This window comes from Coptis chinensis, chromosome 8 (genome assembly GCF_015680905.1).
Source record: "Coptis chinensis isolate HL-2020 chromosome 8, ASM1568090v1, whole genome shotgun sequence".
NCBI classification, from domain to species: domain Eukaryota; kingdom Viridiplantae; phylum Streptophyta; class Magnoliopsida; order Ranunculales; family Ranunculaceae; genus Coptis; species Coptis chinensis.
Window position 1 is genome coordinate 82,275,168 of NC_141463.1, and position 144,179 is coordinate 82,419,346.

At 38.1% G+C, this 144,179-nt stretch overlaps 8 protein-coding genes and 1 long non-coding RNA gene across 14 annotated transcripts; 4 read left to right on the forward strand and 5 right to left on the reverse strand.

The window, feature by feature from the left end:
* The first annotated feature begins 6,801 nt into the window (after positions 1–6,801).
* LOC147483511 (uncharacterized) lies at positions 6,802–13,229 on the forward strand. Of its 3 annotated transcripts, none has more exons than XR_015203662.1 (17): positions 6,802–6,956; positions 7,031–7,120; positions 7,187–7,298; positions 7,463–7,490; positions 7,716–7,814; positions 7,921–7,996; positions 8,106–8,140; positions 8,266–8,340; positions 8,425–8,520; positions 8,994–9,057; positions 9,171–9,224; positions 11,572–11,657; positions 11,750–11,810; positions 11,902–11,966; positions 12,054–12,204; positions 12,431–12,519; positions 12,733–13,229. XR_015203662.1 is itself a non-coding variant. In XM_086575722.1 (17 exons), exons 1-17 carry the CDS (start codon positions 6,891–6,893, stop codon positions 12,992–12,994), a joined length of 1,485 nt encoding a protein of 494 aa, XP_086431848.1. In that variant the 5' UTR covers positions 6,802–6,890; the 3' UTR covers positions 12,995–13,229. The 3 variants fall into 3 exon arrangements, 2 of the variants coding, with proteins under 2 accessions (XP_086431848.1, XP_086431849.1); XM_086575722.1 differs by having other exon boundaries at positions 8,085–8,140; positions 12,099–12,204; XM_086575723.1 differs by having other exon boundaries at positions 12,099–12,204.
* An 8,592-nt stretch (positions 13,230–21,821) lies between these two features.
* On the reverse strand, positions 21,822–23,171 carry LOC147483512 (uncharacterized). The gene has a single exon (XM_086579580.1). It carries the CDS (start codon positions 23,169–23,171, stop codon positions 21,822–21,824), a length of 1,350 nt encoding a protein of 449 aa, XP_086435706.1.
* A 90-nt stretch (positions 23,172–23,261) lies between these two features.
* LOC147483513 (uncharacterized) lies at positions 23,262–24,053 on the reverse strand. The gene has a single exon (XM_086579581.1). It carries the CDS (start codon positions 24,051–24,053, stop codon positions 23,262–23,264), a length of 792 nt encoding a protein of 263 aa, XP_086435707.1.
* A 3,028-nt stretch (positions 24,054–27,081) lies between these two features.
* LOC147483514 (uncharacterized) lies at positions 27,082–29,883 on the forward strand. The gene is made up of 7 exons (XM_086579582.1): positions 27,082–27,243; positions 27,664–28,429; positions 28,514–28,654; positions 28,770–29,293; positions 29,385–29,469; positions 29,581–29,661; positions 29,743–29,883. Exons 1-7 carry the CDS (start codon positions 27,209–27,211, stop codon positions 29,881–29,883), a joined length of 1,773 nt encoding a protein of 590 aa, XP_086435708.1. The 5' UTR covers positions 27,082–27,208.
* A 3,663-nt stretch (positions 29,884–33,546) lies between these two features.
* On the reverse strand, positions 33,547–35,527 carry LOC147483515 (uncharacterized). The gene is made up of 4 exons (XM_086579583.1): positions 34,783–35,527; positions 34,567–34,646; positions 34,243–34,448; positions 33,547–33,796 (listed from the first exon to the last, which is right to left on the reverse strand). The coding sequence occupies exons 1-4, from the start codon at positions 35,525–35,527 to the stop codon at positions 33,547–33,549; spliced, it is 1,281 nt and encodes a 426-aa protein (XP_086435709.1).
* Positions 35,528–38,378: 2,851 nt separating this feature from the next.
* Positions 38,379–42,835, reverse strand: TBL35 (TRICHOME BIREFRINGENCE-LIKE 35). Of its 4 annotated transcripts, XM_086580373.1 has the most exons (7): positions 42,568–42,835; positions 41,240–41,312; positions 40,855–41,118; positions 40,561–40,732; positions 40,192–40,388; positions 39,948–40,100; positions 38,379–38,975 (listed from the first exon to the last, which is right to left on the reverse strand). In XM_086580373.1, exons 1-7 carry the CDS (start codon positions 42,761–42,763, stop codon positions 38,642–38,644), a joined length of 1,389 nt encoding a protein of 462 aa, XP_086436499.1. In that variant the 5' UTR covers positions 42,764–42,835; the 3' UTR covers positions 38,379–38,641. The 4 variants fall into 4 exon arrangements, with proteins under 4 accessions (XP_086436499.1, XP_086436500.1, XP_086436502.1 ...); XM_086580374.1 differs by lacking the exon at positions 41,240–41,312 and having other exon boundaries at positions 40,855–41,122; positions 42,568–42,833; XM_086580376.1 differs by lacking the exon at positions 41,240–41,312 and having other exon boundaries at positions 42,568–42,822.
* Positions 42,836–47,284: 4,449 nt separating this feature from the next.
* LOC147483517 (sorting nexin 2B-like) lies at positions 47,285–54,857 on the forward strand. Its single transcript, XM_086575894.1, has 5 exons — positions 47,285–48,912; positions 50,108–50,317; positions 50,610–50,870; positions 53,686–53,772; positions 54,539–54,857. The coding sequence occupies exons 1-5, from the start codon at positions 47,833–47,835 to the stop codon at positions 54,617–54,619; spliced, it is 1,719 nt and encodes a 572-aa protein (XP_086432020.1). The 5' UTR covers positions 47,285–47,832; the 3' UTR covers positions 54,620–54,857.
* Positions 54,858–58,610: 3,753 nt separating this feature from the next.
* LOC147483518 (PRA1 family protein B4-like) lies at positions 58,611–59,557 on the reverse strand. The gene has a single exon (XM_086578337.1). The coding sequence runs from the start codon at positions 59,499–59,501 to the stop codon at positions 58,809–58,811; it is 693 nt and encodes a 230-aa protein (XP_086434463.1). The 5' UTR covers positions 59,502–59,557; the 3' UTR covers positions 58,611–58,808.
* A 52,590-nt stretch (positions 59,558–112,147) lies between these two features.
* Positions 112,148–113,990, forward strand: LOC147483519 (uncharacterized). The gene is made up of 3 exons (XR_015206831.1): positions 112,148–112,202; positions 112,297–112,388; positions 113,250–113,990. It is a non-coding gene; the product is annotated as an uncharacterized LOC147483519 (long non-coding RNA).
* The last annotated feature ends 30,189 nt before the right edge of the window (positions 113,991–144,179 follow it).

Consider the following 144,179-nt stretch of genomic DNA (forward strand, 5'->3'; position numbering starts at 1 on the left):
ACATTTCAAGTTCGAAGATCTCCCTCATTTCTTCAGTCATTCGCATTCTCCACAAATAAAAATGTCAAAGTATGGAGTGCCTAAATTCCAAAACTCATAAATCAACAGTACCACGTGTCACTCAGCAATTGCGCAACACTTATTCAACATCGTCCTTTTACACACTCCGGCCTCCACTACACCTCTCACAACAGAATTCACAATGGGCCATTGAAATCTGAAAAACAAAAAACTCCAAAACAGCTCACATCTCTTTTTCTTTGATAGTGGGGACCAGCGATTCCATTTCTTCCCTATAAGTACCTCGCTCACACTTCTCTTCTTTCGTTCTGTGATTCCAAGTTTCTTGTTCATGAAGGCTTAATAAGTGTTGGATTATATTTAAGTGTCTAAAAGAAGTAAATTTCTTAATTATGTTATTAATTATCACCTCTTGAAAGCAAAGGTTGTGGACAAAACCAAATGTTGCAGCAGTTTATCAGTGGAAATTTTTTTATGTCCAATTGCAATCATAACTACTAGAAGGCAGCTTAGCTGTGTAATCGTTTTTGCCAGGCGTTCTTATTTTGGTAAAAATTTGCTTCAGGTGTAGGCCATTTCTTGAATGCAAAACAATCTAAAATGATTCTCAGACTCTCAGTATGTTGGATTAACTGATTCGAGAGTTACAACCATAATCAATTGGTAGAACCGTAGAAGTGAATATACAACAATAAGCTAGCTTGACAATGAAAAATCCTCAGACATTCCCTTCCAAAAGTTCCAATCATATCTAACCATTGTTTGGACTGCAGAGGCGGAGCTTATGTGCTGAGTTCTGACTGATGATGATTTCCTTTAACTTTGAGAAGTTGTCGCAAAAGTCACTACTTAAATAGGAAACCTATGTGTAACCAGTGCCAAACAAGATGATTCCTGTGACAATAATTAAATTGATCTCTTAGAACTATATCAAATTCCATTCAAATTACCCATCCCAGTCAAGAGTCAGAAATATAATTTTCAAGCAAAAGACAAGACCTTCCACCGCTTTCCGGAGACCACCTTTGAGGATAAAACACTTTGCAGTTACTTGCTAGGGGAACATTCACCATACTTGCATTTTGAAGAGAACAGAACGAATAGGAGGATATCATCAATTCTTCAAAATCCCATACTTTTATCAACTTTCGTGTCTCGAGACTTCAACAAAGGACCGTTTTTAAAAGTTGAATATACAGTGTTTGCAAATGTTCATCGATAGCACAAGGTTTGAACTTTGTACCAATTTTCCCATGTTATTCCATTTCAATGAGACCAAAGCTCTTGGGACGCTTAGCAATGCATCTCACAAGCTCTGCCGTTTGTGTCAACTTCCACTTGTCATAATAATTTTGGTCCTCTTTAACGCAAGTGTTTAATTCTCAACAAATATTGTCCTTGACACGTGTAAAGGTTAAGTTTCGTTTGACCTTACTAGAGTAGGCAATTTGGGGGAGATGGGTTGATTGATGGGGTTTGACCGAGTTCGTTTGGATGAAGTGCCTACGTATCGAGTTTTTTCTCTGCTGGGGGAGACTTGAATCAGGTCATACATAGTTCCTCCTCTTCTTTATATAGGCAAGGATGATTGTGCCTCCTCTTCTCTCGCGTCAAGTCAAGTTCTTGACTTGATGACATTTAATGAACCATGAAAGCGGCCTGCGGTGGAGTAATGGCGAGCGTAGCTGAAGCTCTGGTCTTGATGATGCCATCTGCAACATAGGTTACTAGCCGTTGGGGTGCTGGCTAGAGTTAGCGTTCTGGACGCGGGCGCTCTGGGAGAAGGACGTTCGGTGCTGATGAGGTCGCTTAACCTGTATGAACTGGTCATCAGCGACCTGAATGTGTGGGTGAGTGTGATCGTCCTGGTGATGGCACACCATGACATGAAATTTTGTTCAGTTTTAAGTATTTTTTAACCAGAGATTAATTAGTGTTTGAACATTTCAGAATAATTCTGTGAAGTATTTGCAAAAGTAATACATTTGTTTCAGTCAATAGGCTTAGGTGGAATGACCTATCTCTAATTTTCTATTGTTGGAGCTAGTAATTTACTCATCTCATGTCTATTTTAGATGGGGCAATTGTGAAGGTCTTTTGTGAATTGTGAATGTGAGAGAATGTCATATTGGGACCAGGATATATAACTCACATTGATGTTTTACTGGTAAGAAAGTTGCTATATATGTTTTCTCTTTCCCTAAACGATGCCACCACATACCTTTTGAAGTTGTATGAATCACTGAATCAGGTTGACTCAGATGGAAGTATAAGTATATAGGAATAGGAATATAAGCAGGATCAATACAAGTTATGGATGAAGTATAAGGGACCACATAACTACGTAATCATACTACTATTGTATTGCTCAAAGATGTCAAAGCTATATATGCTACAAAGATTGTAAAATAAGAAAGAAGATTTTCTTGAGCAGCTAGAGTTTGATATGATACGTGTAATACGGTGCAGAATATATCACGTCTACAAAAGAGGGCTGATAGTTGTAATTATGTTATAACTCTATTTTGGGTTTATTTAATGTCTTAATTACTTTGCTTTACCAATGCAATTTGATTCATTGTGGAGTGATATTTTTTTTCAGTGTAACAATCATGTCTTTGTAGTCTTTGTAAGACTAGTTCAATTTGACGCCCTAGCGTGCACAATGCTAGAACCAGAGAAGAATTTGGGACATGGTAAGAAAGAAGATACGTTTCGTTATGTGGTTGACTTTGGAGGACACCCAATCAGCCCTCTTTTGTAGAGTATGTGTTGAATATGAGTATGTTAGTACTCTCATATTGAGCTGCATGTCTGTCAACTGAATCAGGGCGGATCATCCTAACATCTATATTGCATATTGCATTTCTTAGACTGGTAATACAAACAGTACGTAGCGCACAAAGACTAGCCACAAAAACACAACCTGCTTTTAGAGTTTCTTTGCCATACAATTTACTGCCTATGTTGTCGCATAGCACTCTAGCTAGAGTACGTACGTACTTGTTTGTCAATTCAACATCAATAGGCAAGTTAAATTACGGCAATCTATGAGTGAGCCGACCCCAATTCGAAGGTGGCGCTAATTGTATCGTGTGAGTAAGGCTGGTGTACGTGTGGTCATCCACCAAACAGATCACACTTAGATAGCAGTTGATCTAGGGGTGCCAATGGTACCGATTACCCAGAACGACCCATTTAAAATGGGTCATTAAGAATCAAACCGATAAAGAACCGAATAGTAAAAAACCCGTGGGTATCTGAACCGGAACCGGAACCGATTATTATGATTTCGATATATAAAATTTAGTATGAACCAGAACCGTTTAATGCTTCTTTCTACAGACAAACAGGATGGGCTGGAGCTGGAGCTATAGCTACTGACAATGAAAGATGTATAGTGGGAGCAGTAGTCAGAAGGTACAGGGAGTTGGAGGCAAAAGAAGCAGAGCTGGAAGCAGCTGAAGTTGCAGTTTTGCTGGCTAAGCAACTTAGTTTCCTACATTTTGTGTTTGAAGGAGACAATATGGAGATTATTCAAGCTCTACAGGGCCAGTCGTGTAGATGGGCTTGAGAAGCTGTGAAAGCCAATATAAACTCCTTGGTTTCTGACTTCGACTCCTTTGTGTTTAGATGGTTTAGTAGGATTTTTAATAGGGATGCAGACTCACTAGCAGCTTGGTCTAACCAACAGTTAGGGAGTTCTAATCTTCCAAGTTGTATGTTAAGTGCAAACTGCATTCCTGTAGTTGTGTAAATGTTGCTTATATAAAGTAGTATGATTTGCATTTAAAAAAAAAAGAAAAAAAAAAGATAATCAAACTCATACATTATAATATAAAATACAATTTTTTATGTGTAAAAGTCTATTAAATATATATAACATAATAGTAAATGTGTGTTGTTAAATGTATATTTTATAACAATACATTAAACAAATGTATCATAGATGTTAATAATATAATGTCAACGTGTATATTATGAATTAGCTAATACATTTTATATTTATTAATTTATGCACACATATATTTAACAGGGAGTGACTCTCAAGGACAAAAATGCCGAAAACGTAACTCTCAAGGACACTTTTTTTTTGTAACTCACAAGGACGGGGTAGATGAAAGGTCAACTATACCCTTGACACGAAATAAAAAACGGATAGGGTAGATGAAATGTCAAGGATACCCCTGACGCGAAATAATTAACGGCCCGGCCCAGACGAAACGATATGGTGTATTTAGTATGAACAATCATTGTTCATACCTTTAAGCAGGTGTGAACACTCATTGTTCATACCCCCAATTACAAACATTAGCTATGAACAATGAATGTTCATACCTATTGGAGCTATGAACAATGATCCAATAGGTATGAACATTGATCCAGTTATGAACATGGGTTGTTCATACCTATTTGGGAGTATGAAAAATCATTGTTCATGACTACTTTTAAATTTTTTTCAATTGGTAGGTATGAACATTGATTGTTCATAGTCCTTGGGTATGAACATTGATTGGGTATGAACATTCAATGTTCATACAATGTTCATAGTCTTTTGGGTATGAACATTTGATGTTCATAGTCCTTTGGGTATGAACATTTAATGTTCATAGTCATTGGGTATGAACATTGATTGGGTATGAACATTCAATGTTCATAGTGAATATTCAATGTTCATAGTCCTTTGAGTATGAACATTGATGAACATTCAATGTTCATAGTCTTTTGGGTATGAACAGTGAACATTCAATGTTCATAGTCCTTGGATATGAACATTGATTGGGTATGAACATTCAATATTCATAGTTCTTTGGGTATGAACATTCGATGTTTATAGTCCTTGGATATGAACATTCGATGTTCATAGTGAACATTCAATGTTCATAGACTTTGGGTATGAACATTCAATGTTCATAGTCCTTTAGGTATAAATATTTGATGTTCATAGTCCTTGGTCTTTTGGGTATGAACATTGAATGTTCATAGTCTTTTTGGTATGAACATTCAATGTTCATACATCAATATATTGTATAAGGTATATTCACCTATTTGGATATGAACAATCATTGTTCATACACCAGTAGAAGGTATGAACACTCATTGTTCATAGTAAAATGACAGAAAGGGTAAAATCGGAAAATATTTATTTTCAATCCGGGTCATTTGTCCTTGAGGGTTATTTTCACAGAAGGGTATAACTGGCATTTAAAAAAATGTAAAAAGGCAAGGCCAACTTATTTTGTCCTTGAGGGTTACAAATTTTGAAATAGTGGGTTCGTGAGTTACTTTTTCCCAAAATTTGTCCTTGTGAGTTACTCATAAAAAACCGTGTCCTTTAGACTTCATTTTCCCCAAAATTGGGCCTTGGGACCAATTTCTTGTATATTTAAATAGGATACACATGTTTGATATATTGTGGTACACGTACTTATTATAAACCAATATATAGTGTTCATGTTAAAAATTAGTGATGAGATATAATTGTAAGATGCATGTACTCACATGTTCGATTTAAAATGCGAGTTAATACACGTGTACACATATATGTGTATGCACGTAAAATATATCAAGATAACAAATATATGTGATTGCATGTGTACATGATTGAGTTAATACAAAGAAACAAATATATGTGTATACACGTAAAAAAAATCAAATTTTTGGGGTTAGATATTTGATTATTTTAATATATATATATATATATATATATATATATATATATATATATATATATTATTTTATATATATATATATATATATATATATATATATTAAAACTTGAAATTATCACATGAATGGTAAATGTTTTAACGTGTATAATTGATATATGTTCATAGATTGATGTAAATATGATTGTTGATACATCACTAATTATACATAAAATATTATAATGTAGAAAAAAAAATAAAAAATAAAAACAAGTTTTAGTGTTTAAATGATTGAAATTGTTTAATAATCATAATAAATAACAAATACCCGAATTAGAACCGAAACCGTTAAAAACCGTGGGTTTTGATGGTTTTGGGTTGGATTATATAATTCTCATACTAAAACCGTTGAGAACCGAAACCGATAGAATCGCAAATAGTAAAACCCAACCCAAAACTGACCCGTTGGCACCCCTAAGTTGATCTAAGAGCAAGTCTGCTAAATTGGGCTGCTAAAAGTACCACATAGGTGCCACATATGCCTTTTAGCTTGTTCAGCCAAATTTGGCTCCCCAAAATAAAAAAACCAATCCAATCGGGTTTTTTGTTTTGAAGTGCTAAATGATACAGACGACATAGTTTTTGTCGACATAGTTTTTTTGTCGACAAAGAATACCACATAATAGATAGACGACATAGTTTTTGTCGTCTGTCTATTATTTTTTGAAATTTTTTTGGACTAACGACACAGTTTTTGCCGTTCGTCGAAATTTAACACACGGACGGCAGAAACTATGTCGTTTGTCTCCCGAACTTATTATAACAGCTGCTAGGAAAGGTCTTAACTTTGGCTGAATTTTTGACTCCTTCCAAATTTAAAACTCTTTTAACAGTCCCATTGAAACGACATTTTTGTGGTTGGGTGCTATATTTGCTTTTAGCAGCCCATAATAGCCCCATTGGACTTGCTCTAAAGAAGTTTTTTCAGGGATAAATCTATCTTGCTCTTGCATTTTCGCTGACTGAAAAGCCCAATTGGAAATGCCGAAACTTTGGTGATATATTCAGAAATGTTCTACACGGAATTCTTAGCTTACATGAAATCTCTACCCTCCAATAATTTGGAATCAACGAACGAAGCACGCCCAAATTAGAATAGTAAAAAAAATATATATATATAATGCTGAAGCTTCAGAACTAGAAATTTAACTCTGTAGCAAAATGAGGGCAAAGACTATATCGCGTTCAAAAGATGTTATAACACGGGAACGCAGTTGTGATATTGTGGTAAGATGTAAACTCAATAATAATGTTTTAATAATTACTCGATTACCTTTTAACAAAATTTCCACCTTGAATAGAGGGTATGGCGAAACTATGATCCGATTTTGCGTCCACAAGCTAACGCTACTGAATGTGTTCGCGCTAGTACTGCGGCAAAGTTAGACAAGGTTAGTTTATTTATTATAATTGTTAGTGAACTTATTCTTCTTTTTAATGACTGTGTTGGTTTCTAGATATTTGCTAGACCTTTTCTGTGGGCAATGGAGGGGCACGTTGATGCGGTTTCATGTATGGCTAAGAATCCGAGCTACTTAAAGGGAATGTTTTCGGGTTCAATGGATGGAGGTATGTTATTCATTCTCAATATTCAACAAGTTCATGGACAGATCAAATCACACTACACACCCAAGGATACAGTTACAACTTACATGCCTGTGTATCCCTTAAAAATGTAGTTGAAGTTGTTCTATCCTTAAACAATTTAATTTTTCCGCTCTTTCTCTTGGCAGATATTCGTCTGTGGGATCTGTCTTCTAGGTAATGTTTGGGTACGATGTATATCACCATTTGTTTAGTTTTAACTATGTTGATGTCATCTTTATAACAAGGCTTGACATTTCTGCATCTACTTATGTCATCGTCTCCTAAAATTAGTTTATATTTAACCTCATTTTAATTGGATCTATTAACTTGGTTCCACCATATGAGTTCATGTTTATGGTGAAATTTCCCCCACCCCTGAATTTGAATAAATGAAAACAGGCGAGCAGTTTGTCAGTTTCCTGGTCATCAAGGTGCAGTGCAGGGTTTAACAACATCTACAGATGGACATGTTCTTGTTTCCTGTGGTACAGATTGCACGTAAGTATAGATTCCTAGGCAGATATCTGTTTAGTTACACTTTTAGACTGGTTGCATGGAATCCTTTATGTTCTCAGAAACATGTGATCTATTTTGTCCTTGTCAGTGTCAGGCTCTGGAAGGTTCCTGTTACGGAACTAATGGATTACTCCTCTGATCATTCCTCTCAGCAGCCAAGAACCGTATGTCATATCATTATTTGTGATGATAATGTTCATATTTTCTCTTACTACTCACGTACTTGTTTTCTCTTTTGCGGAACTAATGGAGTCTAATCACAAATTTTCTCAGCCGCTTGCAATTTATGTCCGGGAAAATGCTTTTTGGTATGGAGTTCTATATATTTCTTGAAAAGTGCATCTCCAATTCCCTTCTAACAAGTATGAATTAGCTGCTATCGATGATTGTGATGCTAATATTAGTGTCAACTTTCGTATCTTAACATTTCCAGGGCTGTTGATCACCAGTGGGATGGTGTTCACTTTGCCACTGGTGGTGCACAAGTTGATATATGGAATGTCAACAGGTTTTCACAATAACTTTACATGTTCTGTTTTTAGTTTTTACACAATTTACCCCATACTTCTCACACCTTATCTTCTTTACGAAGGTCAGAGCCAGTCAGCAGTTTTGGGTGGGTTAAAGACACTACAATATCTGTTCGCTTTAATCCTGGAGTGCCAAATTTGTTGGCAACATCTTCTAGGTTGGTACACTCTATTAGTCAAATGGGTGGACATCTTTTTGGTAGTCTCAAACTTGCGGTAGATTATAGTTTGCCTCTGATAAGTTCTCTTTCTTACATTGGTTTTTATGTATAGTATGTGGTGTTTAACCTATATTGTTACATGGACACGCCATATTTTGAAAATAATCCTTGTCGGATACATATCCATGTGTCCGTGTCGGATACATATCCAACACATATTGTATGTTATATACCTCAATTTTTTATATTTTGTCATGTCAGACACTTTGTATACGTGTCGGATACGGACACACCTATCCGTGTCGATGTAATAGTCCTATAGCTATATTACCTATATTATTTCTCTGAATTCCGAATATATGCTTGTTACTTGCATCGACTTACCTTCAGTGTGATATCGTAGTTCATCGCTGAAATATTCTTCTTATAATTTTTCTTGGATACATCCCTTGTTCTCTTTGGTTGTGCAGTGACCGTAGCATAACACTCTATGATGTGCGTTTATCTTCTCCCTTGACAAAGCTCATCATGAAGGTAAATGTAGTAACACATGTCCCACACTCAAACATTCTGTAATCATTTAGTATGGTACTCTGTGAAAAAAGTCCAGGCTTGAGTGATGCTGACTTGTCATTATCTTTTTCCAGACAAAAACAAATTCTATTTCCTGGAATCCAATGGAGCCGATGAACTTCACTGCTGTAAGTACAAACAGTGGTCTAAGCCTACTCTTTCTTAGGATAATTGTGCCGAGATCTTCATATTAGGGGGTTTGGATATAGAGTTGTCTTTCGATGTTCATAACTTAGCTGGATGCGGTTATAATCAGAGCTAAGAGTGGTTCCGTGCTATGTGCAAAAGGGGGAGGATCAATAATAACTGCATCCATTAAAGGCGGTCGTAGTGAACGAGTAGGTTGAGTTAACCTACAATAGAAGAATAGAAGAAGCACCAAAACAGCAAAAATAACTCTCAAACCAGACCCACCCGATCTATTGATAGAATCCTGAAAGAGGAAACACCAATTGAATGATACAGGCCTTGTTGTACTGGGCTTGGAAAGGGTTGATGAGTTGAAGGGTTCTATGCTCATCAATAAATCAGGTGGCTGTTTTAGAAAATCACATGAAAGGGCAATTGAAGTGGTCCTAGCTCAGACAATTGGGCCTTACAAGATGGAAAGATACAAGTTCAGTCGCGGGTTGGGATTTTGGGTGGTGGGAGGAGGGGTCATGGCCTTATATTGTCAGCTTCTTACTGGTGATTTGTTGTCTTTATTATAACAATAACTTTACTTTTCATTCGAAACCCCATTTGTCAGGCTTCTTACTGGTGATTTGTTGCCTTATATTGTCCTAGCTCAGACAATTGGGCCTTACAAGATGGAAAGATACAAGTTCAGTCGCGGGTTGGGGTTTCGGGTGGTGGGAGGAGGGAGGAGGGGTCATGGCCTTATATTGTCAGCTTCTTACTGGTGATTTGTTGTTTTTATTATAACAATAACTTTACTTTTCATTCGACTCCAAAAAAAATATGCATCTTTATCAATGTGCTTGAGATCACATCCACGTCATAGAACCTTCAACTCATCCTTGATTCACGAATCATTCTCTAGGAACCAATATGAGGGTTGTACAGAATTAAGTGATTGTGGTGTGTGTGTGTGAGAGAGAGAGAGAGAGCAAGAGCTTAGTGATGTATTCAGTTGTGCTTAAGTATTCTTTCTACTTGATGTAGTGGTTCGAAATATGTGTCCGCGTCTATTTCAATGAAAATCAAGTTGATTGAAGTATTATTTCACTAGTAATTTAGAAGAACCTCAGCTTAGCAAGGGCTTGAAGTGATAGAATTAGTAACAATGAATAATTAGAAGTCTAGTTTATTTAGTAGTTGATATTCTAGTAGTATTTGGTTGAGTTTAGTTGCTTTCTAAATTAGATTTGTTGAGCTCCAAGGATTGGTTTGAATAAATGAGTCCATAGGCCTCGGTAATTAGTTGGTTGTTTAATGAGGTTATTGAGTGTGATTTTTGGATTAAAAGTGTGTTGATTTTAGGGTTATACAAAAAATGCCCTTTTCTATCAAATCAGGCTTAGGTTTAGTCTTATTTTTTCAGTGGTGTGTTGATTGGAGTTGCTTCCACCTTCAATTCACATCATGAAGGCTAGTTATAATTAAACGAGTGGAAAACTCTGTAGTGGTCAACAAGGTCTTCATGTACTGAAGGAAAAAGAAACCTTCTGTAGAAGCAGTGTGACCAAGGATAAGAATTTGATAGACATTTTCCGTGGCAGGTTTTAGGAACGAGGTGTATATTTCTCATCTCTTTTTCTCTTGATATGAGCACAAGCAATTTGCGCCATCTTTTTGGGTTCTTTCTCTAATTGGATTGGTGCTTATTTGCTATACTCCAAATAATTTTTACCTTACTCTTCCTCGAGGAGATGGTTTTTTGAGCATATTTGGTTTGAAGGAAAGGAATGGCCGTATTTCCACCTCCGTCCAATAGATAGCATCACAATCAATAGAAGGACTTGGTACTTTATTGGGCTTCAGAAGATCAAATATTCAGGGAGTTTAACTTCATAGTGAACAGGATGGATGAAAATAAGTAAAAGTAACTTCATGGTCGACTGGTATACCATTATCTCGTCAGTTCTTACCATAAACTTGGAGCCATTTGGAAATGCTATTTGTTTTATTTGGGTGTTTTGGGCTTTTGGCTAGCCTGAGAACCTTGCTAAAGGGACAAAAAGGTGGGATGGCAATAAATGTCTAGACTAAGTTGGGATTTCTCAGTTACCATGCAGCAGTTTATGCCTCGTTTATCTCCATTATATGATATTTGTACAATATTGTGAATCAAAATGAAAAAGAAAAACCTGGTGTGATTTGCATACAGCATCTGTATGCAAAAAGCTTTACTAGCTGTAACACGCTATTTGAAAGGCATAACTGAAAATGTGTAGTTATAGTTCTCTTTCTATGAAGTTTTCGTTTCCAATTGTCCTGAGATGTTTTTTTTTTTACAATTTATTGCTGTGAAAGGCAAATGAAGACTGCAACTGCTATAGCTATGATGCCAGAAAATTGGATGAGGCCAAGTGTGTGCATGAAGATCATGTTTCTGCAGTGTGAGTGAATGCATTGTACAGTTCCAAAAATAAGTTTCTCCTTTTTCACAGATCCTTAATTTGTATGTCTGTTAACAACTGCACTATTTCAGGATGGATATAGATTACTCCCCTACTGGACGAGAATTTGTAACTGGGTCATATGATAGGAGTGTGAGTTCATTCTGTTTAGTGTTCTGCCATTTCAATTTATGGAATAAGAATGCTTTCTTTGTTTCAGAGTTTTATATTGCGATCCTTGCAGGTGAGAATCTTCCAATATAATGGTGGTCATAGCCGGGAAATTTACCATTCTAAGAGGATGCAAAGGTTTGACTTGTTTTTAACTTTTCTAACTCCGAGTGATTGCTGTATCAATTTTTACTTCTGATTCTGGACCATTTCTTAAACTGCCAGATGAGCATAACAACTTTTCTGAATGGGATTCTCTCATCCATGTAGGGTTTTCTCTGTGAAGTTCAGCTGTGATGGCACTTATGTTATATCCGGAAGTGATGACTCCAATCTGCGACTATGGAAAGCTGAAGCATCAGAGCAGTTGGGAATTGTAAGTTTGTTATGTGTTTTGTTTTCATCTTCTGTCTAGCAGAAAATTGTAAGTGAACAATGATGCAGGAATGACATTACTAGTTTCACTGACAGCTTTCTTATTGTGGTCATCTCATATTATTGAAGAAATTAACACATAATTGTTCATTCACTGTTGCTACTTCAAAACATAGCTTCATCAATTTTCCTTCAAGATACTGATCCACTCATCTGTCACCTGCCAGCTTCTTCCAAGGGAACGCAAGAAGCATGAACATGATGAGGCTGTCAAGAACCGCTACAAGCACCTTCCTGGTGTTAAGCGTATTATGAGGTATGTATTCAGTATGCTTGTCCATTTACCTAAATGCGTATGTCCAGAGGCACCCAAGTAGGGCGTGATATCCATTTAAGTGATGGATCCCACACTTGTACCTTCTGGACTAAACCTAGTTTTTTTCTTCCTTTTTTTGCCAATTGACCATGGATGATATCACAGTAATGGTATTACTGTTTCCTGTGCTTGAAATGACAATGGTTGTTGCAGGCATAGACACTTGCCAAAATCAACATATAACGCTGTTGTAATGAGACGTACCATGATTGAAGCCCAAAGGAAGAAATATAAGAGAAAAGAGGCTCATAGTGCTCCAGGAAGTATGACCATAGAGCCAAAGCGCAAAAGACGTATTATCAGGCTTATGATTGACCCCCAAAGGAAGAAAGATGTGAGGACAAGAACACATGGTGCTCCAGGAAGCATGCCCCCTGAGCCAATGCGCAGATGTACCAGTAGCGAAGCCCAATGAATGAAAGTCTAGGGGAATTTGCTTAAAGTGCCACAAAACCGTGCAACGGACTCTAATTACTTTTTGTAAGCCAAAGAATGTCTATTTGAGCAGGTTTTTACCGAAGTTGTCCATTGCATCGTCAAGCGAGCAATTAAACACCGAAATAGTAAATCCTTTTTCTTCTTAAGAGTACCAAATGAGTTAGTAGTAGTAGTTTTTTTTTTTTTATTGGTAAAGTCAACGTTTTATTGTCTGATCATTCTTTCAAACTTTACACTACGAATATCAGAATCTAAACATTCAAAAAGAAAAGATGGTGGATGCAGCCACCAAAATGAACAGGTAGAAAGAACAACGTTGGAGATTTGCTGATAATCTAATGGTGTAGTCGGTATGTAGTTGGTCCACATCATCTATAGCTATTGAAGAAGCATGGCCAGCAAGTGCATCAGCAACCCTGTTAGTTTCTCTATATGTGTCTATGATAAAGTTGTGGTAGGAATATGACCCAATAACTTATTAATATCTTTGAGTAACACTGAAACCTCCACTGGACAATGACTATCTGTACTAGTAATCATCTGAAATAGTGTTTTAGGGTCGTTTGTTTTTCTGAGGCTCTGAAAGCTAAACACTGAATGCTGAATGCACCTACCCTCTGAATGCTAAACTCTGAACTCTGAAAGACATGTTTGTTTTCATTTGATTAACCTTGCTCCGAATGTTGAATACAAAATTTTCTCGACCATTTTACCCTTACTATTTAATCTTGAAAGGTATTGTTATTGCTAATAATAATGCAAATAATCTAGATGAAGATTTGACATAATTGTATATTACTTTCTTCATTTTTCAAGGCTCAATTCAAACCAAAGAGATGGGTTTGACCGTTTGAATCTCTAAAGTAGTTTAGTTTATATCCAATACTCAACCTATAGAAAAATACCCAACCTATAAAATACTATACTAGGTCACCATAGTTGCACCATATCAAAGTTCACGGTATGTTTATTCTCACAAACCCATCGTCATCAACCTCAAATCAATACCTGGTTTTCCAAGAAGATCGACAACACCGCCCCCCTCTCATGAGTAGTCCTTGAATCGAGTTTGAATCAATAGAGAGGGAAGTAGTGAGGGCAGTATTGGAAAATTATTATTTTTAGTTTCAACAAATAAAAATTCAGCATTCAGTGAGGGAGGAAGCGCGGAACGCTGAAATCAATTTGAGGTACTGAATGCTGAAACCAACTTGAAAAACAAACAAGTTTGGTAACCTCTTAATGCTGAAAACTTGACTTTAAGAGCCTCTGAATGCAGAAAAATTAAAAAACAAACAACCACTAAGGGGTTGTTTGTTTTTTTTGAATTCAGCGTTCAGAGCCTCTTAAACTTAAGTTTTAAGCATCCAGAGGCTCAAAACTTGTTTGTTTTTTTTAAGTAGTTTAAGCATTTGATTGGTACTTTTTAACATTCAAAGATTCAAAGACCAAAATTTCTTACGAATCTTTGAATTCTAATACTTGAAACAAGAAAATCCCTTCTTGCCATTTCTTAAGAACCCAATCTTAAGAACCCATCTACTTTCCTACCTTGACTTTTATGGCTTCAAAATAAGTTCTTCAAAATTTGATGTTGGCGTCACGAGTTTTTTCATTTTTTTGGGTGAATGATATCCACTTTGTTAAAAATAGAATTACATATATATATTCTGAAAATAAACAAAATATGAAAATAAACTGTTAAAATATATTTGTGAAAGCATATTTTAAATAAATTTATTTATCATTTATTTTTTTCGATAATCCATCTCTTCTCCTCAAATATAATATATATTTTGTTTAACAAGAAATCAAGTTAGTGTTTAAAATAGATAGCATGAGTAAAATTGTCCGAATGATTTATATTCAAACCTTCGTGAGCTAGGGTTATTCTAACGAGAAAACAAACATGTTTTTAGAATTCAAAGAATCGGCATTTAGTATTCAGAGGATGAGCCATTCAAAGATTCAAAGATTCAAAGATTCAAAGATTCATAGGCTCAGAAAAACAAACGACCCCTAAGAGTCCACTTCAATCACCACTCTATTTAGCTTCAGTGCAATGACCACCATGAGTCCCAACTTTAAAGCATAGAATTCAGCCAACAAAGAAGAGCCGACTCTTATAGGATCGGCGATTCGACCATGAAGTGACCAATGATCGTCTCTTACGACACAACCGACTCCGGTGGTCCCGAAGTTCAATGCATGATCCATCGAATTTAGTTTGAACCAACCCAAAAGTGGGAAAGACCACATTACCATTACAGAAGTGTTTTTCAACTTTGGGCTCTGATCTTCTATACAAAAAGCTTTGCTTATATCTTCCACCAGTCTTCTAATTCTGAAAAGACAGTGCACGGGACTCGACTGCTTGCATTTAAATCTATTCTCATTACAATCCTTCCAAATTTGCCATAAACCCATTGTAAAGGTTATAATTAAATCATCATCCTACTACCAAAGAGTTTGTAAAATCTCTGAAAGCCAAGTTTTGAAGTCCACCATATTAGGTTCTAAAACCTTTTGGTGGAGGTTAAGACCCAACCAAACGCCCTTGTAAAAGGACAGCGGATAAAAAGATGTAACTGTGACTCATCGGAATCGCAGAATGCACATGTTTTGTCCACCCCGAACTTGCATCTTCTAAGGAGGTCAGTAGTTGGTATCACTTGGTTTAGGCCAAGCCACAAGAAGAATTTGATTTTTTTGCAGTAATTTCTGCTTCCAAATCTTACTGAAGATAGGAATGCGGTTAACCAAGCTTGGATCACACTGTCTAAGCAAACAGTTGTAGGCTGATTTAACTGTATATAGACCACATTTGTTTGCTCCCCAGATTAACTCATCATCATGGAATTCAATTGTTAATGGAGTAAATAAAATCTTGCGAGCATATTCAGGAGGCCACCAATCATTGACTAACTCCGCATTCCATGTTCGAGTGACCGGTTCGATAAAGTCAGCAACTCTGTCAAGAGTGCAATTTTGTGGTTGTTCAAGAAGTAGTAAACCCAGAGGAGAGTCTTGAATCCATGCGTCTCGCCAAGCACGAATAGAAATCCCACTACCAACCTGCCATCTAAGACCCATGGTTAACAAGGATCTGAGAAGATGCATATACTTCCAGATTCTTGACGCTGAGGTCGGACACTTTGAAAACATAAACAGGCTATTGGGGAAGTATTTTACCTTCATAATAACAGCCCAAGGAGAAACCGGTTGGAGTAGGTTCCATGCTTGCTTCCCCAGCAATGCAATATTTTGCAATTGTAGGTCCTTGATTCCAAGACCACCTGCATCTGTAGGGCAACAGACCTTCTCCCATGCAAAATAATGGAGTTTCCTCTTTCCATCTATATGACCCCATAGAAAATTCCTCCTGATTTTATCCATTTCATCAATTACACTTAAAGGTAACAGTGTACAAGACATCACATAAGTTGGAAGGGCTGAGAGAACAGAATTAACCATAGTGAGTCTTCCAGGTTTTGAAAGTAATGAACCCTTCCACCCCTGCCAATTTCAAATGGAACTTATCAATCAAAGGCTGAAATTGTGACTTAGTTCTTTGTCCCAAATCAGCAGGCACACCCAAATAAGTAGGGAATTGATGGGTGCAAGGTATTTTGAAAAATCTGAAAAGCAGTCTCGAGGATGAAAGAGGTAGCTTTTTATGATGTATAATTTGTGATTTCGAAGAGTTAATTTCTTGGCCTAAAGCTGTAGAGTAAATATCCAAAATATACTTCAGATTAGCTATCACCTCTAATTCCAGCTTACTGAAAATGATGGTGTCGTCGGCGTACATGAGATGAGATACAGCCTGGGTTCTTGGGGCCAATTTTATTCCTTTAACATCACCACTTACCTGTGCTTGTTGAAGATTCGCATAGAATAAAAATATACGGAGATATTGGGTCTCCTTGTCGAATCCCGTAAGATGGTTTAAAGAAACCAAAGGGTGAACCATTCAGCAGTATTGAGAAACTGGAGCTTCGAATACAGAACATGATCCTGTCAATCCATTGCTACGAGAAACCAAAGAAAACTAATGTCCTTCTAATAAAGTTCCACTCGAGCTTGTCATAAGCTTTTCGCATGTCAAGTTTCGTAGCAAAGAAATTGGAATTAATATTTGATCTCGATCTGATTTTATGAAACGCTTCATGAGCAAGGAGGACATTATCCTGAACGGAACGACCAGGCAAAAAAACAGCTTGGAAAAGACTGATTAGCCTTTGGAGAATTGGCCGCATTCTGGTAACCATAATCTTAGAAATTAACTTATAGGTCACATTAAGTAAACTAATAGGTCTGAATTGATCGGGTTCACATGGATTTTTATTTTTGGGAATCAGAACAATGTGGGCATGGTTCAATTCATGAGTAAATGTACCATTCTGAAAAAAGTTCTGAATCATGTGGTTAACTGAATGTTCGATTTCAGGCCAAAAGGTTTTGTAAAAAATGGCTTGGAATCCGTTGGCCCTGGCGCCTTAAAGGATCCAATTGACTTGAGGGCAATAAAAATTTCATCATTTGTAACAGGTTTGATAAGGTCCAAATTTTCTATTTCAGAAACAAGCGGGTGAGGAATGTCAAAAAGAGAATCAGGGAGCACTGGTTCTGAAGAAGTCATTAGATGAGAGAAGAAATTGACAAAATTGTTGCCTATGTCATCTCTGTTAGTAACCATTGTACCATTGCTACCTCTGATTTTGCCAATGAATGCCTTGTCTCCTTCTGACCACCAGTGTATGAAGTATCTGGTATTAAGATTTCCATATAAAATACTATCATTTTTTACCTTTTGAAACCAATGCATTTTCTGAATCTTCAACAGCTCATTATACTGCGTAAGGAGGTCATGCTCATATTGGATGTCGACTTCCTCTGGATATAGTTTTCCTGAAACATATGCTTGATGATTCAAAATTTGCTGATTAATATCCTTGATCCTACTGTTGATGTTTCCAAAGTGATGGTGGTTCCAACGAATAAGCGATAGTCTGCAGTTGGCAAGCTGTTTGCAAAGCCGAAATGAAGGAGAGCCAACAACATGATTGTTCATAGCATTGTGAATCACTAATTTACAAGTTGGATCAGATAGCCACATTACTTCGAATCTGAAAGGCCTTCTAAGTTTTGATTGAGCTGAGTTGAGATGTAAGAGAAGGATTTTATGATCAGACTCCAGGTTTGGTTTGTGAAAAACTTTAGCATTCAGATGAAGAACTCTCCATTGGGCATTAACAAGGAATCTATCAATCTTTTTGAGAACCCTATTCCTCCCCTGTTGATTATTACACCAAGTATAAATTGGACCATTAAAACCAGACCACAAATATTAACCATTTCCATGAAATGTTTAGATTCTTGATTACCCATAGAGTTACCACCTCTCTTTTCCTCACGATGCAAGATATCGTTGAAGTCGCCCATACATAACCATGGCAAATTTGGAGGAGTAAGCAAAGGAAAGTGGTCCGCTTTGGTACTTTCGAGCGAAGCTTTAGCATTTCCATAAATCCCACTCAAGAACCAAGTAGAAGAATCTTCGTTAATTTGCAAGTGGATGATCCACGATCGTGAAATAAAACATCAACATTTAGAGTCGGATCCCATAACATCCATAACCCTCCTGATCTACCTAGAGGGGGAACAACAAAATACTTCCATCCTCTTCCTAGCTGAGAAATCAGTAATTTTGACTTGGCAACAGTGGACATAATTTCACATAAAAACACACATAACGGTCTGCTTCTGCTAATATGGTCTTTGAGAGTATGAATTGTCGAGGGCAGACCCATACCCCGACAATTCCAGCATATGACACTCATGGCTCCTGAAGGAATTGCTGATATGCACATGTTTATGAACACTCTGAATGAAATACCAATTGATGAACTGCATGAAATTCTATCCAAAGCCATAACCACCTATGTCAAAATCAATCCGTACATCCTGGAAAGTCTCGAATGCAGAAGCTTTAGCAAAAATTTCAATTTACTAGACCGAAAAATAAACAACCGATCAACAACAACTTTGGCCAATTTCAACCACCATCACTACCCAAATCAAATTCAAAGCAAAGAACACAGATTCATTGGACCCCACTAACCGAGCACTAACCACTAGGTACTGAACTCCATTGAACTTTGCCAGAAATTTGAAGTAGAAGATTCTGGAAATAGGAAGAAAATCGTCGCAAGCTCTCCATAGAAACTGTGTCAATTCAGCTGGTATTTAGCATCAACAGACCACCTGCTAGAAGCTACCCACCCAAAAAACAATAACCCACGGCTGTAGATGAAAGATCTTGAAAGACTGTCACAACCCACGAAAAAAAATTCACATGCAATCACTCCATTAGTATTAACACCAACATCAGCAACCCAATCAATTAGAAAGGAGCTAACTTTAGCAACAGAACGAACTTCAAGCAACATCAGCAACCCAATCAATCATTCTATATGATTTTGTTATTGTTGTATTATGGTTGATGATGGTTGGGGAATGGGCAGACCCATATCCAAAGAAAGATTTAACGCCCAAGTTTCTTTTATTTGAAATAGACTTACCAGCAAAAGGGATACTTTTGAGAAAATCAGAAGGTTTCCTCAAGCGTAATTACACTCCAAATACTTCAATAAGTAAACAGATCGAACACGATAAAAAGGAAAGGAATTTATGACAAACAAAAACATAACATATATAATGAAAACAACTTACCAAATTTCTTCTTTGAAGTATCTGGATACTTCTTGACAAAAACTGGTTCAAACGATCCAATACAACCCCACAAAATATTTTTCTTCAAAACTTGTTCATACATCCCAGTCTGTGCTCCATCATCACTAGTAGGATGTTCTTTCTACATATAATCAATATAAATTTTGAGAAATAGAAACCAGTTTTGAGTCTTCAAGATTAAGCAAGGACGACATCAAACCTAAAAACTAAAGTACCAAAAGGATCTGGTCTAGTTATATGAAGTTGTCTTTTATCTCTTCATATTGTTGCAAACTAGTGAATGCCCGTGCCAGTCGGCACTCTAGACACATTGTTTTTGAACAACACCCCAAGAGACCATCTCTATGGTAGCATTGGTGGTAGTATTGGATCGATGATATAACCATTTCCAACAGTTTTATACTTCGTAATCATTTCATACACATACTCAAGTGAGCTTAATTATTGCAATTCTATGCATTTCATTTCTCACAAACCAACTCATTACACATATCCTTACACATTCATTAATTCAATACATATCAGAATGAGAATGAGAAAAATAAGGGGAGAGAGTTTTCAATTAAGAGCATCATCATTTTTTTTTTTAAAAAATAAATAAATCCAGCAGAGTCTCCTTTATATTTTCAACATTTCAAAAACCTAAATCCTCTCATAACCTGAAAATCAAATAATACAATTCTCTTAGATCAACCATACCAAAATATATAACTTCATATTTATACATAACACAAATTACTTCTAAATCTAAAAGACAACTCATTAAACATTAAATAAGACTTTGCATATTTTTTCACCTAGGGCTAATTCTAGTAACGAAAGGGAAAAATAAAATAAATACTCCACGCCCATTGATCAAGTTCCTCATTTCTCTCATTCTCCCCTCTATGCATATTGTTCACACCATTCTGCTACCATATGGATAAATACGCCATGGAGCAATGACTGCAATCATGTCGCTGAAAAATTCTGGCAATTTAACTTGGTACCTGAAAGCAAACCACATACACATGATTTTTTTAGACTTGATACATTTAGCATATTGTTTACAAAAGAGATGGTTCTCAAAATAAAATAAAAAACTTACATAGCATATATATAGATACAACATATTCTTTAATTTATAAACCAATAAAAGTAGCATTCTTTAATTTCTTACTCGCTTTTTCTCATTGGTATCGATGTCTTTAGAGAAGAATTTCTGGGTATACGACATTTGTGGTACAATTTCTAGCATTAGGTGGAAGAAAAATAGATATTCTTTTTGAAGAAGTACATCTGGACATGGCCACATAGAGTTGTCCATGACTGAAAACCGGTGTCCTCAAATCAATGCCAACATATTTCACTGACTGGCCTTACGACTTATTAATTGTCATGGCATAAGCTAGTTGAACAGGAAATTGTCGCCTTGATAGTTTGAAAGGCAACTCCGAATTTGAAGGAGCCAGAGATATTCTTGGGATAAGTACTGGATTTCCAACTTTCTCTCCAGTCAAAATTTTGGCTTGAAGGTCTTTACTCGCACATTGAAGCACCATAAGTCATGTCCCATTGCAAAGGCCATCTTTAGGTGCTATGTTCCTGAGCAACATTATAGGGCATCCAGGTTTTAACTTGAGATTGAAAGGTGGTAAGCTAGAAGGGTCGAGGGAGTTCAGAAACTCGGTGGGATAGTGAGCCCCACTTGGATTATCAATATCATCTTTGATGATTTTATTTGAAGCCAAATACTCGAGCGCTTCATCAGGGAACAAATTTAGTGCAACCTCATTAATTGCACTCACATCATCATTACGGGCAGCAAGAATAGTATGATTGGTTAAGAAAGTTGGAGACGGTGTGTCCATAACATCCAATTGGGGATAGACATAGAAGATAAGTTATTGGATATTGGTACACTTGCGTATTCCATTCGGCAATTGTACGCATTCTTTGGGATTCGAACCAATCTAAATGAATCAAAGCAAAAAATGAATTCATTAGTTTCTAAAATAGTTCGTTTATATATGGAACTAATGGAGAAAAAACATTCTAGTTAGAAGGCATTAATAGCACACCTCCAACAAAAAATCGGCAAATTTGACATTCTCGGACTTCGCCATTTCAAGCCGTATGTTCTGTACCAAGTGCAAAACTTCTAAATAACTCAAAAGGAAAGAGCGCCGTAGTGATGCACCAACAAATTGCTCTCTCTGGTCCAATGGTATAATAGGTAGTGTTTGTCGAAAATTACCACCAAGAACTGTAGTGATACCACCAAATATCTTCTTGTTTCCGCAAATATCTTGAAGTGTTCTATCCACAGCCTCAACACAGTATCTATGTTGCATGGGCACCTCATCCCAAATAATTAGTTTTGTTTCTTTAAATAGGTCAGCAAGGTCGGAATGTTTAGCGAAGCTGCAAAAAGTGGTATCCATCACATCAATTGGAATCTTAAATGTAGAATGAGCAGTGCGTCTACCAGACAATAACAAAGATGCAATTCCCGATGATGCCACCATGATGACAATAAGACCCATGCTACGGCAGGCCTTTGCAATTGTATTATACAAAAAAGTTTTCCCTGTACCAGCTGCTCCATTCAAAAAGAAAAGTTTTCCCTTGTCACCAAATACTGAATCAGTCACAACAGTATAAACATGAAGTTGTTCGTCATTAAGACGACTCACATCAACTGCAACCTCTTCTCCTATGCCTTCATGCTGAAGTTGGCGTTGCTCCCAAATGAGCCTATTGCCAACAATTTTGCTCCAATCCTCTTTTGGCTTTGGCATGGGCGGGAAATTTTCCAATGTCTTCCTAGATTCTAAAAGGATTTGTTCCACCAGATATAAGCCATAATATGTTATTTGCTCATCAGTTGGATCTGGGATGTTGTGCTTTGTTCGAAGCCAGTGTCCAAGATCATCACATATACTCAATGCAAATTTGCTCCAAAGTAGATCTGGTCGTAACGGATGACACTCCAAAAGAATTACACAAAATAACCTCCGCAGTTGATATCCAGTTTTCATTATCGCTGCCTCTTCTAAGCATTGTATCCACTCATCATCAGCTTCCAACAGCCCGCGGGCAATACATGCTTCTTTATATGTGTTGTACACGGTATCACCAACTTTATAAAGATATGCAAAGGAGGTAGGCCCTTTTACAACAGTAAGTAGCAAGCGTAGATAAAACCTCTCCCCGACATTACGGCTTGCAAAATACATCCTACCAATGGAAGGTCCCTGAGTCCTAGGAGTCCACTCTTGAGAGTCTTTGTGGAAAACATAGTGTCGTGAAAATTCTTGATAGGTATATGCTCGTGCATCTGGATCTTCAGCACAATGCTTAAAGAAAGCTGTCAGTGTTGAAGTTTGGTCTCTGGCTCGGGCAAGAATTGCATCCATGGGCTCTTTGCTATTGAAAACAACCCTATGCATACCTTCCAAATGAAGCGCCAATCGTTGGACACTTGGAAACTCTTTATGCATTGGATTCTAAAATAGATGCCATGCAACTTCTGTTGGTCCAATGTACCTTGCATCGATATATTGCTGAATCTTATCATTTGTTCCTACCGCCACCACTGTTGCTTTGTCATAGCCTTTGTAGATGTACTTGTTAATATATTTAACAGCCTGACACGATGCACAAACTTCAACATTGATATGGCAGTCAAACATTTCAGACAGATATGCATTGTAGGGAACAACATCTCCATTATCAACTTTAACCATTTTATTCTTCCTCTTCACAAAATATTTCTTGCTAGTGTCACGCCTTCGGTAAACGGAGTAGCCTTTTTTATCCATAATTGCTTCCTCCACAAACTCTTTTGGATAGCCTTTAGTGCATCGACCATTTTCCATACATGAAGCACTCGGATCTCGATCACCACAGGGGCCATGAACCATGCACTTCTTCACTGTTTCAAACAATGCAGGGTGGGTGTCGGGGTCTAGGAATTCAGCACATACAAATTTATCCACTTGCTCACTATTTTGGATCTTGTCATCATGCGCAAGAAATAAAAGGCAATGCATGTGTGGAAGATCGCGCTTATGAAATTCAATGGTATAGACATATGCAACCACCCGACTGAAGATATCATTCTTTAAGATTTCTTTCATAATTGCTTTTTGTTTCAGCTCGAATACATGTACAACTATTTTAGGTTGAAGTGTCGATGTTTGGTGTTCCTTGAGCGCATCTTTAATTTCCTGCCAATTAGGGTCTGCACTCACCGTAAGAAAAATATCTGGGTGCTTATAGTGCCGGGTGATAGCCATTGAATCATGAAAAATCTCGTACATGTGCCTTGGACTTCCAACATGCGAGGAAGGAAAAATGAACCGTTGGCCAATTTGATCAGGACTTAATCCCTCAAGTGCAACATATGTCAAGCACTTGTACACATCCGAACGGATAGTGTCTTGATTTAATCTAATGTATCGCAGCCGGTTCTGTTCATATGCAGCCCAAGCATCAACCAAAAATTAATGCAACAATTTATACCCTAACAAGATGGATGAGTACTCTGTAGGTCGTTCAAACAAACGGTAGGCGTAATACAATAATTGAGTGAGTCTTGCATTGCTTGGAGCATTTCTCTTGACGTCCCACAACTTCAAATCAGGTTACCAACCCAAATCCCCATAAGGAAACAGAAGAACATAATGCAAGGCAAATAAGCGGGATGACATTCGCTTATCTATTCCAACTCGTGCCCTCCTCTCAAACGAAGTACAATATCACGCATGACATCAACCTTACTCCCATCTCCAGGCAATATCACTGCAATCTCATCAATTGTCGGAAGATTGTTCCTTCGTCTATCCGAATGCGGATCATAGTGTAGATGGACCGGAACATTGTTATTCTCAGAAGCATTTTCAGTTAAAACCTCAAATGCTTGCTTATAGATATCACAAAACTTGTGGGTTTGCAGAAGAGTTTCTTGTACAATTTTCAACACTTCCCTTGACAAATTTGGGTTGCGATTGTGGCGGTGATCCAAAGCAGCTAGGGGGATCATAAATATAAAGTTGTGAAAACTTAGGTTCCATCCCCGGATCAGGCAACAATGAACCGATTTGGTGCCGCAACTCCCCATGAATAGTGAATGAGGTAGGACCACCTCCATGTAACACACGATTGTTAAATTTGCAACCAAGACTGGTAAAGGCATTACACACGTTGTATTGCCGAATCTGTTCACGGAATAATCTTGCACGTTTATTAAATCTTTTGAATAAAGATTTAAGTGCCGTAGGCAGTGGAGAAAGAAGCGGTAACTTAACTTTTCCTTGTAAACAACAAGTTCCAAATAAAGGTTGGTTGCGCCTTGATTTCGATAACTGTTCATCTTTCCAATGAAGGGCCGAACAAAATGGACAAAGAACATCCATCTTTCCCAGAAAGTGACGGCGATTTGGAACTGGAAGCGCATGGCCTCTATGAGGATTAAAAATTTCTTCTTCACTTTCGTCAAATCCAGTCATATCATGATCACTGCAAAATAAACCTATGATATATCACGCTTTACGGTATGTTGAAACTTAACATAAGAGTGAGAATTTAAGCACTTGACTTACATAGTGTTATCCTCACAACTTTGCATTGTTACATCTTTTGTGACTGGAGGTTGGTTTTCTTTGTGAGAGATGTCATACATTGATGAAGAGGACCCAACTTCGTACGTTGATCTCGTCTTCTTAAAGGAATCTGCTATGTAATCAGACATAACATCTTTTTCTCTTTGTCTCCGATTTTTTTATGTTATAGTCATTTAATCGTGATCTAGAGGCACTTGCATTTCCTTTTCTCTTCGAATACGTTATGTAACAGATATCCGATTAGGAGGTGCAATAGATCTTTGACTGGGAGGCACAACAGATAACATATTGGGAACCGCAATAGAACTTCGATTAGGAGGCACAACAGATAGCCTAGTGGGAACTGCATTGGATCTTCGATTATGAGGCACAACAGATAGCCTAGTGGGAACTGTAGTAAATTTTCGATTAGGAGGCACAACAGATAGCCTATTAGGAGCTGCAATAGATCTTCGATGAGGTACAACAGATGGAAAATGAGTAGATCTTTGATTATGAAGCACAACAGATGGAGAAGGAGTAGATCTTCGATTAGGAGGCACATATTCCAGATTAAGGGGCGTAACATATCTTCGATGGGGAGGCACATATATCGGATTGGGAGGCGTAATAGGATGTCGTGCTATGGAATTGACTGTGTGTATTAACGATTAGGAGGCACATATTCCAGATTAAGGGGCGTAGTTATAAGGTTTTTTATTTGAATTAAAATCAATGGGATTAGGGTGGATAAAGATTGGTGTTTGATGGTGGCTGATCGGTGGAGGTTTTGTGCTGTTGGAAGAGATGAAGGTGATGAGGATACCGTGCTCCCCACAACAAGTTAGAAAGGTGCATCCGGTTTTATCTGATCTGGATCGGGTTAAAAGTTAGTTGGGTTGGGCCGGTTTGAGTGTTATAAAGTTTGGACTGGTTTGATTTGTTATCAGTGGGCTTTAGTTAACTTGTGGGCTTAGGCCTTTATTTTGGTGCATGCGCTACTTACGTGGAGACTGAGTTGCAATGTGTACACATTATGTATGCCAAATTATCAAATACGTATACATATTTCACAATATACATAGACGGTACTCATTTTAGCAATATTTCAAATCTACGATACCCTATTTTGCAAAAAAAATAATACAATACTCATAATGTAAAATCCACTATGGTTCAGTACCCATATCAATAATTTTTTCACTTTTATATTGGTTATATAATTAAAATTTTAATTTTAGCAATAAAAATGTATAACCCAAGAAAGAACCGAAACCCGAATCGAAAAAATAGAAAAAATAACCCGAAAAAATGTATAGGTCCGAGTTTTCTAAATATAAGAAAAAATAACCGAAAGAACAGAACCCGGTAGGAACCACTAAAATAGAACTAGGACCCATAAACACCCCTAAACATAGGGCTGTTAAAAAAATGGGAAACCGAAAAACCAAACCGAGTTGAACTATGTGAAATTAACGATTTTTGGCTTTCTTGGTTCGATTACCAGTTCTCAAAACAGAAAATTAGTCTAGAAGAGTTAGTTATAAATATTTAGTAGTCCTAATACTCCTCTTAAACTTTTTTAGAATTTGAAACCCCAATTTGACCACAATATGGAACTGACACCTATTACCCAATTTGACCATGAAAAGACGAAAATATCCTCACTTGTAAACCAGCAAAACAGACTAACTACCCAGTAGTGGGGAAATTCTTTTTTGATTTTCACACAAAAAAAGAAACTGAATCAAAAATTTACCAAAATTCTCAGTTTGTGAGAGATCAAAACCGACTAACTACCCAGTAGTTCCTTAAATTCTCGAGAAAATTAAGTTTGTGAGAGATCAAAAATGAAGAAGACGTCAATTGCGAATCGTGATCAAAGGTATGTAATAAATTTGTTTCCAATTTTAACAAATATTAATATTTTCATATATAGAAATTTATTAATAGTGAATTCAACATATAGCAATTAGCATCTTCCATTAATTTCTCATTTATTTCCAAAATCAGAATTTATATTTTCGAAAACATTTTCAAAAAACGTAGATGTTTCACTCACTTTCCTTATAAAACTTTTATTTGATTGGTTAGCAGTAACTGTCATTGTGAAAAAAAAAATGAACTGAATTGTTTACAAGCATTACTTACATTGTAATTAGTAAATAAAGGTTTCAATTTGTTTTAGGAATGCGTATGCCAACTTTTTGAAATGTGAAATCTCTGGCAACATTTAAAAATGTAAAATCACTTCATTGGTCATACATTTCAAAATGCAAATTCATTTTGTATTTCATTTTAGCAGTGCATATGGGGAAAACTCTGACTCAGATTTTGAAGATGATCCAAAACATAAAGTTCAGAAGGAGATTCCAAAACCAGTTGAAGAAGATACGGAAAGTAGCTCATTTGAGGAATATCGATGCAATCTCAAGGGACTATACGACTTAATCAATGGGATCCGGGACAAAATCAATGAGCACCACTTGTACTTATTTAGAGGTACACCTTTTGGGAGTTTCTTCATGTTGTTCTACGAAAAAAGATTCGATAGGGACTCTATCGTGACCAAAACAGCAAGCAGCATAATCTCTGTTATAGGAACATACTCTTATAAGGAAGATGCCTTCAGAATTGGTGATAAACTCTTGAAACTATCGGAGAAAGATATTGCATTAACGTTTGGGCTACCACTAAAAGGAAAAATGGTACAAGTTTTCCCAAGGAACACATACAAAGCGCCAAAGAGTGATTTCTATTTGAGGAATTTTGAGGGGGAAGGAGTCTTACAGAAATATGTTGTGGTGGATGCAATAAAGAACTCATTAATTAGACGCGATATGTACGCATTGGGAGATTTTGTAAAACTAGTTATAATGTACATGGCTGCAACCATCTTCTTCCCAAGTGCTGCAGGGACATTAGCAAGCTCATTTATCCAACACGTTGATGATTTTGATACCATTAAGGGCATCTGCTGGCCTTCTGTAATCCAGCATGATTTAATGAGCAGAATAAGAAGCCATTGCTCAAAGCCTACAAAGGTTACAGGATGTGTTTTGCAGCTTCTGGTAAGTAAATTTATATCACAATAATCTAGCTATAATACCTAGGTTACTTGTTAATTTGTTTATAATAATTTTTTCGCACTGTAGTATTGGGTGTGTGAGCACACATCAGTAATTCAGCCACTACAAATAGATGCAATCACCTATCCACGTGTTGCAAGATGGAACTTAACAAAAATGACTGAAGCAATATCCAAGGAGATGCTACTGAACTTGCCAAATAACAAGGTAAACAAATTTGTAATATAATATATATATTTGGCTTAGCTATGCTAGTATATTGATTAGTGATTGTAACCAAAATACAATTTTGTTTTTATACTGATTATACAAATATTTGCAGGTTTCAGAAAAATGTATACTTGCCTTAAATGACGAAGAGAAAAAACTGATTGGAGAGGCAACAATTGAAGACAATGAAGGTGGAGAGTTATATCGACTAAGGGTTGCGATTGGAAAACTGGAGTTTGAGAAGCATGTGCTGCTGGAACAACTCATATTGACACAAACAGAAAATATGGAGTTGAAAAAAAAATTAAATGAGTCAGAAAATGATTTAAGCATAAGAGAAGACATGGATAAAGTCCTTTTGGGTGATGATCTGGTAGAGAAAGAGAAAATAAGATTGTCTAAGAGAGCGACAAAGCGACAACACACAGACAATGTTTACTCTGGCTCGGAATCTAAAAAATCAATAACCGAGTATGGAAAAGGGAAAGGAATAATCGATGCTGATCATTATGAAACACCAGTACTAGATATATCAAAAGAAAATTTGAAAACCGTATGTAAAAGCCCGCTGTGGAGGTATCTGAATGGCGACCAAAAGTTAGTAGTTAAAACTTTCTTCAATCAAGCTATGAAAAGGTAATTTCCATCTGATTTTTTGGTTAATCTAAATCCCTTTGTTATATTTCTACTTTTGATTTTTTTTTTTTATCAAAATTTGATTTGGCAGCACAAGTGCATGGACAAGCGATGATCTAACCATTAAAGGATTCCTACTTGAAGATCTAATGTTTAATCGATTCATCAGTGACGAGGTAATATTTGTGAATGAATTTTAATATCTATTCTAAAAACTAATTTACATAACATCTAAATTAAAAATATTTGCACACGTTTATTAACATATTACTTTTTTGGTTTATAAGATAATTGATTGGTTCACCTCCTATTTGAGAGAAAATGGCACAAACAATGCAAAGAGCAAATTCTTTGGAGCAATGTGTAAGGTAAAGGTTCTCAAAAATCCCAAATGATATATTAACCGAGTTAATCATTTTCTTATATAGTAAATGTAATTTCTTTTTCAGACGTTCGTAGCTCAAGGGAACGAAAAATATGTGAAGATCATGCTAGAAGATGTTTTGGAAGAAGTTGATGATGACGTCGAATTCTGTTTCTTTCCGATGAACACACCGAAAACCATTAAGTCGAAAGAGGGCTACCATTAGACACTACTCAGACTGGATTGGGATACTTGGGAATGGCTCCTTTTCAATTCAATGAAGCCAAGAAGTGGATCAAACAAGTACATAAGAGATGCTGAAACAATGGTATGACTTTGATTTTATATGCATCACAAATACTTGCATTTCATAATATAAACACCAATATGAAGTGACAAACAAACTCTTTACACTGTTTCATTGGGCTTTCATTGCTAGTTTGAGGCACACTAGAAAAATGTTGTTATGCCTGTTGGTTTGACTTTAACTAGTACATTGTTGGTTTGGTTGGTTATTCCGAGTGTTTTGAGGAAATTTCTTAAGTATTCAATGCAAGGACCTGCTGCATTGAACAAGATATCTCAAGAACAAATTCCTTATGAAAAAATCTTTTGGAGTGCCATGGAAGATCCTGTTCGATATCTTGTGGCTTTCATGGCGTTCTCACAGATAGGCATGATGATTGCTCCAACCATTGTTGCATCTCAGTAAATTGGACAAACTTGGAGGGGAGCAATGATCATTGCATTTGTCTCATTTTTCCATCGGTGGAAAACAAACGTATTTAGCCGTGCTTTATCTACTCAGCGTATAGTAGCAGTTGATCGATAAAAGATGCTAGCTCTTGACAAACTCTCATCTGACGGATTTCTTTTTTGGTGTACTTTAAACCTATGTTGGTTCTGGCACCTTATGTATAAGGGGGCTTGCATTCTGCATATTTCATTTTTGTTGCCTTACCTACAGTGCTAACAATGACTTTGCATTTTAAATTGCATATAGTGTATCACAAATTAAACTTGTCGACACTAGACCCTAAGCCTAAACCCTAAACCTCTACACACTAAACCCTAACTCACTATAAATTAGACCCTAATAATAAACTTTAAACCCCAATAAACTAGACCCTAAGCTTGAACCCTAAAAACCTATAGACACTAAACCCTAATTGCATAAACCCTAAACCTCTAGACACTAAACCCTAAACCAACTCATTGCATTTCATAATAGTTGGTCGAAACTACTAAATAATAAAATGCATTTTGCGAAAAATGCATATCATTATGCATATACATTTTAAAATGCATTAGTATTTTAACGCTGGTGGTTTATATTTGTGCAATATGCATTTAAAAATGCAAAATAGGTGGTTATAATTGATTGTTAATAAACTTTTCTAAAAGAGGCTCCCTGACCCAATTTCCCAATTTCTTGATTGTTAATCTGCCTTTGTTATTCTCAGTGTTATCAGACCCAGCCCGGATACTGACCCGGCAAAGGGACTGGGTCATTGGGTCACCGGTTCAACCAGTGGGTCACTGGTTCAACCAGTGGGTTAGGCTATTATATTATATATATAATTTGTACATTTATTTCACAAGTTTACTAAGTGTCTGAGTGGTCTTGAGGGTCAACTCACTTCTAAATGCCCAAGGTTCGATCCCGTGTATGCAAAACTTTTGAATTAAAGTGATATTTTCCTATTAAATGTTGTTTATATCTACAATATTGTACACAAATTAGCAGCTAGCTTTGGTGTACCGGTTGAGTTACTATTTAGTTTTCTAGGCGCCCAAGGTTCGAGTCTTCATCAAACAAATTTAAATTTTCTTACTTCAGACACTATTAATGACCCGGCAATTCGGTCAAAACCGTCTGGGTTTAAGCGGTTTTCATAAAAACCGGACGAGTTAACCGGGTTACTATTGAGTCAATTACTTAACCGATCTACTATATGACCCAACCCGGTTTAGTGGCCGAGTCGCCGGTTCACCGGGTCAAACCACCGGGCCGGGCTGGGTCTGATAACACTGGTTATTCTTTCCTAGTCTAACTAAATGATTGAATTTACAGAGAAATAAAGTGATCGAGTTGGTTAACAAACATCATAGTAAAGAAGGCAAAAAACTGTGGCCTATTGATTCGCCGATTCAATGCCCATAGTCTCAATACTGTTAAAGTTTCTATAAATTATTGACTCATTATGAGGACTCTAATATCAATTATGATTTCAGGGTGGACTGTGCAATTTATGTATGCAAGTTCATGCAATGGTCGTATAAGAAAAAGAATGCCTTCTTATTCACATCAAGCAATTGTGGAGAAAAAATTCAAAAAGCTCGTGCAAAGTTGACATACAAGATCCTGTCTGACAAGAAAAGAAGTTGGAGCTTAAAGCCTGAATAAAATGCGGTGATTGGAAGGGAAGAATGAATCACTTGAAACTGAGTGTTTCGATTTTGGATTTCAAGTTTAGTTTATAATGTATGTGAACTTGAAATTTTGGAATTATTGTATATTGTTCCACTAAAAATTTGATTCCTACAACAATGTTTATGACAAACACACTTTGCTATTATACTAGGGAATCATTTTGATCTGCCGCGACTTTGTCATTGTTTATATAGGATTTGCTTCATTTTTTTGCAATCAGGTAATAATTACAAGGAGAAGAACATAATATCAAATGTTTGTTTTTTCAGTACGATGTCAAAACATCATTACTATAAATAGAATATGAAACTCTTTTGAAGCATTATGCTAATGGTTCTCTGTGTATGAGAGAGAACTAAATGTATCCATTTGGTTTAAGAGCTTGTATATTTGTATGTAAGCTTGGTTTTGGAGAAAGGAAAAAAGAGAAACTAATTCAAGTTAGTCTCCATGTTTTGTCTTTCTAAATGCACTAATCTATGCAGTCAAAAGCAGGGTCTATGCTCATAACAACTACCATATTTAGGTGGCAAACACTTCCCATTTCTTGCTACCGAGCATTGAGAACAGCTCCAGTTGCCTACCCCCTGCTTGTGCAACTGAAGGCAACTTATGTGGTTTCCTTTCTCACAAGTGTCGCAAACAAGTAAACGTTCAACACCATTTACAGAAACATTGCATATCTGTCAAGTTAAGGAATGGTTTGTGTAATCAGTTGAAGGAGGAGACCACCTATGATGCTCAGGAAGCCTTGGCTGCAAAAGCTTCTGAATGTTTCTAGCAATTTTAAAGTGGTTACCAACATTTGAAGAATCCCGCACAGAGTTCATGACTTGTGAGGGCTGCTATATTGCTTGTGTTGTTCCCACATGCAGACGTTGCCTTGACCTTATGATATGGAAGTTTTATTGTGAGGACAACTTCAGCAACTCCCAACTGAAGTTGTGGTGATCGAACAAGTTGGAAGTTTTCAAAGTTAGTAATCACCAGAAGAATTTGCTGCTATGCATGTCTTTACTTCACTATGAAAATTGCAAAAGGGAAGAAGGATTTCAGGAAGAAGAGGATGATAAAAAAAAAGAAAATATAGGCGAAAAGCCCATTATGTTTTAGAAACCTACTCCAAATGCGGACTAAAATTACAATATTTGCACTGCATTTTAAAATGCACTATGCAGGTATTGTTGCAAATAATTCGTAATTCAAAGTTAACATCGTCAAGAGTAACCAAAATTTGACAACTCTCGCAATTTTCTTAAGGTATATGAACATAAACAAGAAACAAATAATAAATTGATATAACAAATCCCATATTGAAAGAAATAGAACAAATAATACATAAATGTTAATAAATTAACTAAGATATTTCTACAGGACAAGTAGCACGATTATGATAAACCTTTTGATTGCACCTACTGCACTTGCGAAGCTTCCTAATTTTCACACCCTTACTCTCTATTTTTTGTTCCTTCTACGACCTGGAGTTCTCCTAGTTTCAGGGGGCAAAATATGAGCACATTTATTCACCTCTAGCGGCTTCTCGTAATCAGGAACCGGCTCAATGGCATGTGAGTACGACTCACGAAATGCATTCACTAAAAAATATGAATCACAGAACTTATAAACATCTTCACCAATCCGCAAAATGCATTGTAAAGCATGCGCACAAGGAAACCCTTGAATAAGCCAACGTCTACAACTGCACCTAAAACAACTCAAATCAACACAGTGAGACCGCTCAGAGTGAACTTCAAACACAAAATCAGATGATTTTGACTTTCCATGTCCGACCTACAGTAATGTTCTGAGCCAACAACTTCTCCATTTTAGGACACAGCTTAGAACTCCATCCCCTACATTTTTTCCCGACATTTTTTAGACATCATATCCATAATCTTAATCTGAATTTTATCAACCATTGATGTAACCGGCATGTATCGTTCAAAGAACTATCCAAGAATTGAAACATTGGCAATATTGAACACATCTCCGTACCTTATTCAAAAAGAAAATTTTACCAATAAATAATTAAATTAGATAATTAAAAAATAAGAAACAAAATCAAATAGTAGAATATTAAAATGTATCCAAATAGCAATACTTAATTGATTAAGTAGTATAAAAACAAATTACTATAATAGATATAAGTACCTATTTCCTGGAAAATATGCATTAGCCCAATTCTCAAAAGGAACATCATCATTCAAATAATTATAAACTCCACTGCTAACAAGTCTCAAAACCTCCATCGCTTTCACAAATTCATCATGAGTTGCAGCATAAGCACAATCTGTAAACAACTTCTCAATGTAGGAACGCCTTGTATCCATGCTTGAGACTTTTGATACTACATTTTTCTTTAGATGCCAAAGGCAGAAACTATGGTATGAGTCAGGAAAAACCTTTGGGATATATGTAACCAACCCATGATGCCTATCAAAAAAAAAATGTAATTCTCCTTTGAGGTGAAACAACCTTCTTCAAATTCTCTAAAAACCACTCCCAATTTGCGTCATCCTCTGAAACTACTATTGCAAAGGCCAATGGAAATATCCCTAAGTTAAGAATTGGAATACTTAGAAGCAATCATTTAAGTAAAAAAAAAAAAAAAAAAAAAAATGATGCTCAAATATTAAAGCAAAATTACATACTATTTAACTAAAACATCTATAAAATGAATTTTGAACATACCTTGATCAGTATTTTTCGATGTTGCCGATAACAAACAACCCTTGTATTTTGCTTTCAAAAAAGTGTCATCCAAGCAGACCATAGGACGGCAATAATTAAACCCATGAATACATGCCTCAAATGATATAAAAAGTCTCACAAACTGGCATGTATTCTTGTCCAACTCCAACTGAATATGACTACCAGGGTTGGTTCTCTGTAAAGCATCAGTATACCATTCCAACAGTGTATAAGAAAAAGCATCATCTCCATATACCTCCTTCATAGCCAATTCTTTACCTGTGTACGCATAATAATAAGTCAAATCCAATCCATAATCTCTTTTGAATTCTTTTATTATGTCTTTGGGTTTCAACAGCGGGTTGTCCTTCACTTGATCAAGAACAACACTCTTCACAAGTTGACTCGTCATCCTAGGATTCAAGGAATCCTTAAAACCAGCACCACATGTATGATTAGGTTCCATTTTAGTAATTTCAAATAATTGGGTAATCTTAAACCTCGCAGTTGCACGAATTCTCCAAGGACACCCCATCTCCATATAGTTACCACAAACTGCCGTCACTAAATAAGGGTTATTCTTTTTCAGCTTGTAAACAAATCCATTCTCATTGCAATATTTCAATAAAATATTCCTAAATTCAACCGCACCACCAGAAAACCTTTGTCCAACCCCAGTAATCAATGTTGCCCACAAACTAGATTTCAAAGGCTTGCATACTTCCGGAGTTGGTGCAAATAACATGCTACAATTCTCAACCTCATCACAAATCAAATTTTGAATTGAGTCATCCAAACCAACAAAAATCTTAAAGGAGGAAATTCCTTTTGCACAAAGAAATAAAGCTAATGATTGTAACTCAATCAATTATCAATTGAAGACTTTTTCTCATCTTGAATAAAATAAAGCTTACAAGCCAATGGGGTAACATCTCTCCATTTATCATATATGTTTGCTTTTAGTGCTTAAGCGTAGAATCCAACCCAATACGATAGCAAGTGTATCATGAGATATGATATCACAAAGAAAAAACATGATCATCCTTTTGAATTGTATGTGTATCAGTATTTTCCATTTCAACTGCAGAAAAAAAAAACGTTATTATTATGTTTGTATGAAATATGAGTGAATTAACAATTCAAAACAATTCCATTTTAACACAATATGCACATATATGAAATATGAGTGAAATAACAATATGATGCATTTTAAAATGAGAAAAGAGTCTGACCTTATTAATATCGTAGTTTGACAGAATTTATGAACACTGAGATTGTGGAAAAAAAAATTAGAAATAAAAAGAATGAATTTAAGTGAAGAATATGAATTAAACAAACTGTGAAGTAGTTTTTTTTTCTTTTTGTTTCTATCAAAAACAGTTAAAGGGGTAAAAGAGAAGACGTAAAAGTTTGAAAAATAAAGTTTCGGTGGTGGTCTCGAAAGTCGTAACCCCAATTTGAAAACATTTTAAAAATAACGACTTTTAGTAATGCAAAAAGTCCAATAAGGTATTAAAACCCAAAAATAATATTTCCAGGTCTTTAAAACTAATATTATTTTTAAAGCAGCTCTGTAGCCCAATTTCTTGTAAAAGGCAAAACAGACTGGTTAGGTTTGTTTTTCGGTTTGAGAATTCGGTTAACCGAACCGAACTGGAGTGCTATATATATATATATATATATATATATATATATATATAAATTTTTTTTTTTATCACTATATATATATATTTTGGCTAAATAGTTAATGTTATTGAGCACTTAAATACTTGATTCTTGTGATTAGCATTATAACTTGTCAACATGCTTAAATTGGCATCAATACTATATATTCAATATATTTATTAAAATTCACTTGGCTGGTGATCCATATATGTCCATATTATAATAGAATGCCCAAATGGCAAGTCCCAAACCGACAACCAAATCGAATGCAGTTCGGTTTTATCTTGGTTTTTGTTCAAGTTCAGTTCGGTTTCATTTAGACTTTTAGAAAATCGATTATATCGGTTCGATCTACGATTTCTATAATACCCGGTAAAAACCAGACCAAGAACAGCCCTACCTAAATGTAATGTTTCTTCTAGCTGATTACATAATGCCGCGTCGTTGCATGTTTTCTAAAGTTAAATTTTTTTAGTATTTTAGTATTTATTTAGGACGGGCATTTTTTTTTTGGTAAATTTAGGAATATGTTGTTGGTGGCTTGGTGCATCTGGCATGTTAAAATGAACTGACTAGTTTTTCTTTCGAGTTTTCAAGATCCGATTTACCCAGGAGAAGAAATTTCAGAGACTATAACACTCGTTCTAAATTGGACGTCTGACTGATCAACAACTTTCTTCTTCAGGGGTTTAAAGTTATCACACATAGTATCTCGATAAACTCATGAAAGGACCAAACAGAGAGTGTAGAATAATTTCTAGCTTGTAGAAATATTCAAATACATCGTCTTTTCTTTTTGAGTTTAAAATTCAAATACATTGCATCAACAGCCTAATTAAACGTGAAATTGGCTTGAGCCCATTTATGTGTATCCGGAGCCAAAAAATAGGCTTCAGGATAGTCTTTGTGAGCATCTCATCTGATTGTACACTAGTCCTTGTTCAATTCTTCGAATTTGGAAGTACGACTTAACTAGTTATCTGTAGTTACATTCTGCACAGTATAGTACTACTTATTTGACCTGGATACCTTTTGGCCAGTTTTTGTATGGAAGAAATGTGCTGTTATCCATCCAGATCACCAGAAAAAAAATTATTTGGAATCTATGTGTGAATTGTGATGTGTCCGTGTGTGTGATGTGTGGTACCAACAAAAGACTGTTTTGTCTATAGCTTGTACCATTTTCTATCTAATAAAAACGCTTGGTGTGGAGCCTATAAAGCCCATCCGACGGCTATGTGACAGTTTACAATGTTAATTTGAAAGAGTATGGATCATTGTTGATTTGGTGAACAATGGTTGCTTTGTGGACTGGGCTTTTATCATTCGGCTGGTTGGATTTTTTGCTTAATTTGAAACAGTGTCATGGGCACGGATTATATACTAGTCTATATAACAAAGAATTGGTGGTGTCCAACCAACCACCCCAATCCCTAATCTTTGAATCTTTTGGCTTTTGTTTATGACGTGGAGCATCCAAGAGTGCTAATGGTCTTAATGGGAAGTGTGCTAATAGTGGTTAACAAGTGTGGCTGGTTTTTTTTGGAACTAAATTTGGTTGCAATTTGGATGGGCTTCTACTGGGCTTTCATAGAACTGGGCTTCAATTGCAATTTTTTTAAAATCACAGCTATATGGATTGGGCTTTTGTCAGGGGAGGAGTGCCATACGGCATGGGCAAAATCTAATAGTACAAAATATCGGAATATAGATATTTATCAATACTCAATTTCTTGATATGTATCGTTGATATATCATTCTCTTTAGAAATATCTTATATTGTTTCACATACAAATATCGTAGATATATCCAAAATATCAATAAATATTGTAGATATTATATATATTTCTTATTATATCACAATATATCTTTTGTATTTATTTGAAATATAATAATAAATGCTAAATAAAATTGTCAACCTACACAAAATATCCCCAAAATATCACAATATATCTCAAAATACCACCAAATATTATCGATATTTGCAGTCTAATATATCTCTACACATATTGCGATATTTTTGTATCCATTACTGAAATCTCAATAGATATCGCGATATTTTGTACTATGGTTTGTACACTCATTAGCTTGCTTCAATATGCTCAGTGCCTTAAGTATGCATTTTTACATTCGCCTGAAATAGAAAAATGAAGAAAGACTGCTTGCTTTTTGATAAATAAGAAAACTTTTAATTTCACTGCAAAAAATGGAATAGTAGTTCGTTCCATACATCCGGCACACCTGGCAAGCACCAATGTATACAGTCGGAGTAACTTGACGGGTTGGACAACTGCTGCGAGCTCAAGGTCTCCCAAAACTTCCGGTAGACTGAAGGATGTCCATCTTTCCGATATTCAGAGAGCTGAGTGATGTTGAGAACATAAACCTTGGAGCTCACTCCGGATAGCACCTTCTCCACCATTCGCATTGTTGGTAAGTCCGATCCACTTCCCCAGTAACCGTACCTTTTAATAGGGGTCTTCTCGTGATAGCAGTTTCCTTCAGTTCCTGGTTCCCATTCACGGCTCCTGCAGATAAAAGGTCAACTTCTAAAGTTTTCTTCTTACACTCCTACTTCTCAGTGGAAAGCCTAGACTTCACTTAAATGGGAATATTCGAAAAAGAAAAATGCAAGAAAAAGAGGGCTTAGAGTTCAGGCTAAATGTATTAATTGTTATGTAGATCGATTAAACCCAAAGGCAAAGTGCCCATAATTAGTAATAGTATACCAAATGGAATAATAATAGAGGAAGAGGCTTCCCAGAAGTCTCAACCGTCGTGCCAACAGCAATGACACAAAGCCTAGAGCACACCTTGTATATTGTTATTGATCACTACTGACATTAACCCAACTGAAGACTATTAACAGTCTACAATGTCTAGCCAATCCAAGGACTGGCCTCCATTACACCCTCAAATCTTGACTGAAACATTTGTTGAGCAACTCTAAATTGATGACAGTACAATAAGTTCCTATTGTCGATTAAATAGAAACCTTGGCCTCATAGTGAAACAAAGAACTCCTAATATCAGTTGAAAACAATTTGAAGGACAATTCCTACTCGCCCTGATTTGAATGCAAGAAAGAAATTTTAATCTATATCCTTTTCATTTCGGTCAAAAACAAAATACGCAGATGTGTCTTCCACTGCCACTATTTGAAAATACAAACGCCGAAGTTTCCATTTTATCAGAAAACTGTTAAGACAGGAGATTATGGTCTGGAACTGCCTAACTTTGGGAGGAGGTATCAGACTCTATTGAGTTTTGACATTCAAGTGCAGTGGTGCACAGTGACAGCAGTTAATCTAGTAGTGTAAGTGTTCTGATGCCACAAAGGCTCTCACAGTGCACTTCAACTGTGTTAATTACCACTAAAGGAATAGTTGTATAGCATCTAATTTATAAACAACCACTAAATATTTTCTCCAATAGTACAAGAAAAGAAGCTCTGCAGTAGAAATAAAAATGAAAATAAAATAAAATGATAAATAACATACCAGAGATGAGTAGGGGACATGGTAACAAAGAAGACACGTTTCTTTACGGGATCAACTTTGGAGGCCACCCAATTTGCCCAAGATTCCATTGCCAACTCCATGGCTCCAATCCCATCTAGCTCTTCACAAATCCCATTTTCTTCTTTAGTCCATCTGCAACATGTATACATGGATTTTACATTATATTTAGGCTACCGCTATTTCATTTGAGTAAACAACATATCAGGGTAAAAAATCCACTCACAGCAGCTTGATAGGGCCTTGTCTCCACCACAAATATGTGTTGAATATTAGTATGTCAGCATTCTCCCACTGGGATGCATGCCTGCCTACTGAATCCGGGCGTATTATACGATCATCCAATCTGTGGTTTACTGGATCATCGGAATTTGACTCAACAAGGAGCGGCGCCCAGTAGAATTCAACAGTAGCATTGTATTCCTATATCACATACATTCAGATACACATTCGAATCAAATGGCTGTTTATGATGTATCTCATTGAAAAGGGGTATTTTTCATTCTCAGTACAGATGACTGATAATTACTATTGAGCACCAGCTACATTATAATTTCCAGAGATTAAGACGAAGAACAACAAAAAAAATCCCTACCTCTGCCCTAAAAATGGTAAGTGCGGCATTAGGCGACATGGATCTCTTGTCAGCCGGAATTACAGACTGTAACAAACAGACCATGGATATCCACTGACCCCTGTTAAGTGAATCTCCCACAAACATTAGCCTCTTGCCTCTCAATTTTTCCCACATCTCAGTTGCATTCCACCTAAAAGACACAAAAAAATATTTGACCTGTCAAACCATAGCACATATAAGGTAGGAAATCTTGCATGAGACCGAAAGACACGAGCAAAAAGGGCGGAAGCAGTTCTACAGTGTAAGTGATACCTCTTCAGATTGCAGTCATTAGGTTGCCATCTCCAGTTCCAGTAGCCTAAATCTGTCCTCCCATGCTTCCGGCATGCTAACTGATCAGACATATATGGGCAATCCGATTCATTGTAGAGTGGATATGAAGTGTTGTCAAATATCCATTCCCCAGAAAACATGTCACACTTCTCCGAAATACCACTCCTCAGTTGATTATCTGGTGAAATACCTTTCTGACCACCATACATTCTAGTGGAAGTGCATGTAGTGAATCTATCCAAACTGGCTAGAAAAATCAAAGAAACAAAGGAAAAAAAAAACATCAGTCTGTAACAACCCCTTGGTCCTACAAAAATCAAATTAAGCTCAAAAAAGATAGGCTGATACACAAAAAAATACTTACTCAGGTGGTGTGGGGATGTATTCTATACCTGACCATTCATTTACAATATAGAAACTATTTTCAGGTAGCATCCCTACACAAGATAGGCCCATACACAAAAAAAGTACTTACTCAGTCCAAGTTTTGCCTATGTAATCACTCAAATGAAAACTCAAAACACTTTTTTCTTTAATGTTGCTTCCAAAACAAGTTTGGAAGCCATTTCGAAGTCTTATTGGTCTGACAGGTGATATACTTGATACTGATGCTCAATAGTACGGTACAAGGTCTTTAGGCACTGCAGAAACAACTCGGATTATTCAGAGGTGAGTGGAGCTATAGCGTGTGCTGTTGTGCATGCCATATGGGGGGAGAGAAACAGGAGAAGACTTGAGAATGTAACCAGATCTTCCCAAGTAGTGGTAACAAAATTACTGCAGGAATTCGAGCTTTACTTCCAGAAAAGCTTGCAGAAGTCTTTGACAACTATGAACTGATAAGCTTAATTAGCAACTAAACTGGGGCTAAACCTAACTTTCAATACAAAGGCAGAAAACTGGTGTAAGTGGAGTAAGCCATGCCCTGGTCATACTGTACTTCAGATGGTTCTGTTAGTGAGCATATACGTGGACTGGGTGGTCTACTAAGGAGTGAAGGAGAGGTCCATCTGGCCTACATACTGTAGTAATTCCAAAAGCAAGTCAGTTCTCTTCCTATAACTTAAAGCTACAGAATCAGCTGACTTGGGAGCAGGCAGACTGGGTGTTAAAAGGCTTGCAGTCAGTTCTATGAGGGCAGTAAACATTTTGAATTGTCCTGAGTCAACACCTTTGGCACTGCTCCAACATTGTAGCTGCTATCAACAGCCAGAAATGATTATTTTATTTCACTACATTCATGCACACATTCAGAGAAGGAAATCAAGCTGCCAATTACTTATCTAGGTGTTCTACGCATGTAGATTATGGTATTTTGTTTTATTTTTCCCCAACTTGAGCTTAAGTTGCAAACTATTTTGGATAGGGATAAATAGGAGTCTTTGCCTACTACAAATTTTCAAGCATTTTGTTTTAACATTTGTTGTTACATAAGTTAGTTAACGCTCTCTCATTAGGGATTTGAATTCAGTTTGGTCATGTGCAATCTGAAATCCTGCATATAGCTAGCATTGCGAAAAATGTAACAATTATAATAGCCATTAATCTTAAAGAGGTTAACTTTAATTAAAACTTAGCAAAACCAAACAGATTAAACTGTCCAACTAATCTAGTTGCAGTAAAACCAGTAAACAACTAAACTGAATATAAGTACAACTACTTATATGCTATAGAGTCAATGGACCAACTAACCTGGAATTCTCTTTGGCTTGTTATTACTGGAAATGTTTGGAGAAACATATTGTTGAGTAATGGAAACTTGTTTATGTTCATGGATTTGTTGAATGTAGTGTTCATTATATAGAATTGAAAGTAGAATGAAAAGAGAGAAGACAAGTGCAAGAAGTGGGTAATGACTTGGTTTCCTTCTGCCCCATCTCTGCATCATCAGATTTTGAGTAGAGAGCTCAAAAATTGGATTTGATTTTTCAGACAAAAGGCATACGTAGTGACAGACTCACAGTTGACTGTGTTTTTGTACATCAAGAGTTTTGATGTCTTTGTGTTATTGAAATGCCACGTTGTGTTTTCCAGCTGTTATTTGGCCCACTAGTAGTTTGAATCATATTAATCTCTCCTTTATGATCCATCTAATTATGGACCCCAAAAATTGTACTTCCTATATCTTTCTTACTTCCATAAACTAATAAGATTACGTGGAGTCTAGTATTCTATTACTGAAATGCTAAACAGCCCCCAAATTTTAGAATCGGCTCTTCATTTTACATTTTACATTTTACATTTTACATTTTAGAATCACCTTTTTTATTTTACTAATAAAACATCATCTCCAGCAATCCCTTTTGGAGCTCTCTATGAATGTCCATGTCATTTTTTTACTCACTACAATTTAGGATAAAAAATAAAATATATTACTAACCATCTCCAAAGTTTTCAAAACACTATTGCAAGTTACAAAAAAATATAAGATAAATAGGATGGCTAAAGTAAAACTTGCCAAAACTAAAAATTAATAACTAAGCAGTATTCCTATTTTATTTCCGGATTCATTGTTAAAAGGGGCATTGTCCTTAGATATATATTATAGATACTAGTTTCCTGGCACGTGTCTACACCACGTGTGTGGTCAGTTGCTTTGCCCCGGATAACACAAAAATATAATTTTCTGTCCGTGGTAATATCGCAAATGTTTGTAAGACGGAGGGTAATATCATAAAATAGGGAAAGGCGGTCAGTTGGTTTGGGTTGGGCAGTACATAAATCTAACTTTCGGTCAGTGGTAATATCGCAAATGTTTGTAAAACTAAGGGCAATGTCGTAAAATCAGGGAGAAACATCTAAATTTAACATGACAGTTTTACCCCTCCCTAACATATGTTATTACAAAATGTTTTTTTGACCATAATCGTAATAATTGGAACCGGGTAGCGATATAATTGGGAAAGTCTACTGTTCATTGAACCATTCTCTTTAAAGTAGTAAAATACCATTTTGGCTTTATTTTTTAGAGTGATTTTAGAGTGGTCAGCGTCATGTGGCTAATTTCGAAAAATCACTTTGCAAAAAAAAAAAAAAAAACATAGAGAAAACATGAAAGATACCGAATAAGGGGACAAAGAATCGGAAGCATTTTTTGATAGTCTCCACTAAAAATGAATCACTATTAATTCTTTCCATAGGAAAAATCGAACTTTTTTCTAACTCTAGCCTACATTTAAAATCATTTATTCCTATATCGTCTTCTTTACACTCCTTTTGGAGGCATGCTTGGTTTAGCAGTTAGAAATCCCAAACAAATAAACTACGCTTCTTCCTCTCTCTATCCGTCGATTTACCTACTGATTCGTTTTCACTGAATCTCTATTTACCGGCCTATTTTATTTTGATTCATCTACCTTTTTTTTTTTTTTAACTTCATGCTAAGTAATGGCATGCAAGTTTAACAAAAGGTTATAACGGGCCAGATTGCAATTTATATCCATTTACTTATAGGATTGCAATTTATATCCAAAGTAAGCCAAATGATTGAACGAAGTGAACTATGAGTTGACACATATAAGGTAAACTGAAGGTTGATGATAGGGTGTGGAAAACAAAATAAATTTACGTGGAGAACTCCACTTATAGTTTCACAAAGTGACACATTAAAAGTGAAGTCTACATATATACTTTACAAGGTTAAAGAGATGCAAGCATGCATGTCTCACAATGTAAACATGTTATGAATGCATAGATTTGTCTTTCTTCTTTAGCACTGCAGTTTAATGTTTTGGGTCTTTTTGGTGAAACCTTCTTAATTACACCGAAACCCCAATTCCTACATTGCTATTTTGGCACTTTTTCACCATAAAAAACCATTTATTTGTGGGGAAGGTGTTCTTACGGTTTATTTAGTTTAACCATTGGAGTACCAAATTGAATAAAATAGATTATGGTGCTCATGTGTTTACCTGGATTGGAAAGATGTGCAAATGCTGTCGTAATTAACTGACCTGAAAATAGTACAATTGTACAAGTATGGCTATCTTAATTAATTAAGGACACCGACCGAAAGCATAGTAAGCGAGAATGGTATGTACCTATCTAAAACAACAACACACAAATACTGACAGTGAGATGTGCTTGTACAGACCAAGTTTGTTATAAAGATACCTGTGTTTAATTATATTATATGTTCGCCTTATAAACAAATCTTGCCAAATTAATGAGGATGAGCTTCGTAAATTCTTTTGATACTCATCATATTGGTGTTTAAAGGAGTTACAATCTGTGCAATAGCAACAGGCCAGAGAAATTAACTATTTAACTAGAAACCAATATATAAAAAATAAAAGATAATCGATGGCTCCCTAAGTGTAATGTAATTTTATTGTTGTTGTGTCAGTCTATGGTTTGTGTGATAGACCAACGAAATGGTTTAATTTATTGTTTTGTGTGATTGGATGTGATTCTTTGTCGAATTCTATAAAGAAAAATCTCCAAATATGGGATTAGCTTCCAAAAATTGTAACTATTACATACTCTATTTGGTTTTTGGTCACACCTTTAACCAAATCCACTTACATTGTGATTGAGTGTTGTTGGTTAATGTATAAATCATGCGCTTGAAACTATTTTGCATGTAAATTTTATTAATTGGTTGGGCTGTTTTTTCGGTTTATTATTAGTTGATTAGTTGATTATCTCTTTGGGAATGATCAATTATAATTGGAGAGGACTTTCAGACTTGTTAAGTAAGCTTGCTACTAATATTATTGATTGTAATTCTAATGCACATCCCAACTTAAAGATGAATTTCGGTCTCAAGTAAGCCTACTACATGTATAATGAATATTATGGATTATTAGGCAACGTATGGTCGAAGTAAATAATAATAATAATAATTAAAAAAAAACACCCTCAAATAATAATTAACGGGAAATCGAAAATTGTATGCAACTACATTGAATTAACCTCAAAGAATAATTAACGGAAAATAAAAAACTTGATGCATATGCAATGGACTAACTTCAAAGAATAATTAGCGGAAAATCATAAACTGAATTCAAATGTATTGAACTAACCTTAATGAATACTTAACAGAAACTCGAAAACTGGATGCAAATGCATCGAATTAACCTCAGCTCAAATAATAATTAACGAGAAATCGAGAACTGGATGCAAGTGCATTAAACTAACCTCAACAAATAATTAACGCGGAAATTGGAAACTTAATGCAGATGTATCGAACTAACCTCAAATAATATGTAATTAACGGGAAATTATAACTGGATTGAACCAACTTCAAAAAATAATTGACGGAAAATCGGAAACAATATGCAACTACATCAAACTAATATCAAAGAAAAATCAATGGAAAATAAAAAACGAGATGCAACTGCATCGTACTAATATCAAATAATATATAATTAACGAGACATCGAAAACCAGGAACTAACCTCAAAGAATTAATGACTAACGGGATATAAGAAACTGGGTGCAAATAGATTAAACTAACCTCAAAGATGAATAATTAACATGAAATCAGAAACTGTATACAAATGCATTCAACTAACATCATTCAACTAACATCAGAGAAGAATAATTAACAATAAATCAGAAACTGGATGCAAATGTATTGAACTAATCTCAAATAATAATTAATGGGAAATTAAAACCTGGATGCAATTACATTTGAACTAAGCTAAAAAATATATATATAATTAGGGAAATAAAAAACTAGATGTAACTATATTAAACTAATCTCAAATAATAATTAACGGGAAATCGGAAAACTGTATGCGAATGCATTGAATAAAACTCAAAGAATAATTGACGGAAAATCGAAAACTCAATGCAACTGTATTGAACTAAACTCAAAGAAGAATAATTAATGGAAAATCGGAAACTGGATACACATGCATTGAACTTATCACAAAAAATAATTAACATAAAATCGAAAACTATATGCAATTGCATTGAACCAACTTCAAAGAATAATAAATGAAAAATTGGAAATTGGATGCAAATGCATTGGAACCAACATAAAATTAATAATAAAAAAAAAATATTGGGAAAATTAGAAATATGATACAAACGCATAAACTTACCTCACATAATAATTAACAAGAAATCGAAACTGGATGCAAATGTATTGACCTAATATTAAGGAGAAATAATTAATGAAAAATTAGAAACTAGATTCAAATGCATTGAACTAAACTCAACGAATAATTAACGGGAAATCAAATAACTAAATGCATTTGAAATGCAGTGAACTAACATCAAAGAAGAAGAATTAATTGGAAATTCGGAGGATTCAAATGAAAAATTGAAAATTGGATGCAAATGTATTGAAGTAACTTCAAATAATAATTAACGGAAAATCGGAAACTAGATGTAAAATTGCAAATTCATTGAACTAACATTGTATTATATAACGTTTTGTAGGTTTTGTTGACTTTGATATATGTGAAGTGCATATATTTCATTGCAAAATCAACATTAACTAGTTAGGAATCGAATTAATTAGAGAGTCAAATTAGTGAATTATAGTAGAATTGCTCTTTTAAAAAATCTCACTCAAATATATGAATAATTCACTTTAACGTGGATTAACATCATTATCATGACCAATCTTTCACTGAAAACCCCATAATCCATCTTTATAAAATCTTTATCCTCAACTCCATCAATCCATAACAAAAAAAAAAAAAAAAAATGCACAACAATCTCTTCCATTCAAACTCAGTAAATAGTTCAATACTTCCATAGTTCCATAGTTCCGTTCATCCATACAAAAGCCCAATAGATCCCAAAATTCAACGGACCCACGGAATCAAAATCCAACTAACCACCCAAACCCATTTCCGGTTGGTGCTCCATTTCGTAACCTTCACCCCCATCTTCGCCACCCGGCGTAAATTAGCCAAAACCAGTTAACACGTAACACACCAAGTTAGAAACGAGGAAGTGTTTCCCTTTTCTTCAAAACCCAACACGAATCTCGAGGAAAAGATGATGGGCTCAGAGAACAACCAAGAAGAAGCTCATCTATACGCATCTCGAGAAGAAATGGAAAGCTTAATTCTAGACGACACCTCAAATCCCAATCACAACAACAACAACAACAATTCCCATTACCAAAGTGTGATGACTTCATTAAACGATTCTCAAAACCACCATCCATTATCATCACCATCACCATCACCATCACCAATAGTTATAGTAGAAGCAAAAGATGACCCATTAAGAACAACACCAACAAGCCCACATCCTGAAAACTCATATTTAGAACCACCAAGTTATGCAGACGTCATTTTCAGTCCATTTGATAATGAAAATGGAGATGCCCCTTTTCCAGAAAGCCCTTCATTCCATCAGGATTCCGGAAAGTTTCGATCTTTATCGAGATCGGAATCTTCCAATACTGAATATTTGAGGATTAATGTGTCTGATCCGTTTAAGGAGCAAGAAATGTCTAGTTCTTTAGTTCCAGGTGGGAATAGTTATGTGACGTATTTGATTACGACCAAAACGAATGTAGTGGAGTTTGGTGGAAGTGAGTTTAGTGTGAGGAGAAGGTTTAGAGATGTCGTTACGTTAGCGGATAGGTTATCGGAGAGTTATAGGGGGTTTTTTATACCGCCTAGGCCGGATAAGAATGTGGTTGAGAGTCAGGTTATGCAGAAACAGGAGTTTGTGGAGCAGAGAAGAGTGGCATTGGAGAAATACTTGAGGAGATTAGCTGGGCATCCTGTGATTAAGAAGAGTGATGAGTTGAGGGTTTTTTTGCAAGTTGAGGGGAGGTTGCCGTTGGCTAGTAGTACTGATGTGGCGAGTAGGATGCTTGATGGGGCGGTGAATTTACCGAAACAGTTGTTTGGGGAAGGTGGTAATGTGGTTGCGATAAATGAGGTTGTGCAACCGGCGAAAGGAGGGAGAGATTTGCTTAGGATTTTCAAGGAGTTGAAACAGTCTGTTGCGAATGATTGGGGTGGTTCGAGACCGGCATTGGTTGAGGAGGATAAGGAGTTTTTAGAGAAGAAGGAGAAATTGCAGGATCTTGAGCAGCAACTTAGCAATGCGTCACAACAGGTAGTTTGTTTAATGTTTACTATTTATCCTTGTTATACATGCTAAACATTGTAGAATTGGAAAATCGAAATGATCTGTAACATAGCATTAGAGCACTTCACATATTGTACCCAAATTTGGTACTGAAATAAATGATGTTTAATCGTGATGAGCTTTAGAAACCTGGCATAAGAATCAGATTTAATAATGAAATGCAATTGAATGGTCGTATTGAATCCTGATATAGATGAAATTGTTGACCTGAATGTGCATTGATGGTTGGTGTTATATTTGGTGCCATTTAGCGGTAGTCCTATGCTTGGCACCAATGGAAGCATATCTTTATGTGATTTTGGTGCCACGATGGATTGGCACATCAGTTGTAGTACTAGCACTTGGAGAAACAATGGAGAGATATGGATGACATTCAAAAAGTTGACGAAATTTGAAACCAAAATGATCTATAAGACTATAGCATAGCAATAGACCACTCCACTTATTGTACCTAAATGCGGTGCTAAAAGAGAGGGTATTTGGTCAGACTGGACTTTAGAAACATGGCATAAGAAAATTAAATAACCAAATCGTTTTTTGGAGTCATGATGTTGATGAAATTGTCTTAAATGTGTGGGCAAGCCTTAATTGGTTGTGTACCCCTCTCTTCATGGGAGAGGTTGCAAGTTCGAATCTCACCAAGTGTTGGTTGGGATTTATTTCTTGTGTAATTATGTGATGGGCCTTTCGGCCAAGCGAGCCTTCGGGCTAGAGACAAGGTGCTGCTACAATGGGTGGATCGAGGAGCAAAAGCAAGTCTTCATGGACAAGGTGGAGGTGGTTGGGTCTACTCAAAATGGCGCATCGGCGAGACCCTTCGGGGTTGATGAGCCTTTGGGCAATGTAAGCCTTCCGGCTAGGGTCCTTCAATGTAACCGGTGTGGGTCTGCCTTAACCCTCTAAAAGAGTTACTGATCTCATTTAAAACAGGCTTGCCAAAAAAAAAATAAAATGTTGATGAAATTGTGGAGCCCTGAAAGTTAGCTGACAGTTGGTGTCCTATTTGGTATAAGTATATTGCGCATCCTATATTTGGCATTAATGTAAGCGTAACTTTATGTGACTTGGGTGCCAAAATGGATTGGGCATCACTATTAGTACCACCACTATATTTGCTCCTTAGCATTTGTTACATTCCATTTCTATTGTTTCAATCATGCAGGCTGAATCGCTTGTAAAAGCTCAGCAAGATATTGGAGAAACAATGGGAGAGCTGGGGTTGGCATTCATAAAGTTGACAAAATTTGAAACAGAGGAGGCCATGTACAACTCTCAGAGAATACGAGCAGCTGATATGAAACGTGTGGCCACAGCCGCTGTCAAGGCAAGCAGATTCTATCGGGAATCAAATGCTCAGACAGTCAAACATTTGGTAAGTTAAGGAATCGAAAAAAATGCTTGTCAATTTTTACAATACTTGATTGAAAAGGAACTAATGACACTTCATTCTAATCAATAATATCATTTTTCCTAACTAAATCTAATTTTACCCTCCATAATTGCCAAATAGGCTTATTAAATTAAGGAGACACTTGAGCTCATAATGAGTTGGAGTGTGCACTCAGTACTGTGAGACCATATTGATGAACTCAAATGAGTATGATTTCTAATGATTCTCAAGTTTCAATCATGTTTATACTGTTATTCTTTGGTGTATATTACAGGATACTCTTCATGAATATCTTGGAATGATGTTAGCTGTTCACAGTGCTTTCTCAGATCGCTCAAGTGCTTTATTGACAGTACAGACTCTTCTATCAGATTTGTCATCTTTGCAGTCAAGGGCAGAAAAACTTGAAGTTGCATCATCCAAAATATTTGGTGGTGACAAGTCCAGGATTCGAAAAATGGAGGAGTTGAAGGAAACCATACGGGTAACTGAAGATGCCAAGATGTGTGCAGTAAGAGAATATGAACGGATCAAGGTAACATTTTGTTTTGTTGTTTCTTCCCCAAATAAGTATATTAGTTTTTAAGTGATTAAAGAAATGACTTGGGTAGATTAAAGATAAAAATAACAGAGACTAGTTTAGAACTTTAGAGGCCATTTGGCAAACATTATATGATTAATAATTCATTATGATATTCATAATTGATTTTAATTACAAGAATACATGTTTGGGAACAATGTTTAGAAATCATTATCTCATTCTCAAAAACAGAAACACAAGAAAAACGAAAGAAACTAGCTTAAAGAATGAGAAACGGAAATTGTGGAGCTTTCTCTTGACATGCATTACCTTATTTTGTTTCTTTTTTTGTTTCGGCAGTTTTTCTTTCCAATATTATCTTAATCAATACTTAAAACTCATGTAGTAGTTGCTGTTTGGTACCATTTATTTCATAAAGATTTATATCAAAATTAATTATGTTAATACTAATTTTAAAAACATAATTAATTATACTTAGAATGGTTGCCATATGGCCCCATAACATACTAAAAGGAATGAGCAGAAGAAAATAAAACGAGAAAAATGCCAAGGGAAAATGCTAGTCTGAGCCTACGCCTCAAGCATGATGTCACGTCTGATACCCAAGATTGGATTGAGCTCCTTATGCTCTTTGTAAAACTATGATCAGCAAACGTAACTATTGATGGCAAATGTAAATCTTAAAAAACCTATGTTTACCTTGTCGAATTAGTCCTTGTTTGCAATTGTTAGATCCCAATACCCGAGTAATAATCACAAGAAAAAGCAATTGCCAATTTCATTACCTCAAGAGAAGTGGCAATTGGCTTTCAAGGTTGGGGTGAGTCTGTAACAATTCCAACATAGCTTAAGCAGTTCTGGAGGAAGACAAGAACCAGTGCTGCACATTAAGAGAGAGGGTACAAAGGAGAGGAGACGATTCATTATTTACAGCGTACATTAGTACAAGCGGCAAAAATTTATGTTGCCATGTCACTCTTACAATTGGCCATTAAAGTCCCTTTAGAAGATGGAGTTGTAGTTCTACCATGACGATATGGAGTGGTTTCCAAGGAATTGCTTTGATGAATGAAGTAACTCTCATTTATTGATAAATAAGGTAGCACATTTAATAGTCTAGTGAACAAGTTATGGAAGTAGGCGGAGGCATTATAAGAAAGCGAGCAGTGCAATTAGCTAGGCTGTTAGGCTTAAAAAAAAATAATCCAGCGGGTGTGGGATGCAAAGCTCTTATACTCTGGTCGACAAGAAGTCTCATGCAGGAACACCTTCTTTGATGATCCAAATGAGGAACTTTGTCCTAACTTGTGATTATAAATCTGTAAGTCCTTGTAGAGCTAGATCACATGTTTTACCTGCTTTGTTGGCTGTGCTTCTATTGAGCTCATCTTACATCTAAGAATTTAAATTTTACAATCTTAAGGTTCATTGACATGAAACCTATTTGCTCACTTAAAGCGTTATTCCCGAATTTGGTTGCAGTCACTTGATGTCACATATTCTTTTCAATATATAAAAAGCAGTGTCTATCTTCCTCTGTTTTTTGCTATTTCTTCTCTGGTAGCACAGAACATGCTTAGCAATGCTGTTATCGTTGCTTTCAATACCCCAAAAGCCCCAACCTCCTTAGGTGACAATGACCTGTATTAAACATTTTGTTTTTCTTTTTTTGTACCCTGAAAAGGACAGAAGTAAAACGAATAAGCGACAATAATGAGGTTAGAAACCTTGGGTCTATGTGGGTGGAATAAGGCGTTAGTTACTTGCCAAAGAGTTGGTATCCTCCCTTGATACCATCACAAGGCCTTCAAGGAAATTGAGTTTCTAGACGGAATGAATATATGTATTTACATAAATTTTTGCTGTGTGTATATACTAGAAATACCTCGTCTCCCCACAATTGTCGGCCTGCCTACGGTGTGCCCACGTCTGCGGCAGTCAACCACTGTTAGTTTTTCAAATTTGGTAGAGTTATTCGGTTATTATTTGCATGATTTCAAAATTTTGTCTCCACATCACCAAATTCAATGAAAACCGATACGTAGATAACAAATAGTGATATTCCAAAAATATTTAAGTATGGAATTGTTATATTACCCTTCTAACGTCAAGGAACTTCTTTATTCTAGAAATCATGAGCCCTGTCTGGCGTATACTAACTCATCGAGCTCTTCAAATCAATAGTAGGCAGCAAGGCCACTTGCTTAAGACTGTTAAGAATTCGAGGTCAAGTATCTTAATGATGTAAACCTTCAAAAAAAAATGTCGCAATCCATAAAGCCAAGTTAAGTTTGCTCGACTAATAGCTGGACGCTATCACGAGGAGGTTTTAAAATGTAGGAAAGTTTGAAAGGGGATCAGCAATACCGTTTGAATGTCACATGTGTGCCTACGGTTGATTGGGCTGACTACTGATAATGTCTTGTGTTATGAATAGAGTTTTGTGGAAATGGTTTGGGGGGGGACTGATTCCCACCCAGTTTGTTTAAATCCATTAATATCCCTGATTTGAGATTTACATTGGCCTCTTTGTTAGAGCGTACGTGTCATGACCTAAGTATGCATTAAATTGAATTAGTCAATATTATCCTTGTTGTTTGTTGATCTGAACCTAAAGTGAACTTTCATTGCTGTTGCATATTACGTAGTTGCATGTTCCCGAGGATGGGAGTTGACTCTAGACATTACAATGAATTAATAAACATGTAGTAGAATATTTTCCTACTCTACATTTGAAACTCATAAACTCAGTAAATCAATACCACCTACCAAACCTAATGAATTTGGCTGGTTGATAATGAAAATGCAGGAAAACAACAGGTGCGAACTTGAAAGGTTAGATAGAGAAAGACATGAGGACTTCTTGAACATGCTGAAGGGATTCGTTGTTAATCAGGTATGTGCTTGATCCAATTCCTCCATCTGAAAATTTGAAAATAGGGTAAAAGAAAAACTTTCTTGGATTTGTTACTTGTAAGGTATCTAACTGTTCAATGAATATGTGGAATTGGGGCTTTTGCAAGCAATTGCTATTAATCCTTCTCAGGTGACTTGTCTTACTGATAATAAGAATTATACATTATGCTCATGTTTGGCAAAGCAGCCTTCAACAATAGAACTAGCAGACTGAAAAAGGAACATTTTGAGGGCCAGGTAGAAATAGAAGAAAAACAGAGTTACTCTCCAGAAAGCAAAGGGCCAGTGATAAAGCAAACATTAGTGTCCTGATGTAAAGTGTTAGAATTAATTTGTATCCCTTAAATCTCGTATTAGATGAGGAGTCTTAAGGAAAACATGTTGCTAGATGGGTCGGTGCTAGATTTGCTAATGTCAATCTGGGAGTTCAGGCTACGTACCAATTGCCAAAGGTTGTGGTGAACTAACACCGATTTAAAATGGCCTACAAAGCATGGTTATCAATCTGTAGACCAATTTGTATGATTTGAACTGTTTGTACTAGGGCTGTCAGTGTTTAATATTCATAGTTTTTCATGTGGACGAATGGTTCAGTAAGTCGGCCTAGTAAAAAATTCATGAAGTACAGAATAGGAAAACAAAATATTCGAAAATATTACGAAGCTATTTTATTCCCACGTTGTGCTCTCTCTCTGTCTTAGATTTTTTCAAGTTTATGAAGGGTGCAGGGCTTTCATTATTTGCAGGTAGGATATGCAGAGAAGATTGCAAACGTTTGGGCGAAAGTTGCCGAAGAGACTAGTGGATACGTGAACGAGAGCAGTTGAAGCGTGTGGTTGTAAATTTGACTTTTCAACAGTCAGTTTTCTTCTTTTATATTGAGTTTGTGTACAATAGTAGGAAATAACACGAACTAATAAAGAAAAAAAGAACGGTTGGTACTTGTAGAATATTTCATAGGCCTTGTGTCTTTATATCTGTCACAAGGTTGTTGAAGTGTGGAAAGAAGTGGATTACTTGTTTAATTGTTGTTTAATTTAATACTAGATCAGTAGATCCTGAAAATCAGATCCGTGCATGTTCCAACTACACTTACTGTATTGTTGGGAGAGATTGCTGTTAATGATGTTTCAGATTATACACAGTATGTGTTGAGTGGGTTGTGGTGTTCAAAAGTTCCTTGGGAGCTGTGTATAATCCATCAAAGGATTTAGCATCGGGGATTTTATTCATCTTTTTGGTTGAATATCAGATGAAATATATAATTCATTTCCTTCATCTATATTAAATTTGCAGTATTAATGTGATTTGCTCCGGACTCCTGTGGTTAACTGACTTAAATCTGTTGTTGGTGATGTTTTGATGTATTACTTGGGCTGTATCATCGGAAAAAAAATGTATTTCTTGGGCTGCCAGTAACCATGGACCAATTAGCTTCGATGCAGACCTGGTTTCTAGAACTGGCAAAACTGTTGGAAACTAGTGACACTACAGCCCCATTTGGCATTGGTAAAATTTTAAAAGAACCTTTTTCTTCAAATTGTAGCGTGTCTGTCAAGTATAGCAAACCATGCATCTCCAAATCCCTTTGTTTGGCTGCAGTTTACACGTTTGAAGTAAATCATGGAGATTGGAAGTTCAATTATGTTTAATCTGTGAAATCAGTGAGAAAAGCCTTTTTAAGAGTTTAAGCAGTCCCTGCGAAATGGAGCTTACATTCCTTTGAAACAGATGGATACGTAAGTAAGCATAAAGGCAGTCAATAAGCACTTTTCTATTTGTTAAGCTTGGTTCGCTTTAGCAGCCATTTTGTATAAATGACATGAAGGATGGACGTTCACAAACTGCATTCGGGGTTTCATGTGCTGTTGTTCGACACAAGAACCTTATTTTTTGGTTTCAAATGCTCGGCTTTTTGTGGTACAAAGATTGTGTAATTAGTTTCTTGTTGGCTGTTGAGAAAACGAGGCTTGCAATAGTTGAATTTTGGCCTTGAAAAGTTAGGGACCAAATTGCGATAGGATCACAGCATGCGCATTACAAGTTTATCTCACGATGAAAACAGTTTTATTTATTTATTTATAAAGAATTTTATTAAAATCAATCAAGATTGGTTACATATTGTTTCTGCTCACGATGAAAACAGTTAACCTAGAAGCGGTGGCTTAAGGGCAGTACCAGACTACCAGGCCCCCGTTTTGAAATCTCAGACTGAAAATTACTTCGTAATATCCACCAAAGTTTTGCATAGAGTAAAATATTAATTTCAACGTTTATTTCTATGTGATAACAGTGTAGCACAACCTGGGTCACCATATCTATCTAAACGTATAAAAGAGTAGTTGTTGCAAACTGGCAGATCCAGTGTAGTTTATATCATTGGGCGAGTTACAAACTTTAACGAAAAGGGACTATGGTGATACGGTCACTATGATAAGAAGTTGATAGGGTTCTTTTTTCGTGAAGGCACATTCTTTCTTTCAGTAAGTATAACCGAAAAAGTGGATTAAGTTGGTCACAGTATGAACTAAATACTCATCTTTTAAACTGGTACTGTGACTTCAAATGCTCTCCAGGGGAGAAACTATTAGGTCCCTTAACAGGATTTCATTTGTAGGTCACTAGTAACATGTATGCAAATGAGTTCAGGCAAAAAACAAAAAACAAAAATAAGAGATTGGACTTAATTGTGCCAAGAGCCACTTTAGAAATTGCTCCAGTTTGTAATCAATTAGAGTAAATCAGTTCCACCAGAGCTTACAGTAAATCAGGCTGCAGTCAGATGGAAACATTTCAGATTTGAATAAACAACACAAACAAACAGTGGTGCCTCTACTACCAGTCTACCACTTACGGAACAGGTGATAGACTACTCAGACGGCAATGGACAGACGCTAGACTTACAGATTGTCAGGTTTGTGTCTGTATCTCTGCAAAGTACTGGCAGACCACAATAGCTACTACATGTCACATATCGGAACAACAATTGAGTACTGTTCTGGTAAAATTCGGGATGTTAAATATGCCACTATACAAGAAATGTCACTCCAATTCAGCTTTCCTTGTTATTCAGATGCTATCAAAATCCTATTTACCCTTCGCACTTCTGATGCAGAGAACCAATAAAGTAAACATTTTGTACACTATCTATGACATACTGCTAGTTATGCCCAAGCAACCACCTTGCACTAATCATAGCCAATCATTCATATAAGCATCCTTCGGTTGTGCACAATCTAATTAATCAATTAATCAAACATTGGCAATCCCAACTTTTTTCCCAAGGATACACTTAATGAACCTTCTACGGTTTTAACATCTATGCCTTCAACTCAAGGGGGAAGCATCTATACAATCTAAATTTGTGATGTGGCAAACCTTCTATATCAAGATGAGACTCATCTCGTCACAACCCAACAGTTACCACCCACACGAAAGGAACAACACCCCCCCTCCTCCACACACACACACACACACACACACACACACACCCCTTCTCTCTCTCGCACCGTTTCATCTTTAATAAAAATGAATCCATGTATGACCCAACAAATATTGCACTGAAACATAACATCTTAACCACAAAATGAATCCAAACTTATGTAATAACCCAGCCATCACAGGAACACGAAGAAGCATCCAATCTCATCCAAGTTATTGGACAACCCAAAATTCTTAAGGAATCAAATCCAACACGAACTTCTATTGCTTCCAGCCTTCCACCCTCAGTGCAGGAAGCTTAACTCACTAGGAAGAACTAACATTGTTAGACATGTTTCTCCCTAAAAAAACACATATCTATACTTATTGTGTATTCTGACCCCCCCTCTTTTTCAAAAATATTAGTGATACTCCCCCTCCCAGTTTCATGATCCAACGGTAATGCTTCTTCACGTGAAAAAACAACTTTATCTTGTAGTCGTTGGATCTTGCAACTGGGAGGGGGGTATCTCTATCTAACCCTACTAACTACAGTCAGCTACACGTAAACAATCCTCAGTAAGAACCTCATTTTGCTAACAATATGGATTTTTCTTTGACATACAGATTTCTGTGTTGTACTACCACTAAAATACAAACTCCCACAAAATTCTAATCATCTAGACATAGATTTAATTATTAGATATTTAAACGAATATCATTTTGTCACATTCTCGCACACAATTTCAGTCACGCAGCCCTTGAACTCAGTAAGCATGATTAAACAATGGCAACCCTAAGACACTATTTTGACCTCATTCACATATCTACACCTTCACAAGGACACACATTACATTTACATGTCTTTCTTTATATCCAATCGGACAAACCACACTAAATTCAGTTTGCAAACTAAATACCCTACTGATCCAATTCAAGAACATGTCGTTTTATGTACATTATCAGTAAAACAAAACACTCAAAAAATTCTACTCATCTAAATATTTATTTAGTTCTCTCGTTGACATTGAATTCTTCACTAATTATCAACTACTTAATCAATATCATTTCCTAATATTCTCACTCGATTTTGGTTATGCAATATAGTAAGCAGAACTTAACAAGGGCAACTCTAGGACACTGTCTTGACCTCATACACCTCTCTAAGTTTCTCTCTTGCACAGAATACACAAACCAACTAAAACGCTAGCAATCTTACAATTTACAAACTAGAAGCCTTCTGATCCAATTCCAGAGCTAAGTGATTCCTAAATATAGAATTTCTAAAGCAACGGTATCACTAACTAGCTTTCTACAAGGTCAATTCCTAGCTAAAAAAAATGTTTCATTCGATAACTAGCAATAAAACATCTAGTAAGAAGTTAAACACACATTCGATTTAAGTACCAAACTGAATATCTCAATTTTCATTTGACATAAATCTCTAAATTCCCAAACAAGGATATAAAACTTCAATCCTCTCATTCAAATAAAATTATAACAAATTATAAACCCTACAGCATTAGGGGTAAACCGGCGTAAACAAACAAATGGAGAACTTACAATTTTTATCAGTCCACCAGACCAAGAACATAATCAAACCCTCGACGCAACCCCCGGGCCCGCAGCGGCAGCAGCAGCAGCAGAAGAAGCAGCCCCACCTAAAAACGACAAAAACCCAGAAGATCCACCACTACCAACAAGGCCCACAGTTTCTTGCTCATCAAGAAACAAATCTTCAGGCACTCTAAAAGCCCCATGTCCACAAATAATCCCCACACCAATAACAATCCCCCATATCAAAACAGACCCAACACTAGTCAAAAACATAACCACAACACTAGAAACAAGTAGAATCCCTAAAATCTCCCTATCCGAAAACTGACGGTTGAAAACAACTAAAGGAGAATCAGAGGGACGGAAAAAGTAGAGAAATAACCAAGCGGATAAAAGTAACACAAGTGTGATTAATGAAAATGGGTGGGACAAAAGTGAGAGTGCAAGAACAGAAGCGAGGAGAGTGATGTAGTTGATTTTGAAGTAAGAGTAGTTTTTACGGATACGGTTTATGGATTCGGATATGGATTCGGGTCGGGTGAATGCGGAGCGGTCTATTAATTCGTACCATGGGCGACGGTGAGAGAAGGCTAAACGGGTTGAGTCAGTGAGTCGGGTTAAAAAGGCTTTGAATGCTGGGTTGGTTAGTGATGTCGTGGTTTGGGTTGGATTGGGATTGGAATTGGAATTGGATTGTGGGTTTGAGATTGGGAGTGGTGGTGCCGACGCCATTGGAAAAAAAGAGGTTGAGTCTTGAATTTCTGATTTCCGATCTGAGGATTTTGGGATTAGTGGGGTGTTTTATTGGTTGATGACGTCAGTTTGTTGTTTTGAGTGGGACTTGAGAAGAGACTCTGGTCCAGGGTACATGATTTGGTCATTTTATATTCAACTTGATTAATACACCGTAACACCGACACGAGTTGATCGAGATTAATTTGTGTCGAAATAATAATTGACCAATACGCAATATAATCAAAATATCGGAAGATACATCTATCGGTTGATACCCATATCCATCCCCCCCCCTTGGCCAATTAGGTTTTACCCCCCAAGATCACACCACATCCAAGTCAAACGTTATTTTTTTGGTCAATTCATATAAAAAGACTTCATTGCCATTTGCCCTTTTAATAATTTTCTAGTTTTATCCCCAAAAACTTAGGCCAATTAGCTTTATCCATCCATAACTTATGCGATTAGCTTTAGTTTCTTTCATCTGAAGTTTACCCCGAGAAGAGACCACAACACATCCAAGTCAACTGAGTTTGACCGTAATTTTTGATCAAGACAAATGAAAATACTCTAATGCCCTTTTCTAGGTATAATTACATAAATACCCTGTGACTTTGGCGAAGACAAAATTAGAATTCAAATCATCTAGGACACATGTCATGATCTTATGAACTCTATCCGGCGGCCATACACCATTACTACTATCACTGTAGCATTATCTTCTCCAAGCCATACACCACTACCACATAAAAAGACTTCATTGTCCTTTCACGGTTGGTTTTCTCCTAGCATACATGTAGCTTTTAACAACCTTGAGGTTAATTATGTAATTTCATAATGTTAAGGGTGTGGATGTCATTTGATAAGGATTGGTGGTAGCCGTTGAATAGAGTTCACAAGATCATGACATGTGTCCTAGATGATTTGAATTCCAATTTTGTATTTGCCAAAGTCATCAAATTTATGTAATTATACTTAGAAAAGGGCATTAGAGTCTTTTCATTTGTCTTGACAAAAACATCACGATCAAACTCGGTTGACTTGGACGTGTTAATGGTCTTTCGAGGGGTAAACCTCTAGATGAAAGAACTATAAAAGCTAATTAAAGTAAACACAGATGAAAGAACTTGGGGATAAAGCTAATTGGCCTAAGTTCCGGGGGTAAAGCTAAAAACTATTAAAAGGGCAAAAGGTAATGAAGCCTTTTTACATGCATTGACCAAAAAATTAACAATTGACTTTAATGTGGTGTGATCTTGGGGGGGGGGGGGGGGGGGTAAACCTCTAGATGAAAGAACTGGGGGGCGGGGTGGTAAAACTAATTGGCCTAAGTTCTGGGGGGGGGGGGGGGGAGGTTAAAGCTAGAAAACTGATTTTTCTTTTTCTTTTTCCAACACCCTGATGGATCTATCCTTGCTGTGTGATATGTGGATGGAGATATTATGTTATGGAGCACGGTCATGTGCTTCCACTAAAGGTCAGTATAATGGAATATTATCAATTTATGTTGTTAAGTAACAATTATCTTTTCAAAGGAACAGTCGTTGCCAGCTTTTTGTTTAATAGGGCAGAAACTCTCCAGGACAAATTGGGGAAGAAAGTAATTCGTGAGGACATTTTTTTTAATCACTCACAAGGATCGGGTAGATAAAAGTTCAAGTATACTCTTGACCCAAAATTAAAAACGACTCGGGCAGATGAAATGTCAAGTATACCCCTGGTATGACGGCTTGGGTAGATGAAATGTCAAGTATACCCCTGGTACGAAATAATAAACGGCCCGGCCCAACCAAAACGACCCAGTGCATATAGTATGAACAATGATTGTTCATAGCTCATGTTGAAGTATAAACAATGATTGTTCATACTCCAATAAGTGTTTTTATTTGATCATACATTTTGTTGAGGTATGAACAATAAACAACGATTGTTTATATGAACAATGAGTGTTCATAACTCATTATGTCGAGGTATGAGCTATGAACAATCATTGTTCATATCTATTTGGGGTATGAACATACCTCAATATAATGTATGATCAATAAGAACACTTATTGAAATATGAATAATTATTGTTCATATCTATTTGGGGTATGAACCATCAATGTTCATACCTCGACATAATGTACATGAGTTATGAACAATCAATGTTCATACCTATTTGGGATATGAACAATCAATGCTCATACCTAAACATAATGTATAATCAATAAGAACATTTATTGGAGTATGAACAATCATTGTTCATACCTATTTGGGGTATGAACAATCAATGTTCATATCTCGACATAATGTACATGAGTTATGAACAATCATTGTTCATACCTATTTGGGGTATGAACAGTCAATGTTCATACCTCGACATAATGTACATGAGTTATGAACAATCATTGTTCATACCTATTTGGGGTATGAACAATCAATGTTCATACCTCGACATAATGTACATGAGTTATGAATAATAATTGTTCATACCTATTTGGGGTATAAACAATCAATGTTCATACCTAAACATAATGTATGATCGAATACTTATTGGAGTATGAATAATCAATGTTCATACCTCAACATAATGTATGATCAATAAGAACACTTAATGGAGTATGAACAATCAAATAGGTATGAACAATCAATGTTCATAGGTAAACATAATGTATGATCAATAAGAACACTTATTGGAGTATGAATAATCATTGTTCATACCTATTTCGGGTATGAACGATAATTGTTCTTATTGTTGATACCTATTTGGGGTATGAACAATCAATGTTCATACCTTAACATAATGCATGATTAGTAAGAACACCTATTGGAGTATGAACAATCATTGGTTATACCTCAACATAAGTTATGAATAATCATTATTCATACATCAATATATTGTATAAGGTATGTTCACCTATTTGGGTATGAACAATCATTGTTCATACATCAACATAAGGTAGAACACTCATTGTTCACAGCAAAATGACAAAAGGGTAAAATCAGAAAATATTTATTTCAAATTTGGGCCATTTGTCCTTGAGGGTTATTTTCACTCGAAAATTGGTTTTTTGGGTTATTTTCACCTGAAATTTTCCTTGTGAGTGATTATAAAAAAACTCTGTCCTCTAGAGTTGTTTTGAATTGAAATTGGGCCTTGGGACCAATTTCTTGTTTGTTTAATTGGGGGATTAAACAGGATCTGAACAAGTTTTGACGGTATTTTTTTTTCTTTTTCCTCAATACTCGCTACTCAGGCATTTTTCATTTTGTGTTGGCCGACCCAAAAAAATAAAGATTTATTCCAAGTTTGTCATTGACATAAAAAAAACATGTTTTTGTGTTGGGCACCTCTTTAACTACATTAAGTTAACATGTTGCAACCTCTTTTAGCCTTTCTTTTTCTCCCACTACATTTAAAATTCCTACACCCTAAGTCTTAAACAACTCAATCAAATTTATTCAAAACACTAAAATGGAAGACCCAAATTTTTTAGAACATGAAAATGAACCATTTGAGGAACAAATGTTTGAGGTACAACAACAAATGAGAGAAGATGTGCAATAACAAATTAGAAAATTGAGATAAGAGATAATGAGAGACAAAATGAGAGATAATAAAGAGGAGAGAGGAATGGAATATGAACAAATGAAAGAAAATGTGGAAAGTGAAGAAGTAGACAATGTGAGTATGTAGTCAGACAATGAAGGTGCCAAGAAATCATCGACAACCAAGACAACCAATTAAAAAGGTAAACCTACTACTATATTACTAAACAATTGGGGTCCTTTGGAGTATAATATATCATTAAACAATTGTTCTTCATATAAGATCTTTTGTTGGGTTCCGAGAACCCTGGAAACTCGAATAGTGTGGATGATGTTCAATCGGTTTCATGTTAGATACCTATTTGCTTTGAGATTTAATGTTTTCCTCATACATTTAGGACATACGCACTGCTATCTTATCGTATTTGTTTGAGAAGCCAAACAAATCTAGAGAGAGTGAAGAAAGAGTTGGGTACCGCTTTCGTATATGGATGTCATTTTGTCAATCTTGAACTTGCTGATGATTGTCCAGTTCCAAAACTAACACACATATTGCGTAGAGCTTGACACTTAATTACAGATAGTTGGGATGTGGTATTACAAGCAATACAAGCACAATTTATGGCATTGAACATTCCCGGTCTAGTATTGGAAGACGAGCATATACTAATGATGGGTCAGAAATACCAATAGTCCATGTTAGCGACTAAGTCCTTGTCTTCTTGTCATATGGAAAGGAAAATTAGAAGACGACGGTGACAAAGATATCCTTAGAATAAATGCATGATTACCTGCCTTTTCACCAATTATAATTCTTGCAAAAAGAATGTGTGCTGACATTGGACCACCATCAAGTGGGTTCCATTGCATAATCCATCTTTGGGAGCAATATTTCGCAACAATATTATAGGACATCCAACTTTAAGGTTGAGACGAAACGGTGGCAGACCGGCTTGATCAAGTGAGTTTAGGTACTCATATGGGTATTGATTAAAATTGGCTGGATTGGTTGCATCCTCGTTTGCCATCTTGTCTGCAGCTAGAAAGAGAGGACTTTCCCCTGGGAACATATTTAAAGCTCTGCATTAATGTCGTTGACATCATCATTGCGTGCTGATAAAATTGTGCGCTCAATTAAATATTCGGGTGTAACAGTGGAAGCTTTATCAAGCTGAGGATATGTAGTAGAAATAAGATCTTGAAGATTTGCACATCATTGAATTGTGGATGGTAGTTCAACCGTCTCGCTTGGGTCAGTTCCTATCTAAGCATGGCAAGGAGAAAATAGTAATGATATTAGTACGAATAAAAATAGTACAAAGAAGGATGCAATGAATATTAGAATGAAGGAAAACAGTAGAAGGGAAAATGCAAATTTTGGCACCTCCATTAAGAAATTTGCAAACGCAATATTTGCAGAGTTTCCATTTTCCAATCGCATGTTTTGGGCAAGAGTTAGAACATGAATGTGATTCCAGAGGAAGAAAGACCGTAAGGAAGCACACACAATCTTCCCGAACCCCTTTGGGTATAACTGGAAGGCATTGACGGAAACCATCACCAAGCACCACTGTTATTCCATTGAAAGGTTTATTATTGTCGCAAGTATCCCGGAGTGTCCGATCAACTGCCTCCACACACAACTTGTTTTGCATTGGGACTTCATCCCAAATAATAAGTTTAGCTTCCCTGAATAATTCGACATGTATTGAATTCTTACTGAACCCACAAACAGAGGTATCAAGAATATCTATTGGGATGCGAAAAATTGAGTGAGCCGTACGACCGCCTGCCAACAGTAATGAAGCTATTCCAAATGAAGCTACCATAATAACAATATGCCCCTCAGCACGACAAGTAGCAATGATTGTGTTGTAAACAAAAATTTTGCCTGTTCGCCGCTCCAATAAAAAAAAAATAGCTTCCCTTCATCTTGGGAAACCGAATCTATCACTGCTTTATACGAGAAGTCTTGCTCTGCATTAAGGAGTACCCTGTTGCTATGTGCTTTTTCATTTTGAGGGTCAAACTTAAATTACCGTTGGTCATATATGAGACGGTTTGCAACAACTAAGTTCCATCTGGTAGTTAACAGAGGTATCGACATCGGAGGGAAATTAGCTAGTGATTTACCTGACTCTATTAGAATCTCATTTAAGAGAAATAAACCATAATCTTGCACTTTAGCAGGGGTAGGTTCTTGATTGTTGAACAATGTGCGAAGCTCGTGTGGAAGGTTATCACATATATTTTCCCAGAAATCATGCCACAGTGTATGGGGTTGCAAAGGATTGCACTCTGCGAGAATAACACAAAATAGTCGGAGAAGATGATATCCAGTTTGCATGATTGCAGCCTCCTGTAGACATTGCACCCATTCACTGCCATCCTCCAGAAGTCTGCGTGCAACATATGCATCTTTGAAAGTTGGAAGTGGAGGACCATTTCCAATCCTCTTTAGATCATCAAATGATTGGGGTCCTTTTACAACCGTGAGAAGTAAGCGACTAAGCGCAAGTAAAATCACTCACTGGAGTTAGGACTGGCAAAATACATTCTACCAATAGCAAATCTTCCTTCTTGTCTCCTGTATGTCCAAGTCCGTGATTGTTTGTTCCAGACGTAGTATTTTGGGAACTCTTGATAAGTGAGGTTGCTTGCTCTTGAATCTGATGGACAACACTCAAAGAAGGCAGTCAAAGTTGACTTCTGACGCTCAGCTCTTGATAGTATATCATCCATTGGTTCATCTGCTTTATAAACGACGATGTGCATTCCGGGGAGATGAAGTGCTAAGCGCATAACTGTGGGAATCTCCTTGTGCAAATGGAAACTTAACAACATCCAAACAACTTCAAGGGGTCCAATGTATCTCGCATCCAAGTATTGTTGGATCTCATCCAAGTCACTGTACACCATTATCCTGTCATGCCCTTTAAATATATACTTGTGAATGTATTTAACACAACGGATCCCAACACAAACTTTGACATTAATGTGGCAGTTGAACATTTTAGAAAGATAAAGATTATAAGGAACAACATCCCTATTATCAACTGCATGCCCTCTCACAATATATGATCTACCATTGTCACGATGACGGTAGATAGGATATCCATCTTTATCCATGGTGGTAACATCTGTAAAAGTCCGGGGGTAGTGATGCTTGCATTGACCATTTACCATGCATAGAGAGTTATGATTTTTTAGTCCACATAGACCATGAACCATACATGTGAGGACAGTCCGAAACAAATTAGGTTCGGCTTCTGGATCAGGAAACTCTGCACATACAATGCGATCAACCTGAGCAGGTACGTGGATCTTGTCGGAATGTTAAAGATATATAAGTGTATGCATATGTGGCAACCCGCGTATCTGAAACTCAATGGTGTAGACATGTGCAATTGCATTACCAAGCACACCTTTTTTTTTTTTTAAAAATTTCCTTCATCAAAGCCCTTCACATTAGTTCAAAGGCACATGCCACCACCTCAAGTCGATGAGTTGCGGTTTGGTGCGTAGACAATGCATCAACAATTTCCTCCCAGTGTGGGTTTGCAGTCATAGTGAGAAATATATCAGGATGCTTATTGTAACGCGTGATGGCCATGGAATCTTGAAAATTTTCAAACACGTGCCTTGGGCTGCCGACATAAGATGCTGGTAAGACCACTTGTCTTCCTATTTGGTTTAGGTCAAAAGCTTCAGCTGTGACATCAGTGATACCTTGATAAAGTTTGGCCCGAAGCTTGTCTTGTAATATCTCATTTTATTATGTTCAGTCACTGCCCACCCATCGACCACAAACTCTTGGAACAGTTTGTGCCCTCGCAAGATTGCAGAATATTCTCCATGGCGTTCAAACAACCAATAAGAATAGAAATCCATCTGTGTCAATCGATCATTAGTGGCTGCTGCAGTTAAACTGTTTGAACGTCTCATGTCAGGTGACCACCCAAGGTCTCCTGAAGGAAACATTAGCACACAATGAAAGGGCAAGTAAGTTGGATGACATTCACTGATTTGCATGAATTCTTGCCCTCCTTTAAGATAGATGACAATATCTCGCATGCTTCCCCGTTCACTGCCATCCCCAGGTAAAATGACAGCAATCTCATTTGCGGTTGGCAAATTGTAACGGCGTCTGTCTCTAGTAGCACTATAATGCAAATACGCGGGGACGTTGAAGTTATCACCACGGTCAAGAGAGGCAGATCTAAGAACATCGTATGTGTGGCGGAAAATAGCAGATAAATGGTTATACTGGAGCATAGTTTCTTGAATGATTTTAAGAACATCTGTGTTCAAACCAGGATTACAAAGTTGACGTAACCCCAATGCAACACTAGGATCATATATGTAAGGTTGAGAGTAAGTTGGCTGCCACCCAGAGTTAGGAATTAGAGCTTCAGTCCTATGACGCAGCTGACCATGGATAGTAAAAGGCTGTGGACCTTGTCCAGTAAACACATGCTCATTTCCTCCAATGCTAGTAAATGCAAAAGCTTGATTGTATTGCCTCATGTACTTGCGAAATGACTTTGACTTGTGATAATTTTCATCATATAGAGCTTTAAGGGCTGGTGGTAATAGTCGTAGTGGAGGCAATTTGATTTTCCCTTGCAAACAACAAGTCCCAAATCGAGGATGTGATAACGATGATTTGATTAGCCGTTCATCCATCCAATGGAATGCATTACATAATGGGCATTGAACATCCATTCTCCCTAAGGAGTGTCTTCCTTGTTCAATCAGACGGTCAACAACAATATTGTCAACTTCGTCTTCATCATCATTGATGTCAGCATTATTAGCAGAAATTGGATGGTCAAAACCATTATGGTGAACATCCTCATAGTACTGTACAGGATATCCAAATGGTTGTGGTTTGCATGAGAAAAAAATTATTATTTAGACAAAGGAGCCAATTTTTTTGTATTCTTGTTTTAATAAATGTGAAGAAGTATACCGTGAATTTCGGGTAGTTGATGATGATGCAGAAGTTGAAGTTGCATTTGTCGAAGGTGGTATTGGATGAACTAATGATGAGGTAGTAGACATGCAGCTTCGCGCACTGCGAATAATGTAGAAGAATATATATTATAGTTTTTTTTTTAAATGTAAACTAGGAAGAACCAAGAGAAAGGTGCATTGAACCCCGTACTAACCTTGCATTTTGGTAAGTCCGCGTTGGCATGAAGATCTCATTGTTTTGATTTATTGAATCAACATGGGCACTTGATGCGACATGTTCTTCGGGGAGCGTAAACAACCTGACAGGATTAAGGAACGATAAAGATTTCTGAAGAGACTCAGAAAAAAAAAGACGTCTGCATGGTGTCACATGAGGCGTAACTTTAGAACTTTGTGCTCGTCGCCTGTTAGATTTAGATGGAGTTCATCGAAGTGAAGGAGAGGCATTTAATGATGAACCTATCATTTGGTGGCCAATGACACGACGCGTGAATGCTTGTACACCTTGGTTGGCGAAGTCTGAGATGCCTTTCTCTTTAGTGATCCTTTTACTTTCCCTTCGAGCACGCTGTCTTAGTATTAGTTTTTGTTAGTTCTATCTCTTTGTCGGAGGAAGGGGTTGTTCTCTACACATATTTTAAGCAGACAGATGGGGAGAAAGAGGAATAAATTAGATATGAATAAAGCAGTAAATGGTAGTTATAATTTAAAAAAAAAAGTGGACCAGAAGGATATGAATAAAGCAGTAAATGGTAATAAACAAAAAGCCAAAATGGGTCAACAGTAGCGGCAACGTAAGCGGGGAAATATATATTCATAGGCAATGCAATAGAGATGAGATAGAGAAATAAATACAATAGTCAGACGCAAGAAATACCAAAAAGCCAGGAGGCGGTTGAAGATTGAGCCTATCTTGGGGGGCTATCTCTTTGTTGCTCTGCTTAGAAGGGTCTAAAGGGCGTTTCCCTTTGTTGAGAATTGGTCGTGTCGGAAGCCATATAAACCAAATAAGCAGTTCAAAAGAGATGATAATGAATGGACAACATAAGTAGTTTTTGGCCAAACAGAACATTTATTGGAGCCAGGTGATAGGAATACTCGGGAGCGAGCAGGTCGTTGAGGGTAGGTGGTTGGAGGAAGAGTCTATCTTGAACCGGAACAAAAATTTGTTTTTCCTTGTTCGATGGATCCTTAAAAGGGTCCATTGGACGTTTACCCTTATCCATGAGATCCTGTATAACATAAAAAGATAAACAGCGCAAGTAGAAGTTTAGAGTTTGCAATGGGCAGTGGCAGTAATACTGCAGTACGTACCATGGAACCATAGAAAGTTGAAGCCGAACTGTTGTTTTGATAACGGAAAGAGCGTCTGGAAAAGTACAAAACGCAAAAGTTGCAGTAATTAACCCATTTGGACAGGGGGAAAAAAACTAAGTCATTTATAAGGTTGGTACTCAGCTAAACCGCAAGATAATACATACAAAATTTAAAGAAACTATTATAGCAATGCAGTAATCAATTCATTCAAACTTCAAAGAAAATGATAATATTATTACATTATGCTTTTTATAGCGGATGTCACTAAGAGACTAAAGCTTGATAGAAGCCAATATTCTGTGTGACTATCCACACACTCAATAATGTGTAGATGATTTAAAGGTGTACACAACAAACCCCTCACAATGCGCATCTAAGTTCACTAAAATGACTCTATGAGCATGCCTAAACTAACACGCTACACCAGCAGTAAAAGTGTCACCATAACTAAATTCAATGTCCAAAGCAGGAATTGATAAAAATGGCCAAGAGACATTGATCCCGAGGACAAAAAAAATGACGGAAAAGGTTGTTCCTTTGGGGTTTTTGTAGTGGTAGGGTCTGCGACATCTAGGGTCAAAGGTCGAGGGGCTGGCGCAAGCCGTAGTAGCAGGAGTCGGGGAGTAGCAGATCTCTGGAAAGTGTGGGCCTAAAGCAAGATAAGCAGAAGACGCGGGAGTAGAGTAGCGCACTACGGAATACAAAGGTACAGTGAAAACCCTACACGTGGAAGGCCGAGAAGCGATGGATGGAAGGACAGGTGGACAGCTGCGATGTAAGAGAGGGAGTATAAAAAGAACAGTGATGGAGAGAGAAAAAGGGGGCTTTTTCATTCCAAAAGAGGCGAGACTTAGAGAGAAAGAGAGGTGAGTGTATGTAACAGAGTTTGAGACTCAACATTTGGTGCCGTCTATGGGGACAGAGATCTGAACATTAGTAGATATGACAATGAGAGCAAAGAGAGGTGTAGGAAGACCAAGGAAGGTGGCGGTCGTAGAGGAGGAGGCAGAGTCGGTAGGGGATGATGGGGGAGAGCAAGGAGGAGAAGAGACGGCCGCGTCGACATCAAAAGAAACGAGACAATTGAGGGAAGAGGTAGCAAGGTTGAGGGAAGAGAATAATGGATTACGAGGGAAAGGGATACTATAAAGGAATCAGAGAGGGAGGTGTCAAAGACGGGGAGAGAGGAGGAGGGGAGGCCTGACTTGGGGGAGAATGGGGTGTCGGGACTCACCAGGGAGCAGGTGAAGGAGATGATCGACAATGATTTGAAAGCGAGCTTGGAACAAGCGAAGGGCATAGGTGGAACGACGAACCAAGTAGTGGCGGGATCGAACCGCAACCCGTTGGCAGATGCAATTTGGAGGGCGGAGGTCCCAAAGCGGTTTAACCAGCCAAGATTTGAGAGGCATGATGGGACAGGAGACCTGGCGGACCACATCTACCACTTCCGGCAGCAGATGCCATTGTGGCAGGAACCCAAATACGACGGACTGTGGTGTATGATGTTTCCAACAAGCTTGAAGGGGGGAGTCTCGGACTGGTATTATCGGTTGCCCTCAAAGAGTATAAACAACTTCCTTGAGTTAGAGCAAGCCTTCATGGACCACTTCATATATCAGAAAAGGTGAGTAGTGGATATAGCGACCCTATTCAATGTGAGACAGAGGACCGCGGAGTCAGTGAGAGAATTCTTATGAAGATTCAAGGCGAAGACACTGAAGGTGGAGAACTTGGACGAAAGGACTGTGGTGATTGCCTTTGAGAGGGGGTTGCAACCGGAACCAGGGTACACGAGTCCGTGGCTAAGAATGAGATCGCGACACTACATGACTTATATCTAAGGGTGGAAAAATATATAAGGTATAAGGATACAATGCATAAAGAGACAAGGTGTCCGGGGAAGGCCGTATTGGCTTTGGATCGAAGCGAGGACTGCGGGAGATAAGACGCATCAGATAGGGGAAGCAGTGGACCCCGTGGTTACGCTTTGCGGCTGGAAAAAGGGAGAATTGAAGCTCGGAGGGAAAATAGAGAACGGAAGCCCTATCGAGAAATGGGGCCGACACCGGTAGACTAGCCGTTGAGTGAACTATTACCGCTGATTCAGAATTTGCAGGCTTATGAAGGTCCGTGAAGGAAGCCAGACGAAATACTGGGTAAGCCGTACTGTGTATATCATCAGATACAGAACCATGAGACAAATGAATGCTACACCCTCAAATGACTAGTACAAAGGATGATAGGGAAGGGGCTACTGAAAGAGTTTACCAAAGAGAAAGGGAAAAGGAGCAGCCCCCGAACCAAGGGAGAATATTGGGTACCATAAATGTCATATTCAGTGGGGAGATCTTGAGTCACAACACTCACAGAGATAGGATACGACAGACTGCTAGCATACATCAGGTTAACGAAGAGGCAGGTTAGTCGCTGGCCCACACCATGGTCCACGACCGAAAAAGGAAGTGTATAGACCCCCACTTTGTGGCTCATTATGCCCACGGATCCAGCCCAGTTCAATTAAGCCCAAGGGCTTAATCCTAGCTACACCTAATAACTGGTCTATTTATGAATATGTCCAGGTTCATTATTCTAAAATATAAGGATAGATGTTCAAAGAGATAAGAATTCTTTGGACAAACAAACACAGTCCTCTTAGGACTCAGTCTCTACCAATTCATAAAAAACATTCTCTCTCACAATAAGGAACTACGTTGAAACTTGATCCCTAGAGAATAGATCTTGGGTACGTAGGCATCCATTATTTGGTTCAGTTTCATCTCCCCCAACATAAATTCCTCTGTTTCTTAGTGCGTTCTTTACCATTGCTCTCGTTGTGTTGAAACAGGTTACTGCCGAAATATAATTGGTGTCGTCTGTGGGTTTTTTGAATCCATTATCACGTGAAACAATCAAGATGGTAAGCACAAGAAGCAGACCAAATAGTCAACATATTCCTCCTGCCAATAAAAATCGCAACCCTCCAATAAAAACTGTTGAACAATCAAGTTGCTCCTAGTGGTAGGATAAATTCTCAACATCCAACTGTAGCAGCGTCACCGCAAGGTGTTATTTCTCAAGCACAATCAACCAGTGCACGCTCTAAGAGTAATGACCCTATTACCCGAACTTATGAGGAGAATCGGATTGACAGGGATAACTACTACCCTAGACATGTCCAATCTCAAAGGGAAGATTTACCTCAGAGAATCAATTTCAGGGAAAACCGCCATCCGAGATATGTCTGACATGACTGGGAAGGCAGGCACCACAGACAAGAGAAACCAAACATGGAAGAGCGGTATACTTATACCGACCGCCCTGCCAAGGGTGACTACCGGCCTAGGCAGGCTGGTTACAGGGATAGAGAAAGACAATCACCGGTCGGAGCTAATCGTGCGTACCGCCAAAGATCTCTAACTCCAATAAGAGACAATGGAAGGTATCCTTCTTCATATGAGCACGACTGGGGGCGTCTATCTATTTGAGCAAATACTTTAACTCTAACGGAACAACAATTAAAATAGTTGATTGCAAAAGAACTTAACGATAGAGTCAAGGGATGTCAGAATTTAAAATTTGATGGTCAAGGAAATGTACTTGATAAGTTATGAAAAAATGTCATCCCAGACAGGTTTGACCTGATAGGGAAGACCGACATCCTAGACAGGTCCGACCTGACAGGGAAGGCCGACCTCGCTGATTTGAGGAAAATTGCCATCCCAGACAGGTCTGACCTAACAAAAAAAATTATCATCATAGAAAAAACTATAAAGAAGACCATCGTCCTAGACCGGACGGACCTGACAGGGAAGGCCGACCTCGCAGTTTTGAGAAAATTGCCATCCCAGACAGGGAAAGAAGGTGTCATGGAAGAAAGTATAAGGAAGACCGTCATCCCAGACTGAACCAACCTGACGGGGAAGGCCGACCTCGCAGAATTTGAGAAAAATTGTCATCAGACAGGTCTAACTAGACAGGGAAAGAAGTCGTCATGGAAGAAAATATAAGAAAACCAATATCCTAAACGAGACCGACTTGATAAGGAAGGCCGACCTCATTGACCTGAGGAAAATCACCATCCTAGACAGGTCTGATCCGATAGGGAAGGAAGTTGTCACAGAAGCAACTAGAGGAAAGACCACGATCCCAGACAAGCTACTAGCTTAGATAGGCTGGTTACACACAAAGAAAAAGACAATCTCCAGTCGGACCCGAACTTGTGTACCGCCTAAAATCTCTAACTCTCATAAGAGATAATGGCAAGTGTCATCCTCCACATAGGCTCGATCGGGGGCGTCTGTTTGTTTAAATCTTCTGGATGAAATGGATTTCACCCTGCTTAACACAAAGTCCCTTTGATGTAACTTCCACAAATAATGGTCACGGGCATGAAGAGCTTTGTCGTTTCTCAAGGGGAATTGGGTAAAGGAGTTACTTGTAATTTTGTAGACTTATAGTACAACACCGAAGTATTCAACTGCGTTATCACCTTTTAACCTTGAATATGGTGTTGAATCAGTTTCATCCACATAGCTAATTTCCAGTACATCTCGATGGTTGCTGTTGAAACAGACTCAAACGACATTTTTTACCGTACCGTTATGAAATTCTTTTACATTTTTACATGTTATCCATCAATAAAGACATTCAATGTCCATTCTCATATGTTTGGTTGTCCTTTATTACATTACCTATTCTTCTGTACTCCTCCTTTTAGCAATATTGTCATTTATTGGCATTAAGTCCAAATAGGTCATCCAAATTATGCCTTCTTCGGTCCAAGTATGTCGCATTCATGCCTGCTTGAAGAAAATCCGAGTCAATAAGATGGTTATTCTTGCTCGGTACGGTTATTGGAATACTCTCAAATTTTAATATCCGTGTGAATTCCACTACTAAGGCAACGGCGTTGTGTTTTAGTTTGGTCTAAGTGCAAGAATGACAACCTTGCACCTGTGGAAAATTCCAGACCTTGCCTCACGTTTGGTGCATATGTTGTTACACCTGAATAGCTAAAATCATTAAGGACCACCGTGACCCCTTTGCCTTAGTTTTTTCAATGACAACAATGGGGAGACTTACACTTTCTTATACTGATTTTATATTGGGGGCATCTGCATTCCCCCATTATATCGCCATCATATTTTTCTATCAATACTACCTATCAACATGCAGCGAACAACGCAAGATCAAAAACAAGAAGTGATGTTGCATTTCCATTAAAGGTTGGTATTATTTTTCCTACTTTTATTACACAATTAACAGTCTATTAAGTTCCCTCTGGAAAAGGCATACATTTCGGAGCAACTTTAACAATCTCCATATACATTAGATATAATTTATTATAGGTCTTCTTTCTCTCTTCATTCTCTTCCAGAACATCTGCCTTTTGCATAATTGCTTGCATCCTCTCCATCTCCTTATTTCCTATCTCTAGGGAAGCTTGTGTTAACAATTTATTATTTTCCACATTCTCTTTCTTAGCAGCACTTAATTCTTTTTCTAACCCCAACACTTTTGCATTCATCTTTTTGTTTTCTTCTTCCTGGGTTTTCACCCGGGCTTTCAAATCTTCTAATTCTTCGGTCTTTACAGTGGCGTTCTGCTCCTGTTCTTCCATCTCATTTAATTCTTCCATTATTCTCACTACCTGAAACATTAACATAACCTTAAAACGCATGTTACAGTTAAATAAATAAACAAATAAACAAATATAACAAATAATTTACCTCGTTCCTTTTCTCTCGTTGCATGCTAGTTGTCACTTGGATTAAATTGTTGGATTCACCTTGCGTTGTGTGATTTTCCTTCAGTGCTAAAATGCCAACTCCAACCTGTACAGTATCGTCTTTCTTCTCTAAATTTTTAGCCATAGTTTTCTCCTTTTCTTTTATGCTCTCTTCTCTCCCATAATCATCTTCTAAAAATTTATAGGTTTCATCGCCGTCCTTCAACGGTAACTCATAATCTTTTCTTCTTAACGTTCTCCTCTTTTTTGAAGTATTCACCCGTTCCTCTGTATCACTATTACTATCTTCATCTTCTACGATTATTCGCTTATTTCTAATAACATTGTTTTGGTCTTTGATCTTATTTTGTCTAATTAATTGTCCACTCATAACTTCAAATTCTTTAGTTTGCTTTTTCTCCACACATTTTTTATTATTTTTCCTTCCTACAACTTTACAACTCTTATCTTCATCCTCTCCTTCAACACTTCCTTCTTCTTCTCCCTTATCACTTTCTTCTTCACTCTCATCCTCTTTTTCCGCCTCTTCCTCCACCTCACATAGGAAGTCCACAATATCATCTGGAAAGCTTAGGTCAAATACTTCAGATGGTATTTTCCCATGGAAGTAAAAATTTAAGTTATCTTGTGTTTTGCTATCCATGTCTACCATATCAATCGGCGGATTTTCCTCTACAAAAACCACCAACAACAAAAACACAATTAGTAATTAAGTTATTGTAAAATCTTCCTTTCCTAACACAAACATAGTATCACCTATACGTAAACACAATACAATTACTTACCAGTAAAATTGTTTGGAACATCCCTTCCTGTCGTGTTCCACTTCCCTCGAATGCGATACGGATAATCTTCCCAATGCTTGTAGCTATCCGAAAGACCACTAAACCTCTCCCTTCTTTTTTTAAAGTGCACGCTGAGTATTATGAAATTGTCTTTCGGAGTGGCACGAGGCCTTGCAATTGTGTAAAGCTCTTGACACCCAAGTCTTCGTTTGTATCGTAATTGTAATCTTCACATCCTTGAGACTATTAACCAAAATGGAACTGACATCTGTGTAGGTGTAACATGCCACCATTCTAAGATCCTTGCAATAGTATTATCCAAGGGAAATTTCAAACCATATGATAATTGGTGCCATGTTGCTACTACTTCATCTTCTTTGGCTTTTTGTAAAACACTTTTCACACTGTCCACATTGAATCTTGTAATGCAAACCGTTTCTTCATCTCCGTTATTGAAGTCTTCCTTGGTTGACCTCGTATGTATAGAGTACCTTTTGTTTTGGTCCATCTTCGTTGAAATTGAATTCTCGCCATTATCACATCAAATTCTCGCTTCTAATTTGTTATATTAGATTACTTAATCTCGCTTTCATGTTATTTTTTCTTTCATTCAATATGTTTTATCCATATGTGTCCTACCTCGTTATTTATAATGATGAACTCTTTTGTTTGAGTTGGATTAGAATTGTAAGTCTGTTTCCCTCTAGCAATGGGACTCTACTCTCCATTGGAACAAGCTCAAAAACTTTATTTTATTTGTTTCCTTATACTACTATGTTTGCTCTTCACCTTTTTCAAAAAGCGAAATCGCAAGACTGTTTCGTTAAGGTCCTAAGCCTACCGGCTTCACGAAAACAGAGAATGAACCTATACTGTTTTCAAACATCGTGTTTTTATTTTATTTTCTTTTTTTATAATAAAAAAAGGTAGGGAGAGGTGAGTGATAAATGATAAAATTGAATAGTTTACCTACGAAATGAATGATGAACTCTCAAAACGTAAGTAAACTAAAACTTATTTATGTGTCTATATTTATCAAAGTTTCTACTCTCAATTCTATCGAAATAGAGTGGAGTAACAAATTCGTTCCACTCCTAGTTCTCTAGCATGGAATGTTTTCTAGTATAATTAATCGGTCTTAAGTCTAATGAGAGCTTTACGAAAGGTGTTATACTACGATACAATATGAAATTGATTATGTTGAATTTAAACTACGAATGCTATGGAAATATGATTGTTTTTTGAATCTAGATAAAGGATTAGAGGGGAATTGAATCCACCTCGAATCCAACTTAGTAACCTAGCATAGATTCTTGTATCTCGATTCTGACGTTCTTACAACAAGAATTTCGAGTTCTAATCCCTAGTGTTCATGGTATTTCTACCAAATACTAACTAGCATGTGAGGTCGTCCACCCATTCTCATGGCGAATCACGACCTTCTAGAGTGGAATAGATTCTACAAGGCTTCTACACTATACCACTAATTTTTCCTCAAAGCTTCATCAACCCCTCTAATGGAGGTTTTAGCCTTGAGTCATCAACCCATTGAATTATAACTACACATCATATTAAAATTCTAACTTAACTAATTTAACTAACAATGTTTCAATCTACTTAAACTACGAAATGATAATCAACAAGAATTAAAATTAGATCTATAAATTGAAATGACAAAAATCGAAATTGATAAAAATAACTATTTTATTTATCTAATCAATCAAGAACAATGATTCAAGACTTAATCTGAAACAAGAATTGGAAATGGAACTTAAACTTAATTACTCTACTGAAAACTAGATCTAGAGTTCTATATAGTTTTAGGTCTAACTAGCTACCATTAACAAAGAGTTAAGCTTTGGTTTTTATACTTTCAGATCCAAAAATCGTGCATGGGCTTGGAGCCATGTTTTGGGGCGAAGAATCGGGCCCAAAACCCAATTCTTTCAAATTCAAAAGGCCTCTTCAGCTGCAGTTGGCTTCAACAGACTTTTCATCCACTTTTACTCCTCTGATTGGATCAAGGCTTAGACCATTGGAAAGGTCTTTCCGAGCCGGTCCTTTTGACATAAGGTAGGCCCCATTCCGAGGTCCGAGTCCAAAGATCTGACGCCCGGAAGTTCTGACTTGTGTCTTTGTTTACGCGCGTCGACTTTTCAGCTTTTTTGGACGGGCTTTAGAAAGGCTTTGTCTTCTTGAATCTTGGCCTTTAATCACGGAACTCCTTAGTAACCGACCTTTGCTCCTTTATCTCGCTAAAGTGGCACATTTCTCGCACATAATGGACTTTGAAACCCGAAATGCATAAAACACGAATCGGTGTTAACTCTTAATTATTACTCACATAATTGGTCTTAAAAGTATGATTCTGAGGGTTAAAACTACAGTTTTGGGCTCTTATCAAACCACCCCAAACAGCATTTTGCTTGTCCTCAAGCAAAGATGAGAAATTAGAATAAGTGACCAAAAATGGAGTTCTAACTACTCTCGTTTCAATCGAGTCGCGATTGCATTGACCATATCGCACAAGGCGCTTAAACCACTAGGAATTCCCTAGTGGACGAGTTATAGCCTCGTGAGAGTTTTCCAGTGAAGGTACTCACAAACTTCAACTATACTACAATGACTAAGAAATAAAACTATTGTTTCCTCATTCATGTCCCAACTATCTATATATCTCACTAGCAAATGAATAAGAATAACCAAGTAAAAAACCTAAGCTAATATATGCATAATAATCAATCATTTATGATACGAATATAAATACTATGAGTAATACTATGAAATGCCTAGCAGGTTCGTTTATGAAAACTCGGAATAGCGTCCTTAAGTAGGTCCTCACATAAATGTCAAGACGAAAACCACTCTGATTTTTCCGCTCAAGTTTCGCTACTCCAGTGTGTAGTGGGCACACTTTACCTTACAATCTCAATGACAACAAGGAAGCCGGAGTCGATCAAACACATCTGCCACTTACTATCACACTAACCTATTCCTAATTAAGCTAGAGGTCTTTATTAGGTGTTACGGGGATTAGGAGATGGTTTAAGAAGGAAAGAAATGGATATTCAAAAGGACAAGTCTGAGATAGTAGAGTCTTCATATTATGTAACTAAGAGAAAACCTTGTTATTTACTTTTGCTTCTACACTTTGTTTCCATCCTTAGCCATATTTTTTTTTTTTTTCTTTGGCTTTTAACTCCTTTTTATTCTATTTTTTTCGAGTTTTTATTTTATTTATATTTTTATTTTTCTTTTCTTTGGATGGAAACTTCTTTTCTTTTTATTTTTCAAGCAATTAACTAACTTTTGTTTACACCTGTTTTTCTCTTTTTCTTTCTTCCTCATTCTATTCTCGGACTTATTCTAGATTGGGTAGGTTGATTTTATTTTTATTTATTTTTATTTTGTTTTGTTTTTGTAAGGGGTAAAGGATTTGTGGGTTATGAAAGGCTAAAGAAAGGCTCGAGAGGGGCTTAGCGGAAAATAATTCATAGGTTTGAATTTACGGCTATATCGATCCAAAGAGGGCCTAAATTCTTGCTTAGGATATGGCATAGTGATCAAGCAAGTGAACGTGTGATTTCTCTATCCGGATTTTACTTCTCCCTTGTGTCATTTCTCAAATTTTTAATTTCATATAAGGCTTTAGGCTATATTCTCATAGGATTTGTAGAATAAGTACTCTAGCCTAGCTTTGAGAAACTTATCGCTAACAATCATAGATACTCATGTAATATATTTATAGATAGATGCAAAGATTATTACCTACATATTAACCTAAGTTTCTAACAATTATTTCGATGCAAAAGCTACATTGAGACTTCTAGATTGTTAAGAGCATAGAGAAAGAAAACAATACCAATATTCCTAAGTGTATAGCATAAACTTATTTATTTATGTTTTGAAAATTTTTAACTTGAAAACAAATGCATATTATACATTTCTATATCCTAACAGATGCCTTAATTACACGTGTTTCTATGCCCCCAAAACAAGAAACATGCTTTGTCATCAAAGCATTTAAATAAATAGGGTAGAAAAATACCATGGAAACGCGTGAAATTCGGGACATCGCAAAACAAGGTTAGAACATACTAATATAGGAAATAAAAATATCGACGCTAACTCTATAAGAGTTCCACCCATTATGGGGTTAATGTAATTAAATTTGCTTGGGACATAAGCGCACAATAACAAAACTAAAACTTACCTTATCTCCCCGCTTTAAGCATCCTCCTCCTCCTTAAAGAGATGAGGTTTCTTTGCATCCCCGCCAGTCCATTATAACTTGCCAAGCTTGCCGCCATTTATCATCTACTAATGCTAACCTGTTAAGTGTTATTATGTCCGATGGGATGTAATGGGCGACCAAATGAGGTCGCGACTGCCATCCCTCGACCAAGTCATTATTCGCGAATGAGCTTAACCACCCAATTGGTGGGTCTCATGACTTCAACCCTTTTCCATCTGTGAATTTTTCATAGAATACTGGTAAACAACTACGCATGATGCGGCTTACTAAAACAGGCATAAAAGATACTTACGCCTCATGCTTTTGGGCTCTCTTAAGACTAGTGACTAAAACTTCGGGGAATGTCATATTGGCGACGCGTCCACCTAAAGCGAGGAAAATGTCCCCGCGATCATTGTTTGCAGAAATGAAGCGCCATTCCCCAAAATATTCAATCGGGATGAATAACATGGTGGTGCCTACGTTTAGGGAAAGGCTACCAAGGGCAATGCTATATAAGCCTCGGTCCATTACTTTCGAAATACCCCTCCCCATAATACTCATGGAAATATGTATAATCATAAAGGTATGCATTATCGGTCATATATGCCCATGTGTGAACAGGATCAGGTATTGGTAATCTTGAAACTAAAGCGACCACATTTTTATTGAATTGATGTGTTGTGTCATCGACTACGACGGAGAATTCTTGTTCTCCATCCTGATTACAATAGAATTTAACGTGGTCGTAGAAATAAGCAGTAAGCTTTGGTGAATATGAATCGTCATCACTTACCAGTAGATGACGCCATCCTAACTGCAGGATCTTGTGTCGGAACCAATGTCTATAGGTCTCGGTTCCCAATACGTCTTCGAAAGACTGTTCAGGTATGACTATAGGAGATGTCATCTCAACGACTCCTTGAACAGTTCCAAAAATCCTAGAAAGACCCACAAAAAATTGGAACTTCCGTGTTCACAGATGGCGGTGGCTGGTCGCGCTCGGGGGTTTTAAAATTACGGTGTTTGAAGTCGCTCAAGGAGGGCGCTGGTCGTCCTTGGTTTTTAGAATTATAGAGTTTAAAGCGGGTTGTGTGAAATTGTATGCAGTGGCCGACTAAACTGTGTGAAATTGTACGACGAAGGCGCTTCGTAAGTCTTCGTAAGCCAAACAGGAGTTTAGAGGAAAAAGAAGGAAAAACTTGGAGTGAAAGGTGAGGGATGATGGTGGGGTGTAGTGTGGTTTATTAGTGTAGAATGAAGGGGTTTAAATAGGTTACGTGCTTCAAAAACTAATCGGCAAGTTGCCAAATTGTTTAAAGGCAATTTCCGGAAATAGAAAGATTCCAAACCCGAAAACGGAAACAAACCATCTTCTTGATTTTCTAAAAATCCTGGTATCTTTTATACTGGATTTAGAATAGTAACTTCTAAAATCTCTTACATTTCATGCTACCACCACACAATTCATAGATATGCCGATATCGGCCAAATTCTCAACCTTTCCTCCAAGACAAATTTACAGCAGATGATCATATGACGAATTATATTAAAACTTAAATTTAAAACCAAACAACATAAAACAAACACCTTAATATTTAAATTTAACAACTGAATTAAAATCCAACTAATAAAACAAAATCATGAAATAACAGCGAACACAAACTGATGGTGAACACCTAGTTATGTGATGAAGATGGACCCTGAGATGGAGATTGACTTGAACCATCGTCGCCCGGCGACGACGCCATGCCATGCCTGACTCGGACTCGGCTGAAACAGAGTCCTCCACGGGTGGCATGCGTCGTAGCATCTCTATTCGAACAAAGTTACCGTGCTTCCATCTCGATCCGAAAGTAATCGCGATAACCGGGCTTGTTGATCTTTGGTGGATAGTCTCCATGTTAGACAAGATATCGCCACGAACCCCTTCGAGCATTTCAAATCTCGCCCGAAGGTTCGTTTGCTTCTTTCGAACTACAATCTGCCTATCTCGGATATCTTCACAAATACCATAAACGCTAACGCAAGGTAGTTTGCAACACTTGCATCGTTCTAAATTAGAACTACATTTATCTAATGCATCGTCATCCGGACATGTCATATCCTCCCTTTCATCTTCGACTCAACCATTTTTTTCTTCGGACAACGGCCAAGTCTCTTGGATGCAATCCAGATAGATACTTGCATTAGAATGCAATTTGATCTTAATAGGAGCAGATCTTGCGATAGCTCTAAAAGGAGAGCATGATCTTAGTGATCAATACGGGAAGAGGCGTAAGCTTTTCCCCACTCCTCGAATCACATTAAACATTAAATCGAGGATGCAGAAATTATACTTATTTGTTTGCAAAATCCGAGAACGCGCGATATTGCAGTCGATATCATCGACTTTGTCTTCCCGAGGGCGTTCCTACCAATCCACCGAGCTCACGGCCGGTTGATTGGTTCTCGTGGTTGACCGGGCGGACGAATGAGATGTCGGATTGTATTCACCCTCCACGACGGTATCCTTCATCAAAGCGGGAACTCCAAAGATATCGGGATTCCTGAATTATCGCTACTGTGTTGCTTTCAAAGCGTAATTCCTAAAGTTTGACCAACAACTATCTCTCGTTACTTCCTCCTCGTTCCTACTACCTTTATGAAAATCCTATCCCCTCCAATTCTCGCTTCTTATAAAACTGTTCTACCAAATCATAGTGATAGAACTCCTCAATCGAAAGTACCACAGTCCGTTCAATGCCTACTAATCATCTCCGCGTTGTAAAATGGCGCGAAGCTATCGGAAGCAAACGCGTGCTCCGACAAAATTCTTCGTCGTAGCGCCATTGAAGTTTCTGAGACAACTAATGGTTTTGTAGACTGTGGGAAGCGAAGTTTGAAGAAAAACTACTAAAACAACGGTGGTGGCGGTGGTTACTTGAATTGGTGGCTGTTTTTCTGAGTTGGGGTGGTGGTGGTAATGGTTTAGAGAAGATTTTAGTTGGATTTGATTATCTTGGTGTGGGTGTAGTTAGGTTTTCTTCTCTCTCTCAATTTTTTTTTATTTTGGTGTTCAAGGTTTGATTTAAACTTGGTAACCGGCGGGATTGAAAGGGAAAGAATGCGCATTTTTGGGAATGAAGGAGACGCACAGTCGTGCGTGTGGTTTGGGCCCAAGCCCAATTTGAATTCCGAAATTTTCTGATTTTTTGCGCAATATCAAATTCAATTTGCCGCTTCGTTACTGGCCCGATTTTGGCGAATGAGTTATGAAAATGATCAGTAGAGAATTTCCAATCCAATGATCCATAAAACACTCAATTCCAACCATGGGTGACATATAAGAGGGTGGAAAAATGCCTCTAAGTGCGTGTGTGACGTAAGTTATGCGAACGAAGGAAATCTAAGTTTAGATTACGTCAACCCAATTGAACTACAAGTAATGGGCCTAAGCAACATAAATGGAAAGTTTGAGAAATCCAGATGGAAAGACCGATTGCCCACCCCCAAAAAAATTTTTAATCACAAAATTTGTTCTAACGCGGGTCGTTTAAAGTCAAATTCCCAAGACTTGTTGGATTGCTATTTCTATGATTAAGATTTTTTTTTTTTATTATATATTTTTTTTATTAGTTTATTATAAGAAAAACGAAAACAATAAATACATAATTCACCCCATAGAGGAACATGACTCAAAAACCGAGAAAACATGCAAAAGTGGAAAACGTGAATTATGTTAACTGTGGACTTAGGATCCGTATTTTTACAGCCACACACTCCATAGGGAGGGCCCGATTACTGAATGGTGCACTTACCACTATATGGAAGTGAAAGGAAGTACACCAATGACAAAGGTCAATCCTCATAGAGATGTGGTCCCGTAAAAGGACTTCCTTTACATCGGGGGCGAAGTTCGTGAAAATATTTTAACCGTTGACCATTAACTTGAAAGGTACTGTTTTCATTTAGATTTACCAAGGTGATTGCCCGTAAGGGGTGACTTGAGAACTTAAACGGGCGCACCAACGGGTTTTAGTTTTTGGGAAAATATGTAGGCGGGGAGTTGTAAAGCAAGACCTTTTGACCGACCACAAACTCTTTGGCATAAGAAGATTTGCTTATCATGAACACGTTTCATGTTAGCTTTATAATCCTTCGCGAGATCGTAAGAATCGCTCACGGATTTCTTCAAGCTCATTCAATTGAACTTGCGTTTGACTCTCCCGCCTCATCAATATTGAAGTTAAGGCTTTTTTATAGCCCACAGAGCACGGTGCTCTAATTCAACGGGCAAATGACATGGTTTTCCAAATACAAGTCTAAAAGGAGACATACCTATAGGAGTTTTGAAAGCAGTTCTATATGCCCATAAGGCATCCGATAGACGCTTCGACCAGTATTTCCTATCAGGGTTTACAGTTGTTTCTAAAATCTTTTTGATTTCCCTATTAGAAACTTCTACTTGTCCACTAGTTTGTGGATGATAAGGAGTTGCTACTTTGTGTGTAACTCCATACTTTTTCACTAGGGATGCAACAACTCTGTTGCAAAAATGTGTTCCACCATCACTAATGATGGCTTTAGGAATGCCAAACCGACAAAAAATATATTCTTTAATAAAAAATACAACGGTCTTATGGTCATTGCTACGGCAAGCTAGGGCCTCTATCCATTTAGACACGTAGTCCACGGCAACTAGAATATAAATGAAACCGTGGGAAATAGGGAAGGGACCCATGAAATCAATGCCCCAAACATCAAAAATTTCTACTATCAAGATTGGATTTAATGACATCATATTACGTTTCGTGATTCGCCCAAGTTGTTGGCAACGAATACACGTCTTGCAATGCACTTGGGCATCCTTAAAAGGGTAGGCCAATAAAATCCACATTGAAGAACTTTAGCGGCTGTTTTCATCCCACTAAAATGGCCACCACACTCTTTGTCATGGCGTAACGATAGGACTTCATTATATTCCCACCGGGAATACAACGACAAATAATCTGATCCGCACAATACTTAAAAGGTATGGCTCATCCCAAGAGTATAACTTAACTCGGCCAAGAACTTCTTTACGTTCATTTCTTGACCAATTATAAGGCATAACATCGGCTACTAAATAATTTACAATGTCAAAGATACCATGGTCTTTGAAAAAATCGCATACTGATGCTCATCGGAAAAGAGTCCGGTATGGACTCAGAATCACTCTGATCGTCGTTTGTGAGTCTAGATAAGTGGTCGGCAACTACATTTTCGACCCCTCTTTTGTCCTTTATTTCTAATGTGAACTATTGCAGGAGAAGGATCCATCGGATTAATTTCTGCTTAGCATCCTTCTTTGCAAGAAGGTATTTAAGGGCTGCATGGTCCGTGTAAACTAAAGTTTTAGAACCAACCAAATAAGGATGAAACTTATCTAAAGCATAAATGATAGCTAAGAATTCTTTTTCGGTAGTTGAATAATTCCGTTGAGCATCGTTTAAGGTTTTACTAGCATAATAAATAACAGTGGACTTATTATCTAGTTTTTGTCCCAAGATCGCACTAACTGCATAGTCACTAGCATCACACATGAGTTCGAAAGGTTTAGACCAATCGGGAGGCTGTGTATAATTTGGTGCAGAGGTTAGGGGGCTTTTAAAGTTTCAAAAGCTTGTGTCTGCGTTAAAATTAAAATCAAAGATTGCATCTTTCAAAAGCAGATTAGTTAAAGACCTAGCTATTTTCGAGAAGTCTTTAATAAACCGCCTATAAAAACCTGCATGGCCTAGAAAGGCTCTAATATCACGGACAGTCCGTGGTTTAGGTAGGGTCGCTATCTTATCTAGTTTGGCTTTATCTACTTCGATGCCATCACTAGATACGATGTGACCTAGTACTATGCCCTTTTTCACCATGAAATGATACTTTTCCCAGTTTAAAACGAGGCTCTTTTCTTCACACCGTGTCAAAACCTTAGACAGGTTAGACAAACAGTCTATGAAGGAGTCTCCATAGATAGAAAAATCATCCATGAAAACTTCCATAAAGCGCTCTACCATGTCACTAAATATATGAAGCATAAATCGCTGGAAGGTACCAAGAGCATTACAAAGGCCAAAAGGCATTCGTTTATAGGCATATGTTCCAAAGGGACATGTGAAGGTAGTCTTTTCTTGGTCATCAATATCAATAATAATCTGAAAATAGCCTGAGTAGCCATCCAGAAAACAATAAAAAGCATGACCAGCTAGGCGTTCGAGCATTTGATCTATAAAAGGTAAAGGAAAGTGATCCTTTCGTGTCATAGCATTTAAATGTCTGTAATCAATACAGATCCTCCATTTCATAGGACCTTGTGTGACAACATAGTCACCCTTCCCGTTACGTACCATGGTAACTCCCGATTTCTTAGGAACTACATGAATGGGGCTTACCCATTCACTATCAGAGATTGGGTATATGATAACCGCATCGAGTAATCGTAAAACTTCTTCCCTAACCACCTCTTTCATGGCAGGGTTCAAGCGACGCTGAGGTTCGCGAGAAGTCTTCGCGTTATCCTCCAAATGGATACGATGAGTGCAAACATTAGGGTCAATTCCCTTAATGTCGGCTAGGGACCAACCAATCGCCGACCGATGTTCCCTAATCACCCGGATTAAACGTGTCTCTTCATTCTTAGATAACAGAGAAGATATAATTACCGGATGACTACCATCCGGATCAAGTTGAATATATTTTAACTCCGGGAAGAGGTTTAAGATCGGGTGGAAGGAAAATCAATAGATGTTTCGTCGGGTCCTCATTTTGCATAATGAATACTTGCTTAGGTAGCAAGTCTTCATAATCGAAAGTATATGAAGCAAACCGGGCGGTCTACAATTGGTGTGGACTCAAGGATGGTGTTGACTTCCTCTAAGTAGGAGTCATTTACAAAATCTGAAGTTCCAAAAGAAAGGAATTTGTACATATTGTTTTCGGAAACGTGTTGTTAAAATAATCTTGAGCTAAACTCTCGATCATGCTAACCTCCCCATCTATAGGCGAATCCGGGTAAGCTGTTTCATCATTTTAAAACATTTACCTCAACCGTAAGATGGCCAAAAGATAAGGACATCTTACCATCGCGGCAATTTATAAGTGCATTGGCGGTTGCCAAGAAGGCCCCTAAGATGATGATCGGCAGACGTTAGCGACTTACGTATCGAGGATAACAAAATCGCCAGGATAGTAAAAATCCACGAACCTTAACAAGCATGTTTTCCACTACACCCTTAGGATACTTAATTGACTGTCCGCTAATTGCAACGTTATTTTTGTAGGTTGCATTTCACGTAGACCTATTTGTTTATACAAGTAATCACGGGAGTAAGTTAACACTTCGCCCCGTGTCTAATAAAGCGGTCGTCGTGTGAGAATCTCCTAAGGTGCATTTTACTGCAATAGGACGACCAGGGTCCTTGTACTTAACAATTCCATTATTTTCGGATAAAGTTGGGAATTGTTCAGTTAAAAAGGCGTCTTTAGGTATGTTGGTCTTACGCCTAGTAGTGCACAACTCTTTAAGAAACTTAGCGTGGTTAGGGAGCTTTTTAATAGCTTCGAGAAAAGGAAGGTTTATCGTTAGATTCTTGAAAACGTTCCTAATCTCCTCAAAGTTTGTATCCCTGGTTAGCATGGCTAACTTCTGAGGGAATGGTGGTTTCGCTCTATATTTAGCGTATGGCTCGACTTGATGTGTTACCTTGGTTTTCTGTTTCTTAGTTTGTTGTTTAACTGGTACCTCTACAGTGGTAGGCTCTTCAGTTTCTACTGTGGTATCTAGTTCGATATCCGGTGTAGGGAGTACTGATGGGGTAACTATAGGCATAGTTACTGTGTTATCAACCACTCTTCCAAAGCGGAGAGTGGTGATGGCATTAAGGTCACCTACGATTGTAGTTTCAGTACTAGTATTACCGTTTACCTCAAAGGTCGCGGTTTGTTGTTTTAGGGTTTGGTATCGCTTTGTCCGGAAACACGCCTTTTGGTTGGGCTTTTCTTGGGCTAACCGTTGTATGCCCCGATTTATGGATTGTAAGATCTGTTGGTTTGATTGAGTCATTGATTGGAAAAGTTGTTGGGTAACCTGTATAAAGGCGTCTATACGATCCGGATGTGATGGTGTAGTAGTCACAAGTGGTGCGGCTGGAACTATCTCACGTTGATTATTTATGGGTGGGTTGTGATAGTTACTATTGTTAACCGGAACGATACCTCTATTGGTATTATAACTATTATAATTACCCTGACCTTGTGCTAAACCTTGTCGGTGGTTGCGGCTTTGGTTGTTATAATTATTATAATTTTTCCGACTTTGTCCCCTGTCCTTGCCTAGGTGGAGCTTGATTATAGTTGTTTGTTTGCCTAACATTTTGGTTATTCAACGCTTATTTGGAGGTGAAACTTGTTGATGATTTCGCCAACTAAAGTTGGGATGTTGTCTCCATGGGGAATTAGGAATAGGATAGCTATTAATGGAGCAAACATTGTCTTGCTCTAATTGTTGTTGTTGTTCATAAGAGAGGACAATAGGATTCAGGGTGCTCGGGACTCAAACAGACATTACATAGGTTGGAGTTAACATTCATGACGGAATATGCTTTTTGTTGTACGTAAATAGCCTCAACCTTTTTAGTTAGAGATTCGATTAAATTTTTAAGTTCTAGATCGGGTTTCATCTCAAACATACCGGCGGCCTTAACTGTTGAAGAAGAACTAACAGAGCGGGGATATCATAACTACCCCCCCAATTGTTATTACGTTTAGTTTGATCTTCTAAAAATTTGTAAGCCTCCGAGGCTCCTTTACTTAGGAAACTACCCCCATTCATTATGTCAAGGACTTCTTTATGGTGATGTTGAAGTCCTTTGAAAAAGGCACGAACTAACGTGTCTTTTGCTAGGTTATGGTGTGGACACTCTATAAGCAGATCGGTGAAACGATTCCAAGCCTCAAAAAATGATTCATGAGGATTTTGTCGGAAAAAATGAATCTTGGAAAGCATCTCATCCGTCTTTAGGGGTGGGTAAAAATGTTCCATAAACAGCTGAACAAGTTTAGCCCACGAGTCCACAGAGTTAGGCGCTTGGGCAGTTAACCAAGACGCTGCCTTATCGGCTAAGGTGAAGGGAAATACCCTCAGTTTAATTTGTTCCGTACCAACCGTAGGATGGTGGAATGTTGTAAGGACTTGTTCAATCCTACGCATGTGTTGATAAGGTTTTTCATGATCTAAACCATGGAAAACGGGTAACAAATTAAATATATTTGGGGGAATTCGAAAATCCCCTTAATCGGTCCGCTAGAACGATGCAAGATTTAGGTCTATCGCTCAAGGCTTTGTAAAAGCCTCCGGAGAGAGGAGTCTCTCTTTCTTCACCATTATGTCAGGTGTGGTTGGTGGAATAGTAGCTAGAGGTGTAGTGATTGGTATACTCGATAGATTTGTTTGTTGATGCCGACGGTTAATTACATTCGGTGTTTTTCTCCCACTGGACCTTAATCTCATGCAAGTCTAAGTCTAAACATGACAACACTCCAAACAATCTTGATATTTTAGTATAAACCTCCCATCGGAGATGCGAGGTATGGAAGAAAGGAATACCGATAAGCGTCCTTGCTTCGCTTTTATGAATAGCGCCTTGTTTACGCGTGTTCGATGTAAATAACAAGTTAGAACACCGAAAAACTTAAAAATCGGGTTCAAAACAAACCTGTAGAAATCCGGAAAATTTAGCTTAGGCACGCATGCGTGCGCTCACTTAGAAGCGGGTCGCTCCTCGTAACTTGAAATTTAGTGTTTTAGGTGGGTCGCGCTCAAGATGGGGCGGGTCGCGCTTCAAGGTTCCAGCTTTTGGGCGAGGTGTTTCGGATAGGGCGGTCACGCTCGCGGTATATTTTAAGGAACTTTTCAACGCTGAAACGGACAACCACAGTATGAATCAAACAAGGGTGGGTGGGTTTAATGGGACTTAAAAATGACTAATTATACTATGAAAACAATGCTAAAGTGAAACTAAGATGGCAGCAGCGCCATTTGATAAATGATAAAATTGAATAGTTTACCTACGAAATGAACGATGAACTCTCAAAACGTAAGTAAACTAAAACTTATTTATGTGTCTATATTTATCAAAGTTTCTACTCTCAATTCTATCAAAATAGAGTGGAGTAACAAATTCGTTCCACTCCTAGTTCTCTAGCATGGAATGTTTTCTAGTATAATTAATCGGTCTTAAGTCTAATGAGAGCTTTACGAAGGGTGTTATACTACGATACAATATGAAATTGATTATGTTGAATTTAAACTACGAATGCTATAGAAATATGATTGTTTTTGAATCTAGATAAAGGATTAGAGGGGAATTGAATCCACCTCGAATCCAACTTAGTAACCTAGCATAGATTCTTGTATCTCGATTCTGACGTTCTTATGGCAAGAATTTCGAGTTCTAATCTCTAGTGTTCATGACATTTCTACCAAATACTAACTAGCATGTGAGGTCGTCCACCCATTCTCATGGCGAATCACGACCTTCTAGAGTGGAATAGATTCTACAAGGCTTCTACACTATACCATTAAGTTTTCCTCAAAGCTTCATCAACCCCTCTAATGGAGGTTTTAGCCTTGAGTCATTAACCTATCATTTCCCATTGAATTATAACTACACATCATATTAAAATTCTAACTTAACTAATTTAACTAACAATGTTTCAATCTACTTAAACTACGAAATGATAATCAACAAGAATTAAAATTAGATCTATAAATTGAAATGACAAAAATCAAAATTGATAAAAATAACTATTTTATTTATCTAATCAATCAAGAACAATGATTCAAGACTTAATCTGAAACAAGAATTGGAAATGGAACTTAAACTTAATTACTCTAACTGAAAACTAGATCTAGAGTTCTATATAGTTTTAGGTCTAACTAGCTACCATTAACAAAGAGTTAAGCTTTGGTTTTTATACTTTCAGATCCAAAAATTGTGCATGGGCTTGGAGCCATGTTTTGGGCCAGAGAATCAGGCCCAAAACCAAATCTCTTTTCAAATCCAAAAAGGCCTCTTCAGCTGCAGTTGGCTTCAACAGACTTTTCGTCCACTTTTGCTCCTCTGATTGGATCAAGGCTTAGACCATTGGAAAGCTCTTTCCGAACCGGTCGTTTTGACATAAGGTAGGCCCCATTACGAGGTCTGAGTCCAAAGATACGGCCTTCGGAAGTTTTTTCGACTTGTGTCTTTGTTTACGCCAAGGCCGACTTTTTCTCGCTTTTGACCGGTTTTTAGAAAGGCTTTGTCTTCTTGAATCTTGGCCTTTAATCACGGAACTCCTTAGTAATCGACCTTTGCTCCTTTATCTCGCTAAAGTGGCACAATTCTGCACATAATGGACTTTGAAACCTGAAATGCATAAAAACACGTAATCAGTGTTAACTCTTAATTATTACTCACATAATTGGTCTAAAAGTATGACTATTACAGGGTTAAAACTACAGTTTTGGGCTCTTATCAGTGAGTGAGAGAATGCTGTAAAGGATAAAGGAGCGGTCCATATATATATGCCGGTCTACTGAGTTTTGTCTCTTCCTAAAACCAGAAAAAACAAAAATTGATCAAGGCCGGCCCTCCTATTCACCAAAGCTTTTACGTATTCACATTGCCAATCTTTTATTCATATCTATATATGATGACCAGCTCAATAAGACGTCCTAGCTCAATAAGCAAGTCCCAAAACAGATATTATATTACCCAAAGCTTTTAGCCGGTCATATCAATCATCCGTATCAAAACCAATTCCAATTCCTTTTTTTATTTTATTAGTTTAATTTATCACTCTAGCCTTTTTAGTAGTCCTATTGTTATTCTATTTTTGGGCAAACTACTTACGTCCCATTCAACCAACCAAATCCCATATGCTTAAAGCCAACCTCACACAATCTCTTAAGTTAAGACTTCCGCCAATAATTTCCGCCAATAACTTTCGCTCTTCCGCCAATTATTTCCGCCACTAATTTTTACCAATTATTTCCGCCAATAATTTTCGCCACTTATTTTCGCCACTAATATTTGCCAATTACTTCAGCCAATAATTTTCGCCAATAACTTTCACCCTTCCGCCAATAATTTTTGCCACTAATTTTCGCCAATTATTTTCGCTAATAACTTCCGCCAATAAATTTTCGCCAATTACTTCTGCCAATAATTTCCACTAATTATTTCGCTAATTATTTCCGTCTTTTGTCGCCAATAATTTTCGTCTCCTGTCATTGCCTACTATCGCTTTTGACAATGAGATTACATATGCTAATACTTGGTAACATTTATTCTATTCTATTTTTTTCTTTTAAATCGATGTTCTTCCATTCTTTTTTCTATATTAACTTCTTTGCCACATGGGCTTTGCCCATCCACCAAAGAGAGGGCGATGTATAGACCCCCACTTTGTGGCTCATTAAGCCCACGGATCCAGTCCAGTTCAATTAAGCCCAAGGGCTTAATCCTAGCTACACCTAATAAATGGTCTATTTATGAATATGTCCAGGTTCATTATTCTAAAATATAAGGAAAGATGTTCAAAGAGATAAGAATTCTTTAGACAAACAAACACAGTCCTCTTAGGACTCAGTCTCTACCAATTCATAAAAAGCATTCTCTCTCACAATAAGGAACTACGTTGAAACTTGATCCTTAGAGAATAGATCTTGGGTACGTAGGCAGCCATTATTTGGTTCAGTTTCATCTCCCCCAACATCAAATTCCTCTGTTTCTTAGTGCGTTCTTTACCATTGCTCTCGTTGTGTTGAAGCAGGTTACTGCCGAAATAGGAAGCATATTGTTTATGGATGTGGACTTGAAGACAGTCGACTCCCCGCATGAGGATGCATTGGTAATCACAGTGGCTATGGGGAATTACATGATGAAAAGGGTGTTGATCGATTGTGGCAGTGCAGTGGACTTGTTGTTCGTAGGGACGATGGAAGAAATGAAGATAGACAGGAGACAATAGAGGCCTTCGCAGACAAATTTGTACGGGTTCAATGGGAGTATGAGCGAGCCACTAGGGGAGCTCCTACTACTAGTAACCACGGGACCAGTGACAATGTTCTCTCGATTCAAGGTGGTAGATGCAAGTTCACAGTACAATGCCATCCTTGGGAGGCGATGGATCTATGAGATGAAGGTGGTATCGTCCACATATTATCAGGTGATCAGATTTCCCACCCCAACAGGGATGCATGAAGTTCGCGACGATCAAGTGACATCGAGGAACAGTCATCAGGGAACAGTGAAGAGGTTGATCCGAGGGGACGAAGGAGAGGCCTCGAAACCTAGAAAGAGACAGGTGTAACAATTATAGTGTGCCTCCGCGGAAGAGGAGGCTGAGACGTCAGTGGTACCAAAAACACTAGACGAGATCGAGACAGTAAATGTGGGAACAGGGGAGGAGGAGAAATTCACATCAGTGGGATCTAATTTGCCGAAAGAATGGAAGAATAAACTCATATAGTTTCTCTCAGAGAATAAGGATGTCTTTGCTTGGACAATTGAGGAGATCACGGGGTTGGATCCAGGGTTCGCATGCCACCGATTGCATATGAGGGAAGACGCTAAACCGGTAAGACAGAAAATGCGCGGTGTCAAGCCGAAGTATGCAGAGGGAATCCGCGTAGAGTTTTCAAGGCTGAAAGGAGCGGGCATAATCTGGGAAGTAGAGTTCACGGACTGGTTATCCAACATAGTTGCAGTACCTAAAAAGAATGGAAAGGTGCGTATGTGTGTTGACTTCACAGATGTCAACTCCGAGTGCCCTAAGGACAGTTATCCAATGCCGCGGGTGGACGAGTTAGTGGATCGGACAGCGGGGTTCAAGGTTTTCTCTTTCATGGATGCCTCGATGGGATATAACCAGGTTACGATGTATGGGCCGGATAAAGAGAAGACATCTTTCATAGTGGAGGGAGGTACCTATTGTTACACAAGAATGCCGTTCGGTTTGAAGAATGTTGGGGCTACATTCCAGCGACTGGGGGAGAAAATATTTGAGAGAAAGATACGGAAGGGGATTGAGATATACATCGACGATATGGTGGAAAAGAGCATGTTAGAAGAGGAACACTTGGAGGGATTGAAGGAAACATTCAGCATATTGCGGGTGCACAATTTGAAACTGAATCCAGAGAAATGTACGTTCGGGGTGACCACAGGGAAATTTCTGGGTTACATTGTGACTCATCAGGGGATAGAAGCTAATCCAGAGCAAATAAGAGCACTTGTAGAGATGCCGTCTCCCCAGGATGTGAAAGAAGTATAGAGGCTAGCGGGAAGGGTCGCAGCATTAAACCGTTTCATATCTAAGTTGTCCGACAAGTGTAGGCCGTTATATCGACTATTGAGGAGGACTCCGGACTTTGTGTGGACGCCGGAATGCGAGGATGCTTTTCAAGAACTAAAGAGGTATTTGGGTCGAGCGCCTTTGTTATCGCGGCCTGAACAAGGGGAGAAGCTGTACTTATATTTGGGACTTACAGAATACGCGGTGAGCTCGGTTCTCGTCCGGGTGGTAAACAAGATTGAAAAACCGGTGTATTTCCAGAGCAAAACACTATTGGACGCGGAGACGCGGTATAGCAAGGTGGAGAAATATGCCTTGGCACTGATATTCTCGGCATTGAAGTTGAAGCCTTACTTTGAGGCACATTCAGTAGTGGTAGTGACAAGCCTACCCCTCAAGCAAGCGATGAAGACGGAGAAGTCTGGGAGAATGCTCAAGTGGGCGGTGATGCTGAGCTCTTATAAAGTGCAATATCAAATAAGAATCGCGGAAAAGGCACATGCAGTAGCGGAGTTTTTGGCAGAGTTCCCAGCGGAGGATCCCACTTGGGGGGAAGAAATGCTCATGGAGCCCGAACAGGAGGGGGAGCCAGATGGGTCGGATCCCTGGGATAAAAAGAATGGGTGGAGAGTGTTCGCGGATGGGTCAGCAACCGATGCGAGCAGTGGAGTAGGCGTCGTGTTGGTTATTCCAGATAATGACCGGATTGAGCTGTCCATGAGGCTCGGGTTCGTGGCCACCAATAATGAGTCATAGTATGAGGCCGTGATAGCGGGATTGGGAATGGCAGAGGATTTGGGGGTGGATGAGTTAACGGTTTATTCAGATTCTAACTTAGTGGTATGTCAGGCAAACGGAGGATTCGTTGCTAGATGTGCTCGAATGGCCAAATACTTGGAGGTCGTGCATCGCAAGGCAACCAAGTTCACGAAAGTCAGATTCGTACATTTGGTCCGCGAAGAGAACCGGCATGCGGACGCTCTGGCATACGTCGCAGCCGCAATGCCGGGGTCGGAGGAAAGAACCATAAGGGTAAAGAAGTTGGAGAAGTCAAGCATCGAGGGAGTGGTCGAAGTGTGTCAGGCCGCAAAGGGGGTAGGAGGATGGATGAGCCCTGTTTTGACCAAATATGATCAAAACACCAAGTGTTGATGAAAAAGACGAAGAACGTAGAAAAGTAATTAGAAAAATGATGGTGATCGGGGGAATGATGAGACTGTACCTTGCGGTTGCCTACGTACCCAAATTATCAGTGGGATCAAGTCTTAAGAACGTAGTTCTGAATGAAAAATAGTTTGGTATTTATATAGGTAGAGTAGAGAGTCCTTGTAGCTCAAGTAATCTTGTAGCTTGAGTAATTGTGATATACTATAACTTTCAACCGATAATTATCTCTTTGATAAGAAACAAACGGACATAAATCAACGCATACATTGGTGGAAGCCATGTGGCTAAGGTTGACCTTTAGCCACATGAAAGTTAACGGGCCTGTACATTGATCCATGATATTGCGAATTGGGCTTTAGCCCTGTCGATTAAACGAATAAAGTGGAAACTCCTACCAATGGACGTTTGCCACGTAGGTGGGGGTCGAAACAATCCCTATTAAACATTTTCTGTTGGGAGGGGAGATAGCCGATGAGAGAGAAAGAAGGAGATTAGAACAAACTGCGTAGAGATACATTCTGGTAGAAGGAGAGATGTACCGAAAGAACTTCGATGGACCGCTGCTGAGGTGCCTAGGGCCGAGCCTGGCACAAGAAGTGTTAGCGGAATTGCACGCAGGGGACTGTGGGAGCCACTCAGTAGGGAGAACAACTGCACATCGACTGTTAACGCAAGGCTACTTCTGGGCTCACATGAAAAAGGACGCGGTGGAGTTTGCCAAGAGGTGTGGAAAGTGTCAGAGATTTGCTCAGCTAATATTTGCACCAGCATAACCGCTGCACAGTGTGTCCAGCCCGTGGCCGTTCGCCATGTGGGCCATGGATATCGTGGGACCGCTGCCGATGGCAAAAGGTAAAAGAAGGTTCATGTTGGCCGCTACTGATTATTTTACCAAATGGATAGAGGCCGTGGCCTTACAACAAGTCAAGGAGGAACAGGTGGTCAAGTTTTTGTGGGAGAACATTATCTGTAGGTTTGGATTGCCGCATTCCATCATCGTGGACAATGGAACACAGTTCACGAGGTCGAAAGTGAGAGAGTTCTTACAGGCTTATAATGTGAAACAGGGATTCTCGGCTCCTTACAACCCAGAGGGTAATGGGCAGGCCAAATCCTCTAACAAGACTATCATGAACAATCTCAAGAGAAAGTTAGAGGACTAGAAAGGAGCATGGGCCGAGGAGCTAAGTCATGTACTGTGGGCATACTGTACTACACCACGGACCTCCACGAAAGAGACTCCTTTTTCACTGGCATACAGAATACGGGCCGTGATCCCTTCGGAGATGGTGGCACCCACGACGCGCACGAAGGCCGTCAAAGGTGGTTTGAACTGGGGCATACTTGCTAGAGACATGAACTTGGCAAAGGAGAAATAGGACACCGCGCGCATCAGACTAGAGGAATATCACCAACGCCTGCAAAAACAATACGGCAAGTGATTGAAGCCGCACTAATTTCAAGTGGGGGATTTGGTTCTCCGAAGGGTGACTCCGAGCACTAAAAAGGTAAATGAGGGAAAGCTGGGGCCTAATTGGGAAGGACCTTACACGGTGGTGGAGGTCGGAGGGGCTGGAACATACAGGCTGCGGACCGGGGAAGGAAAGCTAATAGAAAGACCTTGGAATGTAAGAATGTTGAAAAAGTTTTATGTTTAAATGTACTACCAGTCCGGGGCAAAGGACTTGGGCTGTTTGCACATATATAATACAACGACACTTTTGAACAACGAATATGAAGAATTAACAAAGAACAGTTAAACATAGGGGCAAGGCGGTGCCCCGGCAGGCTCATTAGCCTCAGAGAGAGAGCGGGGGAATAAACCTTTTGCAGACATCACGTCCGAATCAAACATAGGGGCAAGGCAGTGCCCCGGCAGGCTCATCAGCCCCAGAGAGAGCGGGGGGAAGAGCCCTTCACAGACATTACATCCGAATCAAACTTAGGGGCAAGGCAGTGCCCCGGCAGGTTCATTAGCTTCAGAGAGAGAGCGGCGGGTTAAACCCTTCGCGGATATCACGTGCGAATCAAACATAGAGGCAAGGCAATGCCCTGACCGGCTCATCAGCCTCAAAGAGAGAGCCGAAGGGGGGGGGGAGAGTCCTTCGTGGACACCACATCCGAATCAAACATAGGGGCAAGGTAATGCCCCGACAGGCTCATCAGCCTTAGAGAAAGAGCGGGGGGAGATCCCTTCATGGATATCACGTCCGAATCAACCCCAGGGGCAAGGCGGTGCCCCGGTAGGTTCATCAGCCCCAGTGAGATGGCATGGTCAGCATAAGGGATTTGCCAGGAAAGAAAAGAAGATAAGGGAGGAAAGAGTAGGGCACTAAGCCCATGTTCGGGAAATAAAAGAGTAAACGGGTTCCATGATTGATCATCAGGTGATTACACAAGGCCAGAGACATCAAAAGACTTAACTAAACATAACAGAAAACATCCCCGGTATGGGCCACACACCATGGGCATTGCCACACAACACAACAACATTCCTTTCAAAAGGAGAGAAACCAGTATGAAATTATACAGGATAGTTAACCACCAAAATAAAAACACACATAGCCAAGATACAAAGGTCACCAGGACAGATTCAGAGGGGATCTAAAGGGATCTCCGTAGTGGTATCGACGGGATCATCGGTGATGATATCTTCAGTAGAAGTAGTAGCAACCTCATTACGGACTTCCTCTGCAGCCTCTTCAACAGCCTCCCCAGCTTCAGCCGACCCCTCAGGCTTTGATTGATCTTTGGTGTATGTATCCTCATCAGCAGGGGTCGACGGCGCCTCCGAAAAAAGGCGACCCTCCTTGAAAAGCCGCGCATGCTCTTCCTGGATCTTCCTAGCCACCCTCTTGTCATCCAAGGACCGGTTGTGGGTTTGGAGGGTCGCCATGTCCGTCTTATGCTGGTCCAGAAGAGCCGCGGTATCTTTCTGGTGCTGTTGGAGGAAGGAGGTGCGTTGCTGACTCAAACGGTCATTGACAAAGTCCATATACAGCTGGTGATTGTTTTCTGCGATCCTCAGTTCATCTTGGGCTCAGGTTTTAGCTGTGTCGGCGGCTATAGTTCTTGCTGGAGTTGGGTGCAAGTAGCTCTCAGACCGTCAGGACCGCTTACTTCTTTATCCAGGGAATCTACCTTGGACCGAGCACTGAAGGGACCGCGGATCATGAATGATATGTCCAGACTCAGCTGAGTATGAACAGAACAAGTAAATCAGAAAGGAGAGATGATAGAGCAGGAGCGGAATGGAAGGGAAGTACCTTCTCCCAATTGGTATATAGGGAGGTGCGATGATGTTCAAAGGTGCCTCCTTCAGCATAAGCCAGGTCCTTTGGTAAATGGGAGCCGTTGAAGATGGAGGAGGCCACAGCGGGATTCTTGAAGGCCGAGTTCGCGACATTGACTTTGTGGTGGCGTACCTTGAAGACAGGGGCAAAATTAGCAGGGGTGGTACTGGAGTCGGTGGGGAGAGCAGTCTCCTTGCCTGGCCGATGGACGATGGTGGAAGGAGCATCTGCTTCCACCGCTTGGACGATGGGAGTCGGGTCTTCGGACGCTATAGTCCTCTGGCGTTTGCTCGGTGGCCCATTAGCAGGAATGGCCACCGCGGAGGGAGAGATTTCAGTTACTTCATCATCATTATCAAACAACTTCATTTGTGAAAGATCCATGTTCGCGGAGGGAGAATGTAGCTCGGTAGGAAGGCAAAGGGTTGGGAGCCAAGGGGGATGGGAGACACGGGATGCAGGGGTTGTGGAAGAGGGGTAAGAGCCTTGAGTAGGTCGACGACGGTGGGAGTGAGAACGGGAACGGTTTTTGGGGGGAGGCGATGCTCGGGGCCTTCGTTATTTGGGAGGGGGTGGACAGTAAAAGGGCGCAGCAAAGCCCGAGAAATTGTGAAGCAGCGGAGACTCAAGCAGAGGGTGCCCGTGGTAGGATGAATGCTTAAACCGTCAGCTTGTGCAGTACCAAGTTCACGGAGTCTATCGAAGACCAGACAGATGGTGCCGGCGTATATCCTCGATTTAGAGTTGGGTTGCTAACCTGCAAGGGAATACAAATGGGAGAATATTAGTCTATGAAGTCAAGGCCGAAAAGGGTAGAGGCAGCGACAAAACTCACCACTAGATTGAAAAACGAGATGATTAAGTGTCACCCTGGCAGGGAGGTCCGCGGGCAAGAAGTTATCGGAAACGTACAGCGGATAGTGGTGCCACTATTTATAAGACGTGGTGATGCGGAGTAAGAAAGTTTTATTTTGGGGACGGACACAGAGGGATTGGTACCCCACACCAACATCCTTGGTACTTTTCTTTATGAAAAACTGGGAGATGATGTCGCGGCTTGTTAGTTGGGGATCCCCGGTTCTGTTGTAGTAGTTTGCAGCATACATGATTCTCCAGAAATTGCCGATGTCTTGGCAGGGAGGGATGTTGAAATGGTTACACACCTCCACATCCAACAAGGTGTAAGGGGAGCCGCAACCCGGCAACAATCTGCCCTACTGTCACTACTAAGAACCCGGGCCGCGGCGGTACTAAGTGGGGGTAATGGGTGACCGAAGGCACGTGCTCTATCAGAATGTCTGCTGGAATTCCTTAGGCAGCCCTAATTGCACCTAAATTAGGTATACGATATCTGGATGGCGGCGGTAATGGGGCAAGGAAGCGGCCCGAGGTGGATGGGGCTGCCGTAACGGCCACAGGAGGTGGAGAGGCCACCTCAGTAGACCGAGAAGAAGAAGAGCCGTCGGATTGAGAAGGAGAGGGGTTTTCGGAGGTTGTCGCCGACATCAAGGGAAAGATGAATAGACTTGAGGAGAGAAGAAGACACTAGCAGTTGCAAGATAAAGAGAGAAAAGAAGATAATGCAAGCAGTAAGATAAAGAGAACAAGGACCAAGAGAAACGAACCTGAACCGGAGCCCAACGGTGATGAAATCAGACCAAAGCAAACGGCAAAGGGGAAGAATTCGGGGGAGGGAAAAGCAGTAAAGTTTTGGAGATGAAGAGAGGTATAGGGAGAGAGAAATTGAATGAAGAAAATAAGGGAGAGAATGGGGAGCGGGAGTTTAAATAGTGCGGGGGTAAAATAGTAATTACACAGGTGCAAAAACCGAAGGGACGACAGAGGAACCGACAGGAGATCGACACGTGGAGGTTCAGAACACGAGGAGGTGCAGAAACGGCGCATGTAATGAGTGCCCTGCAGCACACGCGAACACCGATGGAGGGCCAAAAGAGTCTAGATAAAGAAAAAGGGGAGAAGGTTCTCGACCCAGGGCCTCTCAGCAAAGGCTGCGGCATCGAGAAGGGGCATCTGTAGTGGTATGGTCCGCGACATCTAGGGTCAAAGGTCGAGGGGCTGGCGCAGCCGTAGTAGCAAGAGTCGGGGAGTAGCAGATCTCTGGGAAGTGTGGGCCTGAAGCAAGATAAGCAGAAGATGCGGGAGTAGGGTAGCACACCGTGGAATACAAAGGTACAGTGAAAACTTTACACATGGAAGGCTGAGAAGCGATGGATGGAAGGACAGGTGGACAGCTGCGATGTAAGAGAGGGAGTATAAAAAGAACAGTGATGGAGAGAGAAAAAGGGGGCTTTTTCATTCCAAAGGAGGCGAGACTTAGAGAGAAAGAGAGGTGAGTGTATGCAACAGAGTTTGAGATAAAAAGTTTTTAAAACTAATACTTTTAGTGTGCCAACTAAAAAAGACCAAAAAAAGGACGAAAAAGGTTGTTCCTTTGGGTTTTTTAAAACCCATACTTTTAGTGCGCCAACTAAACACAGAAGAACTGAGAGAATCAAAAGGAAGAAACAAAAGGGTAGCAAACTGACCTTAAAACAGTTAGACCGAGGAAGGTAAGAACGACTGAGCGAGTGAGGCGACAGTAAGAAAGTCGAGTGATGTGGGAGAGATGAGAAAATAAGATCTGATCTCATGGATCCAGATGATACCAGTTGGGAGCCGCTCTTTTTGCCATGTCATAAAGTCATACCTTGAATCTCGATCAAAAGTACTCATAAAGTCATAAGTTTTAAGTTTTATTTTTTTACCATCGAAAATTTTGATACTCGTGTGAAAGTAGTGTACAATAACATTTGAGCATTCTCTTGTCGCAGCCTTCATCCATCTTATTTCTTCTCTTCTCAAGTAGCCTCATCCTTGCTACCTTCTCCACAACAATAATTTTGCTTGGAGCTACTTGAGTCATGAGAGTGTTAGGTTTTTCTTTAACATTTTCCATCACGACATGTTTGGAGTGGCTTCTTCTACAGTGTGTGTGTGTGTGTGTTGCTGAATAAAAACTTCTAAAACATTAACGACACTGGATAACAACTATCATGTTTGAGTCTATTGGGAACTCCTATTTTTAATGAATTCTTGTTTGACAGATGGACAGTGGTGTTGTAAGTACATATATTCATCCATCACTCGTCAACCAATAACAACGCGACACATACGTGGAAGGTAAGTTATCAATATGTCTAAGTACATATCCTACGTCCTATATTTCTATACGCTCTACCAAAGGAAGACATCTTACACAACCAATCGGACTACATTGTATGTACATCTCCTCACTCAGAACGTCCTAAGCAAAATCCAAAATGTTCTCTTTCTCCACCTGCATAATAGTATGACTCCATCCTCTACCATCTCTGCATTACAACACCTATGCCTCACCAACTACCATCATTACACTCTTCCACCAACTACAACAACCAGGGACGAAACCAGGACTCAATGTTTAGGGGTGCAAGAGTATATGCAACCTAGTGTTCCATCATGCCCTCAACCATGACTCATCTCTTACTATGCAACCGATGACGCAAAAGGATTGCAGCCATTAGATCGGGCCCTTCAGGCCCCACACTTCCCTATTTTATTAGATATATTAGATAGAAAGAAGATTCCTATACTTTGATTCTGATTACCCCATTTAAAATCATCAATGCATGTGAAACAGTTGTCAGGTGTTCTTTTTCCAAGTTCAACGATGTTACTCTGGTCGGGAAGAATTTAAAACAAAAATTATTTCTTCTAAGGTTCGAGGTTTTCAACAATAATTTGTGAAAAATTTGATTCGACAAAAACAAATAACACCGAAAATACAATACTCAATATGTACATGTAGAAGACGAATCTACTCATAAAAATTTGTGGATTTGTGGCTATGTATATACGTATAAAAAATGTTTAAAACCCACATTGCTAATACCCTACATAGTTTGTATAGAATGTGTGCGAAATGAAGTAAAGAATAGAGGTGAAATGAATTAATACCTCCATATATTCTAAATTAGTAGGCCAGTCTCAAGTCATGTCTTTAGGAGTAGTGCTATACGGACCTACTTTTTAGACCTACTATTGCGACTCACTATTTGGATAACGTTGGTTTGCATTGCAATACATACAGACATGTATCTCTATGTAAATCAATGATTAGGATATCTGACACATCAGTAGGTTCAAATAGTAGGTCAAATAAGTCGGTCGGTGTGTAGCATTATTGCATCTTTAGTAGGACAATTTCGAGGTTCGTTGTAAGAACGTGGGGTATATTGTTTTTTTCCCCCCGATAATTACGTGGGGGGGTGTGTTGTTAGTTTGTTAGTTGTTACATATAGAGATAGAGGTATGGCGCTATTGGCAATTTGGCATGTAACACGTAGGGGCATGGCTCAAGACAATTGGGGGTCCTAAGCAAAATTCGAATGGTCAATGAAAGCAAGAAGTTTTTTGTTGGAGAAGGGCGAGAGAAACGTTGGCAAAAAGCGATGGAAACAAAGAGTCTGTTTAGAACTAACGCAATTTCTAGTTTCCAATGTAAAACGTTATTTAACTATTAAAATTGTGGGATGAAAAACAATAATAGGCTGAAAAACAATAATAGGCTAAATTATATTGGGGGCTTGGATTGTTTAGAACTAACGCAATTTCTAGTTCCCAATGTAAAACATTATTTAACTATTAAAAGAGTGGGTTGAAAAACAATAATGGGATGAAAAAACAATAGTAGGCTAAATTATATTGGGGCCCCTTGGACTATGGGGCCCTAAGCAACTGCTTATTTGGCTATAGGGTTGAGCCGGCCCTGGTGCCCTAATTGGTAAGTGTAAGTATCATATATTCTGGACCAATGAATAAACTACACATGTACTGCCACAACCTACACTCCAACAACCTTAAGTCTCCATACAGATGTAGACCTAAGCAGCACTAACACAGAATGCATGTATTAGATGTTATCCATTAGTTACGAGAGATTCAAGCAGCTAATTCAATCGCCATTATGGACTAACGTTATGGATATTAATGATAGTTATTACCTAATGATGAGCAGAATACGAAGAGGAATGGAGCAATTACAAAGATGATTATAAAGGGAGGAGGAACCACGTTTGGTCTGATTCAGGTTCTATCATAATAGAGCTTGATACGTATAGTAGGCAACTCATCAGAATTGAATACGACTTTTACCAAATCAATCTACCAATCCAGTTACAGTTAGGATTAGAGTTTTCCCATTTATAGTAAGGACATCAGGACGTAGGTTGTATTGTCAATTTGTAGATATTAAAAAATTTATTGGAGAAAAGTATTAAAAAAATTAATATGACGTCATTTATGTGCACATGATGTCATTTTTGTGCTGATGATACAAGATAATACATTTATGTGCTGTGATTGGTTTATATTAATATTATAAGATAAAATATTCCTTTATATTTGGATTTTATCTATTTTATTTTATTTTATTTATTTATTCATAAATGACAATGAGGGGCACATAAATGACATGATGTTGTGACGGTTTTATGTACAAGGTATTAGAAAATTGTATTCTCTTACTTGGTGATTGGTCATTTCTCATGATTGGAATTGGAGAAAAGGTGACATATAAGACCTTGAAATTGAAAAATTAAGGTGTTATGATGATATATATTGAAACTGAAAAAATTTAATTACATGAAATGAAATATTATGATTTGGTTTGATGGTTATAACAAATCTAAAATGTCACGTCAGTTCCATCCATTTTTTTTCCCGATAATAACCCATCAACGTCAGTTGCATCCAAAGGCGAAAGGGCTTGTGAATCTCTCACTCACGATGTATAATGATATTAGGGTCAAAAGTGGGTATAAGGGCTGGTTGGCAGGAGCTATTGACTTAAACATTTGCATATGTTCTATTTATAACATCTTTACTTTTGCATGTGTTTTTGTTGTTTTAAACACTTCACTTTTTGTTGTTTTAAACACTTCACATGTAGTAGTTGTATTCACACCAAGAAAGTAAAATAACAACATATATATGTAGTTATGAGAGAGAGAGAGGCCAACAAAGAAACTATATTTGTGCAACTCTATGAATTGGGGTTTGTTCTGGATGTTGACCATGTTAGAGTAAAAATGAAGTACACATGAGTGAAAGGTTCATTTGGATGTTCGTAGAAAATTTTATGGGAATTAATTAAATTTCGTATAAAGGTTTGTTAGTTACATTATTAGATTTTCTTCATGACAAGTGTTAGCTTAGACCAATTTGATCATGGGATTTATTTAATTAAGTTTCCTATTTGCAACTAATGCACAAGACTGTGGGATAATATCTGAAGATGTTTCATTTATTTTTATTTTTAGTTTATTTTTTATATTAATATTATAAGATAATATGTTCCTTTATATTTTGATTTTATCTTTTATTTATTTATTTATGAAATTCTAGATTTTTTTTTGTTTGTTGTTTGTTGTTTTTAATTATCTAGTAGAATTTTCAATCGAGAACAGGCCTCTTGAGATGGAGGTGAACAAACTTTCGAGAATTTTTTAGCAGGCTGAGATTAAACATCACTATTTACAAGGTTCATGCTTGATTGAGATTGAGGATGTTACATGAACTCTTGTATGATAATAATAATAATAATGATAAAACAAATAAATATAATTTTTTTTACAATTGCTATAAGATGGAAATAATGTTGGAGACTAAATTGAATAAATTATCAAGTGCACAGGTCACTATACTGAAGTCCGAAGTAGAGAAGTTCTTCTCCTAAACCACCAAAAAGGATAAGGTTGGATTATCGTCCCAACTACAACAAAGAGCGTAGTAATAGAAGTATACATCAAAGTACGCATCCCACGGATCCGGTATGCAAGAATACAGTAGGCATGATTACATGAAATATGTAATCACTGGTGCTCCTACAAATGTACTCCCCAACTGAGATACAAGCGAAATTACAAATATTGGCCGCATACTATATCCTAAAAGCTCTCGATATCTACATCCCTTGATAGCACCATGGACATTAAATATCGGTGAAATTCACAAGATTTGAAAATTTAACTAGAAATATATTATTTATCAACAAAAAATTCAATGGAAATAGGGACAAAATTCTTGTCGAAGCTTAGATCATAAATCTATATCCTAAACTAAACATTTTTTAAGCATGATTAGTGCAAAACTTACATATTGATAATGTCTTTGTTCTTGGATCTATCTCTCGAGAAGCTCGTGACAACATCATTAAACAGTTAGACATATTCTCCTTGTATATTGATATTTTATATATATACAACAACACTTTTTATACAACAATTTATACAATGACATCTATCTCACTCTACAAATTTACTTACTATTTGGTTTTTTGTGGATGTCATTTTCCCACTATGGATAACATTCCTATAAAAAATGGTCTCATTAATTTCTAAAGATGCCAAAAGAGAGTTAAATTTTTTTTAAACCTTATATGTTAAAATAAACATATTTTCAAATAAACTTTGGAAGGGTTAAATATTTTGAAATTATAAAATACTTTAACCACTAACTTAGAGCCACTATCTTATATATATCTATATACTAAAGCAGAGACCTCTAATGGAGAATTTTCTCTCTCCTATGTGGTACTCTAATATGAGAGTTAGTTTTTTTTTTCTCTCCTATGTGGCACTCTAATATGAAAGATAGTCTTTTCTAATAGCCTACAATCCCACGTACATGGAACCTCTTTGGAGAGTTTGAGTATATTTCTAATTCTTATATTTGGAGAGTTTGAATGTATTTCCAATTCTTATATATTTGATCAAATAAAAAAAAATTACTAAAAAATAAGTGATTTATAAAAGGTTATTTCCTATTACGAATCAAACACTTTTAGTGTTCCAATTCTTATATATTTGATCAAATAAAAAAAAATTGCTAAAAAATAGGTGATTTGTAAAAACTAATTCCCTATTACAAATCATACAATTTTAGTATCTATGATAAAGCATTGACTTATTTTGAATAAATCCTTAACACGGCCTCAAAACATGGTTAAAAACAATTATATAAAAAATAACATCACAAAATATATAATCGAAAATGAAAAAAAAAATAACGGCAAAGCAATAATGACAAATATTTAAAAAAATATATAATACTGAATGAAACTAACGTTTAAAAACAATTAATGGAGAAGCGAAAACTAGATGCAAATGCATCGAACTAACCTCAAATAATATTTAACGGAAATCGGAAACTGAATGCAAATACAAGCATTAAACTAATCTTAAAAAGTAATTAATAGAAAATTGGAATATGGATACAACTGCATTAAACTAACCTGCTCAAAGAATAATTAACGGAAAATTAAAACTTGGATGCAAATACATCAAACTAACATAAAAAAATAATTGTCGGAAAATCGGTAACTGGATGCAAATGTATTGAGCTAACCCTCAAAGATTAAATTAACGGAAAATCGGAAATTGGATGCAACTACATTGAACTAACCTCAAAGAAAAATTAATTATAAATTAGAAACATGATGCAAATGCGTAGAACTAATCTTAAAAAATAATTAACTGGAAATCGAAACTGGATGCAACTGCATTGAACTAATCTCAAAATATAAACTGGGTGCAAATGCATTGAACTAACCTCAAGAAATAATTAACGGGAAATCAGAAACTGGATGCAAATTCATTGAACTAACCTCAAACAATAATTAATGGGAAATCGAAAACTAGATGCAAATGCAACTTTATCAAATAATAAACGAGAAATCGGAAACTAGATGCAAATGCATTAAACTAATCTCACAGAATAATTAACGGGAAATCAGAAACTGGATGCAAATGCATTGAACTGACCTAAAAAAACAATTAACAGGAAATTGGAAATTTGATGCAAATGTATTGAACTAATTGAAAAGGATAATTAACGAGAAATCAGAAACTGGATGCAACTACATTGAACTTATCTCAAAAAATAAATAACGGGAATTGGAAATTGGATGCAACTGTATTAAACTAACCTCAAAATATAAATAACGGAAAATCAGAAACTAGATGCAAATGCATTGAACTAACCTCAAAACATAGTTGGGTTATATGTTGTAGGAATATCTCGATAAGTATAGTTTTGCATTTAAAATGATGTTTATCGTATCTCTTTCTGTATGATTGGGAACTCCTTGTTATTCAAGTAGCTTCAATATATATGAACTTCACCTTATTAGCCAATTTCACAAAACTTCAATCAAACTTCTATTATTAAACAACAAAATGAAGTTGAAGGGTTTTATCAAATGTGAGTTTTTTTTTTAATGGAGAGCGAGGTTTTCACGTTATAAGAAATTTGGTTGAGTGATCAATATAATATTAATATATAATAGTTCTGCACATTTGCAAATATTTTTCAGAATAATTAATATAACAACACCCATTCGTATATAATTTTGAAGATTCCACATAGTGAGTCATGTATAATATAAAGAATAATTAATGAAAAATCAGGAACTGAATAATCTTCGATGATCCCACATAGTAAATCAAGCATAATTTACTTTTTATGTCATGTTTGTAAGGACACTAAAGATGAATCAAGAGAAGTTGGTATTACACACCACATTGGATAATTAAATGGAAATAGGAAACTGGATTCAAATACATAACTGAGCTCAAAGAGTAATTAACAGGAAATCAGAAACTTTATGCAAATGCAATAACTAAACTCAAAAAGTAATTAACTAGAAACCTTGATGCAATTGCATTAAACTAACGTCAGATAATAACTAACGGGAAATAATCATCAAAACATAAATAATTAAAAATTGTAAACTAGATGCAAATGCATATAACTAACTTCGAAAAATAATTAATGAGAAATCAGAAATTGGATGCAGATGTATTGAACTAACCTCAAAGTGTAATTAACGGGAGATTGGAACCTAGATGCAAATGCAATAAACTAATATCAAAGACCAATTAACGAAACATCGAAAACTGGATGCAATAACTGTACTGAATTAACCTTAATGAATAACTAACGAGAAATCATAAAGTTGATGCAATTGCACTAAACTAACCTCAAATAATAATTAACGGGAAATCAGAAACTTGATGCAACTGCATTTAACTAACCTCAGAGAATCTCAGGGTACATATTTTTATGCCTTGTAAAGACAACTTTGGTTATAGTACATGTATTAGTCTTACATATTGGCATCTCAACGTCTCATGAAACATAGAGTTGATGTCTGTAATGAATTTTAACTTTGTTGTTGATTAGATTTTGCTTTGGGATGGAATAATACCAGCTAAAGAGCACGCAAAATTTGATATTCGGACTCACGAGCAAGTATCATTTTCTTGATCGGTACATAAACTTAGCTTCATTTTCCTTCTAGAATTCCTAATGAAAAGTAAAAAAATCTGGCATTGGTTTTATTTCAATTTTGGTTTTTATCCGACTTGTGCAGGGGAGCTAACCCGCAAGGAAGAGAATTCAACTTGACACACATTGCACGGCACGTCATGCCCAAGATCGGGAGTATGTTTGTTGACAAGATAGTCATGATTGGATATCGTCCGCGACAGACAGTCTGAGATGATGACTTCGGGATCATCGATGTTGTGTTTTTGTTCTTCATATTTGAGGAGACGAAGTTCACTCAAATGGAAAATTTAGTACTGACAATTTTATCCGCCAAACCAATAGAGTTGACAAATTAATCGAGCAGTAATTTATAGATAAACTTAATTCAATGTAATTTCAATCAGATTTTAGCTTATCCATGCGCCAAAAACCGCCTGCATCATTGCGTTAGGAATTGAAAATGTTTGGTGTCACTATTGTGGAATTTAACTCATGGAAGCTTCATACACTGATTCAGCACTTACAAATTACAATGTCCATAACAACAAAACCAACAGATTTAAGACACAGTTATCTCTTATGCCGTCCAACAATCTCCCACTAAGTCTCCAGCTTCAACTGATGCAGTCTCATGCGTCAACTGATGCAGCGTCACTAGGTTGATTATTTCCGAGCAGCTTGTCACCCATTCGAGGAGTACCATACGAATTCAGAGTAAACCAACCAAATTTTGGGTGTTTTTTGTTTTTTTTTTTGTTTTTTTTTTGTTTTTGTTTTTGTTTTTGTTTTGTTTTGTTTGTTTTTTTTTTTTTTTTTTTTTTGTTTTTTTTTTTTTTTTTTTTTTTTTTTTTTTTTTTTTTTTTTTAAAATTGTCCCACATCAGCGAGACTGAGTAGTTTGGTTTAGTTAATAAAGGGTTGCACGTGAACAGTAGAATAGGTGAAGGAAGAGTGAGGCAAATGATGTTAGCGATGTCGGGACGATGTGCCCACTCGGTGGATGCTCCTCCCCTGAGCCACTTTTTAATTTTAAAGTTGACTGGTCAAAATTGTTCTTTCTCAATTATTTATGACATATTCTAATTAAATTTCTGAATTTTATAGTTTCCAATTTTAGCGGAATAACGAGATTTAGTTAAAATGGACGTTGGCTTAAATAAATTATATAACTATGGATTTAGTTAAAGTGGATATTGAGCTTAAATAAATTATATACCAAACCAAAGCAAATTACATGTGGAAAATTAAATTATACAAAAAAGAACATCACAAAATATATAATAGAAAATGAAAAATAAATAAATAAATAATGGCAAACCAATAATGACAATTATTTTAAAATATATATAATACTGTATGAAACTAACATCAAAAGAACAATTAACGGGAAACAGAAAACTAAATGCAAATGCATCGAACTTACCTCAAATAATATTTAACGAAAAATTGAAAATTGGATGCACATGCAAGCATTAAACTAATCTTAAAAGTAATTAATGGACAATCATAATATGGATACAACTGCATTAAACTATCCTCAAAGAATAATTAATGAAAAATCAGAAACTTGATGCAAATGCATTGAACTAACCTCAAAGAATAATTAATGGGAAATTGGAAATTGGATGCAACTACATTGAACTAATCTCAAAGAATAATTAATGGAAAATCAGAAACTTGATGTAAATGCATTGAACTAACCCTGAAACATATTTGTATTATATGTAGGGGGAATAGAATGTCTCGACAAATATAGTTTTGCATTTTAAGTAGTGTTTATCATAATTCTTTTATTATGATTGGGAATGCCTTGCTATTCAAGTAACTTCAATATTATCAACGCTACATTGGGCATTCTCACAAAACTTCAATCAAACTTCTATTATTAAACCTAATAACAAAAAGAAATCGATGGGTTTTATCAAGATTTGGTGCTTCCTTTTTATAGAGAGTGGTGCAAGAAATCGATGTAACTCTACTGTATATCTAACAAAGTAGGCAGGTAAATCTTAAGTGATTATGTCATTTTTTCAATTAGTTCTGATAAGTTTGTACAAGACAATGTGTAGTATCAAACAAGATTGTTGTCCAGTCCTTCGAAAGTTTCAAATATGAGACATTGTTCAATTGAAAGTGTTTGGGTGGTTCTAGAATCTAGATGCTTTTAGGAAAACAACGGGTGATTCTCTAATGCGAATATAATTCTGATTTGTAGATAGCAGGGGTGTTACTGCTTTTGGCATTGTCTTCAGAAGAAACAATCCATTAGACCAAGATGCATTTTCATTTAGTCCAGGAGATTTTTACTTAGATATGTCAAGATGGGTTGATTCTTCATATACAAAAGATGGATTTTTCTTTGTGCTTCCCAATTTTTGAAAATTTCAAAGCCCCAATAAATAGCTGAAGAGATACAACCAACTGTTGTATCTAAACAGAGTAGGAAAGCGGTTATCGAATATGTTAAGGGCTTAATTAAATGTATTTAAAGCTTAACTGGTGGTTATCTCGGTAGTAAGGTGAGATTTTTGACTGCCCAAGTCTTTATTTTTGTTTTAATTTGATTCCCACGTTCAACTACATAGCATAGCGTAACATGTGTGATTTCGAATATATGTGGTAGAAAGTGTGTGTTGTTACCTTTAACAGTTCTATTAGTTGTGTAAATCTGACTTCTCTATTTCTTTATTCCGCATATATATAACGTACTTGAGAGAGGAGGAAGCAGTTCATTGTATTCAATCCGTACATAGCTACGTCTTAGACGACAAACCGTTAAGGTAAACCATGTTCCCATTGTTTCTGTTATGAGAGACTCCTTAGTTCTCCCTTTCTTTTGTTTGTAATATTGTTTGTGGATGTCATTTGCAGAGCCTGCTTTGGAACCACAAAATATTGCCATGCGTGGTTGAGAAATATGGTACAGATTATATTTTGATTCTTTTCATTTAGACAAGATTTTTCTTTATGATAGGCTATAATTTTTTATTAACAAAATGCATCTATTGTTCCAGTCTTGCAGCAATCCTGATTGTCTCTATTTGCATGAATTTGGCTCCCAAGATGATAGTTTTACTAAAGATGAGACAATTTCAGATTATACAAGGTATATCTTCATAGCTTAGGCTACTTTCCTTTCATAATTGTGTTACTGGGTTCATTGGATCAATATTAAGATGAGACATATCCTTATAAATTTGCCCACTTATTCATTTGCCCATTTTGCAATCGTACATTTTATTTCCTGAAATCACAAATTGAGCTTTTATAAGTCCCCTACCTACCTAATTTACGTCTTTCGTGATTTAAATATCGATAGTGTTGTTTTAACGTACTCAAATTTCATGGGTACCTAATTTAGTATTGCATGCGTGTCTAATACAATCTTAAACTACTTTTGAATGTTAAATGGTTAGAGATTACCCAATCATTTTATTTGAAAAAGCCGTGTGGTGTGATTCTCCAAATAGTTAAAGTTTGTTGTTTCACGCAGTCTTTTCGAATCTTCATTTCAACAGTTACTACACTATCCATGTCCCAGTCTCCGTCTTTGTAGATTGTACTACTATCATAATTTTGTTTACATGACATGTACAATTCATTTATACTCATACTTATTATTTTATTACATTAAATTCTTCACTATTGGTATACATCAATATTGTGACACATACCTTTTCCCATTTGTATCTTCTTTTTTTAATAGTGATTCGTTTCAAATATAGATTGATCAAATTGATAGTTCCCTTATGACAGACATGATTTGTTTTTCTTTATTTGAGTTTTCTGCTGAGCTTGAGCATGTTTGTATCTTTGTCCCTGTCTTGAGAAGTCAATATTGTTTCTCTATTCCCACGTCAAAAACCGTAAGACTACCACCTTCTTCACCAAAGGCTACCCGCTATGTTAATCAAGTCCATATACGTTGAAAGAGATTTCTTATATATATATATTTTAAATGGTGTAGTTGCTTGAGGCGGCTTGGTGCTTGACTGACACAGCGGCTAGAGAGTTAAAGCAAATAAAAGCTTTACTTCATGCACATTACCTAAGCTTATTGCTCATCTAGGAGGTTTGTGGTTGCTTTTGGATTCTCTTTGAAAATTGTATGTTGTTTTTTATATTTTTAATTGCAAAGTTATTATTTCCTTTAATTTGCTGTTGTTTTTGTGTCTTTGGTGATAACAAACCAGTAGCTACCTACTTCTTCTAGCCTTGAGCCCAGTCTTTAAGACCTTGAAAAGTTTAGGGTCATTGATTGGTAGAGAAAAAAAAAAGAAATGCCAAGACATATTTATTGCTCTATTAGCTAACCCATATGAAGGGTTGCATTCAATTGGTGAAATTCGATATCCAATCAAAGAGTCTAAAGTCGTCTAATTAGGATTGTCATATGTTCTATTGGTTGTACTTGCTGAGTTGATGAGAAACTGAATTTGTATCCTACCACATGGTTGTTGTTGCAAGTAACATGTGGTGCACAATACTTTTTTTGGAAAAAAAAATAAAAATATCAATTGTATCATGAAAATTTGATGGAGTCATTCTTCAAATCTATCATCTGTTTTATTTTTTAGCATGCTCTTTGTTATTATTCGTTGTTGTAAGTTGTGGATTAAATATTGAAATGGTAATATGTTGTAGAAAATATATATTTTGCATGAAATTGGAGATTCTTATATTTTTAGCAAGTTGTCAGTTGAAATTAAAACCCCAAAGATGAGTCTCGAAAAATAAGTAAGCGTCACATTTGGTTTTTCCATTGTTACTGAGGGTATCACACGAGATGATGATAAGGGATGTGGATTAATAGCCACGGCTTTGGCTACTAATTGGGTTATTCTCATCTCAACTAAAAGAGTCGAGTACTGGCCCGTAGGTTTGGCACTCTCAAGAAGGATCTTAGAAAATATGAAGAAACTCAAGTGACTAGGGCAAACTTAAACTCTTGCATGTTTCATTTATTGGTGAATTCTTATTATGCAAAAGCTACTATTAGTTTTCTGGAATTTTCTAAGTGCTTCATCAAAGGTGAGTATCTTAATTCTGTTATTTTAGATGCATATAATATCAATAATGTAACGTGTGTGTATATATATATTTATATGTTGCACATAAGTTTAATGATTATGAACAATTCTTTTATCCTTTTTTTTTTATGCAAGAACAATTCTTTTGGAATTCCACCTCAGTAGTGAAGGCATTAGCAGGTAAGGTTCGGTTTTCTTTCTAATTTAGTTTTATATCTCATTAACCTATATCTTCGTGTTTCTGTGAGCTAATCCAACTTATATCATGCCCATCATCTTTAAGAGTTAATGTGAAGGGAAGAGCTAAGTAGCTAACAAGCCAGGAAGAACTAGATAACAATGTCATTGCTACTGTATATGAGGACAAGTCAGAGTGACCTACTACATATAGTGACTAAGGGGTGTACTTTAATTCTTATTGATGTAATCTCATATGTAGATTCAATATGACCCTTTGTAATACATGGTAACTAGGTAATATGCCTCAGATGCTATTGTAACTCCTTTTTTTCGATGAAACCAACTGACTATTATTGGAAATTTAAGAGATTTTATTTTCTATTTCAGTTTTATCTATTGAATCCAAGTCCATGCCCAAGGTTTTTCCATTGTTACAGAGATGCACTAACCTTTTTTCTTTCTCATCTACAACTACAATGTGCACTTGCTAGGATGAGTCTAACAAACATAATTGAAAGGCTCAAATTACGTGTGATTTGGAAATCAACTTATTAGCATATTACTTATATACATATTTCTTTTAAAGATATTTCCTGGGTCATCAAATCGAATTGAAGTTCCACTGAGTAAAATTTTGTATGCTTGAGCATAATTTGGCTATAAGTTTCTATTAGTTTTATTCATGCCATTTTTTTTTTTGTTTTCCCTCTTTACAACTCATTTGTACTTCATCTCTACATTGAATTGTTTGCACAGAGGCGCCTTTGCTCCCCTTTCTCAAGCTTTTTAATTTTAGTATTTGTAGTACACTACAATACCATATTGCTGAATAACTTAGAAGTACCCAAATTAAGCATAACACGTCAAATTTACAAGCTTAAATTAACATGCCCGGCCATAGGACGGGCAAAATAGCTAGTTCTTTTATTATGACTGGGAATGTCTTGCTATTCAAGTAGCTTCAATATTATTAACGCCACATTGGGCATTATCACAAAACTTCAATCAAACTTATATTATTAAACCTAATAACAAAAAAAAATCGATGGATTTTATCAAGATTTGATGCTTCCTTTTTATAGAGAGTGGTGCAAGAAATTTGAATGAGTGATTAATGTAATTTTCATATCTGCTCTGCATAGTTGCTAATATTTTTTAGAATAATTTAATATAATGACACCTGTTCGTAGGACGGGTTCGAAAGCTAGTCATAAAACGGATATATGAATCCCAGTAGCTATGGTGGCAGTGATTAATGATCATTTGGTGGTGCCATGTGAACACAGTTGGCAATGAGGGAAGCAGTAATTAGTCCAAAGAAGATGACGGTATTGTAGATACATATATTTAACCTTGTACAAAAATTGTTTTGAAATTCGAAAAATCTGGACCGTTAGATAATTTTATAACATTGTAAACAAAATTTGATACGTCTAGACATCTTCAAATGTGCTGATTTTTTCTAAGAATGATCTATATTGTTGGGTGAACATCACCACAAAAAATCAGCTTCTAATTCATTGTTTTTCTTGGTGGAGTTTTTTTGGAGTTCGTATAAGTGGAGTTCATATAACGGGCAGGTACAACTATTGTACGCTATTAATTTAACCACCTTGCTAGGATGAAGGTTAGAAATTCTAACAGAAATGGTTCCAGTTCTACTTTGAGGTTCAGTATCAACTTCACCTTCTCAACTCTAAAGGTGGCACTAAAGTTTTGGTGAACACACCTGAAAACCCTCCACCGCGGAGCTATACAGATTCCAAACCAATGGACAATCCAAGTTATACCAAAATAGTTGTCTAATATTATTTGCTGAATAGCACGAGGTGAACTCATCTGGAGGATATGCACAGCCAAACGTTGAGCACTGCACTGAGTGGTGTAATTCAGGACTACACCTTCAGCTCCACCCCAATAGCCATGAATCTGACTTGAGGGGTAACAGGTGTTCAGGCCGGCCTTCAGGGCACTGCATGCTCTTCCTTACTCAAGGCGGGATAATGTGTTTTGGGCGTCTAAGACTTTACCCTGGGCACCTATTCGGATTGCAATCCATCACCACTCCACCAAGAATGACTCTTCAACTGTATGTGTTTGATAGACTAGAGATGGCTTCCTGAAAAGTTTGAAGTACATGTGAAATAGTGGATCTATTTTCGAATGCGCAAACTCCCTCTCTCCTGTGGTCTTTACTGGGTTTTCATGGAATCTTGATTTCAAACACAATCTTCTTAGGCGTACATGTACATCTCATAGATTGTTGCTGGGAGCTAGGTGTGTGGATTTAAGCGAAAACAACCTCTATGCCAGTTGAGGGTCCAAGAGTTCACTTAGGCGTATATTCGATCTTGGTCTATTTAGCCTTTACCAATCCAATCATCCTATTTTATTTCTTTAGCCTGATTCCTGAACCACCACGTACAGATATGCGTGAATTTGAGTACCAAAAGCGCAAAAATAATTGAGTCAACTTTAAAATTAAAAAGTGGCTCAGGGGAGGGGCATCCGCCGGGTGGGCACTCTCGTCCCTACTTCGCTAACATCCTTTGCCTCTCTTCCTTCACCACCTATCCTAGTAGTTCACGTAACCCTTTATTAACTAATCCAGACTACTCAGCCTCGCCGATGTGGGACAATTAAGAAAATAAAAAAAGTCCAAAAAACACCCGAAATTTGGTTGGTTTACTCTGAAGTCATATGGCACTCCACTCGGATGGGTGACAAGCCTGCTCGGAAATAATCAACCTAGTGACGCTGTATCAGTTGAGGCTGGAGACTTAGTGGGAGATTGTTGGACGGCAGGTTTTTTGGCGCATGGATAAGCTAAAATCTGATTGAAATTACATTGAATTAAGGTTTAGGACCCCAATTTTTATGTAGGTGTTCTAATGAACAATTCCACTTTTTTCTATAGTGTAGTTTGAGTTATTGGTGGGTCCTCGGTCAGAAATGGATGATATTTGAGTAGTCAGTCCTTCTGTTTTTTATGGTATATTGGTATATGATCCCCGAGTTGAGTTGCTTGATTTAGAATTTAGAGGGCAATAGACCTAGACACATGAAGGTTGAAACAGGCTTTCTTGAAGTGGGTTTCATTAAAAGAATGTATACTGTATTTTGGGTGTCTGGGAGAGTGAGTGTGACAAGCTTCCTAATTTTCTTCTTTTGCAGCTTGTTTCTGAGAGTGTGAAAACAAAGCAGGGGCAGAGCTTTCTTCTTTCTGAGAAGCAGATGATCGCAAAGCAACTCCTGCAAGCAAAGGTTGCCGAGTATGAGATGGAGCTGGAGAGTGAGAGGTGTGTTCTCTATGTTTTATACTTGACTTTACATTCTCCTGATGATTCTTTAATGTATCAAGCTATTCTTTTAATCTTTTTCTAAAGGTATAGAGAGAAGTTCATACATTTTCGATTGGCGAAGTATATTGCATCAATAAGCAGCATGTTTTTTCACCTCTTGTAAAATGCATCATTTATCCCTTAAGAAAAATTTGTCCATGATTTTGATAACAGGACATTGTCAAGGATGTGTTAGTCCACATTGCATTGAGAGTTGAGACCAATAGACCAAATATGGTGTGGTTCACCTTATGGCCATCTCCATAGCACCCGAACTATGTCTTTCTACTGTAGACCAATCAGCAAGCCATTATTATCATTGTCAATAAGCTTTGCAAATTGTTCATTTTCCCACCTTATTAGCATTGTTTTGATATAGAAAAATCTTCACGAGTTTCTAAAATTTAAAAAGCCAGATGTCCAGGCCCATAAATTCTGAAACTCCATTGCTTTTTTCTCGATCCGGAAGTACATAAAATTGTTTGTTTGTTTTTTTTCTTCTCTTTGAGTTTGAAGTACAAAATACCTACATTGAATCTGAATGGGGAGTTTAGATTTACCTTTTGTTTCAAAAAATAAATTCAAGTAAATAGGTGAAGATTATGACAGTGGCCTCTTTGGTATTCTATGTAAGCGAAGTCTCCTTTGTGAATTCTACGTGTTTTGAAACTTATTCCACTTTTATGACGTCATGTGGTCGTGTGGGTCACTACAGTTTATACTATCAGTAACTTGTTCAGAAATTTTAGATGTTAGGAAACAATGCATTTTATCTCCCTTTTTTAAATTGTAATTTAGCATCATTTTATTGAAAAATTTGCTACCTTTGCGTCAAGGCTCCGGATGTTCTTTTATGTGGAGTTACCTGTGATGTCTTAATTTGTATATTACAATTTCGCATCATTTGGTCGAAAAGTTCACTACCTATCCATCAAGGCCCCGAAAGTTCTACTTTGTGGAGATAACCGTGATGTTTTATGTTTGTGTCTAGCACTCTAGCAACAACCAATTGGCTTGAAATATTTTATGCTTTCCATGCACAAATGTCTAAGGTTAGTTACTCCAAAGCAGAGATGAGAGGAAGAGGCTCGAGAACGAACTTGCTGAAGTTAATAACGCTATATTGGAGATGACTTGAGAAAGCGGGGAGGCTGCAATTCAGAGACTTCAACATGAGGTGAAGGAGTGCAAATCAATACTTAAATGTGTTGGGAGATTTCACTAGAAAGTCACACCTCAATCTAGTTACTTTCTATCCCAAATGATTTCAACTTTGAGCTCACACCAAGGAAATCACCCACCCAAGACTTTGGTAGTTATCATAACAAACTCAAACAAACAAAACTACTAATTTATCATCACCCATAGAAAGCAAACAATAAATAAGGAAGTAAATATGCAAAGAGACACAAAGATTTAGGTGGTTCGGTAAATGTTACCTACATCCACACAAGAGCCAAGTTTCATTTATAGCAAAGATTGGAGAGTTTACAAGAGATATCAAGAATAAAGAACAAGAGGCCTCACTCAAACCCTAGCTCAATCCCATAATACCCAAGAAATGAATCTCTCAAAAAGTTATCTCAAAACCTTAATCTATTTCTTTTATATAGGTACACATAGAAAAAATGTGAGAAATATGGGCTTGGGCCCGAAATATCGACAAATCATCGAAATTCCGAAAAGTTTCAGAACTCTAAAGCTTGCTGGTGAGATACCGGAGTTTCATTCGCTTGATGGTTCCACAGCCCAACAATCTCCCACTTGGAACCTTCGAGATTCTACATGCACATCACATCTCAATTGTAACAACTCAATCCAAATCCAATTTATTAATGAAACACTCGGCTCATCCATCATGGTCTTCAAGCAAGAAGACCCACCGAAGTTGAACACAACTTCAACTTCTCAGTAGGCACGGTCTTGGTCAACATATCCGCTGGATTCTCACTCCCTTGGATCTTCTCAAGTGCTAAAACCTCATCCTCCAACAGAGATCGGATAAAATGATACCGAAGACCAATGTGCTTGGTCCTAGAATGAAAGGCGGAATTCTTAGCAAGATGTATAGCACTCGGTATCCTTTGTGTAACACACTTCTCTCTTGCTTCATCCCAAGCTCTTCCATCAATCCCTCGAAACGGATCATCTCTTTGCTTGCCTCTCAGAACGCCACATACTCGCTACGTGGTAGACAAAGCAACAATCTTATGTAATCGAAATCCAACTCATCGCGCAATAGCACCTCTTTGTAAAGACATAACCAGTAGTGCTTCTTCTGCGATCTACTTCTCCTGCAAAATCGGCATCCACATACCCTTGCGGGTTCACAACACCCTTCCATAACATAGACATTTCTCGTAGTACCTCCTCGGATATCTCAATATCCACTTCACGGCTTCCCAATGTTGCTTTCCAGGATTAGACATAAATCTACTGACAGCTCCCACTGCTTGGGTTATATCTCGACACGTGAAAACCATGGCATACATAAGACTTCCAATGGCAGAGGCGTATGGTACCTTAGCCATGAAGTTTCTTTCCTCAACCAGATCTTGGGAGAGTGTTCCTTGACAACTTGAAGTGGATCGCCAAAGGTGTGCAAACCGGTTTTGCACTACCCATGTTGAACCTCTTCAATACCTTCTCAATACTTTCGGCACCGGAGACAATTCTAGAATACCTTTCTGCCTATCTCTTATGATCCTCATCCCTAGAATCTGTTTCGCTGCACCCAAGTCCTTCATAGAGAACTCACTTGCTAACTTCTCTTTCAATCTCCCAATTTCTGACATATCAGAACTCGCTACTAACATATCATCAACATATAGCAACAGGATGACGTAGCTGGAGTCGAACCTCTTGAAGTAGCAACAATGGTCAGCGTTGCACTTATAGTAGCTATTTCCTTGCATGAAATTATCAAACTTCCTGCACCTAACGCCTGGGGGCTTGTTTCAAACCATAAAAGCTCTTTTCGAGCCCAAGATACCATATTCTATTTACCCTTCTTGATGAAACCCTCTGGTTGCTGCATGTAAATTTCCTCAACTAGGTCACCATGGAGGAAGGCAATTTTAACATCCAACTGCTCAAGATATAAATCTTCCGCTGTAACAATACTCAACATTGACCGAATGGTATTCGGCCACCATCGGGGAGAATATCTCTATGAAGTCAACGCGCTTCTGCTGAAAAACCCTTGACTACTAGCCTCGCTTTGTATCTCTCGGGAACCATCATGTTCCTCTTTGACTCTAAACACCCATTTGTTCTCGTAGAGCCTTCTTACCCGTGGGTAGTATGGCTAACTCCCATGCCATTAGAGATGAGGGACTTCATCTCATCTTGCATAGCAAGCTCCCACTTACTTGCATCACTCGCGCCCAATGCTTCATCATGGCATTGAGGCTCGCCACCATCGATGAAAGTAGCAAAGTAATTCACATAGGTGGAGGGTGGATATCTCGCACTTGGTACATGGCCCTGGATGTCTTCCGGGGGCGCGAGATGGAGATGGACTCGGTGGTGTAGTATTCTCATTATTCTCCGAGTCACTACTAATGTCATCTCTCGATTTGTGGGGCTCCACTATACCCACGACTTACATCAAGTCTTCCAACTCAACATACTCGTACTCCTCTCGTACCCGATTTCTTGGTTTTGTGCTTCATCTCTACGCCCTTGTACATCACCTTCTCATTAAACACAACATCTCTACTACGAATGATTTTCCGATTTTGATCATCCCAAAAGCGATACCCAAAATCATCACCGCCATAGCCGATGAAGGTGCACTTTAGTGACTTAGCATCAAGCTTGCTTCTAGGTTGGTCACTAATGTGAACATAGGACACACAACCAAACACCTTCAAATGGGAAAGGTTCACATCCTTCCCGCTCCACACTTCCTCTGGAATCTTAAAATCCAAAGGTACTGATGGTCCTCTATTGATCAGGTAAGCTGCTGTGCTAACACTTTCTGCCCAGAACTGCTTGGGCAAGCTTGCTAGTGTACGCATACACCTAGCTCTCTCTGTCAGTGTTCTATTCATCCGCTCTGCAACCCCATTCTGCTGAGGTGTCCCTGGTAAAGTCTTTTCCATCTTGATGCCATTGTCAGCACAATACTTCTTAAAACCTGAATCCTCATACTCTCCACCGTTGTCGGATCTCAGCTTCTTTACTTTCAAGCTTGTCTCATTCTCAACCATGGCCTTCCAAGTCTTGAACACTTCAAATACTTCTGACTTGTGTCTCAAGAAATAGACCCACACCTTCCTAGTATGGTCATCAATGAAAGTCACAAAATATGACTTTCCGCCAAGTGAAAAGACATTAGCTGGCCCTCAGACATCTGTATGAATCAACTCAAGCCTTCTAGCTTTCGGAGTCTGACCCATTCTCTGAAAACTCACCCGCTTCTGCTTTCCAAATACACATTTCTCACATAAGTCAATTTCAGTCGACTGTAACTTTGGGAGTTTACCAGAAGAGTGAAGGATTTTCATTCCTTTCTCACTCATGTGACCAAGTCTGCGGTGCCAAACATTCGGATCCTCTTTGCCATGTACCACAACAATCGACTCACAACCATGTGCAGTAATGTAGAGAGTACCATCTTTCTTACCATTTGCAACAACCATTGAACCCTTCGAGACCTTCCAAGTATCACCGGTAAAGACTGTAACAAATCCTTCACTTGCCAATTTGCCCCACAGAAATCAAATTCTTTCTCAAATCCGGAACGTGTCTGACGTCCCTCAATAACCATGACGAGCCATTCATCTTGACATGCACGTCACCCTTGCCGACAATGTCACAAGGTTGGTCATCACTGAGAAAGACCGTTCCAAGGTCACCTTCGGTGTAGTTCTCAAGGAACTCTCGATGTGAGGTAGCATGGAAAGATGTGTTGGAATAAAGTACCCAAGACTCCTTCTTGTGCTCCATCGAACATATCAAAGCATCATCTACCATCTCAACAACATTAGCTTTTGATTCTTTTTCTTGTTCTTATTAATGTTGTTGTTGTTTCTTAGTGCCGGGCAATTGTTACTATAGTGGCCATGCTTACCACAATTGTAACATACAACTTCACTTATGTCTCGAGGATTGTGTTCAACGCTTTGCAATCAGGGGGCTTGAGATTTTGATCTCCCCCTCCACTTTTTCTTACTACGACTCCTGTTTGAATTTCTTTCCCTACTTTCAGTGCTCAATGCCGACCCTGAAGATGAAGGACAATCCTGTCTCCGGATTTCCTCGGTTAGTACCATACTAACAACGTGCTCAAATTTCAACTTGGTCATTCCCGCAGAGCCACTAATAGCCGCCATAGTCACCTTCCAACTTGGAGGCAATTGTCCAAGTATCGCCAAAGCTAGCACCTCATCACTAAATGTAATATCAACCGACTCCAATTGGTCCTTAGTTTGGTTGAATTCATTTAGGTGATCCTTGAAGGAGGTCCCCTCCAACATTCTCATACTAAATAGCTTGGTGATCAAATAGACTTTGTTCACGGCCGAGGGTTGTTCATACATCGTAGTAAGTGCCTCCATGAGAGACTTCGCCGTCTTCTCAGTTTTAATATTGAAGGCTGCCGACTTTGAGAGACTCAATCGGATTGTGGCCAATGCCTTTCTATCTTGCAAATCCCATTTGCCTTGCGGAATCTCATCGGGCTTCTCACTTATCAATGTTTCCATCAAATCCTTTTGATAGAGTACGTCCTCGATTTGCATCTTCCAATAGCCGAAGTTTGTTCCGTCAAACTTCTCTATCTTGTAGCTTTCTTTTTCGGTTGTCATGACTTCCACTGAACCAAAACAACGGTGGAGAACCTTTCAGAGGAATTTCTTCAAACACCTAGCTCTCAATGCTAAAGGTGGAGTCTTTCCTCACTCACCTTGTTTTAATGATTCAAAACCGTGCTCCGATACCACTTGTTGGGAGATTTCACTAGAAAGTCACACCTCAATCTAGTTACTTTCTATCCCAAATGATTTCAACTTGGAGCTCACACCAAGGAAATCACCCACCCAAGACTTTGGTAGTTATCACAACAAACTCAAACAAACAAAGCTACTAATTTATCATCACCCATAGCAAGCAAACAATAAATAAGGAAGTAAATATGCAAAGAGACACAAAGATTTAGGTGGTTCGGTAAATGTTACCTACATCCACACAAGAGCCAAGTTTCATTTATAGCAAAGATTGGAGAGTTTACAAGAGATATCAAGAATCAAGAACAAGAGGCCTCACTCAAACCCTAGCTCAATAGAGCTCCCACAATACCCAAGAAATGAATCTCTCAAAAAGTTATCTCAAAACCCTAATCTATTTCCTTTATATAGGTACACATAGAAAAAAGGTGAGAAATATGGGCTTGGGCCCGAAATATCGACAAATCATCGAAATTCTGAAAAGTTTCAGAACTCTAAAGCTTGCTGGTGAGATACCGGAGCTTCATTCGCTCGACGGTTCCATAGCCTAACAAAATGTGGTGTATGTTTTGACCACCCAAAAGAGGTATGATTTGTTCACCTGTCACTGTAACCAACTAAACACTCATGCTCCAGTGAAATCTGTTTAAATATGGAAATATGCCTTGAATGAATGCTTACGGATCCCAAGCTCTGCATGCATCTTACTGTAATAGTCTTTAATTTCATCGATGTGTTTATCAAGTAGGATTCACACTTTCATGATATTTTTGGTTTTCATCTTTGAAGGCCATTGATGGAATTATGATTTCATTGTTTTCCCAGTTGTAATTACCAAGTGCTTCCACCTTTTCTGCAATCCATGCATTCTGAGGAACTTGGAAATCCTCCATAGGAAGTGCCCCAGGTGTGGAACTGCCATTTGGCCGAATGGACGTTCATTTTGTGAATATCTAGTGTAGTTGTAGTCCGTAGTCCGGTTTGTTCATGCACGCATAAAATTTTCATCTAGGCACCGGTCTGTTTTCTTGTATGATCTACACATCCATTTTGGGAGTGTTTTTTTTTTCTCCCCTAGGCCTTGAATCATTTAGTAAGGAAGTAGGAGGATTTTCCGAATAGTCAAACAGGGCGTTAGCGTTGGTTGTAAACTTGTCCCATTTCGTTAGGGAGGCTTGTAATTTTGTAACATTTGGTTATAAAAATGCCTAAAGTCTATTTTATAATGCTTCCAGTTCCTTCTACTAGTACTTCAATCGATTGAAATCAAAATTAATCATATTCGTAAAAAGAACACTAGTAATATAATGAAACAAAAGTAAAGCCTGTTATTATTATTATTGTAATAATTTTCCTTGTTTCCCATTAAAACCATAAAACGTATGAACAGAAAAGAAGTCCTTGATCCACGACGGACATTTTACACCAAAATATCAATCAGTGATGCCTGGGTCTGAATGGTATTCTTATCCGGATATTATTTGCACTCTTTCAGACCGTTATGAAGTGCATGATTCATGGTCAGTGTGGTGCTGAAAACCCAAGAAGCACCGTGTATACAAGATGGCAAGTGCAAGTTCCATTATCCATGAGAATTTGTTGAAAAGACAACGATGGATCGAGAAGGGTACCCTTTTTATATGCGTCGCAACACGTGAAAAGTGTACAAGGTAAAAAACATGATAAGAGGTGAGCATACCGTTGACAACCGAAATGTCGCTCCGTACAATCCGTATCTATTTGAAATGTTCGACTGCCACATTAACGTTGAAGTATGTGCATCAGTTCGGGCAGTCAAATATATCACTAAGTATATTTACAAGGGATTCGACAAAACAACTATGGTGCTAACTGGAGCGAATGACGAGATGCAACAGTACATCGACGGGAGGTATATCAGACCACCAGAAGCTGTGTGGCATCTATTTGAGTTTAGAATGCATGAGGAGGTACCAAACGTTGTTCGTTTGGCAGTCCACTTGCCTGGAATGCATCGGGTTATTTATAAAGCAACATAACCGATGGAAGAAATTATTGCTCGAGCTAAGCGTCATAAATCAACTCTAAATGCATTCTTCGAATGTTGTGCTAAATATCCACATGCCAGAAAGTACACTTATCAAGAATTCCCTCAACACATTGTTTATGACAAGTCTGAGAAAATTTGGACACCCAGGAGCAAAAGTTGTTATGCTATTGGTCGGATGTATTTTGCAAGTCCAAATGCAGGTGAACGCTTCTATTTTCACTTGTTGTTAACTGTTGTAAAGGGCCCGCAATCATTTAAATCATTTAAATCATTTAGAGCTGCATGTATAGCACGGGGACTGTTAGAAGATGATGAAGAGTGGAAACAGTATTTAAAGGAGGCAGCTGTGATGCTAACTGGGTATCAACTATGCAGACTTTTCAGTGTTATCCTTCAAGAGTGCACTCCAACACATCCAAAACTATTGTGGGATATATTTGCATTACAAATATGTACTGTGATAATCTTGCACCCAAGATGAAAACATTGTTTCTTATTTCAAATCCTTCTGATGATCAAGTAAAAGACTACGACTTATTTTTATTGGACCAAATCCTTTTTGATAAGAAGCTTTCATATTTCCCAGACATGCCACTACCAAGAGAAAATTGGAATAAGATAGTTGGCAATGGACTTATTTTGGAGCAACAACAACTTCAGTATGAGGGACTACAACAGGTGGCAAATGATAATGTCAGTCGTCTCAATGAAGAACAACGTCAAGCTTTCAATGCAGTGACGGATTCTGTGCACAATGCTAAAGGAAAATTATTTTTCTTAAATGGAGCTGCGGGTATTGGAAAAACATTTCTATACAATACAATTGCAGCATAATGTCGTAGTATCGGTAATATCGTGATTATGGTGGCTTATTCTGGAATTGCGTCTTTATTATTGTCGGAGAATTTGGAATCGGCCCACTCAACATTTAGGTTACCACTAGATGTGTTAGAAGATACAGTATGTGGATTTGGTAAAGAATCATTGCAAGTCGGACTTTTCAAAGAAACGAAACTTATTATTTGGGATGAAGTCCCCATGCAACATAGACACTGTGTAGAAGCTGTTGATCGATTGCTCTTGGATATATGTTGTAATAAGCAGCCATTTGTTGGAATCATTGTGATTCTCGGAGGGGATTTTAGGCAAAATTTGCCTATTATACCAAAAGGTGTCCGTGAAGAATTTTTCGTTGCATCATTGAGACGATCTCCGCTCTGGATACATGTGGAAGTCTTGCATCTGGTTCAAAACATGCGGCTTGATATGACAGAGCCAGATAACATCAACATTGCAAACTATTTGAAAGAGGTAAAATATCTACTTTAACAATTTATTTTGAACTGTATTTTTGCAAATACTCTTACATAGTAGCTCATCGTCTAAGTTTAACTTATTTGTTTAGATTGGAACAAATCCAAAAGATACGGTAGAGCTTCCATTTGGGATATGACATTGTAGAAATCTCGAAGAACTCATTTACTCTGTGTACCCAAATTTGAATGTGGAGGGCACAACTTCCGCTGATTTTCTAAGAGAGCATGCATACTATTCTAGCTACACATAATGACACGATGTCAAGGAAATCAATGACACTGCCTTAAAATTGTTTCCTGGAGATGTTATTGAATATTTAGCAGCAGATAAATTAGTTGAAAAAGATGGCAACTCTCCCGCGAATGGAGGTGATTATCCAAGTGAGTTTTTGAATTTACTTGATCCGTCAATTTTATCTCCTTTCCAACTAAAGCTAAAACGTGGGAGCCTGATTATGCTGGTAAAAAATATAGCACCAAGAAATAGACTTTACAATGGAACACGACTAATAGTTCTACAATGTGCTCCAAAAGTGATTCAGGCTAGGATTTTAACTAGAGACAAAGCAGGTGAGCCAGTACTTCTATCGAGAATTTCTTTGACGCCCTCATCTAATGACATGGCAGTTCAAATGACATGGCATCAATTCCCTATAAGACTCGCATATGGAATGACGATAAATAAATCACAAAGACAATCAGTCAAATACATTGGGATAGATCAACGGACACATGCTTTCAATCATGGACAATTGTATTTGGCCCTCTCAATATGCACATCATCAAAAAGAATTAGTGTCATCCTTCCACCATATACTTCTAATTGCACTACAAATATCGTGTATCCAGAAGTTTTGTTGTAATAAACCTATATGTTAACCTTATTTGCGGAAGTTGTGGTATTTTGGTTACCTTACTTCATAATTTTGCAACTTAAATAATTCATTTTCTTGGTGATTCTGCAAAATATGTTCTGTAAAGGTTAATCGTCCAACAGATGTGCGTTTGACCCAGATGCAGTATTATGCTTATCGTTTGTTTGATCGCCAGACAGAGTATTCAAAGATCTTGCAGGCATGGCCTCTATGCCAAGAATTTGTTGTTGACGGTTGGGCTTCAACCGAACATAACAAGTTGCGCTATTCCAGATATCATCAAGCTGAGATTCGTGCAGAGTCGTATTCAGGATTGACAGATGTTGCAGCACAGGGACTGAATCCAGATCAAGTGGGCCAGGGTTTTATTTTGTCATCGTCTCATACAGGGAGTCCAAGGTATATGTATGAGATTTATCAAGATACAATGGCGATCACACGATACAATAAACATCCGGATGTCTTTGTTATGGTCACTGCAAATCTGAATTGGCCAGAAATTCAAAATGAGCTTAAGAGTCACCAGACAACATCTGATAAACCTGCGTTGGTCGCCCGAGCATTTGAGATGAAGGGAAAAGCGTTAATGAATGAAATCTTAAAAAATGACGTGTTTGGACGTGCAGTGGCACATGTTTACACCATTGAATTTCAAAAATGCAGCCTCCCACACATGCACGCTCTCATATTCCTTCAACATGAGGATAAGATTCACACCACTGAACAAGTGGATCGAATAGGTTCTGCCGGGATTCCAGACCCAGCCACTCAACCTGCACTCTTTCATATCATTATGAACTGCATGATTCATGGTCCGTGTGGTGCTGAAAACCCAGAAGCACTGTATATGCAAGATGGCAAGTGCAGGTTCCATTATCCATGAGAATTTGTTGAAAAGATAACGATGGATCAAGAAGGGTACCCTCTTTATAAGCGTCGCAACACAGGAAAAGTGTACAAGGTCAAAAGCAAGATAAGAGGTGAGCAAACCGTTGACAACCGAAATGTTACTCCGTACAATCGGTATCTATCTGAAATGTTTGACTACCACATTAACGTTGAAGTATGTGCATCAGTTCGGGCAGTCAAATATATCACTAAGTATATTTACAAGGGATTTGACAAAACAACTATGGTGCTAACTGGAGCGAATGACGAGATGCAACAGTACATCGACGGGAGGTTTATCGGACCACTAGAAGCTGTGTGGCGTCTATTAGAGTTTAGAATGCACAAGGAGGTACCAAATGTTGTTCGCTTGGCAGTCCATTTGTCTGGAATGCATCGGGTTATTTATAAAGCAACATAACCGATGGAAGAAATTATTGCTCGAGCTAAGCGTCATAAATCAACTCTAAATGTATTCTTTGAATGTTGTGCTAAATATCCACATGCCAGAAAGTACACTTATCAAGAATTCCCTCAACACTTTGTTTATGACAAGTCTAAGAAAATTTGGACACCCAAGAGCAAAAGTTGTTATGCTATTGGTCGGATGTATTTTGGAAGCCCAAATGTAGGTGAATGCTTCTATTTTCGCTTGTTGTTAACTGTTGTAAAGGGCCCGCAGTCATTTGAATCATTGAAATTTGTATATGGTGTTCCATATAGTACATTTAGAGCTGCATGTATAGCATAGGGACTGCTAGAAGATGATGAGGAGTGGAAGCTTGATGTTTAAAGGAGGCGGGTTGTAGGGGAAATTCAAGTATCCCCTGATCTTCCTCTGTGCCTTGTGATCTGGAATCCTTTGCTGAATAGAGAAGGGATGAATTATGGTAAGTTTAGGGTTGAACCGTCTGACGGCTGCCTACGTATCTCCTTTGTTATATTGGAGAATCGAACCTTATTTTGCGTAGTTCCTAAGAGCGAATCCCTATGGTTTATATAGGAAGGGCTATGAGAGTCCTAGGGTTAGGGCTGTCTTCACCGCTTGTGAGTTCCTTTCCATCTTTAGACTCTGCCTTCCTATTAGGATTCCTCTTCTTTTGAAAGTCTGAATCTAGACCATATCTCATGAGAGGTAAGTTTTCTTGTTGATCATAATGTCCCATCGTGTATGGGAAAATTATATCTAAAAGGTAACTCCTAAGATATGTCATCATGATTCTTTCCTTATCATCAAAGATCACCATCTTCAATTTCCTTCTATTTAGGAACTGTCTATATCAGTTCCTAACGACTGGGGTAACTGTTATGCTTGAAGGCGGTCAGTCATAAGCTTGACACATGTCCACTAAATACTCGTGCTGGGAACGAGATCACTTATTCATAGAAATGATCGATGGTCCACGTCTCATTCTGGACATCTATAGTCTTAGGTTATGTTCCATACATGTGTCATCTATTCAGTAACGGGAAATGCCCCTACAGATGCCCCCGCTCGTGCCAGCTAGCACGTGGGCGCTTGAAGCGATGTTGTTTTTGGCACGAGAATCTTTTCCAAAACTATTTGTTGGAACTGCTGACGTGCCCAACTAATTAAGGTTCTAAAAAGACAACTTTCGAACAGACACTCTGTTTCCCGAAAAAAGTAATGATGACAGTTCCATCCCGAAAAGACTTACCGCTTGGACTCATCCTAACCGTCCATCTTATCTATATATAAAGGATCTGGTGAGAGAACTTTCATTATCTCTTATCCTAACGGAACCTTTTGATCTCCCGTTAGGGTTTAACCAAAGCTTTAAATTTTTCCTCTTTCTCGATCATGAATCCCAACTGGTCACTTGTAAACTTCGGAGATCTTCCTTCGCTGGAATTGATCCATGAGAAATTTCACATCCCTGAAGATATCGACCTGGAGTGGGGGAGGTTATCTGATGAGTTAGCCTACAAGGAGGTGGCACTCATCACCATTGGTCAGCTTAGGGCCGGACTCACTCTTCCCCTCCACCCATTGCTAAGAGAGTATCTGATTCACTTCAATCTTGTTCTTGGGCAGGTATCACCCCTGTTCTATAGAACTGTTATGTCCCTCTGCCCTTCTTGCCAAGAGACATGGGTTTGCTCTAAACTGTTGGGTGTTTGGTTACTTTTATAAGGTCGGGCGTATTCGATACCAGTCGTACTATTACCTCATGATCAGAGACAAGAACTCTCTGATCGTCTTTTTTTAGGGGAAGCAGAGTGACGAAGGCTGGGCTGATCACCACCTTCGTGTGTTCGGTGATGCGTGGGATGTTCGCCCCTCCGATGTTGATGGTGAGCCAATGGGAATTCCTGTTCCCAGAAAACACACCCATGCTCCAACCAATAAGTCGTCCTACTCATGTACTTTATAACTTGATATAAGAGTCTTTCACCTAAATATCTTTTGTTATTATTCCTTAGATGACTTTTCCCCCCTGGAATCAACTAACTGCAATTGATGCTGCTACGGTGGACATTATCAAGAAGATCCCCAAGGAACAGAGGATTCCTTGGGTGATAGTTCCTGATCACACCCGTCTTTTTGAATATTTCAACATGTCTACTGAAGAACTACTGCAACTTGTTCCTAGCTATTCCCTCTTTGGGATAAATACTGTGAATTCTGGGCGCACAACACTTCCTCCTCCTGTTGATTAGGATGTCGGACTTCTTCCTCCTCCAGTTCAGGATAAATCCTCTTTGATTACTAGAAGAAGAGGAAACCGTAAGGAGAAGAGTTCGAAGGCCGTCTCCAGTGATGCTGCGACGTCGGGTTTAGTTTAGGAGCCTGCTGTCAGTGATGATTGTGTGATCATTGGCAGGAGGGGAACTGAACTGCCTCATAAACTGCTGGCGGCCAGCAATTTTAAAAGGGGAGTGCATGCGTCCAACTGTTCTAGATTGAAAAGATCTGATACTGCTTCTGATGTTGCCCACTCTGGTAAGAAAACAAAGTTTCGCCTCCTCTCTGTTAGTGAAGACACACTTTTTAAGGTTCCTACTAGTATTCCCCCACCTGTTAAGTCTTGTAAGAATGTAGCCATACCCCCATCAGTTCCAGTTCCTTTTACAGGTTCTGAACAAACTGGTGATAATGTCCTTCTGATTGTTGACCCTCCCCTCCCTGATAATCGTAAGGGGAAGGGTATTGCTGAAACCACTGCTGTACCTATCGCTCTCCCTCTTCCTCGTTCCAGTGATAGGAGGGGGGCGAGTGACGACATTCCCTTTTAGCCAAGATCTCCAGATTCCCCTGAGAGGGAGATGATTGTGGAGATAAGGCGTTGGGGACGAACTGATGAACTACATGTTACCAACAAGCACTCTGTTAAAGATGTTGATATCGCGCTTGGAGTCCTAGAAGCTGCGCGACTTCCTGTTGACAAAGCTGAAGCCAACATAGCTGGGACCTTAGACCTATCCTTTGCCAATCTGCTGTTCACCTTACCAAGGTAAGACTTTCTTATCTGTTCAGTGTTTGGTTTCTCTTATTATTTTTCTTACACATCTTTCTCCAGTTAGTGAATAACTTTTTGGCTATGAAAGAACCCATTTTTGCGGCCTCCACCAATTCATCCACTGATGCCATGGCTACCCCGGTGGTGGTCAGAAGCGAAAGAAATTTCGAAGAGAACACGGAGGAGCTGCAGATCCAGTTGACCCACTCTTGGCGAAAAGAGAATAAATCTTATCGCGGCTTCAAGAATATGAGAGACACTATCTCCAACCTTAGGAGCTCTACGGAGAAGCCCATATAAAGGAGAATTTGGCTGATCTTGCCACTTGGAAAGTGAAGTTCTGGGGCGTAAGCCCCACTTCACTACCCTGCAAGCAAAACATGACCAAGTCCAAGGGGAACTTAACCATAGGAACACCGAGATGAGGACCCTTGGGCAAGACATTGCCCATGCAAATGAGGTCTTGTCAGGCTATGAGAGAGCTCTAAAAGAGAAATGTCTTCGCTCTGATAAGAAGGCTGATGTACTCTTGGCGGAGACCTCTGAGTTCTATTCTCAAGTGGTGAAGGAGGTGAAGAAGAGGTCAGCTATAAATGGCATTCGCTTTTCTCTGAGAGTACTTGATGTTTCTCAAGAGTTCTTCGATGTTGCCAGACAAGTTAAGTTTGAGGAAGCTATTGAGGCTACTGGATATGTCTCTCAGTTGGGTGCTCCGGGGCGAATAACCAACCCTTTCATCTTGTTTTATGATCTAGACACCAATATCTCAGCTATCCAGGAAGAACTTATGCCTGATGCCTCCTCATCCTCTGAAGAAAACACCGATGATGACATGCCTCCCATTCAGCTTCCTTTTCTGCCAGTTCCAGTTTCAGGTGAGTGTTATGTTCAGCCTTCAACCATTCTAGCTAATGCAATCACAATCTGTTCCTGAGAGTGAAACAAGAGTTCCTGACGATGGTGCAACAACAATCACTGATGGTGAACCGAAGTTTGATTCTACCCCTGCTTCATAAGTTTCTCAGTTGATGATTCTCATAAACAATTATTTTCAACAATTATTCTATGGATCTGTAATATTGAGCTATATAGCTCACATACAATTTACTTACTGAGCTCTGCAGCTCTTCTATTTTATGCATGCATACTATTTACTTACTGAGCTCTACAGCTTTTATATTTTATGTATACACTATCTTCACTTTATGTAATATGACATGTGTTACTATGCATACTCTACCCTTGATTCACCCAAAGTTCATTTGGAATAACAATAGGTGACCCTAGTAGGCTAAATAGATTAAAATGAGGCATGCCTAGAATTTGATCAGGATATCATGGGAGCCATTCAAGTTAACTGTAAGTAGGAGTTCAATCGCAATAGAGTCATATGTCTTTGCGAAAGGAACTTGTTGCCATGAGCACAATACTGTGTTTAATAATGATAGGTTCTATTTATTTAAAAAATAAATAGGTTATTGCTAGAACAGCAGTGGGGGAATCTTCTTCAGCACTATCATGCCGATACTGTTCTAGGCCTATGATTTGCGTGCTAGGATCTGGATCCAACCCAGATCTTCCCAGAACTCTTATGTTGATGTTTTTGAGTGCGAGGCGGCATACTGATTCAGGCTCGGAGAACACTATCACTTGTTCTAAGTCAAACGGCATCTGAGTTTCTTGAGCGATTAGTGTGGTCGAATTCCCTAAAGGCTTAACACATCGAAGATAATCGCAATTTGAAGGAACTGGCGTACAGTTCCAGCTGCGTGGGTATGGGAAAGGATTTGACATACATTTCAACTTTTCCATACTCAGTATCAGTGGTTCTAAAGCAAATTGGCATACAATATTCTTGAATAGATAGTGAGAAGATAATTTCCTAAAGGCTTAGTCCATTGTGGATCATAAATAAAGAACAAATGCAAGGAATAAATTTGATGGCAATGTGGAGCACTTTTTTGATGAATTGGAGAGGAGTGAATGATGCATTGAAAATCATAGAATAACAATTTACTGATAGTACTTGCGAAGGTGATGCGCGTTCCATGGTTTGACAAGAACGTCCCTTTCAACAATGCATAGATAATAAAAACCAGTTCGACCAACCTTGTCGATAATGTATGGTCCTTCCCAGTTGGCCCCAAGCTTGCCGTTGGGCTCTAGGATCTCGCACAAAACTAGATCTCCAGATTTGAAAGATCGAATCCGGACTCTCTTGTTGTATGATATTTTCAGAATCTACTGGTTAGCAGCTAAGCAAAGTACGTCACCTTCCCGTTTTTCATCTAGGAGATCCATTTTGCTACATAACAATTCTTTATTGTCTAGAGTGTACAATATCTGACTTATGAGTGGGAGCTACCAGTTCTGGAGGTATGACAGCCTCAGTTCCGTAGGTCAGTGAAAATGGTGATTCACCAGTTGATCGTCTAGGTGTAGTTCGATATGCCCATAGGACCCTAGGTAGTTCCTCAACCCATAAACCTTTTGCGTCATCAAATTTATACTTCATGTTATCCAAGATAACCCTATTAGAGGCTTCGGCCTGGCCATTGCCTTGTGGGTACCTTGGAGTAGAGAACAGATGGGTAATGCGAAACTCCTCACAGAGTTCAACGACCAATCCTCCAGCGAACTATTGCCCATTATCTGAGATGATAACTTTGGGTATGCCAAACCTGCAGACTATGTTGTTCCAAATAAACTTTCTAACGTCATGTTCTCGAATGAAGACAAGGGGAACTGCTTCTATCCACTTGGTAAAGTAATCTGTCACAACTAGTAGGAATCGAACATTACCAGGAGTAAGTGGTAGAGGTCCTACCATATCAGTTCCCCACTGTGCAAATGGCCATGGACTGGCCAATGGGTGTAGTTCTGTTGCTGGAACATAGATTAGCGGAGTATATCGTTGACATTTTTCATATTTACGGACAAAAACCTGTGCATCATTTTGCATATAAGGCCAAAAGTATCTTTGCCTTAGGATCTTGAGAGCAAGTGTTTTGCCTCCAGCATGGTTGCCACAAATTCCTTCATGTACTTATCGCATAACTTGTTTAGCAAGATGTGGGAAGAGACATCTGAGATGAGGTCCCAGAAAGGACTTCTTGTACAGATCGTCTCCAAAGAGGGTGAATCTTTGTATCTTTGCAAGCAGACGCCTTGCTACATTCTTGTCCTCAGGGAGTGTTCCGTCTTTGAGGTAGGACTTATATGGATCCATCCAACTTGGAGTAATGGCTAGAAAAATACAAACTGTTGTAACTAGGATCTGAATGCTAGATTTCACCTGGAAATCTATAGGGATGGAGCGTGACTCACTGTTGCCCAACATCGAGGCAACATATGTCAAAGCATCTTGCGTGTCGATTTTCGGATTGAGGCAACTGATAAACTGAATGTTCTCAAACTTTCCTTGAAGACCCCTTACTAGTTCCAGGTATTTGGCCATTCATTCATCCCTGGCCTCATACCCTCCATCAACTTGGAACACAACCAGTTATGAGTCACTAAAAACTGTGAGGTTTGTAAGGCCCTAGTCAAGGGCCATTGTGAGGCCAGCAAGTATCGCCTCATACTCTGCCTTATTGTTAAAGGTGTTCCAGCCTAATCATATAGATTTCTCCAGCCGCATATTGTCGGGAGTAACTAACACATCTCCAACTCCTGCACCTCTGTCATTTGAAGATCCATCCACAAACAGCCGCCATTTGGAGCTCGACTCCCATCGGTCTGGACGGGAGTTTAGAGATTCAGACAGATTGCCATCATCAGAATGGGGGTGGTTGAATCATACCCTGTGTAGGTCATTGGGAAATCTCCTAAGAATTCTGCTAGTGCCTCTCTGAGATTCTGGGGACGTAAATAATATCATATTCTGACAGTTGCACATACCATTTAGCTAGTCTTCCTGACCTATTTGGTCATTCCAGAACTGATCGCAATTAGTACTCTGTGATCACTCTGATGGTGTGGGACTGGAAGTACGGTCGTAATTTCTCTGCGGCAAAAACAAGTGCTAAAGCGACTCTTTCGAGTTTAGGGTACCTTGTTTCTGCTGGTAGGAGCGTTCGGCTCAAGAAATAGATAGGCTTTTCAACCTTCTTTTCATCCACGCGTATCATTACAGAACTGATGTCGTAGTCATGAGGAACAGAGATAAAGACCCAGGACTTCTCTCTCAACAAGTTTTGAAAGGATCGGCGGTGCCCCCAGGTATGTTTTGAGTTGATTGAACACCTTTTGGTATGTTTCCGTCCATGCAAAGGAGGTGTTCTTTCGCAGTAACTGAAAGAGGGGTTTGCACTTATCTGAACTCTTGGAGATGAACCTGTTCAGAGCTACTAACTTGCCTGTAACTTTTTGAACCTTTTTCATATTTTTAGGTGAAGGCATCTCTATGAGTGCTCGGATCTGATCTGGGTTCACCTCAATCCCTCTCTTAGTAACTAGGTACCCTAAAAACTTTCCTGATGATACAGCAAAAGCACATTTTGCAGGGTTGAGCTTCATGTGATACTCTCGAAGAACGTCAAATGCATGTTTCAAGTAGGAGAGATGATCTCCCCATTTCAGACTTTTGATCAGGAGATCGTCCACATACACCTCCACAATGTCGCCCATTAATCCTTCGAACATCTTGTTTACCAAACGTTGGTATATGGCTCCTAAATTTTTCAATCCGAATGGCATGACCTGATAGTAGTACAGGCCCTCCTCGATTGTGAACCTGACATGCTTGTGGCCCTCTTCATGTAAAAGGATCTGGTTGTAGCCTTACGACCTATCTGTGAAGGATAACAGTTCATGTATGGTCGTTGCATCCACTAACTTGTCAATTCATGGCAGAGGATATCTATCTTTCGAACATGCACGGTTCAGATCCGTGAAGTCAATACATATTTTCCATGACCCATTCCTCTTTCTTACTGGGACGATATTAGAAATCCAGGTGGGAAAATTGATTTCCCTGACAAAATTAGCTGCCTTTAGTTTTTCAACTTCAACTTTTACCACCCTGGATCTGTCAACACCTATCCTTCTCGGTTTCTGCTTGACTACTACTACATCACTGCAGACATTGAGCTAGTATCATGCCACATGAGGGTCAATTCCTAGCATTTCTTCGAATGACTAAGCGAACACATCTCTGTGCTGTCGGAGGAACTATATCAGAGCTTGGTGCTCTTCAACACTCAACAAGGTGTCGATGAAAGTGGTCGTTGGCGAGCTACCACCTATAATTTTCACTTATTCTAACGGCTCCAGTGAGGGGGAATCCTCCCACTCTCGTGGGACCAGGTCTGGGAGAGGTGGATCTAACTGTAATTGCTATTTGGCGGGTCGCCCCACCTTTATTGGTTCAAAAGGGAGTGGTGAATGCTTCGTCGCCAGCGCATAACATGCTTTGGCAGCCACCTGATCCCCTCTGATCATCTCAATTGTCCCGTTATGCGGGAACTTTAAACATTGGTGATAGGTGCTAGGAGCGACCGCAGTGCAATGCTTGACCGGATCGCCCAAGATCATATGATAGGGTGTGTTAGCTTTTACTATGACAAAGTTTATGATGAGTTACCGGACCAGTAGCTACGGGTAGTTGGATCTCTCCAACTATTAGAGCTTTGTCCCCACTGAATCCATATAGGTTGGAGTTGGTAGCAACCATTTTAGAGTTTGGAATTTGTAGCTTTTTGAATGTGGCGTAGTATAGCACATCTGCTAAGCTGCCTCGATCAACCATTATGCGATTCAAATCATAATCTCCAAAAGGAAGTGTCAAAACAAGCAGCATTCTCATGGGTGGTCTAGATGCTGCAATAGTCAGCCTCAGTGAAGAGGATGAGCAGATCCTCAGTGTCAAAACTCGTAATCAAATTTCATTTCATTCATGATCCCTCATGCTTGGCGCGTCGCATTTGATATCGTGCACCATTTTCAGTGATTTGTCCATTCCGTTTACTTGCTTTTCTGGAAATCATATTTATTTGGAGTCGACCATTGAGCGGTCCAAACACGGAGGATCTGAGGCCGGCGGCGTCTTTGATCTCCTCGGGTTGTACTATATTAAGCCTATTAGGTATTGCCACAAACTGCCCCGGATACCCCCCTTTCAATCAAATCCTATAGTTCATTTTTCAGGGTCCTGCAAGCTCTAGTGCTATGACCCTTACTCTTATGGAACTTACAGTAGGTCTTTTAGTCTCTGGTACCCAAGGAGCCTAGCTTTAGCGGAGCTGGCCATTTGAGGTAGCTCTGATTTTTTATCGAGTCCAGAACCTCATCTAGCATTTTGTTCAGAGGGTCAAAGTTTCTATCCATCGAGGGAAAAGCTTTTTCAGTTCCTTCCACACGTGGCTTCTTCTATGGTTTTCCATCTGAACTATTGGCTACATTTTGGTATTGCCCTCTGGGCATTTGTCCCTTTGATGGAGATTCGGCCCTTTGGCGATTACGATTACGGTCTCTCTTTGATTTTTTATGGGAATAATTTCCATTCCCTTCCCGAGGAATCCCAATAACTGTCTGACTAATTTTCTTCGCTTCCTGACGTCTGTTCAGGACATCTTCTTCCCACCCCGCATGAGTTTCAACCCTGTCAAGGAGTTCCTCTAAATCGCAGGGTGGTTTCTTGGAGAGAGATCCGAATAAGGCGTTGTTTTCATCCAACCCTTGTTTGAAAGCTATTATAGAAGTCTGTTCGTCACAAGACTCTATTTGGATTGAAATTTCCATGAACCGTTGCATGTAAGACCTCAACGCATCTTCCTCCTTTTTCTTGATGTTGAACAGGGCATCGATCCGTTTTGGCTGATACTTGTTGCATGAGTACTTGTCTATGAAAGTCCTAAATAGTTCTTCTGAGGACCTGATCTGATGCTCAAGTAATCTGTGATACCACTGGAGCGTTGATCCAGATAGGGAGGCTTTGAACTCCTGACACATTACATGGTCATATCTCTCATATTGTCCCATAGTGGCACTATACTTGAATACGTGACCGACCGGATCTGACTTGCAACTAAAGACACTAAACTTCAGTTGTCTATACCCATAGGGGTATGGCTTCCTTATCACCCGTGATGCAAAATGAGATCTGCCTGCTCCCATTATGGTGGATTGAACAAGGGAGTCTTGCATTTTTCTCCCCTTGCCAGTCATCCGATGCATCTGACGGATCAGGTCATTCTTCTCAGTTTCCCATGCACTTTCCTTAGTAGAAAGTTTCCTGTTTTGAGTTCTTTTTCGGTGTCGAGGGTCGGCCCTCACAATCCTGGTCAGTGGACTCCGGCTATGAGGCTGTTCCTGAGTCCTCATCTGAGTTGCTGTATTCTGACTCAGATAGCTTGCGCCGAACTGGGTCCCCTCGCATTGGGTTCTTAGTACGACCAGCTTCGGGAGGGTTGTCATCATTGAGATCGATGAGTGGCTCCTTCCCTATGTCGGACTGATATAAGTGCCTTAGCAGCTGTAATTCTCGCTCAAGGTTAATCATCCAACAGATGTGCGTTTGACCCAGACGCAGTACTATGCTTATCGTTTGTTTGATCGCCCAACAGAGTATTCAACGATCTTGTAGGTAGGGCCTCTATGCCAAGAATTTGTTGTTGACGGTTGGGCTTCGACCGAACAGAACAAGTTACGCTATTTCAGAGATCATCAAGCTGAGATTCGTGTAGAGTTGTATTTAGGATTGACAGATGTTACAGCACAGGGACTGAATCCAAATCAAGTGGGCTAGCATTTTATTCTACCATCGTCTCATACAGGGAGTCCAAGGCATATGTATGAGATTTATCAAGATGCAATGGCAATCACATGATACAATAAACATCCGGATGTCTTTGTTACAGTCACTGCAAATCCGAATTGGCTAGAAATTCAAAATGAGCTTAAGAGTCACCAGACAACATCTGATAAACCTGCGTTGGTCGCCCGAGTATTTGAGATGAAGCGAAAAGTGATAATGAATGCAATCTTAAAAAATGAGACGTGCAGTGGCACATGTTTAAACCATTGAATTTCAAAAATGCAGCCTCCCACACATGCACGCTCTCATATTCTTTCAACATGAGAATAAGATTCGCACCACTAAACAAGTGGATCGAATAGTTTCTGCCGAGATTCCAGACCTAGACACTGAACCTGCACTCTTTCAGACCATTATAAAGTGCATGATTCATGGTCTGTGTGGTGCTAAAAACCCAGAAGCACCATGTATGCAAGATGGCAAGTGCAGGTTCCATTATCCACGAGAATTTGTTGAAAAGACAACGATGGATCGAGAAGGGTACCCTCTTTATATGCATCGCAACACAGGAAAATTGTACAAGGTCAAAAACAAGATAAGAGGTGAGCATATCGTTGACAACCGAAATATCACTCCATACAATCCATATCAATTTGAAATGTTCGACCGCCACATTAACGTTGAAGTATGTGCATCAGTTCGGGTGGTCAAATATATCACTAAGTATATTTACAAGGGATTTGACAAAACAACTATGGTGCTAACTGGAGCGAATGACGAGATGGAACATTACATCGAAGGGAGGTATATCGGACCACCAGAAGCTGTGTGGCGTCTATTAGAGTTTAGAATGCACGAGGAGGTACCAAATGTTGTTCGCTTGGTAGTCCACTTGCCTGGAATGCATCGGGTTATTTATAAAGCAACAAAACAGATAGAAGAAATTATTGCTCGAGCTAAGCGTCAGAAATCAACTTTAAATGTATTCTTCAAATGTTGTGCTAAATATCCACATGTTAGAAAGTACACTTATCAAGAATTCCCTCAACACTTTGTTTTCGACAAGTCTAAGAAAATTTGGACACCTAGGAGCAAAAGTTGTTATGCTATTGGTCAGATGTATTTTGCAAGTCCAAATGTAGGTGAACGTTTCTATCTTTGTTTGTTGTTAACTGTTGTAAAAGGCTCGCATGTAGGAACCGTTATGGTTGCATCGAATGATTTACAAACCATGAAAACGCATGCGCAGCAAAATAAAGGGTGTTCACGATTTTGGTTAGAATCATACATTTGATCAGTTGTGATAACTCTAAGAATCCAAGCTCTACGAATCAACAACCTCTTGATCTTCTGTTGTATTCCTATCTTTGGAATGGATGTTATGTGGGCAACGATCTACCCGCCCTTTCTCTCTCTCTTTCCTTGCCTCTCTTTTTCAATCACTGAACTTGATTAATTTTGGCCAAGAGAAAAAGGGTTTCTTTTTAGGCTACAACAGGGACCATGAGGAGAAATTAGGGTTAGGTCTCCTGACGGGCTTGGGCTTCTCATGTTCGCCCAGAACACACGGCCCAAGTCCGTCAACAAATGGCTTATTCCACTAAAGGTCATTGTTGCACTACCGCCCTAATCCCAAATTATGTGTATGGGCTCCATATTATATGCATGTTGATCTCCCCGTGTTAAGATATCGAATACCTATTGATTAAGTCAAGTTACTGACAACTACATTAATCAACTTCTTATGTCTTTGAGTAATACCACTCAACCTCATTGTCATGTCGAAATAAATCCACCTGCAGGGTTTACATGACAATTCTTATAAGCTCCTCAAAGGGACATCATCAACCCGACTTCCTGCGGGTCACGGATTCCTTCTATAATCAACAACACACCTTACATACAATGTCATTACCCAATCCATCGAGTTTGTTGATTCACAAATGAATCTCACTCATTAATGATTTAAAGCAATGTACAATGCACGTAAGTGCCCGTTATTATATCCAGATTAAGAGGACAAGCATCCATAATAACAGTTTGTTATCTTATATAGTCAATATAAAGAGAAACAACCTCACTTGGTCATGTTCAATACACACAAAATATACTAGTGTAATCCTGTAGTCAAGATAGACTAATACCAGATTATACTATAACCGTACCAATGGTTTGTCCAAATCTATCTAGGTTGTGAATGTTTACTTATACTTTATAAGGTACTGATGATATGATTTTCTGTGTGTCACCACACACCATATCATCTACAACATAAAGTATTAGACACATGCATATAACTAATAACATATATAATATGCATAACATTTGCCCATATGATTCTCATTCAAAATATAAAGAATTAGAGTTAATACAAAAGTAATGTTTTTAGTATATAACCCTATCACCGCAGTCATTTGAATCATTGAAATTTGTAGATGGTGTTCCATATAGTACATTTATAGCCGTATGTATAACATGGGGACTGTTAGAAGATGATAAGGAGTAGAAATAGTGTTCAGAGGAGGCAATTGTGATGCAAACTGGGTATCAACTACGAAGACTTTTCAGTGTTATCCCTCTAGAGTGCACTCCAACACATCCAGAAATATTGTGGGATAGATTTGCATTACAAATATGTGATGATCTTGCACCCAAGATGAAAACATTGTTTTTCATTTCAAATCCATCTGACATCCAAGTAAAAGACTACGACTTATTTTTATTGGACCAAATCCTTTTTGAGAGTGGTAAGAAGCTTTTAGATTTCCCAGACATGCCACTACCAAGAGAAAATTGGAATAAGGTAGTTTGCAATAGACTTATTTTGGAGCAACACCAACTTCAGTATGAAGGACTACAACAGGTGGCAAATGATAATGTCAGTCATCTCAATGAATAGCAACGCCAAGCTTTCAATGCAGTGACGGATATTATGCACAATGCTAAAGGAAAATTATTTTTATTAAATGGAGCTGTGGGTACTGGAAAAACATTTCTATACAATAAAATTTCAGCATCATGTTGTAGTATCGGTAATATCGTGATTATGGTGGTTTCTTCTGGAATTGCGTCTTTATTATTGTCTGTAGGTTGAACTACCCACTCAACATTTAGGTTACCACTAGATGTGTTAGAAGACACAGTATATGGATTTGATAAAGAATCATTGCAAGTCAAACTTTTCAAAGAGACGAAACTTATTATTTGGGATGAAGTCCCCAGGTAACATAGACACTGTGTAGAAGCTGTTGATCGATTGCTCCAGGATATATGTTGTAATAAGCAGCCATTTGTTGGAATCACTGTGATTCTCGGAGGGGATTTTAGGCAAAATTTGCCTATTATACCAAAATGTGTCCGTGAAGAATTTGTCGTTGCATCATTGAGACGATCTCCGCTCTGGATACATGTGGAAGTCTTGCATCTGGTTCAATACATGCGGCTTGATATGACAGAGCCAGATAACATCAACATTGCAAACTATTTGAAAGAGGTAAAATATCTACTTTAACAATTTATTTTGAACTGTATTTTTGCAAATACTCTTACATAGTAGCTCATCGTCTAAGTTTAACTTATTTGTTTATATTGGAACAAATCCAAAAGATATGGTAGAGCTTCCATTTGGGATATGACATTGTAGAAATCTCGAAGAACTCATTTACTCTGTGTACCCAAATTTGAATGTGGAGGGCAGAACTTCCGCTGATTTTCTAAGAGAGCATACTATTCTAGCTACACATAATGACACGATGTCAAGGAAATCAATGACACTGCCTTAAAATTGTTTCCTGGAGATGTTATTGAATATTTAGCAGCAGATAAATTAGTTGAAAAAGATGGCAACTCTCCCGCGAATGGAGGTGATTATCCAAGTGAGTTTTTGAATTTACTTGATCCGTCAATTTTATCTCCTTTCCAACTAAAGCTAAAACATGGGAGCCTGATTATGCTGGTAAAAAATATAGCACCAAGAAATAGACTTTACAATGGAACACGACTAATAGTTCTACAATGTGCTCCAAAAGTGATTCAGGCTAGGATTTTAA

Coding starts and splice junctions, on each gene's coding strand:
- LOC147483515 (XM_086579583.1), bottom strand. CDS start 35,527: ATGTTATTTGCACCAACTCCGGAAGTATGCAAGCCTTTGAAATCTAGT. Junction 34,647..34,782: donor ATCGAAAAATACTGATCAAG/GTATGTTCAAAA, acceptor TTCTTAACTTAG/GGATATTTCCATTGGCCTTT. Junction 34,449..34,566: donor TTTTAGAGAATTTGAAGAAG/GTTGTTTCACCT, acceptor TGGCATCTAAAG/AAAAATGTAGTATCAAAAGT.
- LOC147483518 (XM_086578337.1), bottom strand. CDS start 59,501: ATGGCGTCGGCACCACCACTCCCAATCTCAAACCCACAATCCAATTCC.
- LOC147483514 (XM_086579582.1), top strand. CDS start 27,209: ATGAAGAAGACGTCAATTGCGAATCGTGATCAAAG. Junction 28,430..28,513: donor GATGTGTTTTGCAGCTTCTG/GTAAGTAAATTT, acceptor TTCGCACTGTAG/TATTGGGTGTGTGAGCACAC. Junction 29,662..29,742: donor TCTTTGGAGCAATGTGTAAG/GTAAAGGTTCTC, acceptor TTTCTTTTTCAG/ACGTTCGTAGCTCAAGGGAA.
- TBL35 (XM_086580373.1), bottom strand. CDS start 42,763: ATGATGCAGAGATGGGGCAGAAGGAAACCAAGTCATTACCCACTTCTT. Junction 41,313..42,567: donor CAAGCCAAAGAGAATTCCAG/GTTAGTTGGTCC, acceptor TATCTTGTGTAG/GGATGCTACCTGAAAATAGT. Junction 40,389..40,560: donor TTACCATTTTTAGGGCAGAG/GTAGGGATTTTT, acceptor TATGTGATATAG/GAATACAATGCTACTGTTGA.
- LOC147483511 (XM_086575722.1), top strand. CDS start 6,891: ATGAGGGCAAAGACTATATCGCGTTCAAAAGATGTTATAACACGGGAA. Junction 8,521..8,993: donor TTGTTGGCAACATCTTCTAG/GTTGGTACACTC, acceptor TTGGTTGTGCAG/TGACCGTAGCATAACACTCT. Junction 9,225..11,571: donor AGCCGATGAACTTCACTGCT/GTAAGTACAAAC, acceptor TTGCTGTGAAAG/GCAAATGAAGACTGCAACTG.
- LOC147483512 (XM_086579580.1), bottom strand. CDS start 23,171: ATGGATGCAATTCTTGCCCGAGCCAGAGACCAAACTTCAACACTGACA.
- LOC147483517 (XM_086575894.1), top strand. CDS start 47,833: ATGATGGGCTCAGAGAACAACCAAGAAGAAGCTCATCTATACGCATCT. Junction 50,871..53,685: donor GAGAATATGAACGGATCAAG/GTAACATTTTGT, acceptor ATGAAAATGCAG/GAAAACAACAGGTGCGAACT. Junction 53,773..54,538: donor AGGGATTCGTTGTTAATCAG/GTATGTGCTTGA, acceptor CATTATTTGCAG/GTAGGATATGCAGAGAAGAT.
- LOC147483513 (XM_086579581.1), bottom strand. CDS start 24,053: ATGGCTATCACCCGGCACTATAAGCACCCAGATATTTTTCTTACGGTG.